The 128,362-nt window shown below is 40.9% G+C and overlaps 1 protein-coding gene across 3 annotated transcripts; it reads left to right on the top strand.

Moving 5' to 3' along the window:
- Window positions 1–16,479: 16,479 nt before the first annotated feature.
- Window positions 16,480–119,930, top strand: RBM20 (RNA binding motif protein 20). Of its 3 annotated transcripts, none has more exons than XM_063405331.1 (14): window positions 16,480–18,717; window positions 92,628–93,804; window positions 95,445–95,506; window positions 95,663–95,754; window positions 96,101–96,192; window positions 100,042–100,185; window positions 101,098–101,229; window positions 103,017–103,096; window positions 103,899–104,580; window positions 106,430–106,528; window positions 107,921–108,590; window positions 110,959–111,078; window positions 111,769–111,890; window positions 115,786–119,930. In XM_063405331.1, exons 1-14 carry the CDS (start codon window positions 18,023–18,025, stop codon window positions 115,894–115,896), a joined length of 4,278 nt encoding a protein of 1,425 aa, XP_063261401.1. In that variant the 5' UTR covers window positions 16,480–18,022; the 3' UTR covers window positions 115,897–119,930. The 3 variants fall into 3 exon arrangements, with proteins under 3 accessions (XP_063261401.1, XP_063261400.1, XP_063261402.1); XM_063405330.1 differs by having other exon boundaries at window positions 103,896–104,580; XM_063405332.1 differs by lacking the exon at window positions 106,430–106,528 and having other exon boundaries at window positions 103,896–104,580.
- The last annotated feature ends 8,432 nt before the right edge of the window (window positions 119,931–128,362 follow it).

The raw sequence follows: 128,362 nt of genomic DNA, 5'->3' as shown, positions 1-128,362 counted from the left end.
TGTGGGTTGCAGTTTCAGATTAGTGATAAGAATTTGCAAAGTTATCCATACCATGGAATAAGGAACCCCTGAATGGAGCCCTTGGTTCTACATGTGGGTTTTTACACTGGCTGATTGTGGAGGCTGTATTAATAACTCTCTGTTGTACAGAGCATAGATGTTGGACTGTGTAGAAAGAGAGCTAAAGGGCTGGATGAAGGCCATTGTCAGGCTCTCTGGCACTTGCTTTGTGACATTCAGTATAACTCAATGGCTGCTGTTGTCTTTATAGGGAAGCTGTGCTCACAAAACCACTTTGAGCACTCAGCCTGTGCAACAAACACCATTACTGATGCCACTCTATTTCCTTCTCTCTGTGGATTTCTAGATGCCAAAAATTGAAAGGCAGCATCCAGGGTGCTCTCTTGCTCTTTCTGCAGAGAAACCAAAATACATGGTCTGGGGAAAGCCCTGTTTGGTTTGCATTCCATCCTCCCAAAGCGGCATCACGAGCCTTGCCAGTTCCTATGAGGTACTCTGCTTGGTGACAAGAGAACTTTATTTAGCAGGACACACCATCAAATAGCTCCAATTGGGAAACTATTAACAGCAAAATTTTAAAAAAATATTAGTGAAAGAAGCTTTTTAGGTATAAAATAATTAGTATCACATCCATGGACAAGTTATGCATTGTGTAAGTCCATTGTTTATAAATAACTGTAATATCACATCAGTCCCTAACTTCTGCATGCTGTTCTGCTAGGGCTTGGATGATCATTTTATGAACCAATTTCCTGAGACCTCAGCACCCTTCATGCTTTGTAGTTTCTCCTGGACTCACCTTTCAGGAGCTATACCCAGCGACTGCAGTATGGGTATGTGTATAATGGCTTGGCAGGTCTCCACAGTTGTGGAATTTACAACCATTGCTGTGCATGTAAAGCTTGGAACAGCTTTTTTAAAATTTATTTCTGGTGTATGATGAATTAGGCCATCTGTCTCCAATGTCTGCTGACCCTTCTCCCCCACTCTGCTCTTGCCTGGTATGTTGGCACTGTGACACAGTCAGCCAAGGTCAAGGTCTGGAGGCTGGGTCTGTGACCTTCGCTGCTGAGCCCTCAAGGGCTCAGACCTCATTTTCCCAGGGTAATTCTTCAGTATGTTATGCACCCACTGGCCTGAGATGCCATGCAAGAAGGAGGGATCTGTTTACAGTAACATTAAGAATGCGATAATAGGAACTTCCTTCACACACACAGCCAGTGCTTGTAGAGTACTTTATTTAAGCCCAAAGTTAAGAGGACTAGTTTTGAAAAACATAAATGAGACACTTCCTGGTTTGCACCTAAAATGGCAGAGGACATTTGACCAAATGAACTGAACATAAGTCTGAAAATGTTAAATGCAGATGCACTTAGACATTACTGAGACAGAGACAAGCTTTGATGAAACAAAACTAGAAAGCCAAGTAAAATTATCTTGGATTATTCCATTGTGCTCCTTGCCTGAAATAAAAATATGTGATAGTGACATAAGTATCAGCAGCCAAACAGGTATGAAGGTCAACCCTTGTAAACTGGGCTAGCACTAGTAACTCTAGAACTTGATCCAAAGATTTCTAGGATTAATAGGGATTTTTCTGTGGAGTTTAATGTGCTTTAGGTTAAGTGAGTTGATACAAAATACTTTATATAACAGTAAAATGTCTGTAAGCATTTGGGGAATGTTTTGGAAGCATTCCTGTAAATAGCTAGATCTTTAGCATGAGTATAAGACTGGAAAGTTTATTTACTGCTGCTGGCAGCCATCAAGGGGATATACAAGTGCCTGGGCAGCTCCTCAGGGAAGTGACTTTTGTAGTATTGCCAGTGCTGTTACAAGACGATGAGTCAAGTATTAAAAAAAAAAAGTGAGGATGTATGGGAATGATGGGACTTTGTTTTTAAATAGAAGGCTGTAGGTTCTTTTTGTTTGATGCTTCCCTTTTAGCCTTTAAAGGTGCCTGCAAGGTGCCATATTTCAACGCAGTTGTATGTTCCCAAAAGGGCCAGGAACAACTTCCCAATCAGAACCTGAAATTGTAGAAAGCAGATGATAGAGCAGATGTAATATGCCTGGAAAATAAATAACTCTTGTGTTATTCTAGATTAGGATTACCTCTGACAAGGAAAAATTATGTGTAGTTGTGTAGTGCTATGCAAACTCTATGCACAATATAATTTAACACAACAGCTCCAAATGGTTGTTAATTTTCAGCTCTCTCTTTTCTTTTTTTTCTTTTTCTTTTCAACTTGACTACATGATTTTGGCTGCAGTGTTCAGAGGTTTGTCCTGTGGGTCCAAGCAGTCCTGTCTGGATGTGAAGCAGCTGAGGAGGTTGATGTTGAAGGCTGAAACTACAAATACAAACAGCTATTCTCACCCTTTGAGAAGAGTCTAGCCTCTTCTAAAGATCAGAGCCTCCCCAGACTCAGCTGTGGTTGTCCATTAACAGATGAGATTGCTGCTCTGAGATGAGGTCCTGCTTCTGCTGCACTGGAAGGTTTGTCTCAGAGCAGTCACAGGTATGTGAGGCCGCATGACTGCCTCCCTCGGCAAACGAAGCTGGATGCTGTGCCACCCGTCACACGTGGCCCAGAGTGACATTCACAGGCACTTGGAGGACCACGCTATAGAGAATTAGTGGATCTGCCATGAGAGGGCCTGGGCCTTTTTGTAACAGGCAGCACAGACATAGCCTTGGTTTTTTTTCCTGCTGGAATTTAGCTTTAAAAAGCCCTGCAAGGCTCTCTCTGTGACTTTACTGGGAATTATGGAGTGACTTAGAGGAAGGGAAAATGAATCCACTGCATGTAACCTCAGTGTGAGGAAATGGGGATTTGGTGGTAGAGTGACTGATAAAAAGTTTAATGTGTTTTCCTGGTGCTTTTTTTAGTGTTGAAGTGTTAATGAGCCTTTGAGACAACTTATGATCAGTTCTCAGTGTATACCACAGCATAAGGGATCATAGTTTCAAGAACACAGATGGACTTATGAGTTGAAATGAAAATCAAACATTCCCTTCATTGTTGTTATAATGGTTCCCCTCTACTAATAATCCCTCAAAGACCAAAGCAAAAAGTGCTTTGCTCCTTGTAAGGGAGAAAAGTTCAGAACCATAAAATTCAGATTACTTTGAGACTTCCGTCTCCCTGACTTTGCCAACTGGCAGAAAATTAGGTGGCATCAAAGAATTACTGGAAAAGAGCTTATTTAATTTCAAAATTAATTGGAAATTGTCACATGTGGTTGTAATACTAACAGCTGTTTTCATGTCACTTTACTGCAAAAGAGAGCAGCATTTATACCTGGATAAGGATATAGAAGATGCAGCTGAGAACTGTGATACAGATGTAAGGTGAACTTTCATGCACAGTCAGGTAATTCTGCTGTCTGTACTGTACTTGTTAAGTGTTTTGTTACGTTTTCTTCTGTTTGTTTTGGAGATTTTTTTAAAGAGTTAAATGTTAAAATGAATTAAATTAGTTCTCAAATTTAAATAGATAATTTTACTTTAAAACTGTTCAGATGAAATATGCAAATAACAATCCTGTCCTAAAAAGGAGTTGGAAAAATATCTAGTTTTTCATGGTTGTCTTTGTAAGATGATGAAAATATCCCTATGGGGAACTCAACCCTCATGTAATTTCTTACACATTGATCTAGGTCATATGTTTTAGAGAAGGAACCAAAGAGGGAAGGTAGTTGCAGTAAGAATCAGCTGCAGGCAAACATGGATGGGTTTTGCCAATGAAGTCTACTTCAGAGTGGTTTATTGGTCCTTTGCCACCTCTGATTAGTGTGGCTTACCAGCTATTGGCTGCCTTGAAAGATTTTTGGTAAGCAGACTGAGGAAGCATGGTTCTAATGAAGCAACCTTTGATGCACAGTGTCCATCTGAAGGATTACCAGAGGCCTTGGGTGCACAGTGAGATACAAGCCCGTGGGCCAAGTGCTTTCAACCCCTATCAGTGTAATAATCCATACAAAATGTGCCATTTTACCCATCTAATTGTAGAATTTGCATGGAAATTAATAAAATCCAAAACAAAACTATGTAGGATGTATTAATAGATGGTGTGAAAAGCAAAATTATTTCCAAATTTGGATATCTGCTCTGACCTAAAAACCCAATTCCTTAAAAAACACATTTAAAGCCAAGTAAAACTTACGGGGGCTAACAGTTCCTGCAGGAAGACTCTACCAGTATCCATGGTCCATTCATCATGTTCATTGGTGGGGTCCCAACTGCAGTTCCTGAGATGGCTTTTCTGGGTTTGGGACCTGGGTGTTCTGTTTAACATTCCTTCCACCAAAATTGACATCCCTATAACAGTATGACAAACTATGCCCTTATGAAAAATCTTATCAGGATCATTCAAAAAGGTTTTAAGGCTTTTATTTGTTGCTTATTTAAAGGAGTCCTGTTTATAGCAGCAAAAGTCCTGTCTTGTAGCCCTTGAGCTGGACTGGTAAGAGGAAAAGATCACTCACTCACTGCTTAGGCTGTCAGGAAAATAGTCTGGGTTGTGGGAGGACAAATAGAGATTGAGAGCAGCCTGGGGGAGGGCCTGCAGCCACACACAGTGTTTGTCATCAGTCTGTAGATCTGCCCATCCCCTGCTGTTGAGCATAGGCTGTTAGTACTACAGTTTCTACTGTAGTGGAATACTTGGTGAAGATGCTGAGAAAAACAGTTCCCTGAGTGTATTATGCAATCCATTATGCAGAATTAGAGCTGAAGCAGCCCATCCAGTGGGAATGGGAATGTTTTATGCCATCCTTCCAGCACAGGTTATCTGTGTGGACTGGAATTTACAATATTAAATGCCCAGCATGGAAATTTTGTGTGAGGATTATCAGATTTAAGTTTTCTCAGTGTACTGCAGTCTGGGCTTCCTGCTGGCACAGGAGCTTCCACTGCCAAGGTTTTCAAACATTAATGCCTGGAATTATGAAAGGAGGAATAACAGAAGAGAATGTTTTCTCTGTTTCAGTCCTTCCACATGACAATGACTATTAAAAACTTTTGCTCTTCTCTCACTTCCCTCAAGCAATTTCTTTTGAGCTTCTCAGCTGAAACAAAGCCATGGCATTTTTCCACCTGAGTAAAATTGCTCTGTTTTCTTAAACATAAATATATAAGCCTTGGAGACCAAAAAGTTATATTTGTAATGCTGCTTTTATTTTCCTTTCTCCAGATTTACACATAAAATACATGTCCACGGAAGACTTGAGGTGTTTCACATACTGAGTGTATCAGCTTCCTCTACTGAGCTGAGCCAAGGATGGTTATCTGCAAATGAAGCTCAGGCAGCTGCACAGCTGCTGCATCCTCAAAGTGGAGTTTGAGCTGTTGCCACCTCTCTTTTGCTGGGTTCAGCTCGGCACATTCAAGGTCAGCCTTTCTCATTCTCACAGTGCACATGTGTGGTTGTGAGCACTTGCATCTGATTCCTCTGCTGCTGAGACCTGTCCAGGGGTGCTACATGTCTAATCTTAAAATAGATCCATCAGATGTTTAGTATCTGACTGCAGTGTGATATTTGGTGAGGATTATATTTCTTTAAGTTTTAAACAGTAATGCAGTTGTGCTGTGTTTTTAATTATGTGCTCATTTCAATGAGTGCAGCCGGTGCTGCAGTGGTGGAAGGCAGTGTTTTTGAATCCATGTGATGCATCACCACCACGTGCTTAGTGCCTTGCTACTGGCCTGATCTTGTGAGGTGTTCATCACAGTCCAAAAATAAAACTTGCTCACAATGTGATGTATGGAATAGTCTTACAGGGGAAGGTAAGGGAGAGTTTTATTGCTTGTATTACTTGATATAGGGGCTGAATGAAAACTGGAAAATATTATGCCACAGCAGTAGCCTTTCAAATTGCCTCTGCGTTTGCAAGAAGCAATTACAAACCTTTCAAATCCATTATTTAGCTTTCTTTTCATCATTCCATTAGCTTAGTTCCATAGAATTTCTTTCTTTTGGTGAATGTCAAGTAATCTCAAAGGGTAAAGGATTTTGTTAGGAAAACTGTTGCTCATATTGCTACCTAATTCTGATGTTCTTTAAAAGGGTTATATTAATAAACAAATTATTGCTATAAACAAATGAAATTCCAGCACCTAACTACACAGACCCAGCATTTCCCTGCAATCAGTTTGAGCTACAGCTAGGCCTCTTCAGTCTCCCTTGCCTGAGGCTGCAGTGCTCCCACTGTAAAGCAATTGGTCACACCTCATTATTGAGGTTATTTGCAATAATGTGCGAAGGACCAAGTAACAGATGTTTTGAAATGGCTAATCAATTTTTATAGATTTAACTAGGTTGATGCCTGCACATATTTCCAATGTGCTTTTTCACCAAGGCTAGGGAAAGGATCTTAATTGCAAATTCAGTGAAGCCTCTGTGAGGGTCAGGCTTCAGTATTAGAGCGTAAGTATTACTTGCATGCTATTGCAATATTTTATTTTGGCCACTTACACTGGAGTTTCTTGTCTCTGAACCTCGCTCTTAGACAGTTACATTTGGACTTAGATGTATGACACTTGTTGTTTGAAGTGACACACACAAATCCCCATATACCAGAATGAAAATTCAGCCCTAATCATCAAAGGGAAGTGAGGACTAAATGAATGTGTCATGCGTATCCAATTTCTCCACTGATCATCCAGAGAAAATAAATCACAGTGGATGTCCTTCCATTTCTTCTTTGTTTCAGAAGCTAGAAGGCGTTCTCTGTTAAAGTCACCCTGGGTTTCCCCAGGGAATACTAAAATAAATTAATATTGTCTGATTAAATGTTTTGACCCATATTTAAACCACTGGAAAATGATAGGCCTATTTTATCATGGCAGCAGGCCAGCTTTTTTTTGGTGTGCTACTGGAATCAGAGGATAAAAATGGAGATGCACATCTTAACTGAACTAATAACCAATTTCATTCATTTTTAATGAGTCTTTTTCTTTGTAACTGTACTTTTTCAGATAGATTTCTCTTGTATCAATCTCTCACATCTAATGTCCATCTGTGCTAAGATCTCCTGATTTTATCTTCCCATTATATGTCAGAAAAGACTGCAAAAGTGATCCACAGAAAAGAAAAGAGATAAAAATAGGGAAAGGCATTGCAGGAAGGTTTGGCTTGATTAATTGGAAAATTTTAAATGGCACACATTGCAGATAGGTATCCAAGTTACATTGATTTCAATGAAAATAAGATAGTTTACAGTCCCTCATCTCTCGGAAATGTTCCCTTGCACCCTAAGGCAATTTAATTTGGAAAGAATTGTTGGAAGAAATATGATAGGTGTATAAAATGAGCAGTATAAAGAGCATGCTGCCACAGCAAGGACAATGCCCTGAGACTCGGAACCTGCTCAGAAGTTAATTGAAATCAATCGGAAAGACTTCTATTGACTTAAATAAGCTCTGGATCAGCCTTGTGAGAGCTACTTTCAACACCCAGGTCTATCACAAAGTTTTTGAATGGCTCAAAGCAAGTCATTCAGAGCCATATCCAGAAAAGGGGACAGATATTGTAATGGGATTGCTCCTAGTGAAGAGTGTGAAAGGTTCTCTGTGCAGCCTCATACTAGGACTCTTTTCAGAAATGTATTATAAGCTTCTAATATAAAACAAATAATGATTTGTATTTCACCTGTGCTTACAGCTGTAGGATTCTGTCAAGACAATTTTAAAACAACTTTAAAATTAGGATTAGGCATTTAGGATTTAAAAAGCAGCATCTGTAGTCAGATTAGTTTTGATAAAATGTCACAAATCCTCATGTTTCCCAGCATAAACTCATCACCAGCTGGAATAATGAAGCAGATACCTCAAAGGAAGACTATGTTACTGTTAAGCAATTTATTGTATTATTTACATATTTTGTTATCCAGACTTTATGTGCGTGGAAAGGGGATGCCTGGGGAATAGCAGAGCTGTCTGTAACTTAACTGTAGCTATTTCCTTGAGGTGATGGAGGTTCTTGGTGAATGCTGCACCCTTCAGACCCAATGGGCTGGGTCTTTCCAGCTTCTCTAACCCCTCACAAGCTCTAGCAGTGTTTTTGGTGCAGTCAAGAAGGCTCTGCAAGCACAGGAGCTGGGCAGTACTCTGTGGGATGGAGCCATCTGAAACAAGATCAGCTCAGGTGGTCAGAGCATGGTGTAAATACACCAAGGTTGTGGATTCAATCCCTGTATGGGCCATTCATTTAAGTGTTGGACTTCTAATACTTTGCCTTCTAATCATATTCTAGGAAAGGACAGACAGTTTAGCCAGAGATATTAAAAAAAGCTCATCTGGAAGCAAACATTTCAGCCAAATAACTGCTTCTGATCATTGTTCAAATTCCATTTTGCTTAGGCTTAACCCAAACCAACTTTTATGTGAATATTTTGAGAATTTAAGGAATTTGTTTAATGTTTACATGTTCAACCCCCCAAAAAAGAGAAAGAAAAATAATCACTGATCTTGTGAAAGCTTCATTAGAGTCAGACTTAGGGAGAGGTAACTTGCATTTGAACTGAATTCCTGCTGCTTTGCCTTTTTATATATTTATTTTAGCTAAAGTAGCTTCAATACAAAAGGAAGAGACCAGTCTCAGAAACTCAGAAGACTGAAAATAAAGGTAACTTTGGATAGATAGGAACATGCAGTCCAACCTCATCCTCTGAAAAGGCAGAGGAATTTCAACTTTCCTGACATTTCTCTTTACTAAGAATTTCTTTTCAGTTACTTAGAATTTTATTGAACTGGAACTGTTCGGGTTTATTTTTTCCCTTTGGATTCTGTCTTACCTTCCTCCTGCCTGTCCTTATCAATGGGCTTTTTTTTCTTTTTTTAGTCACAAGGGTCCTGAGGAGTTTTCTTGCGACTTTCAAGCATGTGACTTCACTTGTAATGTCTGTGAGACCCTGCCTACAGTTTTAGTGTGTCTTGAAACTGAGAGGGTAAGGACACAACTGTGCTTGTGAGAAAAATCAAGACAAATGATACAATTCTTTCAGGAGTATTACCTTTCTCCTGGGCAGAGCTCAGCATGAGCTGATTGAAAAAGTTTGCTTGAGGCTACGTATTTTTTGGCAATTGATCAGCTTACTGGAAAAAACTAAGTGACATGTCAAATTCTCAATCAAAAAAACAAGTGGAAAGGGGGAAAAAAGGAAGAGGAAAGGTATGCCTTTAAAAGCTTATTTTTCTTTTTTATAGCTTTTTTGTCCTGAAAGTGCCCTGTTAAAGAAAAAAATAAATGGAATAGTCTATATATTATTAACCTAAATGATTTCTCTGTGAGCTATGAAAGGTCAGGGAGATTTCACTGCTTAAGATGTGTTCTTTGGTTCAAGGAGACCACTGTGAGGTTTCCAGAAATGAGCATTTCCAGAAATCAAAATTAATTTCATATATGATTTTAGGTAGATATTAGGCTTTAGCCTTTTCCTGGATGAAGGCTGTTTTTGTTTTCCTTGTATCCTGAGCATGAAGTAATCAAATGGCTTTGCTTTGGTCTGTTTGCAGACTGCATGGTAGTCCTTGCATTCCAGATTTTGTGTGTGTAATGTTTGGAAGATTAGTAATGATGTGCTATCACAACCAAGGGCAGTCCAAGTAAAAGCTTTGTGAACTGTGACTGATAGGTAGGGTTTATGCTACTTCTTTCACCCTGGGATTGCTACCACAGTCTCATCACACATCTTTTTTGAACAGTGAAGGGAAAAGGAGCTGCATTTATGAGTGGATTAAAGCATCTGACTTTTCAGACAGGATTCTTTAAGTGCAAAGTATCCTGATATGATAATATTTATTTTACATTTTTTATGTAGAGATATGTCTTCTTCAAGAGTCTTAGTTGAACTGCCTATTAGCCAGCCAGAACGTTTAATAACTTGGATTTAAACAAGCATCAGTTAAACTAAGATTTCCTTAGGCTCCAGTTCAGGGTTTCCTGGATGGGGACACTTCATGTGTGAGACCTTATTTTCTGTTCTGTTCTTATTTTCTGTGTTTGCAATGGCTTCTGTGTCTGGGAGAGTGATGCATTCCTTAGAGATACTGTATGACATCCCTTCTCACTAGGTACAAATACAAACATTGAAAATGTTTGTGTGATCTCTGCTTCTGCCTCTCTCCCTAAGATAACTCCCTTTTCTTCTTCCCTATTTTGTCTGTATCACTTTCAAGACCCTCTTTAGATGCATGGTCATGTCTTGTATTAATATAAATTGTTGACCACCTTCGAGCCACCTGAACCATGGACCTGTAAGGACCGTGAAGACTTGCTGGACTTGCGAGCTACATAAGTTATATCAACTTTTGCACTTCTTGCTTTCCAATGGATTTTTCATTGCCATTCCAGAGTTTGCTTGTTCCAATAATTATGGATAATGGGACACCTAGGAGAATCTAATCCTTCCTCTTGCCACAAAGCTGGATCATGTTTGACTCATTCCTGACAGATGTTCTGTGCAAACTATTTTTAAAACTGCTATGTCAGGTGTTTCAAAATTTGGCATATTCTCTCATTTGTGATTAGCAGGTTTAATCTGAACTTCTCTTGCTGTGATTCAAGTCCGCTTTCCTCTATCTTCTTCACCCTGGGGATCAAAACCAATTTATTCCATTCTCTTTAAAGGTTATTTTCTGCTTTCAATCTTTTCATTTCTAGACTGAACAATGCTCTTTCTATCATCCTTTTTGTTGTTGTTGTTGTTGTTGTGGCTCTTCTTTTGTAGGTTTTTTGTTAGTCCTATACTTTCTTCTGATTTTTTCCTAGTGAAAGTACCACTGCCAGAGTGGATGAAGTGTTCTTACTGAGGCTTTATCACCTCCACGAAAAATAAGGGAATTACATCAGACAAAACTCCTATTTATATAGCTTAGGTTGATGGATGCCTTCCTTACATGATATTGTTGACTCATGTTCAGCTGTGGTCCTTTGTAATACTCCCCAAGTCCTGTTGGGAACAACTGTTTTCTGTCTAGTCATTCCCTATCCTGTACTTTCCCAGACAATATTTTCCCTTCCTAAGTACAGGACTTAACACCTGTCCTTCCTCAGCTGAATCCTGTGTTTTTCACAGTTTCTCTGATCTCTCCAAATCGTTCTCAAAACTCTTTCTCTGCTCCAATTTGCTTGTAGCACTTTACCCCACACGCACATTTCAGACGTGTGATCTGTTCCGTGACCCAGACCATTGAATAACAATATCGGAAAAGGAATTAACCCTTCCAGATTTCCAAATTATACGCCTTTCTAGTTTGACAGCAGACTACTCATACCAGCTGTGAGTGAAGCTTTCCAAGAAGCTATGCATTCATCTTCTTGTAGCCTCATCTACAGTATGCTGCTAGTTCTCTTTTATTTTCTGTGATGGTGGAGCTTTTGCTGTGTCACTGTGATAAGTCCTTGCTCTTTAAGTCATGATTCTTTTTATCCCAATATTTATCTTTGCTGTTTGTTTTCCATGCCCTTCTTCACAAGATGCTGAGAAAGAAAGAGGTATAAACTCACTACTAAAGTGGGAAGTAGCAAAGCAGAAGCCCTCCAGAGCTGGAGTCAAAATATTTTTATTCTTATTATTTCCTATCCTAGATGACAAATTTCAATAAACTAAATTGATATCATGGTAATAACAGTTATGTTTTTTCCTCCATGCTTACAATAACATTTTGGGGTTTTTTCCCCTCCATAATTGTCTTTCAGTACTGCTGGGGGGTTTTTTCAGTCCCTATGATAATTATTTACAAAATTTTACAATCCTATATATTGTGTATTCTTCAGCTTCCAAATAGGAAAAATCTTTGTAGATTTTCTAAGAGGAAGGAGCAGGTGAAAGGTTAGCAGCCTGGTAGTTCAGTGAAACAAGCAAGAACTGTAGGTTCTAAACTGAAAGGCTAATTTTAGAAGATTACCTCAACAGGTGAGCTGATAATTTCAGGTAACTTCAGAGTCCTTTTTCTTCTCTGCATTAAATGTCAATGTGCATTTCTCTGTTGACTGTTACCCTGAATATATAGATTGCAGGAGCTGAGTTAGATTCCAGATCAGCAAGATCATGTTTTCCACTGGAAGTATTCCAGATGATGATAAACATCATCAAATAACTGCAGGCTCACCATGAATGTTGATGAAAGCATATCTCAGACTTCAGGGACACATAGTCTCACCTACCTTATCTAAATGCCATGAGAGTTGTTTGAAATCACCATAATATCCATGCAGCAAATGCTACATGGATTTGGCACGTTTTTTGCAAGACTTCTTTTAACTGTAGAGCTGGCCTCGCTGCACTAGACTGCCTGTGGTTACAGGTCTGCAGGTCAGAATGTCAGTGGACTCCCCACTCTCGTTCACTCAGGGCCCACAGTTCCCTCAAGAAGGTTGTCTCAATGTAATGGCTCAGCGCCACTGTCTGGCATGCAGAACATTCCTGGTTTGTCTCCGGAGATCCGCACCGCAAGTGCTGACATGTAACACCACAGCTGTGCAATTTGTCAGCGGACAAGGGGGAAGGAGCCCTGCCTCCCTCCGTCAGGAGGCACTGCAGCTCTGGCTTCAGCTCCAGAGGCAGGGAGTTCATGCCAGCACACGGGGCTCGCACAAGTGGCCTGTCACAAACTCAGTCCTGCAGAACATCTTCCACAAGTGAGAGGTCCCAGGAATGGATGTGTTTGGCACAGACCACATCACCATATCCTCACTATAACCAAACATCATTTATAGGGGTGTAAATTGTGCAGTCTTTGGTGCTGTTCTACTTAGGCAAACTTCCAGAAATCACTTATTTTCATATAAAATATTAAAAGACCCTACTTTGTAATCTAATTTATGCCCAGTTTGTCCTTGTGTGTCAGTAGTATTTATCACTATCAAATGGTACTCAGCAGTTATGCAAACATCAGTGTTTTACCATGGGTAAAGAAACCATTACGTTTTGACTTTGCCTCCAGCTATGCATATATCCTTAGAAATTGCATGCACATAAAGAAGAATTAGTATTTAAAGGCTTGACAAATTAATCTTTTTAAGGGCTGGATATTACTTCTAATCTAGTATTTTTAAAATTTAAAATTACTGAAGTAAAATCTGTACTAAATATATTAATTATGGGTATTTTTATTATTAGTGAAGATGTAGTAGTTATTACCTTCCACTTTGGCAATGAGAGGAAAAACTCTCCATGAATACATTAGACGGGAGTGGGGTAAACAAATAAATAAGCAATTATTGTTAATTCTCTTGTGCTTATGGGGCCATGAAGGATGAGAAACAGAAGTGAGGATGACTGGAAGCAGACCAGTTATGCCATGATATGAATGGGAGTATGTAACAGTAAAGGCATGGAAAGATAAGTCAGGTTATTAACATGCACATTTCAGTTATCTGAAGAGCTGAGAGTAACATCAAGGATTTTTTTAAAGCCTGTTTTTTTTCCTCAGAGTAGTTTAACATTCATTTTTTACTGTCGCCATTATGTTTTCTTTATTTGCATTCTGCTGTTCTTCAAGAAGCTGGCTAATACAGTTAAAATGGTAAACATTTGCCATTTCTGCAGCTAGAAAAAAGCATGATAGAAGCCATTAATGACATAAGCCAGTATTCTGGGATCAAAGAGTGTATATACCTCCTAGGTATGATCAGCTGCACATTCCAATGTTTTCTAAATTCTTAGTATGTGAATTGAAGATTATATTGTCACTGGCTCAAGGTGCCAAGGGAATACACAGCTTCTCACAGTACCTGCAAAAAGACATCATTTGTTTATTTCACATTGTTCTGCATCAGGCTTAAAATTCTGCATGTTTGCCTTTCATTAGCTGGCTATCCCAGCATATTTGAAAGTCTCAGCTATCCATGTCTGAGTGTCTGATAGCTTATCTCCAAAGGCAATCCTTTTGCATCTTGATCTGCTTGACTCTTGAAAGCACATGATCTGCACACTGCAGCAGTCAGTCCAGCTCCTGAGTTTTGTTTTTCACCTTTCAGAAGTCTGGAACCAGGCTGTATCTTGGTGAATCATTCCTAAGCTTCATTTTCTGGTTATTCATGGAGTCATTATTTTGCTTCTAACCTAATGTGTTTAGTCAAATTCTTCTTATTAGGTGATTCTGTTCTCTTATAAAAACATCTGCTCTATAACCAACTAATTCTGAAAGACTAGATCTCCCCTGTATTTTTCTTTTAAACTATTAGGAAACTTTCTGCTTTCAAATGCCAGAAAATTTTGTTTGTTTGCTGATAAAACAACTTGCAAGCTTGAGCTAAAATTTACCTGGTCTTTTGTAAGTGTAGTGTGAGTATTTCAAAACATCACCATTTCAATGACATGCAGTCATGAGCAGCAGAGCCCACACAGGTGCAGGAAAATGCAAAGCCAGAGTAACTGCAAAAGAACCTACCAGTTGTGGCCACCTGTTGCCATTCACATCCAGTGAAAAGAAAATCGCTGAAAATAAAAAAGTCAGAAGTGGTGCTGACTGAAATATTTTTCAGGAAAAGCTGATAGAAGTAAATAGAAACTTACCCAGAAGGTGGATTTCACATACCCAGGCACTGGAAATTTCTGCTTCAGTCTTCAATTTCTCTATCCAAACAATGATCAGAGAGAACAGGAAAACGTGTACAGCAACCTCCAGAAACAAGGTTCAGTGTAACCTGGGAAAACTCAATACATTGATAACCATAAACTGACTGGACTAAAGTATTTTTCATTTTTTTACCATGAATTTTCCTTCATTAGTTTTGGAAGTCGAGTAAGAGACTGCTTTCCTGCCTCTCTCCACAGTCTGTTAAGGAGTATGATGTTGCCATTCTTCCTAGATGAAGTCTTTTATTCCTGCAACTGGATACTTATGTTACTTCAGTCCTATTTCAGAGATGACATCTCATTCTACATGAAATCATGTTTGTATTTTAATGACTATTGCTGCTGCAGAACCGTCACAACACTGTCTAGATCACACTTTATAAATATGAATTAAAGTACCTGTGCACAGTAGTAACAGTAAAACCCAGAGTTTATTCTCCATGGTGTCTGGGTGCCTTACCCACCACGGGAATAAACCATGTTAGATGTGCGGTGGTACCTAAGTTGGTGCTGCTCATTGCAGCTTAAGTAAGCAGGACATTTACACCAGGGCATAACATGTACATCTGGGCCAGCCCTGGCCCTGAGGTACTCATGTTATCTACGTTTTCCATCTTTCATTTTTTCCAACTGCTTCTTTTCCCTGATAATGAAGAGTTGATGATATGTTAATTTTCAGAAGATTACAATTAAGGCAATTAATTCACCAAGGATTAAGTTTCAGGTCACAGAATAACAGATTCAGGCACGAACAAATAAAAGGCCTTAGTCAGACTAATAAGCAGATTGACATCTTTTATTCTTAGATGTGTTTCCTTGCTACTGTGTAATTCTATGGTTAAATGAGCTCTTAAAGCAATGAAATCATTGCTGGTTTTGTTATTTGATGCTGAACTATTTGGGGACACAGTATCCTGTGTGTGCCTGGATCCATCACTTTCCTACATTATGATCCCTTTCTTTTTTTCCAGGTTCTGTCTGTGCCTTTCTTGATCTGCTCCTAAAAATGGAGTATTCTGGGTGTGAGTTCATTTACACCAGAGAGCTGCTTCTGATTTATCCTCGTGCAAGTTAAAACAGCAGTTAGATCAGGATTTCAGTTTTAGCATGCAAACTGCTACAAATGGAAACTTCAAAAAGGCATTTTAAGAGGTGGGGATTATTTAATTGTATTGAGAGATACAGTAAGCATATTAATCTCAGCTGAAATAATTAGCAAGGAGTGCTTTTTGCATGAGCTCTCATTAATACCCATGGCATAGATATTTTAAAAAATCAACAGTTTTAATCTAGAATCATAGATATTTAATGCATATGAAGTCAGCAACAGGAAAGTCAGTATTTTGCCAATATTTTAAAGAAAATCTCTATTAGTTGACAGTTACACAAACAGAGAATATGTCTCTAGCCAAGGGGGGAAAAACCTACAGCTCTGATTTCTTGATGTGCATAACTATGTTCCATATTAGGAAAATAGGAACTTGTATAGCTGTTAGCAGTTGTTCAGTTCTACTGCCAAACCCAGACCCTAAAACTATGTTTTTGGGACTAGCCACTGTTGTTTCTCTCTTATGGCAGTGCTCCAGAAATACTGTAAGGGTTGGCCAGAAAACTGCTTATACTGATTTCTTGAATAAGAGAGTCCATGAACATCAGTCAGTCTGTCCTTCCTCACACCCACTCACTTATTTCCCTGTAGGACAAACCTCTGAGTGAGCCTTTGCTAGTGCCTTGTGGTAAGGCAGGCACTAGCTGGTGGTGAGGGGTCAGTGCTTTTGCTACACCAGACCATGCCAAGCCAAACACTGGGATATGACACAAAAAGAGAGAAAAAAACCTTGACAAGAGGCAGACATAGGGATGAGAACTGTTAAAATGAATGGAGAAAACCTTTGCAGAGTTTTAGGACCCCATACTGAGCCTGCATGCCGAGATGTACAGTGGATGTATTAAGTGCAGAAATAGTAGTGCCTAGTAAAACACACTTGATCCATTATTACAAGTGATGTAATATATCTGTGTGAAGTAACACGTTCTTGTGACTATCCACCTCCTAATCCAGGGCCATGCATTAGTGTCATAGCTGTGCTCCTGCTGCCCTCTGAGCCATGAGTCACCATCTTTCACTTCCTCAAATAATTACAGGCAGCAGTGCCTGTTGCTTGGTCTCAAAGGCTTTCACTGCTACTCAGGAAATTCACACAAAGCCACATTTCTGTGGATGATCAGGAGACACCTGGGATTTGCTCTAACCTTGGGCAGAGATGGTCCCACATATTAAACTTTTTTTCCCATGAGTTGTCTCACCTGTCTGGCAGATCTTACCTTTCCTTTGCTGGAAGGTTATGCGTCTTGTAGCTACACAGTGCTGACCACCCCTTGGCCCTCACTGAACCAGAAAACACATAATTTGTAATTTTTTTTTCCTTGTGGAAAAGGATGTGCAGCTCCATTTTTTTTTTTTTTTGTATTTCTCAGAATACAGTGTAAGTCAATGTGTCTAAACAAGTACTGATGGCTATTCATTTTTAGAAGGTGCATTTGGTGTTACATTACCATTAACTAACTGTGCAACTGAAATCCGGCCCAATCCTGCCCTGCACCTGGTTGGTGCTCTCCATCTGCAAAGTGTAAAGTACGTGATTAATGCAACTAACTTAAAATTTTCCAGTCACCGGAGGTGGCATTTTGTTCCCATTTAGAAGGCTACATACTTGTAAATGACTGTGCCAGGTGCAGGGGAAGAGAACCTGACCCCTTCAAAATTCATCTTTCCCCTGAATTAGGATTAATTTTTCAAAGGAGCCAGGATGTTTCTGCTTTCCTCGGGATGTGTGTGTGTGCTGGGGGGAGGGTGTGTGGCAAACAGAGGTAGTGCAGGAGCAAGTACTGAAATAGTCTTTGACTTGTCCCTTTCTAATAAATAGCACATTACAAAAGGAGCAAGAGCTGGAAGAAACATTTTCAGTGTTACTTGTTTAGTGCAGGAGTGCAACTTCTACTCCATCCGTCCTGGTTAATTTCCTCCCAAAACGTGTGCAGGTAAAACCTTTTTTGTCACATTGTATCATGAGGCAGCAATTCCACTCCTTAGTCCAACCGTGTTGTTACAGCAGCAGGAAAAGCCTTCCTGAGTAGGTCTTGATTGCCCCAATGTATGTGTCTGGAAGCCGGGAGCCCAGGATCGACATCCGTTATTAAAAACCCATCGTGGCTGGGCACAGACGGGGATGTTGCTGTAGAGATGACTTATTACTCGACAAAGTTTATTAATTGGTAGGGATACACTCTCCTGTTTTATATCAGCCGACAGAGCCTGTGGCTGATAAATGACTGAAAACATTTCTTCAGAGGTGCTACCAGGGAGGGATTACAACAGTGCTCATATTTTTCCCCTTGCCCTTGGCGTCTGATGATTGTAAACTATCGCCACAGTGTGAAGGGGCCGGTGCTGCTCACTCGTTGTACAGCCCGTCCTTTGCCAAGCGCGGCCCCCGGGACCATCCTGGGCAGGGCCAGGTGCGCCCCAGCCACCGTGCCCCGCACAGGTGCGCAGGAGCCACCCTGCCCCGGCCGGGACACCGGGCAGAGCCGCCGGGCTGCCGCGGAGCGTGGGTCCCTCCCGTCGGGCAGGTGCGGGCGGAGGAGGGAGGGAACGGGCCCGGCGCCCAGGTGGGGCCGGGCCGGGGGCTCCGCCCGCCCCTCCCTCCGGCCCTGCCAGCGTCTTTGGGGCTCCGCGCAGCACTGGCCGCCCCCGCCGGTGGCCGCAGCCCTCCGGCAGGGCGGGCTCAGTCGCAGGGGGTTGCCTGTCCCGCCGTCGCCAGCCCGGCGGGGGGGGCGGCGGGGGGAGCGCGGTTGTCTCCAGGGCCGGTCCTCTGCCCCCTCCCTCCCTTCTCCCTGCTACCCTCCCTCCCGCCGCCGCGGCCGAGGGCTGCGCGGCCACCCGCGCCTCCCGCCGCAGGGGCCGCCCCGTATGGTCCCCGGCGCTGCCATGAGCCAGGCCCCGGCTCCCCGCGGCGCTGACCCGCCGGAGAGCGATGCCCGCAGCGGGGCCCCCAGCCGAGGGATGCCGCCGCCGCCGCCCAGCCTGCCCCAGCTCCTCCACAAGTAAGAGCCGCCCCGCGTTCCGCCGCGCCGGGAGGGCGGGCGGGCAGGCGCGGGTCGTTCTTCCTCCCCGGTGGCGGTGCCCCCCTTCCCTTCCCTCCCCCCGCGCCCAGACTGACAGCCGGGCGGGCGGAGGGTCGGCCCGGCACCGGCCCTGGCCGAGCTGTGCCCTGCGGGGCTGAGCCTCGCTTGCCGTGCGGGTGGCGGCGGGCCCGTCCCTGCTGTTAGGGGCACGGACTCCCATGAAGTCCTCCAGTGGCCTCGCTACCCTCAGAAGTTTTCTGCCCGAAAAGCCGCTCGTGTCGGTTTCCCGAGGGTTCGCTCCGGCACCGCGCCTTCCGCACCCGGGAGCTGGGCCGGGGAAGTTTCCGTCGCTTGCCCCGCGGCGGGCTGTGCCGCCTGCCCGGCCGCCGTTCCGCTGCTGCGGTCCCCCCGGCAGGCCTGGAGCGAGGGGCTCGTGGGGTGCCAGAAGCGATCGCATCTCTGCAAAACTGTCACGGGAAAAGTAACCTGTGCGGGCATGGAACTCTTATTAATGAGTGCAGTGACGCCAATGGCATTTTGCTGTTTCGTTTTCCACTCAGAAAGAGGGGAAAAAGCACTTCTGCTACACAGATGCAGTGGTGCCAGTGATACTTATCTGGCTAAATGAGAAGCTTGAAGAGAAACCGACAAATGCTCTGTAGTTAATAGGTGAAGCATGAGTAAGGCCTAAGCGGATCATCTGTGCTGATTCAAGGTGGTTGCGTGCACGGTATCTGATTTTTTCCCCAAGTCATAACCTCATATTAGAAGAGGTAAGGGCTTTTAATCTGCTAACAAATGCCCTGCTATGAAGCTGTTAGAATTGCCTTCTATAACTTTAAGATTTGCTGCTTGAGTTGACGAGCAGGACTCTGGGTGCTGCGCAGTGGTGAAGGTTGAGAACCACTTTCGATATCATGTCCCAGACCGCCAAGTGGACTGAGCCCGGCTACGGCCCTCAAGCAGAGCGCGACTATGACAAAGCACTGAGGAGCTGCCACGGCCTTGCCGCTGGGCTTGAGCTGCTTTCCTGCAGCAACCCCTTCAGCAAAGGCGCTGGCTTAGGCATCTCCATTATCACTGTCTTAACAAAACCCAACCATGTAACTAATGGAGGAAACGCTTTCAATTCTCTTTTATTTGCGAAGCACACACATGTATAGAAATACTTATGCACAATGTATGCTTTGATGTTACTGCAAATTTGAAGTATGAACGTTATTCAAGTCGAGAATCACATCAGCTTTTATAAACATGTAAAAAACTGGACTTTCAAGCTTTCTGCAGAATGTGGTCCACAAATTTGATCCTTGGTTTTCTTTTAGTCTGTTTGCTTTTAAGTGATGGTTTGTAACTTATTAGTGAAAACGTTCGGGGTTCTTGTTGCCTACATTTTTATTTCTGTTTGGAAATATAGACTTGGAGGTTTGCACTGAAACTGAAACGCTAGTGGTCTTTTCCTAAGTCCGCTGGGCTATTGCTGTGGTACATGTGAAATATTGTGCAACCACAGAGTAATTTACACTTACTCAAAATGTCTTAAGTTTTAAACTACAGTCTCTAAAGATGACCCTGATTTTCTCACAATCACCAAGACTTTATGTGACTGTGTATTGCAAGTCAGATGTGTAGATCTGTTGAGAATACTTCATGATTGAATTTCCAATGCGGCGTGTGTTATGTATGAGGGCATCACATTCTTGCTCTTCGTGCTTCCTAGCAAATTATAGGTAGGAAAACTTCAAATGGTTTCCTTTTGACACTACCTTTAATGGAAAAATTTGAGTGAGATGCTGTGTTCTGAGGGTTCTTTGTCATGTTAATATGACACAGGGTGGCAAACATCGAACATCTCCATCTAAGGTCTTGCAACTTGATCATGCAGTTTTGTAACCGTGTGGCGTAATTTGGTGTGCGCCTGTTTACCTGACAATTAATAAATGCACTGATTTGGAAATGCAGGCAAATTGTACTTTGTTTTGCTGAAAATAAATGGTATTTTATAATCTAAACTGAATATTCAGTGAATGATTGGAAGGGAGAAGTTAGGGAATATCCAAAATTACTGTTCCAAATTTATTTCTAACACACTAGAACAGGTATTATGACTGGTAAAATACAATGGAAAGGAAAGCAGTGATTCTTCTACAAAATGAAGTCACAGGTTCATTATAGGAAAGAAAACACTGGTCTTGTGTTCTGAGCATTTTGGAGGATTTGACTTTTTTTTTAACAATTGCCATCATTTTGTAAACAAATGGGCAGTTGCAGAACGCTAATTCAGAGTCAAGTAGATCAGGATATTATGTGGTGTTAAACAAAACACCTCCTGTTTCAAGTCTTTCACTAGAATATAGTATAAAATATACGTTTTTCATTATACCATTTGAACTTTGAAAGCTCTTGGATTCCTTCTTTCTTCCTCCTCAGTAGTTTTGTTAGGAAGGTTTACAGATGTTAGGTGAAGAACAACGCAGTTTTAAAAAATGGCCTCCTACATGGGCAGCTGATAAAGCTTCACTATGAGTGCTGAGCTTTGAACAAGGATTAAAATTTGGTCAAGCCGGAGATCTGAAATGTTTTAGCAGCTACATTGACTGAACTCATGCAACACAGGTAGCATGTAGTATATTCTTTAAATGCCCCTCTACTTTTACATTTATAATGTAATTTTAATATGAAAGTATTACTAAAATTCTAGTCTGAAATTCCCTGCTGATAGTATCCAAATACAATGATATAAATTGAAGTATGCTCTCTACATGTTGTACTTTTTCCCCCTGAGTGACAACGTCAATTGAGTTGATAGTAAAGGTACAATGATAAGATTTACAGAGTTAAAGCATTCTATCTATGCAGGTTGTTGTGATGTTTGATGGGAAAATACTTCTTATTTTCCAAAACTAAAAGCCTTATTGCAGTCAAAGCCCTCAAGCTGCAGAGCTGAGAATGAGAAATTGCTGGGAAAGGGAAACCTGAATTTACATGCTTCAGAGGATGACTTACAAAAACGTACACTTCTGTATGAAATAAAGCAGAAGACTGAGAAGAACAGTTGTAATCGTGTTGGCCAGTGTTCATAACTGGTTTCTGCTGCAGTTGTGAGGAAGGAGTGGAAATGCAGGGTAGGATGTGTAGTGTCAGCAAGTGAAACACGTATTGGATATCTCTGAAAAGACCAATGTGTGTTTGGAGCTGTTGGCTTGGGGTTTTTCCCCCCTCTTTTGGTAAGTCTGCTCTTATGAGAAAATGGATATGGCTTGAGAGTTTTGTTTATAATTTGCAGTTGTATTGTGAAATGTAATTTTTAGATGACAAATTTTAGTACTTGTTGTTAGATTGGCTGGAGTGGTTAAGCAGCATGAGAGAGTGGAGACTCCTATTAATAATTCCAGATGTGTGATTCATTGCAATCTGACAGAGCAGCTAGCTGGAAATAACTGAGAGAAAGGACTGAGTGCCTGTAGGTTGACTATAGAGATGTTGCATGAAGAGATGAAGAGTGCTTTCTCTGAGAGTTCTGGCTGAAAACATTTGCCATAAGCAAACCCTGTGATTATAGGAGACCTCATTGTATTGAAATCCAACTCTTTGAATGCTTTTGGTTCTAATGATTTGTCATGGGTCATATCTGTCCAGTGGAAATGGAGCAGTTTTTAACTCCCTCTGTTGATACAGGAATATATGTTTGATTTACAAATTGAATAAAAGGCATCTTAAAACAATGGGGGAAAACCCAAAGTTTTTTTTTTTTTTCCTGAGGGGTTGTGCCCTGGAGATTTTGAGCTCCTCTGGAAGGAAGATGGAATTTCCAACATCTGCGCCCGAGTTGTCATCAGTTTGTGCCAGTTCTGGGCGCAGAGATGAAGAAGCAGGCTGGTGCCGAGTGCTTTGAGTCCTTTATTTCCTATAGCAGCAAGGAGAAAACCTGTTGGGAAAAATTACCTCCCGTTTATCTTTTTTCTTTTTTAAACTCCAATCCATCATGTTAAACATGTGGGGTTTTTATTTGCTTCATTGTCTGTTTGTTTTGTGTACTGTGGGATTTTCTTTTTCCTTTTCCTTTCTTTTTTTTTCTCCTCTTCCCAAGTCAAAGTCTCTCAGGAGAGATAAAATATGAAATGTACTCCCATTATATAGATTAGTCATGGCAAATAGTTTGGCATATATGGCAAAGGCTAAGCTGATACTTAACAAGGAGAAACACTGGTTTTACTGTTTCTCTCCTTACTGTTACAGGCTTTCCATACTTGTTTGCCTTTTAAAGTACATCTCCAAAATCTTAGTTTCTTCTTGACCTGATAGGGCTCTGAAAACTCACGGAGTTTGTGTTGAAACAAATCTAACAGCCCTGACTGGAGATGAAAACAAAACAGAGGGGGCTGTAGTTGACTTAGCTGAGCAGCTTTACCAAAACAAGGGACAGGAGCTGCAAAAGCAGCGTGGTGTGGGGCTCGCCAGAGAATGTGTAAACCCACATTGTTAAGCTTCTCCTTGTGCTTCCCATTTATTGTCTCTGTATATTATGAAACACCCCGTGGGGGAAAATGCAGTTTTTCTGGAATTGTCTGGCTTCTTGCTGTGTAATTATTGACACTCTTCTTACACCTCACCTGAGATTAGATTCAGGACTTAAAATGCCAAATGTGTGTACCAAATATTGTGTGTGCATGGAGGGGGCAGGGACAAATGGAGGGTGCTTCACTTTTAAGTTTAGTTGTTTTCCAAAAGTACCATCAGTGATTATAAGCATCTTCAAATTATGTAATTAAAGTTACTTTATTATTTAAGATTTATTTTCTTTTTTTGATGGAAAACAATGACTCCCTCCTTTATCTCAGCTGTGATCTAAAGGTTAAAGATGACTTAATCATATGGACATTCTCTGTTTTAAACAAAAACAACTGAAAGTGTGGAGTTTGGGACTTGATTTTGTTCTGTTTGGTTGATTTTTATTCTTTAATCTCTCATTTCAAACCTAATAGCTTACTGGCAGAAAGGCAAAATAAAAAGATTGGAGCGAGAGCACAGAGGTACAAAAGCAGAAAGGAGTCAGAACAAAAGAATTTAGAAAGAATGTGTTGCATGCAAACATTTCCAAGTAATCTGACTTTTATTATCAGTTGTCAATTGAATCTTAGTTGCCCAGAAATGTCACATTTTATTGGAGGGAGACATAACAGCAGTGATGCCAACTTTAGAGAAAACTTTAATAATGCGTAATTTATAAGAAGTAATATCGTAAGTGACTGCTGGAGTACAACACATAGCAATGGAGTCCTCTTTAGTAAAACTCAGTTGCCTGGATGTTGCTTTTTATTGGAAATTTAATATACTGTTTCCATCAATGGGAAGACTGGAAAATATGTTCTTTTGGTTTTCCTCTTAATTCACCACTTGTCCTTTCAGAGCTGTGTGCACCTAACAGTACGAATTGTGTGTGACCTGCTGAGCTACTCCTATGCCGTGGTGCTAAAATCTTCCTGATCTCATTTGGAGGAAAGGAAAAGGGAGGGGGAGAAAATGTCAGTAACCAGTTCTGATCCTTTCTGGGGGCTATCAAACTGGGAGGATCTAGATCTTCAAAGATACATTTTTACTTCATAGAGACTGCAGAAATTTGTTTAGGAGGGAAAAATGAGTTATTTGCATGAGATAATTTCAGTCACTTTAAAATACTCCTTCAAATAGATTATGCTTTCTCAGAAGAGTAAGTTGTCTTGATTTTTCTTTTATTTAAATGAATTAATTTCATACGATGCACAGCTAGGCACTTTATCAAACTGACTGTATTCTCCTGAATATACTGCTCCCTTTTTTCCTCCTCTTCATCCTTTGTAACATTTTATAGTTGATTTAAGGATGTAATTGCTCTGTTAGCCTCTGCCCCTCTCTATGTCCAGCTGCTTTCCCTTTGTCACGCTAATGACCCGTCACAGTGGAGCTGTCACTTGACACAGAGAGGGAAACCAGAAAACATCTCCCTTTGGGCTTTAGAAACGTTTAATATCTGTCCTGTTCTGACAGCTCAAGCCTAGCCCGTTTTACAAATGCCTCTTGCCTATTTAGAAGAAATGCCGAATGAAAGCATTGGGTATTCTGTTGCAGGAAGGGGGCAAATGCTTGTTTTCTTAAAGGATCAGTAGGTATGAGTGTACAAGCAGTTACTTTGTATCAGGCTAACTGCATTTCTGGGTGTATGCAAACTGGTGAGATGGGAGTTTAACTGATACTGAATATGCAACTTGTGGTACAATTATCTTGTGCATCTAAGGAACTACAAGGAGGATGCATTTGTTGTTAGTTTTCTCCGTGTCTCTGCTGGAAGATGAGCTCAACAGGCAATGAGCAGGACCAGGGTGGAGTTGTTCTTTGTGGCTGTTGCTTGAATGATGCAGTTCAGATTTGTTCTGTCATCTCTGTTGTTTAAAGTGCAGCTGTCTCACCAGCCTTTGCAGAGTGCTCCAAAGATGCCATGAGCACTGCCTGACTCTGGAGGTGACAGGAATCTGTAGCTATGCTAGTTTTTGAGGAGTAGTCTATCTCCTGCATGGTTTTAACTCTAAAGCTTGTGTTATGTAAAATCTTAATGACAATCACTCATTGGAGAGAGATTCCACTTCTGGATTGCTTCTTCTGAAGAAAAGACAGGATCAGGATAAGGAAGTCTTAAATTCGTGTTCCACTGAGTAATGTTATCTGCTGGCCAGGATGAACAGAGAAAATGGCATTTTGGACAGGTTATGAGCAAGGTCCCTGACAGCTTTCTGATCACCTGGTCCCTTCTCTGACTTACCAGCTTTCCAGATAACAAAAGCATCTGGTGTTATCTAGTCTTAACTTTCCTTAATATGCCATAAAACTTGTGATTTTCTGTAGATTAGGATGCAGAGTTTTAGAATTCAAGAGATGTGAAATGTCTTGAATTTGGTAGTGTCCAAAGCTGCGGTTTTATGTGTCTTGGTTTTGCTTATTTCCTGGATGCACAGAGATGTGTGAGGTGATGGTGTCTGTCAGGGCCACTTCTTTGGAAATGTGCAGGAGTTGCAATGCATTTTAACTTACATTTTAATATTTGTCCTAGGAAATAGGCTTTAAGTACCTCTTCAACAAGTGGCTTGATGGCTGACATTGCCTTTACTGAGATAACAAACACAATCTGTTTCTGCAGGAACAAATCTAATTACTGTCTCTGCTGATTAACATGCTTCCCCCCTAAGGAAAGATGTACTAAGTAGTTTTATTAGGTTGATGACACATACAGTTCCTTACACTAACCAATTTTTACTATTCTATTTTTGGCCTATTTTTTTTTTAAATATTTTAATAATGTGTTTCTCACCCTTCTTTCTGTTCTTCTTGGAAACAGAGTGAGAGCAGATTAACTTCTGGTACAGAGAAGGTTGCTCCACTCCCTGCAGAGCTGTGCACAGCTGTGGGTGTTTGCATGGTTTGCAGTTTGGATGGTATTCCAGTGATTGTCAGAGGCTTCCTCTGCTCCTCCACATAAAATTCTGTCAGAGATTATGCACAGTTCAGACTAAGGATGGCATTTGGAGAAAAGATGACTGTCATCTCCTGAAACCATAGACAGAAATATTAGCAAACTATGGTGAGATTTTTTTTCAGCCCTAGGCTCCTCTTATCTTCCAAAGTCTTCCATTAACACATCTTAACATTCACACCCTTGCTCTCCATGTACTCTGCACCATCCATTTGTGTCCCTCTCACAGCACATTCTCTTAAAGTCACCTACAGTTTTCCATTGTTATGCCAGCTCACAACCAAACATTTGCCTCTTTTCTTTATTTACCGCTTCATTCAAGCTCAGTGTTGTGTTGAGTAGCAACTCCTTCTCATGGTGCAGACAGGGCTGACCCTTTTTTTGACATCTTCTGTTGACTCTCTGAGATGAACAGAGAAGTCTGCCTCAGGCTGCTCTGCCATGCATTACACTTAACAAAGTGTCATTGTTGCATCTAGAGGTGAACATGTTTGTAAGAACTACTGAAGAATAGTGACTGGGAGGGTGATATAGGTACCTCTGTGGGTGGCATTGGGAAACAGGTTCATAGGTAAAGTGTTGTAATAAAATAATCAAAGTTCTGTGGTACTTGAATCCAAGTCAACTAATTTTCTGCACTTGAACATACCTCCTCTTTCTCAGCTTCTGGTGAATAATGAAGTGCTAGTTAAATACTCCAAATTTGACAATGAAATTTAAATTAATCACATGTCATGTATCTTTGGTAGCTCAGACTTCTAAAAGACATGGGATCATTACTGTTCCACCTGGGTTTTGTGCATGCAGTGAAGAGTACCAGAAGATTGAATTTCCTCCAAAACAAAGAAAGGAGTTAAAATGAAATTTGCAAGGGCAAGAAGTGACTTTGTGATTTTGTGTAGATGGTTAAAGTATATCTGTGCAGAATAAAGCATTATGTCTTTGTATTATAAATATATAACATGATTTATAGCCTAACATAAATAATGTTAGGTCTCCAAGAGTTTGCCTGTCAGTGGTAAATTCAAGAGGACTTGAATTCCTCTTTGGATATAGTGTATGTGCTGTGATCTTGTAAAGCCTTATTCATATGTATGAGGATTATTTATGTGTATAAGGCTTTAAAGGCTCAGATCCTATCATCTAAATTTGCAAGGCTTCATGACTTTACTGTTTGTTTTCTGGGGTAATTGCTGACAGAAGAGACCTAATGTAGTAGACACCAAAGTAAATAATAGGAAATTACCTTATGTTGCAGCGTTAAAACTTCCCTTTTAAAAAAGAGTATAGATCTCTGCAGGGAGGAGTACAGATTCATGCTCCTTTGTGGTGCTGAATAGCATATTAGAGGTCTGACATGTTTTCAAACCAGTACTCTGGAGTGTTGAAGCCTCACCAGCTGCAGGGATTTGTAGAATTGGAGGTGGAGAGGGGTCTACAAAGAGCCCATCAGCTCCTCCACACAGTGCTGCCTTTACAGGGGGCCATCACTGCTGTTTTCCCATTTGTGCTGAGCATTTGGGAGAAATAAGGCATGGTCCTGTGTCTCTGATCTAAGCTGGCTACTTGCTTTGCTTTCTGTGTAAGTTCTCAGGATTTTATTTTTGGTTATTTTTGCTACCCTTTTTAAACGGAATAACATGAAAATAGCCGATACAATTTCAGAGAAGCTTTTATAAATTTTATAATGATCCCATTTTATCCCTATCCATATGGCAAGAACATAAAATACCAGCAAATAATATTTTCTGGATCGCTGGCAAAATTTATGGAGGGAATCTGCTCTTAAACTGCAAGACACCAGTTTGTAGTCTTTTCTGTACAACATACTGTCTCTTACTGTGTATTTTGGCAGCACTTGTAATCTCCTCTTGCTCTGTAAAAATATAAGACCCTTTTATACAAAGATACAAACACTCAGAAGGGAGCCTCCGCACGCTTGTCTTATTGGTCTATTTAGTATGATAGATTTTCCTTGTACCCTTCTCTGAGGCATTAAAACCTACTGTTTTGCTTTGACATTTCTGTAATCTCAAACTGTATTATGTAGAAGTTGGTGGCAGTGTTCAAAGCCAAGGACTTGATTGGCAAGTTTTAGCTGCGAGTAAATTTTCACAGCTGATCCATAAATCCCCAACAGACCATTAGGAGCTTCAGAACAGCTCTGGCAAACTCCCCTACAATAATTGTAGTTTTAAGTTTGTTATATTTAGTTTTCTCACCTCTTAGCTGGATGCCAGGCGGACCTCACTAGAAGTAAACCAGCTCTGTATCTGCTTTTTTTCTCCAAGCTAGCAGTTTGCACAAATAGCACAGCGTGGGAGGAGGGTTTGCTGGTTGGCTCCTGGTGGACAAAGCAGGAGAGACTGACCAAGAGTGTGACTTGTGACAAATGGACCCCAGATCTGGGGTTAGACATTTTAGTAATTTGAGGAGACTTGGAGTACATAATTTTTAGCCCTCCACCTACAGTCTCTGTTCTTAAGAAATTACAAAACCATCAAGGGAGCAGGAAAAAAATGCATCTCCAAGCTTGAACATGACAGAGTTGTATATAACTGTGTGAGACAGAGAGGCAGCTCTTAATTTAAGTTCCCTGAGGTAATTGTACCTATTTATCTGTAGTGAAGCTGGCAGAGTGACCAGCTTCTGGGAGTCAGCACTACTCTTAGAACAGCACTGCATGGGGGGCAGCGGGCATTGATGGTGGGAGTATTGCTGGATCACCTGGAAGCCTGGCTTGGAGAACACATCCCCCCCACGTGCAGGAAAGCCAGTGCTGTGAAGTGCATTGCATCTTCAGTAAGTCCTGGAGAATGCTTCTTATACAGCACTGCCAGACAGCCTAATAAAGCCAGAGAGGTTCCTATCATTCCCCAGCATTTAGATCCTGCTGGGCAGGCTCTGAAGCAAACTCGGACTTGGCTGCTTGTTTGAGCAAACAGTGAATATTTTGTGTTTCCTGAAATCGGAGCTGCTTTGCCAAAGATGTACTTGACCCTTGATGGTGTCTGGCGTAACACTTTGCTGAAGGGGCAGGAGGAGTGTGTAGAAGGAAGGTGGGTCTTCATGGTAAACTCTTTCAAAGGGGTGTTTTTCCTTTTTCCGAAGACAGAAAAATAAATTGAATGTCTTGTCTTCTGCCACAGAAAACCAGCCTCTCATACCTAGAACCCATGAATGATTTCTTTACACAGAACGGTGAAAGAGAAGCATTAGCTGAATGATTTGGGAAGGGAAATGAAGAAGAATTGGTATTTGAATTTTCAATATTTTTTTTAATTTAGAGCAAGAAAAGCAGAAATTTCATTTATATTAAAAGCTCTTTCAAAAAATGCCTTCATGTTACAATTTTAATTTAGGAGGATCAGAAGCTTTGTTGATTAGCGTCTTGTTAGGATAACGATAGAGTAAGTAACTATAAATAGTGATGCAGTAAGCGATCATCTCTTCCTACAAACTTTGTGTTGAACTTATCAGGAGAAAGTAAAAATATCAGCCAACAACCTTCTTGCAAGAGAGCATCTCTAAAATAGAGAGGGGTTCAGTAAAACAAAGGACTTGGTCATCTCTTCAGTCTTTAGTTTCAAGTACTTCATTTGATGCAAGAAGCCAAGTGGAAGTTGTCATTTCAGTGGTGAGGATAGAGTGCTCTTGATGCCTTGGCCTGTTTTGGTATCTTACACTTAAACTAGAAATCTTAGGAGTGTTAAATGAGCTCATTTTGTGTGTACAAATGAAATGCAGAGCATGCTTCTGCTGGGAGAAAAGACTGTGACCTTCATCTGAATAGCGTAATGGAAAAAAGTTTTCAGAACTGTATGGAGCTTCTAACATAAATTGGGATTGGGTTAGGTAGGACTGTGGGCAAAAACACATTGTGGTATGTAAAAATGCAAAACTGTTTTAAGATTAATAACAAAAGGTATCAGTTATGTGGATGTAAACAAATTTCATGCATCTTCCTAGGCTCACATGCCTAAGTGCTGTGCTCTGCTTTATTTCCTCAGGAGCGGAATGGATGGGAAGCAGGTCACTGAGAGGGATGGCATGGTCCTTCTGTGCTTTTGAACACACAGTTCACTAAACAGAGCACTAAAGAGCACAATGGCAGAGTGTTCTCACCTGGGAAGTGCTGACCAGCAGGGTCTTAATGCAAACTTCCACTGACTTGCATTTCACTTTCCTGGCAAGTAAAATTTGCAAATGCTTACTCACAGAAGGAGCTGGAGTGAGTCAATGACCACTATTAATGCATGTGGAATTTTACCGGTGGAGCCTCAGATGAATCTATAAATAAATGCCAAATGTAAGAGGGGGGATGTTTCTGAAGTCTTAAGGCCGATTGTTGCTCAAAAATACAGGCAAGGGAATGTAACTGTAGAAGAGGATGGGAGACTTTAGCAGGCTTTTTCTGCAAATTAACTCATACTCCTGCCTAGGTTTTAACCATTGTCATCTATCAAGAAAATTAGTTAAAAATGTGCTTTTGTGACACCTGAGTATTTGGAAGAGAATCTGACTTTCAGTTGCATAGCTGACACTTTGGGAAGAGTATGTCAGAAAAATAATCTACAAGCTGGTTAGTCTTCATTTCCACCATTCCCTGAAGGACAGAAAAGTTTCTGATGTGATGCTGTTGAATAAGAAGAATTTCAGTCCTGCCCCGCTGTCAAAATTTGCCAGCCTGAAACAGAGTTGGGTGGGCAGGGACCTGCTGTGGGGGAGCTTTTGCTTGGATAAGGTTAATCAGATGTCAGGAAGGTGAAGCGTATGAAGGTGCCATACCCAGAGGAAGAATCTTTCTTTATGCAGGAAAAGTGTGTGTACTTCTCCCAGCTTCTTTGGCAAAGCCTAGGCATTGTGCCAGCATTAACCCAAACATAATTTCTTCCCTCCTGCACCCACCCACCTTTCTGGTTGGTGTTGACATTTTTTTCCCAGCTCTTAATTGAAATAGAATGAAGGTCTCAATCATTTGCTTTTTCCTCCTCATGACAGAAAACTGCACCTTTAGTAATTGCAGTAGGTGACTGATGGGAAAACAAAGTGTCTATTCCTGTGTGGATGTTGTTTACCTGTGAAGTGGCCAGAGCACTCAGGATGTTCTCTAACTTCTGTGTATGTCTTTGAAAGTGAAGTGATTTGAAGAAGCAAACCAGAACTTTTTCCTGATTGAAAAGGTGCCTAGGCTTATGTAGGGCCACAACAGGATATTAATAGAACATACTGCATTTCCTTCACATAAAAATACGAAGGGCACTTTGCTGAGAAAAAATCCTGCTGTCCCTTTCTGTCTTTGGGACCAGCTCATCACCCAGCTAAAATTAAAACATGAAGTCAGGCAGTTCTTGCTCTCTATTTTTAAACTGCTTCAGCATATGAATGTGAGTGTGAAATCTTTCTTTAGGCCTCTCTTAACTTAATTACCTACTTATTCAAAATATTCTCTTCTCAAATTGCTGAGCTATAATTATATTAATATTTTCTGTAGACACACTTTAGCTACTTGATGTTTGTTTAATTAGTTTTATGCTTAATTTGTAGTTCTGTTATTATTTACAGTGATGGAAACCTCATGGTAAGTGTCTGAAATATTTTTTAATATATTAAAAATTAGCAAGTAGATAAAGTTTTTGTATATCTGTTTCATGTGTTCTTCTGGAAAATATAATGAGAAAGTGCACTCAAAAAAAAGTTATTCAAGTTAAATTAAATGAATGTCTTTTAAATCTTTCATTTCTTCACATCTTTTGCTTTGTGTGAGGTTATTCCTATTTTATTTTGGTTTTATGTCTTTTCTTTTGTTTGTGTGAAAGGGGCGATATGATCCCAGAATAGGAGGTGCAGTGGAACTGCGTATATGACATAGATTTGTATTGGTTTTCTGCTGATTTAGATTTACTGAATTCTTCTTCCTGCAATTCAGTGAGTTTGAAAAAAAATCCGTTTGAAAAACTTCCTTTCAAGCTGAGCTGCCTTTGCTTGCCTGGAGCCCTGCTGTTTGCCAGTGGCACAGTCTCAGCCTGCAGAGGGTGTGCTTCCTCCTGCAAACCCGCCTCTCCCAGCCCAGCGCCCATAACGCCCATGGACACGGTGTCCGGAACCCAGCACTGCACCCAGAGGGACCAAGGGAAGAGCGTGTCTCTGTTCCCTGTGGCATTTGTCCCTTGACTTCTTTGACTTTCAGCTGTTTGAAGCACAGGCTGTGCAACTCATTCCCAAGTGACCCCTGTCACTGGAAAGGACACTCCTGAGAGAACACAGCGCTTCTTTGCGTACTCCCGTGATCGGCTCTTGATCCTAACCATAGTGCAAAATGGAAAAAACCTTCTCAGTGTTTTCCTGGTTCCTTTGCTTTTGCCAGTGGGGAGTAGCTGTGATGTTGGAGATTTTGGGAAGAGTTTTTCCTGTGGTTTCCCATGTCTGGCTAAACAGTGATCAGACTGGGTGGGGTTCTTTGTGTTCTGTCAGGTAGATGAAGCTGGGTGAGGTGATCAGTTTTGAAAGGCATTACCTTCAGCATCCACATACTCCTGCAGCGTGCATATGGGAGTCTGTTTGCACTCCTGCCCTTGACAGCTAAATGAACGAATGGCCTGCTACAAACTGTATTTAGGGTGGCTGGTACCTGGGCATGACATTAAGTGTGATTACATCTGCCCAGGCAAATCCCACTTGCTCTTCTGACTGCTGGATTTTCATGCTTCTTCTGCTTACCAGATATACCAGAGATTTCATAGATTTGGGTGTTGGATGACGGTGCATTTGTATCACTGGTGAGAAATATGTTGCTATTCACAGTGGTTCATGTCAGTACAGTTAGATAGCCAGACAGTGATGTTAAGTAATATAAACCTGGAGTCACAGTCTTTTGGACACATCTTCCCATGCCAGTCTTGGTGCTTGGAACAGTTTGCCCATTAATTTGTTCCAAACTTCCACCCCCTCCCTGCCCTCTCCAGAAAACCCTTGGCAAACCATCTCTTCTGTAAATCTTCCTGCCTTGGCTGGCTGCTGTCTCTCTGTTCATGCTCTCCTGCACTGCTGCCCATTTTTTACTTCAGATTGAAAATCTGTCAGCACAAAGATTTGTGTGCATATTACACATACGTAAAGAAACACACAGACCGCTTATTCTTTGAGATATGTAAAATTTAATTTTCAGACTTAAATACAGATGTGATGTTGACCTAGACAATTTTTTTAAAATAATGCAATTACATTAATAGGTTGTGTTTTCTCCAACTGAGACTGTAGTCCAATTTTAGAACTGCCAAACTAACAGTACCTGCAGAATTTCTGCTTCAGTCGTCTTTGTCTGTATCTTCTGCTGCTGTTTAGCTTTCTAAACTGATTCGTTTTGTATGTTTATTTTTGTAAATGCATTAGTGAAACACATGCTTGACAAAAGCATCTTGGCAAAATCGGTGGGTTTTAATGGTGTTCACATACTTCTGTGCTTGAAAAGAAGCCTGAAAAATTTGTCCTCTGGAATGTTACATTATGTTTTGGCCACTGGAAATTAAGCACCTGACAGTGTTAAGCTATCAGAAGGATTTCCAGTCATGGGCAAGCAGCCATTATGTATATGTTGATCCACAGTAGGAGATCTAGACAGCTTTTGATTTACTAGTGCTCATCTGTTCAATGTGAGCTGGCGATCAGGACAGCAATTGCCTTCAACATTGGTTGAGGAGTACTAAAAGGGAAAAGAGAATTTTATGCATGCAAGTCTAGAAGAACTGCTGATTGTTCTTCTTGGTAACCTTAAAAGTCCACTTCTCAAGGTGGCAAAAAGAACTGCTTTGTAATGTCTGTGCCTGTTCAAAAATATCTTACCAGCTTTATCTTATTTTAAAGCAGACACTTTCAATTCTCTAATGTCCTTTTCAATCGATGGGGTTAAATAACTGGGGAATTAGAAACTGTATCTGTTTTTTAGCAGCTTGAGCATTTATCCATTTGTTTGAATGCTGCAGAGTTCACATGAACAGATTTATTAGCTGAGCAAAATATGTGATTTAAAGACTATAAAATTTCTTAGGTTTTCTTCATATTTGGGGTTTAAATAGTTGTAATAGTAGATTTTATTTGAGGAATTTGAAGCATCCTCCCTTTTATTCCAAAAATGGCACATGAAATGTATTTAAGTGGATAGTAAAACTAAAGAGACAGATCATAAGGCACTTTTCACTGAAATGAATAAAAATAATGACAAAATTCCTGTCATGTGATCTGATAATGAAAGCAGACAAAATAACTTTCTTGTGTAACACATTGTGCAGGTGGAATAGAAAACTTCTATCTCAGTGTTAGTAGTAGAGACGTATGTAATACATCAACATTTTTATATGTGCATGTGTTTTTTTCAAGGATGTGTGTGTTTGTGAACTTTTATGTAGTTTTATTTATGTAAGGAGCTCCTGTTTTAGAGATGATGCACAGTTTTAGCTATTAATATTACTAACCTTTCCCAATGTATAAATACACCGTTCTGGTCTCCCACACAGTTGCCGTGTCATCCTAAAAGGCCTGTGCTCCTTTTACTGGGAAATTGTGTAAAATCAGTGTTGGAGCAATGATGTATGTGATAAACTACATTGTCCAAAAGATCTCTTGGTTTATTACCACATTTCTGGGGCTGCCTGGGTCAAAGCATTGGTATGGTGGAAACTGACTTTATATTTTTAGGGTACAATTTTAGAAACAAATGGTTTGCCTTTTTCTCCATTTGAGAGTTCAGATTATTGCATGACCTGTGACATGACTTAACTTTTACAGTAACTTCTACAAAATACTCCTTCTGTGGGTTTTGCCACATTTGTAATGAATTCATGACGAGGTTAGCCTGACCTCGTTGTTTGGAGAGCTGGAGATCATGGAAGAATTGAGATTGTTGTATCAATGTGGCTTTGTATGGTGAGTGTGTGTGCGTTTATATAAATATATATACACACACAGACATAGATATATTTTCTTGAACTGTGGATAATCACCATGTTGCATATCTCCTTAGGGATACTGAAGTCTTGGAAGTAAAATGGGAATGGCTGTCTGGGAAAGCCAATCCAGAGGTTTCATTTACTGAGCTCTCTGCAGGTTGCCCTGTTAAGGGCTTGGCTTTGTCTTACTGGAAAAAATATCTTAAGGAGCATGGTGGGATTTGTCAGCCCAGGGCTATTTGTAAAAGGGATTCACTGTGAAACAAAACTGCTGCGTGTTGTTGACCCTTGTTGGCTGTCAGCCGTGGAACAAGTTTCACAGAAATGGATCTAAGGGCTGTTGTGCAGACTTTGCTTCACATATCAGAAGTGGTTCTAGTCCCTTGCTGGCAAGGAGCAAGACTGGCTTCTCCTGTAGTGAGAGCAAGCCCTGCTGCACTTGCACCCTGGGCCAGAAATAAGCTAGGATGCTGGACATTCGTTGTGGGAAAAGTGGGTGACCCTAAAGGCAGCTGTGACTAAGAAAACACAATGTTTATCTGCCCAGTTGCTCTACAGTGCATTCTTAGAGCAGCATTTCTCTTCAGCAGCTGGCCATGAGCAGTTTTTTCTGCCCATAGCACAGGAGTAGTGGCTAGACCAGGAATAACCTATAGCCCCTGTGAGTGCAGTGGCTCTGCCCACTGCCAGCCTGTCCCACCCACTTCCTGAGCTGTGACCCAGCTTTCTGTGCTTTTGTCTAATGCCATCACACTTTGAGTCTCTCTGTATGCCTAATAGAGGGTGCTAACCAGGCACTGGGGAATGTACAAATCACCTTGCTCAAGCTGGAAAGCTCTATCCCAGTATGATTTCTCTGAGCTAACAAATCCACTGCAAAAATGGATTTAGTAAGAAAACTTATCAGTGGAGATTTGCATTGGTACATAATTGGTTAAGGATATAAGCTGAAAATCGAGTTTGTACCTAGGTATGGTTTTTGTTAAGAACAGTATCCTACTTAGGATTTCAGTAACATATTTTACAAATCACTCTTCAGATGCTCTTTCTGGAGCTCAAACAGTGGCGTTATAAATGAAGAATGGATTCAGGAGGCTTCACAGTATTAGTGATTATATTGTAATGCTTTCCAGATGGTAGAACATGATGTAATCCATACTGCCCAGTTTGTTTCACTGCACTGGATACTGTTATACTCAGTAAGTAACCAAGAGCCTCTAAGAAGCTCATCAGGCTGTTATGAACAATAGCTGGTTAATCCATATGTTCTTTATTACGTTATGAAAACTGCAGATTAACAAATCACTTGGTGAATGCAGCAAGATTGATTGCTACTCAAAGCTCTTGGAGAACTGGATATGCAACTCGGATTAGCTTAGCTCAAGCTACACATTGGTGAATGAATTCCATTTTCCTCAGGGCTATGAAGTAGTTTACATCTGTTCAATTGCAAATTCCCCTAGCTGCATGGGGTAGTTTTGATTCCTCTTTGGAGAAATGGCAGGAATGTGGATTTGTTGCTGTTTACATTGATCTGAAATAAAATTACAGCATTGGCATCACTAGTTGTGTGGGCATAGTGGCTAAGGTCAAATTAATTGCAGCTTGCAGTTGCTCACAATTCTGCCAGTGTTTGTGCAGTAATGTTGTTTACTAACTGGTGCTTTTATTAGGCTGACAGACCATCATTTGAATGGCAAACCCATCAAATTTAAGTAGGCACTTAACTCAGGATTTTCTCAGCATTAATTGAAGGCGCCAGGGGTACTGTGCTGGGACAGGTGCAGCATTGCTGTGAAGAGGGAGGATTTGAGGAGCACATGGGGAAGGAAAACTCCTTGTGCATCCTGACATTCAACTATGTAGGGTTTCTCACTTGGACCCACATACAAGAAGTGTTCAAGCGAGATTAGGGCTGGGGTAGGAGGTTTCAGTCTGCTGTCAGTTGTCCTGTAGAATGGGTTTTGTAGGCACTTCTTTAGGCTATCCAGCCCTTTGGTTTAATCCAGAAAAATGAGATGGAGAGAAGAATAGCAAAAGAGACATAAATACATGTTTTTTACTAGGTTCTGGAAATGAGAAAATTTCCCGAGGTGGGTTTAGTATCTTGTGGTTGTCTAATTATCCTTGGACCATCTGCCCATACATTGCCATTGGCAGTTCAGATCACCAAGTTAATTGATCTGATCTTGCACAGGACTTCCTACCCTGTTTGCAGGAGGATTGGAACAGGAGCTGAGAAACATTGGAAAGAAGAGCTGTTTCCAACATAGTTGTTTTTTTAATGGTTGTGTGATGCTGTTTTATCCAGTGACTCCTTTATCTGTTTTTATCATACATGGCATTGATTAACTGGTAGCTGTTTTTATTTTTCCATTATCATATCTCTGGGGAATTCCACAGTTCAGTGTCAGATCAACCCCTTGTAGGGAGGGATGGAAAGAGGAGAGGTTTGCATGATGCACATGTCTCATTTTACAGTTTCCTGATGATCTCCAGTTTGGCTGCTTGTAAGGAGCATTTGTTGTTCCTAGTCACTCAGCCAGGCTTGTTTATTGACTTAGGTTGTCTTTACTCATTGCAGTGTTGCTGGTGATTGAAGTGCTTTGCCATTCTGATTGCTAAGGCATGTCCTCTGAAACAAAGTTAATGACAGTGGCTTTTGGAAATTGAAGAGTAGCAGTGACCTAATTACAATTTTCATTAAATATTCCTCCAAGCCCAGGGGAAGAGCTGTGATGATTAGTTTCATGTAATCTCTTTGCTTTTTTCTGCAAAGAGTTTGGTGGAGAATAGGCTTGCCACTGATTCAAGGGCTGAGAAAGGGGACAGAGGTGGGGAAAAGGTCCTGAAAGGGTGATGTTTTCATGCCCTTCTCCCACAGGCCTTCTCCCTTTCCTCCTCTGCTCCTCAGCAACTTTTTCATCAGGTTTTCTCCCGCACAAAATCTTTTCAGTCTTCCTCATGTACTGCCATGTCTAGATCAGCAATATTCCTGGTTTATTCTCCTTTACCAAGCCTTCTTTGATTTTTATTTTTTTTTTTTTTGGGTTTTTTTTTTGTGTGTGTGTGTAATAATTAGTTGCTTCTTCCTCAACAGCTGAACCTTGTGTATAAAGCATGAAGTAGAAATATCCATTGCTTCTTCCTGTTTGTAAGAAATACCGTAGAGAATCACAGCAGATTGGACACCTGGAAGGGTTTTTGCTCAGAAATCCAGCCCACTGACTTGGTTTAGGATGGCAGGAATAGAAATTCAACATTTGTTTGACTGAGAGAGACCAGACATTTTCAGACTTGATAGAAAACTTGATGTTCTGGAAGTGTAACATTTATCTACAGCTTGAATCATTTATGTAATGCTCTATTAACTGCGGCTTTCTAGCATTACAGGGTCTCTCCACGAACAAAAAAAAGAGAATTTCTTGGTCAAGGAGGGAGCGACTGTAAAAGACATTACCTTCCTGAGGAGGAGCAGGGAACCTTCTGCAATTCTAGGAACCCTTTCCTGTATTTTAAAGAGGCTCTAAATTGAGTGGGGATCCTGCCTGGGAGGATTGTTGGCGTGCAGAGCGCTGCTGTAAGCATAGATTTTGTGTTGGCTCAGCGCACAGACTGCAGGGCTCGCAGCCGTAAGCGCAAAAGGTCAGGATCGCATTTAGCCCATAACTATCAACTCTGTGATACAATATTAGTCATAGAAACTTGAGAAATTTGTTAGATACTCTGAGTTTGAGTTGGATATCTTGGGATAGTTTTTAAAATTCCATCGCAGTTTAAAGTGGTACTGCCAGTAGGAAAATCAGTTTCCTGATTAAACTAATAAAGGCAGTGTTTTTAAAAGATTTAACTTCTCTTCTACTTTTTGTGAATTTACCATCATCTTCTAATTTTAAAAGAAAATAGTTCTCAATCAGTGTAAAAGCTGTCTGTCTAAAAGTAAATTCTTTAGGCATATGGTTAAAATACTTTCATGCACCTATTAAGTTGCAGCAGTAGTACAGGATCATTTTAGCACAAATAGGTTAAAAAATTATTCCGATACAAGTGAGATCTTTTAGTGCTGCAAATGTTTCTTTAACATGCTGAATTACATTTTTCTTCCCACCTCAGCTCTTAATTTCTAAATAATTTTTAATTAATCCCAATTAAGCAAATTTGTTAATCAGTAGTGCAGTTGTTGTTGTTTGTATTTTGTTGTTGCTTCTTAGGAGCTGTGTTTATCTAAATCTGCCATGTCAAACTGTAATTTTTATAGGAAAACTACAGAGCAAACCATAAACCATTTCTCCTGCATAAATCACTTTAGTCATTAAACATCAGGTTATTTTGCCCTTTTTCTGTATAAAGGGGGAGGCTTTTATGAAGCAGTCACAGGACATGGTCTTTTGTCCTACTTACAGATTTTTTTTTGCAGAAATCATAGACCAGGGTATCAAACAGTATAGTTTATTTATTTCCCAGTGATAATAGATAAAATCAAACCAATAACCATCCAGAAGTCTTGTCCTATGCAGAGAATCTTTGGAGTAGGTTAGTGGGAAGGGATGTGGAACTGCCGTGTGAATGGGACAAGCAAAATGAAAAATCTCTTACATTTATCTATCGGTCAGCAGTAACATACTGGGGCACATCAGACAATTTTACTGCAATTAAATATTTTCTGTATAGCTAGATTTAACAAAATAATGTCTCACATTTGTTCATTGTAGCTCATTCTTGCTTACTCTATCAGTGTATTTCTTCCCTCCAAGAAAACTGCAGAAATGTCCCGTTTTTGTGCTTGTTCACTAGATATGTTGAGCACAGAAGGTGAAACTAGTTCAAGAAGCTGATACTTTAGGAGTAAATTTTGAATTGTTTTCCATTCTTGCATATATATGTAGTGCAGAAGAACAACACGTTTTTATTTGTATCCCATCAAGAAGATTGCGTGTCACTGAAAAAACCTGCTTCCAAAAGCAGGAGTTAATTTTTCTGGCAAAATAAATTCTTGTGGGGCTGGAATCTCAGATTGGAGACAGACAGGTCAAATTCTTTATCACTTCTAAACGAAACATATATAATATTTAGCTTAGAATTTAGTTTCATTTATATAATGAAAGCTGTTTAGGCATGTCTGAATCTCTTTTGTGGTATTTTTCAGAGCATATACAGAAAAACCTTGAAATTTTTTTTACATTAAACTATTTTTTTTAGCTTAGGCTTGGATATAACATTAATTTAATTTATTTCAAATTTGTGAATACAAACCTTTTAAATAAGAGGAAGTCACATTCAAGAACAAATGTAATTGAATAATGTTAATTTCATTGGTTTAGTGGGTGTTTTTGTTTGTTCTATACACTGATAATTTGTCAAATGTGATTAGTTAAATACTACTTAATAATATCTGTGTTTTCAGTTACTATTTACATGATTTCACCCCTTGATTTAATGAAATTTTTGTTCTCCCTGCAACTATTCAATGCCTTAGAATTCCATTATACCTGAAGATTTTGAAAGGCTAATATTAATTATTTTCTAAAGCTTTCTGATCTTGAATTTAAAACACATTATGAAATTTATGTTTGTGTATAGTGTTGGAAAACAGCATGTCAGTACTCAGTTTATAGAACAGATGATTTTAGAATGTATGATTTTAAAATGAAAGCAAAGATTTTCCATAAAAAAGAAGTTTCTTATGCAAGAGAGCCTTCCACTGGAAAATGTTTTTGTTCTGTTGGTTTGCAAGGAAATCCGCATGTCAGTTAAAAAGCATTACACCACCTTTATATTAATCAAAGTATGTATCTCAGAATCTGGTTTATTTAATTTTATTATTAAATTATGAAATTCTGTAGTGGAGGAAGTGTGGATCCAAAATCTGCCTATTCGAATTAGATAAAATTAATTGATTTGCAATTAGAAACACCTAGTGGAACCTGGCAGATAATCTTGTTCAATGCATTTACTAGGTCCTTAATCTACAAACTCTAGTTTACATTAATTTACAGATTGTCCTGACCTTAAGTTCTGTTTCAGGCACCCCATTCCCTTTCAAAAGATAAATTTTCCATAGACCAGTGCTTATCTGCCAGGCTTCCTGGCTCACTGGGATTTGAGCTATACTGGTTTGGAGAACACAAGCAGTTGAACCGTGTGAACTCACAGGAGTGCTCAGCAAGAGCATGGGGAATTACTGAGTTTTTGTCAGAGGAAAGCAGACAAAACTTTATAAGAGGAGAAACGCAAAAACAAAGATAATGAATCAGAAAAGGTAGCGTATTCATTTGGCTTGATGATCTGGTTTGTTGAAATTGCTTAGAATAACATTTGGTAGTTAATGCTATTTTTTCCTTGATAGATAAGAAGAAGGAGAACACAGTGTATCTCACTTCTGTGTGTGGCTACCTGATCTTTTGTTAAGTATTTGTCCCTTCAATGTGTGATTCTGTGTTGAGTAAGAAAGGCAGAGGGTGGTTTATGTGTTTTGGTTTTAATTTTCAGTGGAGCGGGTTAATGGTGGTTTTGTGAAGACACCTATTGAATGCATAATGTACAAGCAAAAGGACTTCAGGGTAGGATTTATTTTTCTTAATTGCTTCTATGGCTCTTGAAAAATATGTTTTTTCTCAAATATCGTTCAGAGTTGTTGTTCCCAAATGATTCCACAGCAGATATGGGTGCTGTTTTTCTGAAGTGCTTAATGTGGTTTGCAAAACGGCTAAGAATGAGATAAGTGTGGAAATGTTCTCTGCTGCTTTCAGATGCAGACAGTCTATTTTTGACCTGGAGACCAATATCAAGCCCTGGGTTTTTGTTAGGTCAAGGGGCTGGGCACCGAAGGCTTTATCTCTTTTTTCCTTTGTTGACAACATACCCTTATCCTTCCTGGGTCCTGGGGTGACTGCTTGATAGTGCTGGCATTTAAAAGACCTAGATAGGAGAAGTCACAAACTTTTCTCTCTTTTTAAGGGTGCTCATTAAAGTCTCTAGCAAGGCTCAGTGAGCTACAGGGCTGTTACAGAACAGTTAGCGAGACCAAGAAGTCATAGAAAACCATGCATCCTTAAACAGAGATCTGTTAAAAGCATGAATTAGTGTAAACAATTTGGAAGTATAAAAATTTTATAAACATCTTTCTTTATTTATTGGTTTTGTTCAATAGGTGGGCTATTTTATTTCTAAATGTAATTTATCTTCAATACTAATCTCATGGACCTGGGCAAACTGTTTTAAAATGGTTAGAACAAGTTTTATGAAATCTAACTCAGAGTATTTTTGTACTGAATGAAAAAAAAAAGTGCTACAAATTAGTATTGAGTAAGTTTAAAAAGTAACTAGAAGAGCTGGACAGATATTTCCTTGATATCATACTTCTTACTTATATCACTACAGATAATTTCTCAGTGTCAGGTGAAAAACAGAAGTTAAGTTGAAACTGCAAAATAAATCGTAGCCTAATTATGCCCGTTTTTCCCGAAGCAACAAAGATCTTCATATCCTTCAGGAGAAATTTGGTGTATCTTATTAATTACTATGACAATAAATGGTTTCTGTTGCACTCGTCCCCACAAGTGATACTCCTATATTAACTACAAACAGTCCTAGTTATTAAGTAAAAAATCCAAATCAGACAATGTGATCATTCCCTGTCCTGGGAATTTGTAATTCTGATACGCAGATTTGTGAAACGCTCTTATTAAAAATTACAAATTTAGCAGCATAGGCTCCTCTGAAGCACTCCTTAATGCTATGGATTGTTAACATGTATTAATCTCCAGGGGCTCCTAGGACTAGATGAGTAGACACAGAATTGTTACCTGTAAAAGAATGTGCTGTTGGTTTCTTCAGCGGATTGGACGTAGTTCCTGGTTAGAGATCTGTGGAGTGGCCGAATGAAAGTGTCAATGTTTTTTAGTGTCATTCACGTGTTTTGCAACTGTCAAAAAAGGAAAAAAGCTTGAAGGAAAAAAAAAAAAAGCAGAAAAAAAGAACTGTGGTCTCAGCCAGGTTCTCTCCACCTCTGCAGTTGAAGAATTGGGGTTATTTCTTTAAACCACCTATCTTGAAGGATTTAAACAGCCAAAATATTCGGCTTGAGTAGTAGAAGTGGCTTAACATCTGCAACACATTGATGTTTTTTATGTTAAAATTTGTCATGGTGACTTTTTAAATTTTCTAAACCCCAGCTTTCAGGCTCTTCATGTATCAATCAGGTAATACAAGTCAGCAGAGTATTAGAACCATGCTGAATGTAACAGATTCCTCCAGTGGAATTTTGCTGTCCTTCACGTGGAGTTTGCTTTCTAAAGCAATGACCTATGGGTTTTTATTTTAGCTGGAGCGAAAGCTAGAGAGGCTACTTTTTTATCAGATCTTACTGCTGGTCTTCAATACGGTTTCAGTAAAATGTGTCCCAGTAAATGGAGTGGCAAACAAAACTCAAGCTTGTCTCTGTTGTGTGACTGAAAACCGGAGTTGCTAAACTGCAGCAAAACTTTTCAGTAGTGGCAGTGACCTGCTGTGTACACTGGGAGCAAACCTGTGAAGGAGCTTATGCTGCAAATTACTCATTTGCACAATATATCAAATACTGCATTGATGGAACATGAGATTTATTTATCTTTTACAAATGCTCCAAAACCATTGTTAAAGTACATTTAATAAAATCAGAATGGGATTGTATTCCTTAGGAATAATTAGTTCTGGAACAGTTCTTTATATGTACCGTTTTACTCAGTGCATATATATTATAGGCATATAACTAAGCAAATCATGCTGTTTTACAACTCAAATAAATTACTGAATTATGCAATAAGTTATACCAATAAATATATCCTATCTTATTACCCTCAAAGCGTGGGAAGCAGCATGAACCTTTCTGTTTCAGGAACATGAAAGTACATTTTTTTTCCTTATAGTGTCTTCATCATATCTCTCAGTGCGATTGTACCAAAAATTAATATTTTAGAGACTCCTGTTCAACACTCTCAGAATTAATTTTATTGAAAGTTTCCAAAATCAATTGGCTTGAGGTTTTCTGTATGTTATTCATTAGTCCCCCTGGAGCTTGAAATTTCTATTTTAGAATTAGAAATTATTTTTCTGAATCTCTGCTTTAGGAAACCTCCAAGGCAATACTCTGCATGCTCAGTGGTATCTAAGCAAAATAGGTGTTAATATCCAGCATTAAGATTTGTTAAAGAACCAGCAGAAGGAATAAATGCTGTATTTCTCAATGAAATGGCTAAAGAAAGAATGGGAATGTCGGCTTTGTTGCGCAGGAAAATTATCTCATTGCGTTCAGGTAGTGGTTTCAAATACTCCTTTATAAATAGATGGCATGAGACAATTTAAAGCCCAAGCCCAATTAATTCTTATCAATAGATCTTCAGTCCTAGAGATATTACTCATGAAAATTCATTCACTTGTGTTTTTGGGTTTGAGAGAATAACAAAACAAAAAGTGCTTTAAAATAAGCCAATGGTCAAAGCTGTGGAGATGTTGGTAACCTTGACCACTCTCATCGAGAAGTGCCCCCTAAAGAGCCAATGGAATTAGCAATTTTCTTTCCTTCATAACACAACTGGGACAGAGAAACCCTGTTTTCTTTAGCAGGAATGCTTGGACGCCCTCCAGTCAACTGGGAACAAAGGGTTGGCTGTCAGGGTCCAGGGAGCCCCCACATCTGCTTTTTAAACAGGATGTGGGGAAGGGTAAAATCCTCTCCATTTGTGACGCTAACATGGCTTTGAGAACACCTGGGATTACTGGACCCAGCATTTGAATCTTTGGAGCTGATTTCTGATAGACCAAATCCCTGCAGAGGCCAGGTTCCTGTGTTGTGTGGGGGAGTGGAGTTTGGGCAGACTTTCCTCTGAAGGTGAACCCTAAAATCTGGACCCAACCCTCCCTTGGAAAACTGTAAAATAACTTCAACAAATAACTTCTGGGAGACAGTTTAGCCTGATTCTAGCTTTTATTAAAAAAAAAACCCCAAACCTCAAATCAAGTGATAAAACAAAATAATAAAAAAAACAAGCAAAATTTTTGAGTGATTTTTACTGCATTTCATTGTCCACTCAGAATTTTGTAAGCAAACACATCAAATTTATGCCTTTATTTTTGTTGTTCGCTTTCTGTATTAGTTGATTTGTGTGAATGTTCAATGAAGCAGAAAACATTAAACACATAATCGGGTTGTTTAAGGAAGTTGTTTCTATGCTTGAAAAAGTGCTAAAAAATACCTGTGCATTTTCAGTAGAGCATGAACGTGTTTCATGTCATCATTGTGCATGAAAATGGTCGAAGTACCTCAGTTTAGCAGTCAGCTTTACAGAATGTATTTCAACAGTTTCTAAGATAAACGGATAGTTAATAAAAGGAAGAAATATTTTGGTAGACAAATTGTGTTTCTATGCTTCTTCATATTAATTAATCTCTCTATTTCTGACTAAATATGCTGTCAGAGGATTCTGTCAAATTTTTACGTAAGTAGTGCTGTTTACTTTTATTAAATTTGGGGTTGATTTTTGTGTATCATGTCAAAAAGATTTGATGAGTATGTATTATTTTGTTTTTCATTTGCAATGGATGGGGAAACCATAAATGAGCTATCATGGCCTGACTCTTAACACTGCTAGATTTAAGGAATAGTGGTTACAAAACTTTTCTGGAAAAATTATAAAAGCTCTACTTTCTATTTCAAAGACTTTTTTTTAATCAGTGGCCTAATTGCCTGCATCTTAAGTAGTGTAAATTACTTAATATAAAAATAAAGAATCTGTTTCAGAATAAATGTTGCAGTAAATTTTACAAAACAGTTATATTTTAAAAATGTGGTTACAGTCATCTTTTTTTCTGGAGTTTTAAAGTTTGTAGGACAGCTCTGAATGAAAAGGGTTGACAACCATAACTGAAATGATGTGTTATTGAAACTAGTAGACAAGTATGTTAATTACTGCCTTTTGTATTCATTCCTCATAGTTTATGATAGCTCATAATCTAAAAGTATATAAAATTGATTTTTATTTGTTTTTGATGCTTTTAATATTGGAAACCCCCTGCAATTAGAACAGTGATGCAGTACTTGTTGAGGGGCAATTCAGTGTGTTTATTCTTGCTGTTTCATTGTTATGGTAAATCCCAAAAGTTAAGAATGCTCATAGGTGTTTCAGTCAGCTGAGTTTCTGCTGGTTTTCTTAAGTACAAGTCTCAGTGATGTGCTCAGAATATTAAAATATGTTTGTATTCAGCTTTGGTTACTAAGAATGAATGTTTAATTTCATCTGTTGTATAATTGTCATTTTGAAATAATCTTTAAGATGCCCCAAATTACAAGAGAGTTAATGTGTCAGATGTGTTTATTACACCCTTCTTAACAGAGAAGTCTGCAAAATACTGAAACTATAGCACTGGACATATCATAAGTTCAAATAAAGATAATGATAAGATTGTTTGAAGGATTAGTTTTAAATCTAAAAAAAAAAAAAAGAATATTTTAAATGTAAAAATGAGGTGCTGGAAGGAAAATCCTGGTGACAGCATTGGTGTTAATCTGGCTGGTTCACAGTTTGCCTTCACTCTTTCTTCTGACAGTCTTAATGCTGCGTAATCCTTCAAAATCTAAAACTGGCTATGCACTTCCTTTTACTGTGAAATAAAATATCACCTAAAGGTAAAAAGAAAAAGAGTAACACTCATAAATGAAAATCCCAATATAAATAACAAACGTTTTTCTAATTACTTAAGAGAAAGTATTATAGTTGCTATAACTTTTAGAATAATTTTCCATTGCTGTACTGCTGGCAATCTATTCAACAACTCAATCTATTTAAGAAATTTGTTTTTCTGTATTGCTGTTCTGAGAGGATTGAGTTGCACATACAGCTAGATGCTGCTCTGCTGTTGGCTTGCTAGAATGAAGCGCAATGAAAATAATCCCAGGTGTTGGCTGTCATAGTAGGAAAATCTTATTTAAAACATCTCATTCTTTGTGAATGCTCTAAAAATAGCTTGTCTTATGTTAGAAACTTGTTTTTTAAAAATAGTAATACTTGACTTGAATTGATGCTTTGTTATCTTTTTCTGTCAAGTATTTTCAATCTTCTTTTTTTAAATAAATTTAAAGTATATTTCTGTATATTTCTAAGGGGACAGTATAAGGAAAGTATAGCAAGTATTAAGGGTCATTGATTGGTAGTAAAGGAAAAATAATCTCTTGAACGAGGCATTTAATCAATATGTGAGAGTAGTTAAAATGTTACATAATTTCTCTTTCTCGGAAGTTCATATATGCATGTTAATACTGGCAATGAGGAAATGTTCTTGAAATCCTTACTGAGCTCAGAAAGTTCTCTTTCTGAGTGTACAGGGAACAAATGCAAAAACATTTTGATGTTATCAAAATGTCAGTGTACTACAAAGATTGAATAAAAGCTTCTCGTGTCAGAAAATTTTTTGACTTGTTTGGCGTTAGATTTTTGTTGGGAATATATATAAAATAGATCATTATATAAACATTTTTAATTACCACTAGTCCATGTTATAATACAGAAACCAACTAATGGTTATGTTTAACTATTACAGTGGGTTTAAGGTTGCATCTTAAAATTTTAAAGGATATAAATTTGTTTTCCTTTGCACGTATTTACATATCTTGAAAGTAGTTTCGTTTTCTTTCAGTTACTTTTCCTTTACTGAGCCATTTTTATTCTTCTACCTGAGAGGAAAATGTTCGCCAAACAAAAAAATATCGTAGTGTGTTACCCGCACACTTGAAAATGAACTGGATATAAGGAGCAGTTGTGTATATTATGAATTCCCTGTACAGAAACACGCACGCACATGGTACAGTCTCTTCTTTCTTTTTTCTTTGAGTGTAGGAGGCTTGAAACTAACTTTTCTAAAAAATAAAGTTTATATTAGATTTCTTTCAATTTTTATATCCAAACCAATTATCAGTACTTTCTTTTCAAGTACTTTTAAGGAACATGCAGAATAAAAATACCTGAGAATTATTTTGTTACTCCTATAAGATCTGTGAAAAGTAATGACTGGAATATAGGGTGGATGAAATTACAGCCATTGCAGTAATCTACCATGATGCTGCAAAAATTACTTTAAAATGTAATAACTAAATAAAAGCATGAGGATGTTCTGTTTCCCACGATATTTAGGGCAGGAGCAGTCTGTCGGTGCCAGGACAGGAGTGGGCAGTGGCAGCAAACCTGCTGGATGACCCACCTGGCCTCAGGTGTGGGGACTGCTGGCCCCTCGCTCTGCGGTGGCACTGCCCGCGCGGCCACCGGCGGGACAGACGGGCATCCCACGGCCCCCTCGGAGCCAGAGCTGTCACCCCCGGTACCACCACGGCACCAGAGCTCCCTGTGCCATTCCTGTGTACACATCTGACAGCACTGGGTGCCTCCACCTCAAAGAGTTTGTTAAGGATTAGAGGGCTTTAGCAAGGGTTTTGTGGTTTCATTGCTCCGAGCGTTGGGAAAGGCAGTTGCAGCTTATGCAGATAGAGGTTACAATCTGTTTTGAAAAATGAGCTACAGGAGGTCCCCTTTACGCTGTGGATTTGATAATGTGAGTTGAAAGACCAAAAAGAACAAAATAAAGGTGGAGAGAACAAAGGAGAGGAATAACGCTGACAAGTAAACTGGCACGCAGACTACTTCTGGAAGTACTTGGGTTGCCTTGGCACAACAGTAAATATCTTAATAGTTATTTGTCTTTATATATTTGGCTAGTGGTAAGGCTCTGCAATATCTTGCATCCTTTTAAATTTACATATTAATTAAAAATAGAACATATCATTCCCATGTGAATGAATTGAGATACTCTCTGAGTGCAGTTTAAAAGATCAGTATTATAATTTAAGCCATAGAAAGCACAGGTGCAGAGAACATAAATAAGATTGCACATGTTTTAGCCATTCCATATCATGAACTGTTTAATTATACTTCTTTGCTTGTAATTGAATATAGCCAAACCAGGCTTGTATTTATGAACAGCAATGGTGATACTTCTTACAAGGTTCCTTTATGAGATTGCCATATTAACTGACGCTCTTGACCAAAAGTCATTTTATTACCTTTAAGCCTGTCAAGATCAGTAGGTGATTCTTTTTTCACAGCTTGATGAGACTGGTGTGGCATGTGGAAATATTATTTGTGCGAAGATGTAAATGTTGAGGTTTTATAGAAGAGAGTTAAGAAAGCCTTACAGCTTTTTCTTTTTAAATGGGCATGAAAAGCATTGATATGCATCATCAATGGTAATAGTCATCTCTAAGGACAAAGCACCTGCCAGGAAACTTCATGGGACAAGAAAAGACTGTCTGTATTCACACCATGGTTTTTAGTATAAAACCCAGTTGGAAGTCTCTGAGGTTGGGTGTTTTTGTTGACTTCTGCACAGCAAACTGATTTATCTGATTAGTATTTCCAGTGAATAAACATCTGTATCACCAAGCCCACCTATTATTCTCAGCAAAGGGAGACTGCATTACTTTAACCTCTGGAAGAAGTCAACATTACCATGGTGTGGGATCTACGTGGGTTTGCTTTATCTGGTTCTGGCTGTGTTGCTGTTGCTTGGTGCATCAGTAGGATGCTGGTGGTTGGGATGGCTGTATTTTCCAGTAGTCTGAAGACCTCTAGAATTCAGCTTTCTTGACAACTGAGGTTTTATGTGGCTTTTGATGGTCTTCTCAAGCTGCTAAAATAGCCAAATTTTGCTGTGAGTTTGCCATCCTGGTCATGTAAAAAGTGTTGTATGGAAAGAAGATATGAAAGAGGATGAAACGCCTTTTGAAACTGGTGGACCTCTGAAGTCAGTGTCAGAATTGCAGTAAATGTGTTTATAAGTAATGACGACACTACACTCCAGAAATAATCATCCCCCAAAACAGACTTGCCATCACAAACAAGAAAAGAAAATACCACTTTTCTTGAGGTTCACTACATGGAAGCATAATATAGGCTTTTATATGCGTTTTTTGGTTTGGGGAGGAGCCAGGTTTTTTCAGGCCAGTGTTAGCCTGGAGAGAGGTTTGCAAGGAGGTCACCAAGCTGTTGGAAGATTTACTGTGACATTGCTGCAGTTAGTGGGTTTGTCATGTTGGGGCACTGGAGTGACATTGAGGCTGGTTGATCTCTTCCAGAAACCTCTGAACTCCGAGAATAAGTTTAGAGGTGATTATAGTATGCTGTATCATTTATATAACTTATCTATCAGTAACACTTCCCATATTGTCAAGTGTGTGTGTTTATATATATGCCTGCTGAAAGGATTGGGTTCAAAGGATAAACTCTGACAGTGATGTGGACTCTATTTGACCTTGTCCAAAGGTAAGTACCTCCTCTTTGGCTGTACTGCTTTTCATAAAAGAAAAACTAAATACCTGCATGAGCCATTTCTTTTTCCCCTACACAGGCTATGCAGGACTTGTAAGAAAAAAGAGCAAGTCTGATTATAACCCTAAAGCTTTTGATGACAATCTATTTATAGTTTTTGCTTATAAGCATTTTATGTTGTTAAAGACTTGACTCACGTTTAGGATAAAGGGCTGAAATAACAAGGATTTGGGTCACTGTTGATAGTCAGCAATGTCTTTAAGTATGGCTTTTCAGCAGTTTTCATGCTATATTAATCACAAAGTTTGAGAGCAGTGGTGGGACCTGCCTCCTTGCCATCAGTCCTCAGCCTGTGTGCTGGATGTGTCAGCACAATGCCCCTGGCAGATGGAAGAGTTGCAGTAAATATGCACAGTTATGGTTTAAGTGAAAAAGCTGTGGGAAAGGAAATACATTAATCCGCTGCGGCTGTTTTTGCTTTTATGTAAGCCTCTGTAATAAATTGTGAGTTTTTCCTGGACTTACCCTTTAAATTTCTAGATTCCTTTCTTGATTGGAGGAGGGAGTAGAATAAAAATTGAACTTAAGCATTAACAACCTCCCAAAAACCAGAAGCAACTGAAAATTAATTAGGTTGTGCAGGTGGAAAGAAGCCCTCTTCCATGTGGCCTTTTTTTTGAACACACTTCAGGAAATCTTGGTGTAGAAGATCATAAAACATGCACTCTGCATACAAATGCATTGTTTGTTTAGGTGGTGTTGTGGAAGTGATGTTTAGGAAGTGCTTTAAAGCCAGAAAAGATCACATCCCTGAATCTGGGAAGAGATAAACTTGATGAATGATTGAGCACTAACTTGATATTTGAAAGTATACTAAATGTTTGATCTTTTAACTCTTTGAGGTTTTGATACTTTCTTCCTACATAATCAGGAATTTCACTGAAAGAGTGAATCTGATTCTCTTTGATATTTGCAGTTTTAAGAACATTTACTATATAATTGCTCAGGCCAAAAAGGAGAGGACATTGAAAATTTTAATAAACTTTTTTTTTTTTTAATTCAGAAGCATTAATGTAGTTTTATGCCTCAGACACCTAATTTTTGTTTTGATTCTTATGTCATCATCTTATTATTTTTTCAGTCACCACAATTTTTATATCCTGAAGGGACCTGGCATACTAAGAAGGAAATTTCATGTGCCATACAAGTTTGGAGTAAAATATCTTTTCTTGTCCCATTTCCCCTTCTCTACTTGTTGTAAATCATCTTTGAGGTACATGAAATCTTTATTCCTTACTTTTACATTGACCCCTGCCCCGTGTGGCAGCAGTGCAGGCTGCCACGGTGGCTGTTCAGTGCAGGGTCTCCAGTGCCTGCACAGGGTTCTGAGGGAGGGGTTTGGGCTCCTGCTCTCTGCAGATGCCACAGCTGCTGTTGTGGCACGTAGCAGGGCTGGTTTGCCTGTTTGATGTGGATGTGGGTGTTGCTGCAAGGGCTGGTGACAAGTGGCTGTGCACTGAGGACATGGGTAGCAGGAGCCTAAGCTTTCTCAGCAGAAGTGCTGTTAAAATGGAATAAAATGCCTGCTCAAAATGGGGTAGGAGCGGCAAAGGTGGGCACTGATCCAAGCGTAATGTATTTGCAACCTGTGCCAGTTGCTTCTGGTCCTTGTTGGGATGGATGAAGCTGTGGGCAGAGCTCTGTGTTGTTACATCTCAACCCATTTCTTGTGCTCAAGCCAGTTTATTTTAAGCTATCTTGAAATATCTCTATGCTGCACCATAGTGGGTAATGTATGCAAAGTCATGCATCTCAGTGCTATCAGTTGCAAATTACTCTTCTGTCACATGGAAACCTTACAAGGAAAAAAAGATAAATAGATGTAAACAGTGTAAGACTCCAGTTAAACTCTTGCTGACTTTTAAATATTGCTCTCTTGCTTTCCAGAAATTTTTGTGGAAATACTCTAGGAAAAGGTGGCCACCTAAGGACGCTGCTGAATTAAGCCGTGGCTTATGTTCTGTTGTGTCAGTAATTTCATATCCTCCTAAGAGCTTGTTGATCTTCTTACAAGAGTTTGATGTGAACAATGTCAGGGCAGAAGCTGATGTAAAATATGTATTACACAGCCAAGTCATGCACAGTGAAATGGGTAAACCCACATGCATATGGCTTGTGGGTGCCTCCTTGCTGGTTAAATGTTATTTTTGTCAGGTCTCTCATGGTACTCATAGACATGATCAGTTCTGTTCACCTACTTTTGGCTTTTCGACACTGAAAGCACATTGAAAAAAATGCAAATATTACCATAATAAGCGAAAAATCAGGAAAATGCATTAGTGATGATTTTAAAAAAGTGTTATTGAAGTACATTGTGAGCAGAATAGCTTCAAGTTCAACTCTCAAAGCAGCTTTTGTCCTTAGAAAAAAATCCTTTCCAGAGGAAAATTTTGTATTGGCCAGCACTAGCACTGATGCAGATGGGGTACCTAATTCCCCTGTGAAGGAGACATTGTAGCCATGTAAAAAGGAGAAGATGCAGATGTTTTCCTTTTTCAGATCCTCTCCTCAGTTAATGCCATACTATGCACCATGTGTGTGCACTGTGCCATGTGGATCCTGCAATTCTCAGAAAGGCTTTCTTTAAACATCCACTGCAGCATTCCAGAGCTCTGGCAACACGGATCACCACCACAACCTTTCTCCTTCATGCATCTTTTCTAGTGCTTGACCCGTGCCAGATACATAAGTTTCTTAGGAATTAAGTTTTACAGACTAATTTCCCTTGCTGCTTGTTTTCTCGTGTAAGATGTCTTTCCTTTCCTGCACGAGTTGCATTTATTTGTTGTTAAAGATACAATTTCTTGTTCATAACCACAGGATTGCAATCTGAGGTTTCATTGTTTGCACAGCTTTCTGCCACCATTGCATTTTGAGCTACAAAATGTGAATCTCTTTTACCCCACAAGCTGATGCATTGTTTTTCTTCTGAAGTGTTTAATTGTTCTGTGACTTGTCAAAGTGAGATATCCCAGATGTTTCCATCCTACCAGAGTAGGGGAGTTTTCTTGACCTCAAGAAAACAGACTGAAGAACAGCCTAATGTTTTGTTTGGGCAGTAAATCATGGTTCCAGCCTCTTGTCTGAGTGCCTTGTAATCTGTGTTCCTAATGAAAATATTCACTGGCATATGTGGAGACTGAGAGGAAGGATTATACCGTGTTACTGAGTCTATTTCAGCATCAAGGAAACAAACTCATCAGCTGGGGGAACGAATTCCTCAGTCTGTTGTATTTTAGACATAACTTTCTATTTAATTACTTCAAAGCATTTTTGAAAGTACCTTTTGTTGCATCAGAGGACGATGCTGTTTTTCTGACAAATGTCCTTACATAGACTACCAGAGGCTGTGACATTCCTCTTACCCCATCTTGATAATCTGAAAATCATCTGTGCTGGGGCATCTGCTCCAAGGCAGTAACATGGGAACATCAGATAAATTCTGTGTTTCTTTCCCTGGTGGATACATTTGCCAGCAAGTTATACAATAAAATTGTGTGAGAAAAAGGCGTTACACCAAATCATAATGGCATCTCTTCCCTAGGAATATGAAAATTAGAAATATATTAATGACAGTATATACAGGTATTGATGACTAGAAGAAGTGGGACTGACTCTTGACATAATTATGTTATTTATGAAAGAAATCTTACACTAATCTTCAGAAAGAGTATTGTAAGGCCACTGCTTAATCCCTGCACATTATATCAGAGCCCTAGGTCTGCTGCACTTGAGCTGGAGAGCTCCATTCTTCTGGGTTTGTAGCTGCTTTTCTTGGGCTGTCCTGAAATTTGAGGCCTCATTGCATGATGGGATAATCATCAAATTTGGGGATCATCTGCTGTTTTCTTCCCTGAAATACATCATTCCTCTACCGTAGTTTTAATTCAAGTTTTACTGCTTTTTTTTTAATATGAACATGTGGGAGTAGCACTATTTTTCTCATCCTACCCGAAAAGCAGCAGGAGCTGTGCATGTTCACCTGCACAGCATTGAACCCCCTTTATCTTTAGCCAAGCAAAACTGAAAGCTTGAAAATGAGTTTGAGGGGACAAGAGAGGCAGGGATCTGATGTGCAGGAGATACAGATTACCCTACACATGCAAAGGTCACACTGCCAAAAGGGCTTTTAATCTCTCAGACACCATGAGAGTGTGGGGACATGTCCACCATCGGCCAGTTGGACATAACTATTAAACAGCCAATTTGAGTTTCTTACCGTTGGTTATCTTGGTGTATTTTAGCATGTTCATCAGAGGGCTGTGAGCTCTCAGCCTTCCTCTGACGCGCTCATTATTGCTGACAAATGCAACAGAAGCTTTGTTCATCAGTAAGTGAATATTCATTGTAATGAATGACATTAAGTATGCTGATTAAATAGTAGTGGCAATCAGTAAGTTGTAACAAAATTAGCACAAAGTGCCCTCTTTTTTCTCTTGATGAATCAGATCTCTGAAACCTGCTAGAACTCAATCTCTTTCTGAAGAGTTTCCCTGATTGTTTATGGAGGCGTACCTCAAGGCATCGGTGGTATCTTGTCCTTGTTCACCTCCCCTCTGCTCTGTTATTCTTCAGAAGCTCTCCAGAGCCCCAGGCATTGCTCTTCAGGGGGTTGTTCAAGTATGCTGGAATGCAAAGTGACCTTCGCTATTAACCAATGCTATGAAGATCAGTGGAAATGCAGCAGAATATCCCAGTGGTAAATCTGGCATCCTTAATTTCAGTTGCATGTATTTTTCTAAATCACTTGTACAACCAGGCTGAAATTTGGGCTCCACGTGGCTCAGCAGTGTAAGCTAATTCGAGAATTATGAACAAGTGTTACTTTTCAAAGTCATCTGCAGTTCAAGCAGCATTGTCAGGATTTTAAAGATATTTAGTGGCATCAATAAGCAATTGAATGAAATGGTCTAAAATTTAATTCACTTCTTAGATTTTTATAACAAACTTGACATCTCACACAAAAACTTTATAGCACAAAAGTATGTGACAGTGATGTATAATGAAACATAATGTTGTGGCACAATCCAAAGTGTTTGCCAAGGAACAGAGAACTATAATCTTCACAGAAGAGAGAGATAATAAGTTGTTAATCTATTTATTTTTCCAGCTACTACTATGAGCAAACATCAGATTATTTTGAGAAGTACATATGTATGTGAATATTTGTAATAAATAATTTCTCCCACATTGCATTCCAGGGCAACATTATTATCATGTGCTGACTTTGGCACAGAATGTGAAATTATTTAGAAGATAAAGCCAGTGCAGAATGTGTCAGCTTGCTTGTTAAAGCTGTGTCCCTCTATGAAAAAACACAGCAAGTATTGTGTCATCTTAACTAATGGGCTGCTTCTTGCAAGCATTTAAGATATAAAATTTCTGACTGGTTATTTTTTAATTCTCAAATGAACCAAGCAGGGCTTCCTGTTTGAGAGAGGCACAGGTCTAAATCTGTTGCTGCATTGCAGCTGAGGTCTTTGAGTCCCTTTGACCCTTTCCTCGGGAGGCTGAGCTGCAGAAGCTCTTTACAGAGAACCAGGAGTTCTGGCAGTTTCAGCAGCATTGAGTTCCCAGAGCATCCAGCCTGGGGTGGAACCAGGAGTGGAGCCAGTGCTTCAAGTTCCTGCCTCCAGAAATGCAAAACACAGTCATACAGTGCCCATCACCTTACTAAGACCCAGCAGACCAGCCCCAAAAGGCCTGGCCAGCTCTCCCAGGGTTTGCCAGGTTGGTGGTTGATGGTGGAGAAGCAGAAGCCCAGCCTTGCAGACTGCAGTGGACTAGCAGGAAACCCCAGGAGATCTGCCAGGTTGTCTTGTCCAGTATTTTTGCAAAGAATATTTTAACTACAAATTAATTAAGGACTCAGAGGCAACATTTTTAAAGCCATGAGTATATAGTTAAAAGAATTTATTATTTTTGGAAATAAATAGAAATCTTTCTCTTGGCTTCATCAAAATTTGGAATAACATCAGAATAGTTGTTTTTAATTGCTGTGAATATAGTAAGGACTGACATTAAGAAGGCTATGGTAGTTATTTACATGGTAGATAATAATTCACTGTGTAAAATTATTAGTGTTAATATTCATCTAGGCATGACAAGTGACACAAGTTTGGGTTCTCATGGACATTAACTGCAAGAAGACTTGTGTTCACTCAAATGACAAATGAGAATTCATCCAGAATAATTTGTATGGTGAACTGGAGTTGGTGAGGAATGGAATGATCATTCCGTTTTGAAAATCAGATTTCAGATTTATTTTCTGTGCTTAGAGAATGGATTCCAGGTGACTCTGTGCACCTGGTTTAGACATAAGATGATCTATGCACAATTTTTCATTAATTGATTATAAAGAGGAGAAAAAAATGGGAATCTCTTTTGACTTCAAAAGCTCTATTCTATTTGTTAGGCTTATAAAAAAGTACTAAACTTGGTTTTGTTTCTTGTAGTAAGAAGTCAGAGAGAAATGTTACATTGTTCCCAACCTAGGCAATCCAAATTATAAGCATCATGTGACTTTTTTTGTTGACCATCAGTTTTATCTGTTGACTGTTGAGGAAACCAGAGGTGATTATAAATCTAAGCATATCATATTTGTATTGTAGTAGATAAATATGATAATGCAGTATTACCAGGGAGAACTTCCTTGATTTGAAAAACTACTAATTCATTCTTCCATCTTTTGTATTATTACAGGGCTGAACTGTAGAGCAGCTTTTCTGTTCTTAGATGCACTCACTGTTTAATAGAGCAGAAAAGAGCTGCCATAGAGCAATTGAGTCCTGATCCTGTAAATCACTACCTCTGATCAAATTCTTGTATTTGCCCAAACCTGATCAATTAAGATCTTGTTGCCCTTTGGAGCTTCCTTCAGCCTCCTACCCTGAGCAGTCAGCAAGGGAGAGGTGAGCCAGGGGACTCTTCTAGGAACATCATGAATTTGCCATAGGGACATGGAGGGACAACGACAGACAACAGGAAACTAATACAAACATAATAGGTAAGAAAGGCAACAGAGGAGATAATTGACAAAACTGTGCAAAGGAAGTAGCTTTGCATTTCATATCTGAATATTTCACAGGGACTTATAGTTACCTGCAAGGTTAATTTGAGATGAAATTATAAAATATAAAAATTGATAAAATGTGGAGTGGTGGATATACAGTAACATATGCAGTTCTCAGGTCTGAGTGCTCAAGTTCTTTCCACTATCTTCTGCAGATGGGCTTGTTTTGCTTTCCACAAAATTTTCCTGAGATTTCTGGAGAGTTTCCTGAGGGATTTTGGCCCTGCATGTCCAACTGAGGCTTCCCTTTTGATGATCTGAGCAGCATGAAAAGCCTTTAAGTTTGAGGGCAGCAATTCCCTTGAATGTTTCCAGAGGCACAAGAGTGGAAAGATACGCTTGAGAGGCACCACAAAGGTCACTGCTGCAGTGTCCATTCAAGAGCTTTATGGCTGATAGAGAAGGGTTAAATGTCTTTGCCTGTTGGAGAGTAATACACAGTTGTCACTGATCATAAATAATCTAAACTGCAGGTGGTCTTTGGTAACGACAAATGCAGACTTTATGACCTATGTTCAAGCTAGTAAACACTTCGGTGCATCTCTGTGCTAGTTGGGCTAAAAATAGCCCCTAACCCCAGTGAAATCTACTTTAGGGATTTCTGTGTTTAAATAACATTTGTGTTTTACTATCTCCACTGCAAGAGAGAATGAGTAAGAGGCCATGATCAAAATAAGTAAAATCCTTATGGAAAATAAGAAAAATTTAGGAAATGAGTGATTACAGCAGCCTTGTGTGAAGGCCAAAGGCCAACATTATAAAGATGTGTTTAGATTTGTGTCTTAAAATTATGGCAGTGCTAGAAGTAAGGAAGCAGTATCCTTGCAACATCTGTAAGATCTCAATCAGCAAGACTGTCATTTGCTTGAAATTGTTTCTCTGTGTTTAGATTAATTTTATGCTGCAGGATAGTTATATTTATATGACCATGATTCCAATTAACGATTAGACATAGGACTTCTGCATATAGTTATGAATTGTAGCTGCAAGACAAAGAAATGCAACAAGTCTTAGAATAGACAAGCAGTCCACCTTTCCTGGCACATTTCTAGAATTTGCAGTTATTTAACCTGTGCATTGTTTCAAACAGTTGCTACCTAAGCTTCAGTGAGCTTCAATGAACCTCTCTGCTGTAGAGCACTATTGATTTAACGTGTGGAAGGCTTGCTGAGGTCATGTGTGTACACCCTCTGCTAGTTAAGTGTGTGTGCCAATCTGATTTATTTAAAAAATGCCAGTGTCATGGCCCTGCTTTGGATGGATTTGCTTGATTTCTGTCTTCCTTCTCCTTGCTCACCTGTAAGAAGTGCATCAGACTCAATAGCCGACAATCCGAAACAGCAAAATTTAATTAAGCAGAAATACTAAAGCACACTGGAGTTCTTGAGTAAAGACTTTGCAGATTGAAATACCAAAGGCTAATTATGGGGAGGCAAGACCAGCAGTAGAAATCTTTAATGTGGTAAACCCAGACTGAAGTGTTTTCTCAAGCTCTTACAGTGTGCAAGATGGGAGGGAGCTGAACAGCAAGAATTGATTTTGTGTACTTTTGCATAGTACATACCCAAACCTCTACACTTTGCTGTGGTTGCCAGGCAGAAAGACATGATGAAATCTGTTTTATAATGTCACTGGAAAGTGCTATCCCCATGCCAGCAGGCATGTTAGTGGAAGGGGTGGGATTCACTTGCATTGTTCTTCAGCAACATCTCGAGGCTGTTGCTTATCCCCTGGTGGGAGTGGCAAGGAAGAAGGAAAGGCACTAAAGATTAGCATGGAGAAGTGCTAAGAATATTTCCAAAGAGGTTTTTTTATTTTGATTTGTTGTTGGTTTGGTTTTTGTTTTCTTTTTTGCATTATTATGAATTAAGATTTATCAAATTGTTTGGCCATGACAGGTAGGTTTGTCTACTCACAATGCCTTATTCTGAAGACTGTGTAGCTGCTAAACTGACATTTTATTCATTCCACTGCCCAGCAGAAGTGAATCCATGTTGTCCTTTTTTAATAGCATAGGATGCCAGTAGTCTTGGACAAGTGTGGACCAATGTCCTGTGGATCTCAGTAATCTATGCCTACCTTCATCCAGGGAGCTAAGTCACTCTTTTATAAAAGCAGAAGAAGCAACAAAAAATTTTATAGAGTTAATTTAAGTCAGTTATTATTCACAATGCTTTTTTCTGGGAGCACGTGTGCACAACTGCTCCAAGAAGGACCTGTCTTACAGGTCTTGGTAATAAAATTATTCCTGTGTTTTTATCCTTGCAGGGTCTGGCTCTAGGTATTGAACTACTTGCAAATGTGTTTAAAATAACCCAAAGGGAAGAAGGGAGGCAGAGTGTTTCTATTATAAGGTTGGCTACAGAGATATTTTTGTAAGGATTACTCATACTAAATTGTAGCACACAGAGTATTTTCTCTTTCTATAACTACTCTGAATGAGGAAATGGAGAGAGAGAAAAAGGTTCCTTACATACATTCTTGAATTTATGCTTTTCAGTGTACTGAGCTGGGTTCTGAGCTATGCTCTGCATCTTATAACAATCACCCACTGCCCTTCATGTAGGAATGTGTAGCCCAGTTCTGCCAGATCTGGTTTGACTCCTGGGAAGCAAAAACCAATTTGCACATCCACACATAAATATTGCAAAGTGCAAATTGCACAGGGCCAAATGAATGCCTTTTTGCATCTGTTTCTGTGAAAGGTTTGATGTTCACATTTATTTATATCCCGCAGTCCTTGCCAAATATATGATGTAATTTCCTAACTTGTGGCCTCATGACTACTTGCTGATGTTATTCCATTTCAGAAATAGCATGAATGAAATACAAACTTTGTACACCTAAAAGAAATCTTGTCTCGTCTGCTTCTCCCACCTGTCATGTCTCTGTATCTAGAGAAGATGCTGCTGCCATTGCTGGCTTCAGAGATCACGTGGTGAACTGCTGCCCAAGGACAGTTCCTGTATAAATCATTCTGTGAGAAATACAGAATACCTTTTCTCTTTTGTACATAAATATATATATTGTAGCTTCAAGGTTCACACTCATCCCAAGACACTGGTACGTGTGGTTTCATCCATTTACGTGTGTATTTAAGTTGGTGCAATAGCCTCCCATTTCTTCAGTTGGAGGGCTTACGCAATTTTAAATCCACTGCCCTTGTAAAAACAATAATTTTATGGTTTATGGCTGTGTGGCGTGTGCACAGTAGGCTAAGCTGATTGGTAACACCAAGGCTTCCCGTGAAGCTGGTGGGATTGACAGCCACAGCTTGATGATGAAGACAGATGGAAATCTGCTGTGTCTGCAGGCCGTCATGCCCAGCAGGTCTCAAGGCTGCAGCTATGTGAACACCAGTCACACAGCAAAGCCAAGGCCCCAAACCCCTGGTCTCTGGAACTAGTGGGATATGGAGGAATGAAAACAGCTTTCCCTAAATGCCTTTTGTTGTTAAACTTCTTGGCTTGCTGCTTTGGAGAGCTGATGCTGATATTAAGACAAGCCACAATTAGTGCAGCAATCCCATGGAGGTAAGGAGTTAATCTAGGCATATTTCTCGTGCTTTCCCCCAGTGAAGATCTAACCAGCATCTACTTCACTTGTGTTGTTGGTGCATTTGCTGAGTATGTGTCAGGTAAAGCTGCTCTCACTTGACCTTGACTGTTCCCTTCCTCCATGAGCTGGACCAGGGCAGGCAATGGCCAGGGTTAGTAAGTGGTTGGATTTGGTTGTCATGGGTGTCTCTTCTGAGGAGCTGGGACCTAAATGCCAGTTTTAATCACTATGAAGAAATTTTCCCTTACTTCTCTATATCTTTTATGACTGATAAAACAGAAGTGACACATTTTTTTCAATCAAATGTAGAAAAAATTTTGTTTCATACCCATCATTCATCTGCAAGAACATTTAGAAAAAAGTCGTTCTCGTTTTCCTTTACGTTTCACATATTTTTGTTTTTATTTTTTCCTTTTCATCAGTTTTAAATCAAAGTATGGACTATGTCAATAGCAAATGTGTTTAATTTCTTTATATTGCATCTTTTTTATCATACAGGTGTAGTTACAGTAAGTATGAGAGACTGTGATACAATTATTACCTTTACACAATAATATCCATGTTTTGGTAGCTGGTTTTAGTCTCTCTATCATAATTTAATTTTAGGTTTGCAGTCTGGACTTTCTTAACTTTTTACTCTTACCTGTACAAGATATCTTTAGATGTAATTAAGAAGAACAGTTCTGGCTTTTGTTTTAGTTCAGAGCTATAACCAGAAGATAATTGTCCAGAGAAAGGAAGAAAAGCATGCAGCAGCTTATGAGCTGTTTTCTTATAAACCAGTGGAGCTTATCTTAATAGTGGAGCCCAAGTACAACTCTGGCTGTGTTCCAGGGAGCTGCAGAGCTCTCTGCATACAGCAGCCTGTACCTCGCAGACTGGAAGGCAAAGCATGTCTGACATTACAAGAAGCAGATATAAAGGAGTGAATTAACATTTAATTTACTGCATTAGTTGTTATTGCTAGGTCAAATGAACAAACTGAGCTCAGCTTGCAGTGAACAGATTGATCCCCTAATACAAAGTACATGAGAGAGAAATTGCTCACATACTTGTGATGGGCTGTGGGAGACCAGCAGGAGGGAACTGATATTCTCAGTGATTTTAAGAAATGGGTATTGCTAGACCCTCAGGGAACTATTTGTGTGATGAGGATCATAAAACTCATGGGATACTTCAGTGGCTGAACCAGTGCCAGGTCAGGCTACTGTGACTGAACAGCAGCTTTTAGCACTCGCTGTAACTCTTGCAGGGGATCTCACCAGCCCCAGTGGAAGCAGGTTTACAGAGCTCTGTCATTGGGCTTTCTCATCTCTGCCTTGCTAGATGTTGCCTGTTCACGTCTCATAATTTCAAGTGCCCTGGTAGTCCATGTGTGTAGCTCAACACAGTTTGCTGTAGGTGTACTCTGTGACTTTCCTCTATGCTCATGTGCTCATTCAGACTCTTAGAAAGGATGAGCACAAAAAAAAAAGAGATGAAGGTGGATGTTATAGTATTAAAGAATTGATGAGTAACTCATATCCACTGAGTTTTGACTGCATAAGGATTAATGTGATAATCAGGGTCTGGAAAAGAATCATTAAATAAAGCCGGAGACCAATGGGAACTAGTCTGTTGTATGGCAGTATGTGGGAGGAGAGGGAAAGCAGATATGGAATATTTAAAAATGGGCCATTCAATGTGCTAGAGATCTGATGCAGCCAATAATAACTCACTTAGCATTGCTAAAAACAGATAATAATCTTTTAATGCAAAAACCACAATACCAGCTGAACCCATTTCAGACGTCATGAACAGGGATGCAGATGAATTGATCAAGGGAGTGAGATTTGGTGGTTGCCTAGGGACCAGTGAGCCTGACCTACTTCCCAAAGAAGAGGCATATGCTGATTTGAATGGCTAACAAGCTGATGTGGCATTTCAGAAATGCTGAATTTCATCACTATGGGGAAAAAATCTTCTGAGCAAACTTGATTGAGAAGAAAAAATTAGAAGTGAATAAATTAGATTGTGATTTTGTAAGAAACCTTGCAGAATATTTACTGCATTCTTCCCACTCAATAACAGAAAAATCAACAGGGACGTTCTCTCTGGGAATTTTAAAATAAAATATATGTCTGATGGAAGAATTTAGATGTTTGAGGAGAATGAAACCAGAAAGGACTGAGACCCAATATCAGATAAAGACAGTAAAGGAGCTAGAATGGATGCAAAAAAAAAAAAAGCAGAACTATTCAACAAATACCTTGCTTTCCCATAAATACTTAATTTCTCTTTGGAAACTAGCAGGCTAACCTTGTATGAAATCAGAAGGATACAGTACACTGAAGTCAATATTTAGTGAGAATGTGGTAATATTTTCCTTGTAGAGCTGCACTAAAAATCAACCCATCTGGCTACCTGCACCAAAGAATCTCAAGAGTTGGATCCAGAAATTCCCAGACATTTTTGCCCTGAGAATTAATTTTAAAAATCATGGAATATGGTAATAATTTCAAACTGAGGAAGAAGGGATAAGCACTGGAAAATGACGACTGGAATGGTCTGTGTAGCTCTAGTGTGGATATAAGCAAGGAACAATATTACAGGAATTTTTAAGGTGAATACAATTGATAAAGACTGAAGAGGGTAGAAATGTAGTTGTTTCAGTCAGTGTAATCTTCTGTTAAAAGGAGTTAGCTGACGTTTTCTCTCCCCAAAATGTTAAGTTTTGTTTGATAAAGATTTGTATATAAATAATGAGATTTCATGTTTGCTATGTATTTTGCTTCATATTTCCCAGGCCTGTTATTTTTAGGGAAGAACCACATTATCTGTACAGCAACTTCTTATTGTATTAAAGCCCCAAACCTTGAAATGTCTGAGAACCATTGGCAGTAGCAAATTTCCTTGAAATAGGAATCTTTTCATAGAGACTTGGAAGTAGTCCTATTCAGCAATTTCACCAACAGTTTGGAGTAAACCTAGATGCTGTTCACTAGAAGCATAAAAATTGCTGCAGTTTTGAATAACAGTAGGATTGTAACCTCAGTTTGTGCAGCAAGCTGGGCCCTTGTTAGCACAATATGTTCTAAAGCTAAATCCAAAGTAGTAAGTTCAGAAAAAGATATTTCATTTGAGATAAAATTCCATTGCAATAGTAAAGGAAATTAGATCAAAACAGTGGTTTTGCAGTCTTGCTTCCACGCAAACCCATGTTACTGGGTTAACAAGGTGAAGCCTCTGTGGCATGCAGAGTAATGTGGGGTGAGCCAGTGGCATGTCCAGACTTAAATTTTGCAAACCTGTGATTTTATGCAGCATAACAGGAGGAGGAATGGAAAAGGCAGATGAGGCAGTGTCAGGATTGAACCAAAATTTGCAAAAGGAGAAGATTGAAGAAGCAGTTTTCAGGTAAAGACAGGAACTCAAGTTGCATTTATCCAGTAGTGAGGCAATGAAGGTATTAAAAAGGGAGAAATGGTGAAAAGTAAAATCTCTCATCATTCCCATTGCTTTGCTCCCTCCTTCACTTTGATTTCTAGTTCATGAGCAAACATTTTTGTAAAAATCCTTTCTCTGTTCCTCTTCATGTCATGGGAATAACCTGAGCACCAGTAGTCAGCTGTGAGTACTGGCTCCTATACCACAGCATCATTTCCTTTCGTGTTGCCCATACCTGTCAGAACTAAAACCAAGGCAGGCTGAGGATAGCCCCGATTTCTCCATCTTGCTAGAGCAAAGTGAGCACCATGTGAGGAATGCTGAGATATTTGACAGTTCAGGTATGCTGAAGGTCTCCAGGCTCTCAGACAGGGGATAACTTGCAGTGGCTTGATGATGCCATAAATAGGGTTGTCCACATGCTGGTGAGCAGCCTGTGATGGGCTGTGATAAAGGTCACAAGTCTATGAGTGTCTGGATTTTGTGTGTTCACTGTAGCAGTATCAGAGGATTGTCTATACTTCTCTCTCAGGCTGTAGATATTTAGGGTCTGTAGGGGCATTGTACACTGGACAAGTGGACATCCTGTAAATACTGCATCTGATTCAGCTGTTGTGTGTTGTCTTTGATGTGGAGGAGGCTCATAACTTACTGGAGTGTAAAGAGATGTTTATCTAGCTCATTTTGTTCATACTGAAAGATTATCTTCTCTAAAGTCGCTGTGTACGTGCCACCACAAGGATTTTTGCTTTCTTTTCCTGAACACTTTATCCTTTGGTGAGGGTGAAGCAAATGCTTCTTTGTAGTAAACATGTAAATATAATTCCATACTACAGAGCCTCATTGATGTGTAGTGTCTGTAACCTAAACTGACCGAAGAATTTCAATATTGCTTATATTGGAAGCCACAGAAATGGTTAATTGATTTATTCCATTGCTTTTAATCCATCAATAATCCACTGAAATCTGGACATATGCTTCAGTGGCCTGGAAGAATTAGTGGGTAAGAAAAGAATAGCATGATTTAAATTTTATTTAATAGTGTATTACAGCCTTTTCTTCAGCAAGTTTTCAGCTCTAATCATGAGTGATAATGCCACTTTGAAGAAACTAGATTATCTTGTGAGAGGGTTTTATAAAAATTTAATAAGGAAATCTTAAGTTTGTGGCCCTATTAGGTGTCTAGTTCAGCATTTGAGAAGGGAGGTGTTCGTAAGTTGTGAAACATCAGATTACAATTGATAAAGTTCCTCCTTGATTTTAACACCTAAATCAAGTTACATCAAGCTGAATGAGAGTCTTGGGCTGAAATTGCTATGGTGGTGTAGAGGATCCTGTGTTTTTTCTGAAGATGTAATGTTTTAAAATAGTGTGAAGTCGGTGGGCTTTGCTCTGGGGCTGGGAGGTGAAGCATTTGTTGTTGATAGACCAAAGAAGTAAATTTTAATTCAGAGCTTTGAGACCTTTCACAGGTACAACCTCCATGTTCTTGTTAGGCTTCTTGAAGACACTGAGATTTTTTGCATACCCCACTAAATTGGTAGATTTAAAGCGGGTTCTTCCTCTTTCTTCTTCTAAAAATGCTGTGAACATCTAAAGGAAAATTTCCTCTTAACTTTTTTCCTGGATTCAAGCAGTTTCAGCTTGAGCAGGTACTGCATTGCATCCAGCTCATCTGTGTAATGACTGGTGTTTGTAGGCAGCTTTCTCTTTGTCTTCTGTTTCTGCAGTAAATGGCTGCTAGGCCTTCCTGATGGGGTTTTTAAAAAGCAGAAAAGATCAAATATGTGTACAGAGTACTTCAAAATTACAAGAGAAATGAATCTACAACATTATTCTGTTGAAGAAAAGTTGTATTGTTGTTAAGCACTTCCCACTCCCTGCAAGGAAGTCCCACGCTGGAACAGAGAGGGTACAAGGGCAGTATTGTTTGTGAGTCCTGGCATAAATCTCTGTCCTTGCTGCCCCAGCACACTGGAGCAATGCAGAGGCAATTGCTTTAGTGCAGCAGGCAAATTGCTTTGTGCAAGCAATTCAGCTGCTGCTCATGAGAAACAGAACTGCAGGAGCGGTTTGACTGACTTTCATATTAATGAAGCGTGATCAGAAAACATTTCTGGTGGAGTTTTGAGTCCCAAAGATTTCACACTTCTGCGCTGCCCTGTGCAGATGCCAGGGTACTGATCTTGAATGCTAGCCCAGAATTCCCAGAGAGTCAGTGTTCAAGTGCTGGATGCAAGCTAAGGGACCTCTACAGATGGTTGCAAGGTGGTTTTTTAAAACACTTTTGGGAATGTGAGAGCTGGCACCAACATTATTTTGGAATGCAGTCCGTCAGAAAGATGTGATATAAACCAGATTTCTGTGTGCTGTGACAAGTTAGTACAATATTAATCTGGTCGAATGAGTATCATCATTAATTTGTAAAGAGAGATTGTTTTATGGCTTCTCACTGATTTTTATGAAAGTTTCTGAAACACAACAAGGCATAACAACATTTTTTGGAGATGAACTGAATTTGTACACTGGAAGAGAAGGCACTTAAAGGGCTGCCTTCCTCATTGGTGTAAATGGATTGGTGTGAATGTTTTTACAATTTCACTGGAAAAATGGCTGTTTAACTAACTGTGAACTTGATCAAAATGCTTGTCTAGCAAATCTTCATTCATTTTGATGATGATCCAAGAACCAAGGCAGGGAACTGGAAATACCTTGCCAATTCATGTTCTGGGTAAAACCCTCTATGAAAATCATTTCTTGGCTCAATTTTTATGGCTTCTTGTCCTATAAATTACTTGAACATATCTGTAGCTGTAAAATTATTCAGCAAATACCTTTTGTGAACTGGGACATGGAGTGCTTTAAAACTTGAAACGGCATCTTTGGTAGAAGATGTTAAATGATGAACATTAGAGAACTTAAGGGAGATTCAGAACTTTGCAGAGGCTTGGCAGGAAGAGGATGCTCTTCTGTGGCAGAAAATCTAAATCGAGATGTATTTCTGTGTCCCAAAGTGTCATCCAAATCACATGTTGCAGCTTGTTTCTTTCCCGTAATGCTGTTTGACATATTGTCAGCAACACCGAGTATGTTTTTTCCCTTCCTCACTCTCTGTGTGTCAACACATTTACAGCTGTGATTAAGAATCCTCTGTTTAACATTTCTTAAGTTTTTGGATTACCTTAAACTGAAATAAGCCAGTCTTCATCTGAGAGCATTAAACTGTGTGTACATCCCATTGCTTTTCCAAAATAAAAGAACTCTTGAGGATGAGCCATGTGTGAAATAATAGAATGATGTGTGTGCATCTAGGGAAAAGGTTGGTGAGAAAGCTGAAGTCGTGTAGCTGAGTGGGAGTTTACTTCTACAGTATGTTGAAAAATGTATTCACAAATTGTTTAAATTCTTGAGGGAGGCTGGAGGATTTCTAACATGGCAAGTGAAGATTTACTGCCATCTACTGTGCAGCTGAACACTGATTATGCGTAACAGATAAAACAAAATAATGAATTGGATTAGTGTACATTTTTTGGAAGGGGGGATGTGGGTTAGGATATAAGGTATTATCCCAGACTGTGGGGTTTGGAGTTCTGTCTGAGCAAGGGCAGGGCGATGGTGCAGAGCAGAATGCAGTGCATCAGCTTGCAGACTCTGTGTTTACCAAGTGGCCAGGCACAACCCTGGGCTCTCCCACCAGGCATTACAGCTACAGACCCCAGGGGTTTCTTTAAAGATGCCCTTCAAGTGTTAGAAGAACCTGCAGCTGTTTCCAATGGATCTGACTTGTATTATCTTCATAAGGTAGGTCTGTATTCCTAAAAACCCTATTGAAGGTGATGCCTCTTAGCACATTGATACTAAATAGACCCTTAACCAAAGATAGAGATTTTTAAAATCACAGGTAGGGTGGTTAAATTCCTTCAAATTTCTGCATGTTCTGTTAAGGTAAAAGGCAAAATGCTGAGTGAGAAATAGTTAAAGTGTCTCAATGGTCTTGCAGGGAAGGAAAACCTAGTAAGTAGATTGTTGTTAGTTACTGCCCTCCCACCTGTGATAAGGAGCTTTTGAGCTTCTCTCACAAACGTTTTGCCATGATATATGACTTTTCACTCCAGTGTGAATCTCTGCTTAATACATAACTGAACGTGCTTCTGAGCACTTGCGTCCTGCAGCTGGGGCTGTAGGTCCCTTCATGTGGGCCAGGAATGCAGCCCTTCAGATCACTGAATTCCTGTGCCACTCTCTGGCCAGCTGTCTGCCTCCTTAAACCTGCTGCTGACTCTGGCCTGCCTCCTGTTCAGGCAGGCTTGTTCCAAAATTGGGAAGATGCTGGCTAGTTGTCTGTGCCGACTGCTAAATCCATACCAGCTTGGCAGTGGAGGGAAGCAAATGGGTGTTTAGATGTGGATGCTGGAATTCAGCCTTTCCTTTCAGGATCATTACTGTGCTTCAAACTCTTTCTAGACAAGTCTTTGTTAGCTAAGAGAGAAATGAAATGGTCCTCCAGTATTAATGCATCTTTTTCTTACTTAAAAACCATGCATTTCTTTTAAGAATTAATTAAGCCTACAATTAGAATTGAAATTTAAGGCAGTTCTAGACAATGAGGAAGCTGTAGTGAATTGATCAAGAAAATCAGGCTGTTGTTAAATCCTTTTCTCTCCCAAGCAGAAAAGTCACAGGCCTTCTTTTCACCTATTTAGAGTCAATGTTATTTGGGATGAAAACTTAAAACTGAGTTTAATATACAGAAAAAAAACCAAGTAGATTTGTATTTCTGCAGTGGAAGGAATAATTTAGGGAAATATTCAGAAGGCTTATTCTACCTTTTGCTTCTTTCAAGATTGTATATTTTTCTGAAAAATTCTTACACATGGGCTTGCAAATGTGCTGTACCTCGGTGCTGTACCTTGTAGTGTTCTGGAAGCATAAGGAGTTTTATTTTCTGCTGTATAATTTTCTTCTACTGTATAGGATCAATGGTGCTGGTCTTATTTCAGCTTGTACAACCACAGCTCTATTGCATCTAGTTTTATGTCCTTCACTGTAACAGTGCAGTAAATTCTGATAATAATAATGCTAATTATATTAGAAAGAAAAACAAACAGGGCTAGCATTAGTGAGGAGTCCTTTTTAACACTTCCGAGAGATCATTACAAGAATCTGAAATTTCCTATTAAATGTCTGAAAAAAATTGCATCTCTCTCATCTCACCCTTTCTACCATGTTGCATTATCTATTCATCATAATTTTCCTGGCAGTTTGCTACACTTAGGGGAGATTTCTAGAAGGATAAAATTATCTGATCTAACCAAGGCTGTTCCCATCTTCCTATAGAGAGTTGAATGATGTGGATGTGATCTTTGTAGTCCTGTTGCTGAATTTCTGACAGATACATGTGCATGTCAGTTGTTTGTTTAATTTCTCTGAGCTCACTATCAAATTTCTTGATAGACCACCCCTGAGGCCTGTATGTAAAGCATGTTTAAAAAAATCCCACTGCTTATGGAAAACAGGTCCTGGGAGACTGACAACACATTCAGATCATTATGAATCATGATGTGGAACAATAGATTTTTCTGGATTGCTTTTAAGAGTTCTGCTCAGCTTTGTCATAACTAAGGCTGTTTTTCTGGGGTATTTGAGTTCAGTGTGAAACTACACAATAACTAGGATATTATTAATACTGTTTGCTCTTGCTCCATCAAAAAACCCCCTCCGGGTGCCTACTATAAATGAGATCCTAACATCGTGGTAGGGCTTGTGCATTTTCATTTATAACCATAAATGAACCAGGTGTACTAGAAGTGCCAGTGTGTATTTTTTGCTGGACTACTTAATATTGTGCTACTTCAAATAGTGCTATATAAAGTTGATGGGTATTTTAGTGGCATTTTGGGTTTTCACATTTAAAACACAGCAGTGTGGAATTTGGTCATTTGTGAGGAGGGATCTACAGCATCTGCTTATCCTTTCACCCTTGCTGTGCACCCTGCTGCTCTAAAACCTGTGATTCCCTGGAGCAAATTGGGGTTGTAAGACCCAGATGTTGAAAAGGGACAAGGATTCTAATCCCGCAGGAATTTGGCTTTTTGGCAGTCGCTATAGGCAGACAGGTGTGGATGACTTTGGAGCTGGCTTTAGGTCTGTCACTCGATAGGGCTGCTAATGAGCTGTTTTATGCTTCCTTGCTGTAGTGGATGATGTTGTAATTCCGAGGATAGCATCAGGTTTCCTTTTGGGAGTATTGTCTGCAGCTCCTCAAGAGGTCTCTGCACAGGATCTTTCATGGAGCTAGTTAAAGTCTTTTCTGATGCATACATATAGTTATTCTTTTAGTAAATAGGGGTGCCCACCCAGATACTGGTATGCTCAAGCACAATGCAATGAATTACTTTCTTCATGCTTGATGGGAGGGAATTCCACAGCCTAATTGGCTGCACAGAGCACTGAGCAGGACCAGAGCATGGGGAATGCTGTTTTGCAAATGACAAAATGCTCCTTTACAGTCAGATGCAGAGCGTGTCAAAGTCTGTAATGAGCTTGACTGAATATTTACCAGTGCAAAGGTATGGAAGTTTTAGAACTGCATTGAAAAATTTAATTCTGTCACTAATTCTGTCACTGTGGTGTGACAGATCTGCATTGTAGATGCACTGAGGCTCCCATGTGACCATCAACAGCATCTTCTCAGATCTCAAATATGTTACAGCAAATGCCCAGAAGAGGCTGAGTCTGTGCCGCTGAGATCAATAAGTATTTTATCTTTGGGTGAAAAGAGTGGTAGTCAGGCATACAGCCTACAGTGCTTTTTGTATTTACATTTGCTTTCCAATAGTTGAAAGCTATGACAAAGCATACTGAACATTGACTATGTCATTGTTTGTTTACTCAGGTGTTTGAAAGCCTGACTAAATGTGTCATCTCTGAAACACGGCTTTAGAAATAAATCCAAGATTTTGCACCTTAGGTTGAAGAAAACTTTCTTAATAACTTATTTTTTTTAGTTTTGTGCCATTTTTCACTCTTACACAATAGTGCTTTAAAAGGAGATGACCAGCTACTTTGACAGCATTAAATAGTGATGTTTTGTTTGTAACTTTTTACGTTGGGACAAGAAAAAGCAATAGATGAAAAGTTAAAAAGGCTTCATGTATTTTTTAATGTGAACAAATATCAATCAGAAAGCTTTTATGTGAGTAAATAGTTTTCAGCTTTGGAAAAAGGAAGATCCAGTTTATTTGGAATTTCTCAAATCTGTCTGTATTCCTAACGGGGCTCCCCAAGTGTCTTCTGTAAAAGAATTTGACTTCAGAGTGCAACCTTCTCTTGACATATACTGGAATTTTCAAGTGATGTATGAAATATTTGAATATCTCTGAGTAATTCCCCCACTGCTCTACTGCTCTGTGATGATTTAGCCACTGGCTGGGGAGGAGGGTAATACTGGAAGAGAGAGTTTGAAGGTGGAGAGAAAATGGACCTTGGGTTTTATTGCAGAAGGCATTGCATTCAGAGGGAGAAAGAGGGATAAGTGAGCAAGTGGGCCCCAAAGCTGCTAAAATGGTAAAGAAAAAGCATTACCAGTGCTGTGAAGAGTTTGAGGGTGAGGACTTAGAAGCTTCAAGCCCTGGGACCTACAGAACCACTTGAAGAGCTCTGTCTTGGTGGAAGGGGTGAGGGCCACGCACATCTTGTGAAGGAGTGGGTCCCATTAATTTAGACTGGATATTGAAGTTCAAGCTGTAACCAGGTGAAAAGACATGGATAGAGGAGTGGCAGGATTTGGCCACCAGATGCTGCAGGGAAGAGGAGAGGATCCATGTGGATAGCAGGGTGGAAAAAAGCACAAGCAGGTGGAATTGCAAAAGATCCCTTGCTGGAGAAGAAAGATGGCCAGAAGTGGGAGAACCTGAAGTTGGGGAGATACACCAGTAGTTTGCTCTTGCCTGGATTTTTGCTGAAACTTTTCAGGTCAGTTTGGAAATGTGCACATCGATCTGATACTGTTGTCTACCTGTTTTATCTTACACTGTTTATTCCTTGCACAATATGAATCAATTCATTGTCTTTCACTCAGCGAAAGGCATGGAGAAGGCAAGCGCATGTGTTCTCCTTTCCTCTTTTTCCTTTTTTTTTTTCCCTCTTAATACTCTGAAAAAGCTTTATTGCACAGTTTATTTTACTATTTTTTAACTCTTGGCTCTTTAACATTCTGAAGCCAGACATCCCCATCTAGTGGTTATTCCACCTTCACTCACCAAGTACCACTTTGAGAAAAAGGATGCCCCCCACACACACACAGAGCAGGAAGACCAGCTGTAGCTTCTCTGTTACTTCACTGCATTCCTTGTGGGTGTCTTAAGCTGCTCTGAGTCCAGAACAAAGTACTTAATTATTTTTCCCAAAGGAAATTTTTTTTTAATACTTATAATTTGCATGTGGGAAAAATTATTTTACTACTGCTTATGACACAGCAAATACACATGAAGATGCTTGTCATCATAACTGTATGCAGAAAATAAAGCAGGATCAGTCTTGTTTGTTAACAAGAAAATTACATAAAGAACTAGTTACTAGATATTGCTTTGTGAATCAAATTATTGCACTGAAGTAAAATTGTTGGGACCTTGTAGCATGTATAGTAATGCAGAATAATATTTCTGCTGCATGTAACCCTTTGTAGCCTTTCAGAGAAAAACACAATCAGCTGTTTTTCTTGTTGGAGTCGTGCTTCCTGAAGGCTTCACCGTAACTCCCTGCTGTGTGGCTGATGGGTGGTGGTGGTGGCTGAGTCAGGAGTGGTTCAAGGCTTTGTCTGAGAGTTGCCCAGGCTGGGGCTGTAGTGCAGCTGTCTGACCCTCCCTGGCTGTGAGGGAAACGGTGCTGACAAATCCAGCCAGGCTCTCGCAACCTGGGATGAGGAGACATTCTCAGGACCACTTGAGATGGGAGAAAAAAGGGAAACCCCCCTGTTATTCAAAGGCAAAGTCAAGGTGTGCACCAGGTGTAAACTCCCATCTTCTTCCTCACAGGAAGCCTCACATTGCTTTCTCCACCATGGGGTCTCCTCTACCTGCAGGCAAAGAAATCTCTCATGGACTTGACTGCAGGAATGGAAACAGAGTTTTCTGTTTCTTCTCAATCTTTAATTAATTTTGCTTCACTTCTTGAAGACCCATTTACTTTACATACATACATACATACATACATACATATTCAGAGATGACAAGACAATTTGTTCGCTCCCTCTCCATGCCCTGAATTAAAAAGTCTTGAGGGCCAGTCAGATTTGCTTTATTTCAGGAAGGGCTAGTGTAGCCAGATCTAGAAAGCCAGAAAGGAGAAGGAGGCTGTTTATCCCTTCTCCTGTAGTGGGGGAACACCTTCAGAAGTGCCTGGCTGAGGACTGGGTGCAGAAGCTGGTGTCTGTGTCAGCTGAATAACTCACCCATGTTTATTGTAAAAATACTCAGCTGAAATTCTGAGAATTGGCTCATTTAGAACCATCCTCAAATGAGTGTTTTTAACATGTATTTTATATGGTCATTTTCCAGAACAACTCTTTAGTGGAAATGTCCTACTATGAAGGTGCTTTCTGTTCCCATAGCAGAAGCAGAACTGGTTCTGCATTAAATCTGCTTTGATTTTATTTTTTGTAATTTGTCAATGACTGAAGAACCATTGGGTGGCAGTATCAGCCAATAAGCACCTCCAATAATTGCTGAGCTATATGCAAAACTCTAGGTAGGAAAGATGAGAAAAAATAAGTTTCTTAAGATGGAAAACATAGATTGGTTTGTATTTGAGGAGGCTGTGTTTAACTCCACACCATATGTTTTGAAAATCTTTTAAAATTAAGTACAACTCTTTGCTCTACTTTCTTCAAAAGCAGAAGTCTTCATTTATATATCAAGATTTTTTTTCCTAGAAGCACCTATGAATGTAGACTCCAATTAATCCCATGCTAAGAATAAGGGAAGCTGCAGTGCAGGAGTTCTGCTCAGTGTGTGCCTTTAGGATGTGCCTGCACAGGGGCTTAGGTGCTGTTTGAGCTTGGTGTTCCTGATCTGAGCACACACATCAGGGTAATACTATCTGGGATTCATATCATACATTTGTTTTCATTTTAGTCGATTTTTTGGTTAATACAAAGCTCACTTGTATGTTCAGCTTCACGACTGGAAAATAGTATTTGTGGTGACCTACTATTTAATTCCACATTTGGAGGCAGCAGATTTAAAATACCAAATTGCATATTTGTGATTATGTAAAACTTGGAAAACTGACTGAGTGACTGTTTTTAGGCTCCATTTCTAGCTAAGCCTGTATTTTCTGTGACAGGAATTGCAGTTATTTTTGTCATGGGGTATGGTGTCAATTCCATTACAGGTATTTTCACAGAATTACTGTTTTATCCATTCATGCTGTTAGCTCTCAGCACTCTCTCCTAAGTTCAAGGCTGGCAAGACTATGAAACAATAAATTGTTCGTAATATCCTTCACTTCACAAACCCTATCCTGATCCTGAACAGGAACATTTTGAGAGGTACCAAAAAAAGCCCCCGTGATCATGTTGTTCACATCTTGCTTTCAAATGCACCAGATAATGCCACTTGTTTAAGCTTAGTCATGTCTGGGGGAATGTCAGGAGTCTGCATCACATGAGCTGCTGCTCAGATTTCCCAGCCTGCATCAGCATGTTTTCCTGGGTGGAAGCAGAGTGGAGATGTTATTAAATGGCTCATCCTAGATGTTAATATTGATATTAAATCTCAGGCTTATTCCTGTGATTTTCATGCAATATTTTACATTTGCATTCAGCTGATTTATGTAAAAATACTTTAGTATCTTTTTTTTCCTTAGGGTATATGCCTCATACATTCTAACCAACCACCCTCTTTGTGTTCTTGCTGACAATTTAATTTTCTGTGTGACTCCCAGACTTACCACCTTAGGGCAGCTTCGAGCCAACCTTTAGCTTAATTTTAAATGTGTATCCTTTCCACCATCAGTTTATAGACCTAGTGTTGCTTGTCCTCTTTCCCTCCTTGGAGACCAGGACGCCAAAAGGACAATTGGCCTGTCCTTGCTCACGCTCTGGGTCAACAACCTTCTCCTGAGCAAGCACAGCATGGACAGACAGGGAAAGCCCCCGGTACAATCTGGGTTTGTTCCTCCCTGCCTCTGCGGCACTGGTGGTAAATGCACCCCGCCTGGAGATACTCCAGCCTGGTGACATCTGTGAGACTTCCAGATGCTCAAGGGCTGCTGTACTCACCACATCAGCTGTGCAAAACCTGGAGAGGGTGAGAGATGTGGAACCAAAAAGTCTGGTAGGACCAAAACACTGGATTGTTTTATGCCTTGCCTTATCAGGTCCCATATTCGGGACAAAATCTGCTCAGTGTGTTCGACTCCACTCCAAGGCTCTGTTCCCAGGGTCTCTGATCCTGTTTCAAGAGTCAGGAGTAGATTGGCATTGCTTCCTAAGACTTCAAGCCTGTGTTTTGTCTGTCCTCTCCCTGCAGTCTCTCCCCCGTGGTGCACATGGAGTTGGATGCCCCACACGTGCCCATATAGGGAAGGGTGTAACTATCCTGTTGACATTGGCTAATCCAGGCAGGCATGTGAAGGGGCAGCAGAGTGTGATGCTCACATGTAGTGTGGCAGATGGCACTTGGGACTGGCTGTCTCCATCACACCCCTCAGGACAGACATATAAGACAGGGAAAGAGCTTTTTTGCGTGCCTCTTCATGTTCCTGACAGAGCTGCTGAAGAGCTGGGCTGTCTAGCTCCATGTACTGAGCCACACTCGTTCCTAGAGGAGAAAAAGAATGAATTCTTCCTGTGCTGCAAATTAATGGCAGTTCTGCAATAGTTTTAATTTCTACAACATCAGTGCATTGTATTAGGTGAAAATAACTGAGCAGGACCAGATGTCTTGTGGGAAACACCTTCCTGTATTAGTGAAAGCCTAACTGACCATGTCCTTTTCCAAATGGATGGCCAAATGGGAGAAAACTCAAGTAAATTATTTGTTACTGAGTTTTCATCAGTGATATTTAGGTAGCCCTCTAAGTTATCTGTATGATAATGCTGGAGTCAGCAGCAGAGGTTATTGTGTGTATTATTCTCTTTGAAGCTCCAGTGATGAACAAAGGCTTTGCTTTCCGTAGACAAGTCAGAGGGTGAAAGTATCTGAAAATATTATCAACAGAGACCACAGGCTGGATCATAGCTAGAAGGCCTGACTGAAGGCTTACTAAATTTGACAAGAGACTTTGAGACTGATCTGTTGAGCAGGAGGATTTTAGATAATCCAATTAAGTAACTGAAAACCAAAGCACTTACGGAAACTGCTCAGGATCTCTTTATAGCAGTGCTGAGCACTGAACACTATCTTCACCTGCTGTCCCATCCTCCAAATTATTTCCCTGTGTGATAATGAACCCCTGCATTCACTGTGAACTACAATACAAAACCTAGTAGGAATAACAGAAAAGTAGGGAAAACATCATTAAAGCAGGTAACTGTGCTCTGCCCTTAGATGGAAGCAGCCAGCAGTAGTGCAGAAGGCTGGTGTTTCTCTGCAGTGAGAAGGCTTCATCCTATGTTACACATATGAGTGACTTGGTCCTGCTTAAAGTATAACTGTTTTCTCTGCTAAATTGTATTTTATGTTCAGCAAAAATACTTGTGTTAGAGTATTTGATTAGTACAATCCTTGAACCAGAAGAAGCATGAATGCTGGACACATGAGTAAATCTCAGCTTGGTAGAGGTTTTCTTAGCTAGAAGTGACCACTAAACAGAGTCTGACCTCAGGTGTAACACAGATATTTCATACTGTGTGACCCAGAGGGTCCTTTATCATCCCAAACCCAGGATTTACAACTCATCCCCCCTGATACTGGGTACCAGGACTGACCTGGACCCTGGCAGCAGAACTACACTGCCATTTCAGTAGTATATATGGGCAGTTAGATTTGATGTGCCAATCTTTGAAGCCTCAATCTCTACAGGCACTTGAGCATCTGAAAAAACAATTTAGAAATATTGGTGTGGGCCTGTTTTAGTATCTAACAGTAGTTGCACTTACAGTCCCAGAAGACTATGTTAAGGTCTGTCAATGTTTCTTGATGTCATGTTAAAAACTATTTATGAAGTTTGAATGGTCTTGCTAGTGGTTGTTCAAAAATGACAGTGTCCAGATACCCAAACATTTTGGAATCACAGTTGTTGGAATATTTCTGGTCTTCAAGTTATTAGTTTAGGTATAGACATTCAAGACATATGTTCAGTTTTCTTGTCTTTTCTATCATAAAGAAGTTGTAAATGAAGTTGTCTGATTCCAGTCCCAGTAAAAAAAAAAAAAGTGATTTCCTGTCCTGGTCAAATCAGGCTGTAATGCTGGCTACAAAAAGAAGTGTAGCTTCCCTTTTTAAAATAATTTGTTTGAATATTGCTAGAAGGAGCAGGATGGAAGCTCAGGAGGAGTGACTGGCTGTGAGTAAAAACGGAAAAAATACATGTACATTTTCTGCATGCACTGTGAAGACAGCTTTTTAAATTTTTTCTTGGGCAAAGAAGATAATATCTGTTTTGCTGTGCATTACATTTTAGAGGTTGAGATGGATGAAATGCACTCCATTTAAAAAAACGTATTTGATTGTTAGAGTAATGTGGGAATTCTTACAGCAGATCCAACCACAATTCTGTCTGCCAGCATCTCATTTCTTGGGTATTATAGAAGCTTGACTCTAAAGCTCATTTTTGTGGAATATGGAGATAAGCTTTTTCCAAACCCCGCTATGTAGGACGTGGTTTATGCCAAGAGACTTTTAGGCTCATGTTCCATCCAAATATCAGGATGTGTTCTTTATTCAGTAATCCTCTCTGAGTGGGGATGCTCCTACATCTGGAGATCTTGATGCAATTCTTTTTTTAAGATTCTGCTGTTTAAATATTCAAATTGATCCGTCACATTCCTGCTTGGCTTGCGTTGATGCATCTGACTTCTCAGGATGCTTTCCAAATGACGTACTGATGTTTTTTGTAACAGTAATAGTATGATCCAGAAATTCTGGAGATAGGAAAAGAATCTAAATTTTTTTGTGCTTGCTGCAATAAAAAGAGATTTTTAAATATGTGAAGATAAATCAGAGCCCAGAAATTATGCTTAGGTGATTTATATTAAAAGATTGGCCGCTAAATTACAAAGTCAAGCCTAAACAATCCCAAATTAGAGTGTTAGAAAGCAAAATTTCCTGAAAAGCTAAATCGCAGGACTTACAGCTCCTCATCAAATATATTCTTGCCTTTGACTTGATATCTCTCCTTGTGTGCAAACTGCTCAGCTAGAATCTGTTCTCAGCTGCATCACTTCATCATTCAGCTTTTTCATTTTTTGATCCAAGTGGTCTGAATGGTATTTTACTTACTCCCACTAATATTTAAAGACTACCAGTGAGCCTTTCTCATCTCACTAGCCCCTGAGACATCACATTACCTTAGCAGAGGGCATCAGGCAGTCAAGAGACCTTGCATGTGCCAAAAAATGTGGGTATTGAGACTATCTGCAAACAATGAAGGTTCTCCCAACTGAAATTGAACCAACCAAGAGACTGCACAGTCCCTCTCTGAAAGGCATCCACTTTCAAAATTAATGTTTATTTTTGATCCTTTTTGATAACTTTGAAGGTTGCAAAAAAAGCTAAAAAGCCACAAAATAGTGACTGTTAACTGATTTATTCTGAATGGTGGGTTTTTCCTTGTGGGCAAATAGGGAAAGGACTAGCTGCTGGTTTTTTTTCATTCTTCTTTCCTCCTAGCTTAGCAGATGGATGAGGTGAGGACATGCTACAGGGATGAGACTTGCCAGACTGCCTGGAACACCGCGGTTTTGTGGCACGTTCTTCCCCTGGGTGTGAAGGGAAACTCGAGTATCTGATGACATATGAAAATGCATGTTGGGGAAAACCGTGGAGCTGAGAGGGTGAATTTTTTCCCTCTTCAGAGAGATCAGCAGCCATACAGCCTTTGTGTTAGGCAGTGTTTTCTGAAATCAAACTGCCCGTGTTGCTCTCCTTGCTTTCCTTCACTGTTGGCCTGCTGTGACTCGGTGGAAAAAACGCCGGTCCGCCTGCTGACAGGGCGCAGTTGGCCGGCTCTGGGCTGGAGGCAGCTGCGGGAGGGAGAACCTGCAGCGCTCGGTCACATGAGCCGTGTGCGGGCAGCGCTGGGGATTAGCTCCGCTCCTGGCCGGAAAGGTCCCCGTGCGGTTCCCAGGCTGGGCTCGCCATATGGGCTTCACATGATTGTCCTGAGGGTGACACGAAGTGGAGAGTTCAGATGCGAGTGAAAGTTGGTTTGTGTTTCTTCACCCCTAATGGAATGCAGATGCAGAGCAGAACACGAGGGCGCCTGTGCCGGGGGGAGATGTGACAGGCTGTAGAAAACCTCTGTAGATTGTACTAATTCCTTCTCCTTCCCCTGAATTTTACGCTGTTTCCTGATGGGAGTTGTATGTGTGAAGGAACCCCCTAGGACCACCTGTTAGGTGCCTTTCCCCTTTCAGTCATGGTCTTTGCCATCTCTTAAACATTGGGGCCTTTATATTTGGAGAGAAGCCAAAAACTTGAACAATAGTTTTCTCCTTTTGAGGGGAGGGGAGAGCTCTGTGACGCGATGCAGGAAGGAAGAAATAAGGCAAGAAAAAATTAGAAAATATGGATGGAGAGCCCTCCAGTCTCCACTTCGAGCGAGTGTGAAGTATTGCAGGATTCTAATTTTTTTTTTAAAGGTAAGAGGTGTGTACTTGCAGACTGATTTAGTTTGTGGTTTGCCTTACTGCAAGGTAATTTTGGAAATGGCATCTTCCATAGAAGGATCATGTCACAAACAGAGTGCCAGTGCTATTGCGAAAGGTTTCCAGACTAATGCTGGAAAAAGGAAGTTTAACAAGCTCTTGCTGTAAGAAACATTGTCTGATGGGCTGAAAAGGCTCATGTCCCTGTGGCAAAATAGGAATACTTGCCTTATTTTGATCTTTGGGTATGAGAGAACAGCTCATTTATTTCTTAATAATAGAATTTATTTCTTAATTGACATATATACTATGTCTTGTTAGAAGCAGAGACGGCAAAATGGAAGGTTTTCTGTCTATGTTAATTTTTTGATGATGTAACACATGGGAAAGATCCTTAATTTTGCCACCCAGACCTAAGATGTAATACATTTGGGTTTATGAAAGTGAAAAATTTGTTCTTGGAAAGGTTCTGTTTTCAAGGAAAAGGTGGATCAGCAATAGGACGAAGCCTGCTGAGATAACATGCCGAAGGCGTGTGCGGGCTCTGCATTAGCTCTTGCTCCTGCTTTGGGGTCCCAGCAGAACCTGTGGCACAGCTCAGCGCTCATACACTTTTGGGACAGTGGATTCGTGCTGGATGATGACTTTTCCTTTTGCTGGATGTTTCCAAGCGGGCAGATATTTGATTTGAGCAATAATACTGCTCGAGCTAACAAATATCAGCAGTGTCTTTCCTTAATACCTCAACTGTCCTTAGGAAGCAGCCAGCCTGAACGTGGACAAATTGCTCAGGGGGAAAATGTGGTGTATTCGAGTGCATATTTTAAGAAACTGTTAAAACTTCAGATGAGTAATGCTTATTGCCTTCCAGAGCAAGTGCTTGCTTTGTAAAATTCAGTCTCCTTCAGTCTTCATTAGTGAGCCGTGTTTTTTCTGCAGTTTGCCTAATTAGACTGTGACCCTTTTCCCAGTAGGATTCCGTGGTATTACACTGTACAGAAACAGGATTTTGGTGCTGATATGTGAAGAGATCAAGAACATATGGCGTAAACATCAACCGATATTGTTTGCCATCCACACTTGCTGTGTGTAATGCAACAGGACCGGCTCCTGGTGGCCACGTGATCCGCCTTCCAGTCCTCCATTTGGAGTGGGTTTCGTTCGTTCCTAAAGTTGTGACTTTCTGGAAGGAAGCTTGTAAATAATCGGGGTGCAGAGAGCAGGTAGAATGTCAGTGGGATGTTACCAGGAGGCATGTGCACAACGCTGACACCGGCTCCTGGCCGCGCTCCCTCCGCACCAGCTCGCTGCTCCCGGCAGCCCTTCATGTTGCAAGAAGGTAAGATCACGTCGTGTCACCCGTGTCCACCCACCGCCGTGCCGAAATGCCTGTGTCCCCGTCCTCTCAGCAAGGAGGGACACTAATGTGCTAAGTGGAGTATCTCAGCGAGCTTTAAAATTTGATTTTGAGGTACAGCTCTTTCCGTAACGAAGGGAAAAGACAGGGAAGGGCAGCATTGGCGGCAACAGCTAACTGGGATTTCAGATTAAAGATACGATCTGCTTTGGGCAGTAGCTTCTTATCGTGCTTAGCTTTTTGTAATAAAGGGCTTTTAGACTTTAAAAGACATTCCACACCCAATTGTATCCTATTGATTTGCCATGGTTAACCACCCGGTAATAAGCCTCATAGTCTGTGTTAGTAGGCACAAAGCAGAATTATATTAGTGCTGTTTACAACCAGTGGGCAAAGAATTATTTGCAAAACAGGAAAGAACTCAAGATACCAAAATATTTCAAAGATGTTTGAATTTGGAAATGCCTTCATTAGGCTATGAATAGAGTTCTTTGGAATCAAAAATGAAAAAAGAAGAATCAAAGCGTTATTATTTTTTGTTTGTCATTTTTTTGTTTGGATTTTTTCTAATAACTGATACTTTATACTTCAAGAGAGATTTTTATTTTCAGAAGGAAAGCCTAGTAAATCAATACGATAATATTAAATAAAATAAAAAATATATATTTTAAAACAATAGCAGTAATAACTTTCTTAGATGTCTTTTCACACAAAAACTGAATCTGGATCCTAGGGTGTTTTGCAGTTAAAAGATACATGAATAACACAAGGTGTCACATGTGCAGTGCAGGCCAGTAAGATACATAAAAACTTATTTTTCTTTAGTCATGTAAGTTTTTTAGACATTTAGACAATAGCTACTGGACAGAGCATGTGCATTATATTAAAAATTGACAAACCATCAAGCAAAAATTAAGATGAAATAAGGCAGTGCTTAACCAAAAAGTAGTGGCCGGCCGTCTCCATTGAGAGTTCTGTCAGCAGGACTGGGCAAATGCCCAGCTCAGTGTTGGGGATAGGTTAATATCTTCACACTTTTTCCTTCCTCACAGCTGCCACATGCAGTGCTCTGAAATCTGATATTTTTCATCAAAAACTGATTCTTATTTTCTGTCTTAGTGTACTAATCAATTTTACCATGCAGAGCTTGGAGCATATTAACTGTCAGTTACTCCTAATTAATACTGAAGGCAGACAGAAAGAGAGAACAAAATAATTGATGTTATTTAATACAAAATGCCTTTTCCAATTTTGTTTCCTTTGTGGAAAACTCTTTTGGTTCCTGTTCAAGATTTAAGCACAGTCCTGTTTTATGTTTTGTTTCACAAGGTTGATTGAATGGCAGTTTATTATTCAAGACAATAAATTAAACTTCTCTAAGCCAAAGAGTTGCAACAGTTTTGGCACAAGCTGTTTTCTGCCAGAAGAAACATGCTCAGGTCTGATTCATACAACTGTTTCCCTCTAACATAAGAAAATTAAAGAAAACCTAATATATATCTTCTAAGATTCGCATTAGATTTCTTTAGCATAGAAATTGGAATGCATTAAAGAAAGCAGTGAGCAACATTCATTGCAAAACAGATAATGAAAGCTTCTAGGCTAAAATAGACTTTGTATTACTTCTGTGTAACAGGATGAATAATATGGCCTAGTATTAAAGGCTGATTTCAAAGAGATCATGGAAAGAAAGCAAACTTCTTTGATGTTTTATGCTTAAATTAAATATAACCAAAAAGGCATATAGGAGCATTGCTCTTGCTACAATGAAATCAGGAAAGGCTTTGCAGCATTCTTCAGTAACAGCTGAATTAGACTGGGGCTTCACAAGGTTCGTGTATAATTTATGTACATCAGTAGTGTGTGTAAGTGCCTAAACAATAGGAATTTATAACATTTATGTTGTTTTAAAATATGCATAAAAGGAAAACTGAAAAATAGGCCGAAGTATATAGTTGTGTAATATATATATATCTTAACAGAGGTTCTGGTTTTCTAATCATAAATCTGATTGAAAAATAACTGAAGCCTCAGGGGCTTTGGTTGGGTTTTTTAAAAAAAGTATTACTTTAAATTGCCAGCATTTCAACATTAGCAGTAAAGAGAAAATAAATCATCTCAGCCACTTCAGATAGGAGCTATTCCAGCATCTCCACTTGTGCATTCATGTGCTGTGTTGATTAGTAGCACATAGCATGTAAACAGCTTTTAGGGGGAGATGGTGATACTGGATTAATTCTGAAATGATTGTGATGCTCCTGGGTGACTTGTAGTCACAAGCTGTCATTTTTTGGATGACCTAGAGTACAAACAGAAGAGCTCGGATTTGCATGTGATTTCTGTAGCCTGTGTCAGTAGTGTTCTGCCAGAAACTTAGTTTACTAATATGCTTTTTCATTAAAATTTTCAAATGTATCATTGGCACTAATATTTAAAAATTAAAGGAGAGTTTAATTTTTTTCCCCCACAAATGTCAATCCTTTTTTTGAACACAAATGAAGCCACTTTAGAAATAAAAATCCTTTTTTATATTCTACCCTCCCTTTCCACAGTTATATGTCATTTTCTTGTCTATAAACTGAAGATATTACCTTGGTAAGAGGGCTTTTATATTGTCTTACATTACTGTGAAATAGAAATGGCTTATTCAAATGAGGAATTATCTGCCTACCACATTATGGCTCCTACTTTCAACATGCAAGTGAAAACAGCTGTGCCTCCAGGCACGGCAAGATATTGATACATATTATACTATTATTATTGTAGTGGTTAACAACGCCGTGCAGAGAACACATTAGCAGGAGGTGTGGTGAGATACTACTGTAACATCTCTTGCAGTAAACACTACATATCAAGGATTATTTTTCGGTTGGGCATTTGTCTGTATGCTTATGTGAAAACCTTTAAAGGGTTTCTGACTTGTTTTTTTTGTTTGTTTTTTTTTTTTTTTTAATCTGCATTTCTTTTCTTCATTACATTAAAATAAGCTTTCCAGATCCCTTCCCCCTAGAATTCTGTTCTCTCCTAGAGGAGAGCTGGAGCACAGGAGCACGGGTGTGGCAGAGTAGCAGCACCCTGGGGCCGGGGTGCATCTGCTGGAGCCGCTTGCACTGTTCCTACAGAGTTACCTGACTCTGCCAGTGCTGATCCTTGTCCCTGCCTTTTTGCTCACCTGTGGATTTGCATTATGGTCCTTATGGACCATGTTTTCTCCTGCTTTTCATCCCCCAAAAGACCTTCTGCACTCCGCAGCCCCAGGCAAGGTCCCAAGGGCTGTTCTGTTGGCAGCTTGGGGCAGGAGCAGGAGGGGTTTGGGCTCTTAGCATCCCGACACCCCCATCTGCACAGGGCCCATGGCTGTGGGGTCCTGAGTTATTGGGGTCCCCCAACAGAACCCCTGCTAGGATGCTGGTTTGCAGGGATCATCCAACCAACCAGGACTTTGGTCAGTAAAAAAGGTATTTGAATCCTAGTTGACAGGAGCTGTTGCAGGTAGGGTGCTTGGGAGGCAGGCACAGGCAACATGGCACTGCCAGACCGCCACAGCACACCCTGAAAGCTCCACAAAACTGTGACACGATTTCTCTGCTAATTTAGAACTTTGCAACATGTTACTGAGGGCGCTGATCTGGTGCTATAGCTATTTCTGACAGGTTTTAGCATACATTTAAAATACACTTCAAAAATATAGTTCTTTAATTTCAGTAAATAAAGGATTACATTTCCTTGGGAAGCAGTTGCAGCTAGATGCTTGCAGTATAGCTGAAGGAATTAGTATGGCTGCCTATTGGAATTTTAAATATAGACCAGCGTTCCTATCTGCACAGTAATGCTCAGAGACATCTTTGACATACTGTGGCACATCATCAAAACCAAACAACATTTAAATATCATGGAACAATATGATAACTTTCTCAGCTTTTGGAAATGAAGACTTAGAGCCTTGGGTTCAGGTAGTACATTTGCTAGACAAAGTGCCTTACTTGAAAAGAGCTGAACTTTACCTAACTAAATATTTATAGAGAGATTGCATGGGAGAAAGCAGAAATAAGCCCAGTATGTAATCTAGAGTTCCACACAATATAAGAAGCATATTTTGAGGATAAAATATGTAGTGACTAACATATACAGGAAATATGATGGCCAGCGGAGGCCTGGGTCGTACCTGGTATTTTTCTTGTGTTGTAAGTGCCAGCTGTGGATTCAGCAACTGAAAGCAGCTAGAAAGAAATAGAAGCACATATTGTTCCAAAGAAGCCAGAACATGTCAATGATTTTAAATAACAATCCAAGACAACTTCCCCAGAAATACAGAGCAAGAGTTGTTAATAAGAAATCAGACTCACAGAGATGATCCGCCCTTTTATTGCAAATATGAGTTTTTTATTTTAATTTTTTTAGCAGATGTCACTGTCAGGAAGGAAAAAACATGGTCTCCTAAGCATGCAAAGCAAAGCTTCAAGGTGAATAACATGTGCTTGAACACCTTACTGGTGTTTGGAGAGCAAATGGAAAGCACACCACAGTTTGTTTATTTGGAACCCTCCTTAGTTTATTCAACACCTTCATTGATAGCTTGGGTAGCAAAGTATCCATTAAATCTGCAATTGGTGCTAAGAGGAGAGGATTTACAAGTGCTCTGGAGGTACCATGGGAATTCAGAGTAATCCTGACAAACTGGATCTGCTGTAATGTGGTTGCAATATTGATGAGGATAAAATGAAATGGTAATACAGTTAATCCATTGGACAGTCAAAAGAAGCAGGGACTGAGCTAGTCCTTATTGTGTGGGAAGTCAGACCAGCTGAGCTCCCGACATTCCTCCCAACCAGCATATCTGGGCAATGTCCCTTCAGGAAAGGGGCTGGGGAACCACAGGGCTGTCCTGTTACAAAGAAGAGCAACCAGCCTGGGATTGCAAACAAGCACGGCACACAAAATGTGTCGAGAAAGGAGCTGGGATGATTGCAGAGAAGATATGATTGCAGCACCTACAGGAAGGTAAGAGAAGCCCTTCTCTGTGTGCTTGGGAAGACGGGCTTAGGGTGTCAGCAGACAGCCATCATAGGCTTTTGGAGAGTTTTATAAAATTAAGGGGATCTGAGCAATTAATTATCCCTGGAGGTCATGAAATATCCACCAAAGAAGCTTCCGAAGAGCAGATTAAGCAAATATGTCCCAAGTGGTTGAGTTCACCTTAATCCTGCTTCAGGAGCTGGCCTAACCATTCTCCTAAGATCACTTTATTTCTGTGATCACAACAAAGAACTGTTATCGAAGACAAAGCTGTTATGTTTTGCCCTTTTATCTTGTTCCTTTCTCAGTGAAAATTGCCTGGCAAGAGAACCTTTTGGCTTGAAAGTTTCACACAAGCAGAAGGACTCTTGGTAGGAGGCAGGCATTTAACTCCCATTAGCTTTGTAAACGTCAGGGTTAGCGGCTCTGTGATAACGTTTTACATTTCATCTTCCAGATAACTGTTAGGTTGGATAATTGTCCAGATAGTAGGGTTTAGCATTGCCAAACATGCAAAACTCACTTGGCAAAGCACATGTATACGTTGGCTGATGTTTTCTTTTCCTCTCTCGGCAGTGTAATGGAAGGCTTTAGAAATTGTTATTTGGGATAAGAAGGGTTTTACTTGCAGCTTATACATGTATTAAAGTAGCTTAAGGTTTTTAGTGCTCCCCATCATTAGCTGAACTTACTGGGAAACATGATGTCTTTTCTTTATAATTTCTAAACAGAACTCAGGAAAAAAAGGTTTGATGGTAGATGATTTCAGAGCTTAAACTATAGAGGTGGAGAGTTTTGTCCTTTCAGCAGTCCTTATAAGCTTTTCTGACCACGAAATTCATTTTACTTAAACAAACAAAAAAACTCCAACCAAAACAAACAAAGAAAAACAAAACCATCTTGGGGAGCTAAAGGGAAAGGGAACAGTTATTTAGTACCAGCCAGAAACAAGCTAAAGATGTAGGAAAAAGTTCCAGAGTTCATTTTTTAACCAATGCTCCAGTCTTTGTTGGTATAAATGCTGGGTTTGTATGACAAGCAAAAGTGAATATAGACCCTGTATTATTACTAGGATCAGCAAAACAGCAGTATATTAAATGTAATTATAATAATTAATTTATGGTAATTAATATATGTTGTGGAGTTTGCTGAACTTTGTTTTAATCCTACCAGTGTTTGAAATATGACATTGTAGTTCCTTTGTGTTCAAGAGCTGGATTCTGTCCTCACATGCAAATGTGTAATTTTAATGAAGTACTGTCAAATGATGCATTTTAATTTGAAAATTACGTCTCCCCCTAATATCTTGCCAATTCCGTCATGAAACAGTTGATTTGTATATTTTTAAGGCATTTTTATTTGCCTTTTTAGTACAGTGGCAATTGTTTTGAATGAGTTTAGAGAAGGCAGCCCAATATGTTTTGCATAAACGATACATTACAGGGAAGGAATGTTCACATTTCTGCATAACAGAATGATTTTGTGCTTGCATAATTAGGAAATGGTTCTGTGTGATGTATTCAGGCGTCCTGGATCATAAATTTAAAGTTTGCTAACTGTTAGAGAAATTGATCCAGAGGCAGCTTTAGAAAAACCAGCCTGCTACTGCACACATTCAAATCTAATACGGTACTAATGCAGAGTGATGATATGTGTAGGATACTTGAGTATGTTCATGTCCTTGTCATTTTAATTCTGAAATTTTAACATAGCAATGCAGACTGCTTGGGGAAAAAAGGGCACATTTTGGAACAAAAATCATTAAAAATTTCTCATGCAAATATTTTGACAGGTTGGTGTAATTATATATAAAGACATGTCTCAGGGGAGGGATTGCAAAAATCTTAAAAGATATGCAAGATTCATGGAAGATGCCAGAAAAATTCTGCACTGCTATGAATTAGTCCTTGTTTTTAAGTATTCAAATTCACACCTTTTGCAGGATTTCAAATATTTGTGAATATATAAAATATTTGTGAGTATATAAATAGCTGCAACTCAGATCATTAATTTATTAGTCCAGATTGTTTTATTCCTTTCTTAATTTTGAAAGGTGCTGGGCAGCATTTTGAAACCCTTAGTTTTGTCAGTTGAAAATCAAGCTCCAGGTTGTTGGTCTGTTTTAATAGACATGTTTTGTGGTCAACCTTTTCATCACTCTGGTAGACAGGATTGCTCAAATAATCCAGTCATCTAGATACCTTAGCTCTGACAGTGTTCCTGGATACTAAAAGCATAATAAAGATTACAGGGATAGCAGGTGGGCTGGATTGATTTATGGTGATACGACCTTGCCAATGTTTGCAATCCCATTGTGAGTGCTGCAATATCAATGTACAATTTCAACTCCTGTCTCTCAGAGCTGTGTGAAAACTTGTCTGGGATATGGATTTCTTTGTCAAAACTCCTGCCTGTCATTATTTTAGCAAACAAAGACCATTTCTGGTGTTCCTAGTGGCGCTGGTGTAGGCCAGCTGTACAGCGGGTGTTAAACAAATAATTGCAGAGGACAACTTCTGTTTACTTTTTACATTGCTGACCTTATAATCGGGAATGTTTTGCACGGGTTAGAGCTAACTCTGTCTGACGCAGACCAATTCCCTGAGTGCTTGACGGAGAACGAGAGCTTCATTCAGCTGCTTTCAATCATCTTGTGGCAGAGACCCCCCACGAGCAGGTGGGGGCTGCCTTTTGGTAACCTGAGGATGAGCTGGGGGTGGGAGGTGTGTGTGTCCAAATGGGGAATGGCACCCACAAAATACCTTAGCTGATTGCTATCCCCACCTTGTGCTTGCACTTTCCAGTAGGTTGGTAAGCCTGTAGCAAAATTATTTACAAAACTATGTTATCAAATATATAAACACTGTGATGGTAGAATAGAAAGAAAGAAACTTTCAAAGCTGGCCAATGTATCTCTTATGCCATGTATTTCACAGCAGAACAGAAATCCTCAAATCTGGGTGTCTCTCTGAAAGATACTTTATGTATAGCTCTTCTCCAGCCTTCCATCTGCATATCTGCTTTCCCACTGACCCAAGAACAAGCACTTCCTTCTTTGCCTCGGTTAGATGATAAAATATTCTGTTTCTGCTGTGGCAGGATAAACTTTGCAACCCGAAACGCCCTGAAATCTGGAAATACATAACAGACGTGGATTTTGAAAGTTTGGCCATTCCCAAACCTATTGGTGCATGGGAACAACTGTTCCCTCTTATTCTGTCCCTCTCTAAGTGGATTGGAGGCTGTGGCTTCTTCATACAACATTCGTTTTTGGTAAGGTTTCCCGCAGCCCCAGTATTTCTGTGGTTTGGACTGCTGGCTTCCAGGGATGAAGCTGGCAGGCGCAGGGAGCTGGTGCTGCCCTGCTCTGGAGCAGGGTCCAAAGGCTGTTGGTTAAATTAAATTTCTTTAGTATAGAAATTAGTGGCCAGAGCATTTCTAGTGCAGCTGTGCGGGGCACTCCTGGCCTTGCCTTCCGCCAGCACCCAGGGCATGCCCAGCCGGGAGTGGAGGTTCTTGGAAACAGTGCTCCAAACTTGGTCAAAACATGAGAGGGCTGAGGCACCTTCAGGGCTTGTGGCAGTGTCAAGTGAGAGGGTTTCTCTGGAGAGAGAGCCTGTGCCTGTGTCCAGCAGGTAGCCACCAGAGCTGGGAAGTGACTGCAGCTGCTGGGATAAGCACACTGCTGCGTAGGCTTGCAGCAAGTGGAATTAGATTGCTGGGAGCAGGAGTCATCTGTGGCTCCTGAGCTAAAACATTTTGTGCTGTTGGCTTTTCTTTTGGAGACCACTGGGCAGATTTTATTTTCATGCTTTGTAAAATTTTTGAAAAAGTTTTGCGGCACTTAAAAAACAAAGGGCATAATTAGCTATAAAATGAAACAATTGTCAGGACTGTGGTAAATGCCAGAAAACACATTATGAGTCAGGATACTTCAAATGCTGGTGGCATAATACAGCCTAGGCACAAGGCCATGCCATGTCTCCTGGTGGCAAGGGCAGTGTGTGTGCCATTGTGGCATCCCCAGCTTGCTCAGCCCCTCTCACCACATGCACTCCTCAGCAGCTTTTGTGGGTCCTCAGGATCTCCTGGGCTGGGGTTTGGGAGGCCCTGCACGTTGTTTTGACTGTACTTGTGCCCTGACTCTCATCCATAATCAAATTTACAGCAAACTGGGTTGTAAGTGCAAGTCAGAGAGTAAGTGATGGAAACCACATGGGAAAATAAAAGGCACCTCAGCTCTGAAGCTGAGCACTGGTGTCAGCCTGTGCTGGCAGGGAGTCGTGTCATTACATAATGATGCATTTATCCAAACGGTGTTTTGTATTTTGGGAGACAGATGTGCCTTGCAGTTGCTAGTGGAAGTTAAATGTTAAATATGAAACCCATTCATTTTCTCTTAGTCATACTTTGGATTTAAGCAGATGTTTTCCTAATTTGTGGTTTTCAAATGTAGCATGCTGACAAGACATTTATCATTAACTACAGCTTCATCCATGCAGTTTAGCAAATTGGCCAATTATTAACAGTGAGGGTTGCGTGGTGGTTGATGCATAGTTCCTGCTGCTTTGAAAGGCCTCAATTGAAACTCAATACATTTTTACAATATAAATTAATTGAGCTTTGGACTACATCCCTGTTGTGTGAGTGCTCTCTGCTCCCACTGTCAGAATGAACAACCATTTGTAATGCACTGAGTAGCTGTGCTGTCTGTGAGCAGAGGTGGTGGAAAGTGAAGGATAATATTTTTCCAGTAGGAGCATGAAAATGGTGGTATGATGGTTTGGTGGTGGTGCTGTGAACTGGTGAGATGTCTCAAAGGTGTTTCCCAAAGCAAGGAACCACCATATGCCTGAAAATTTCATCTCCTATTTTCCCAGCTCTGGAATTGAAGCAGGCAATTCAGTCATTTATTCATCCCATGTATGAGACTTGAAGGACAACAGTCAGTGTACCTCTTATTTCTAGGAAGTATAAAGGCCTTGATTTTCAGCAGCTGGCACTGCAGAAATTTTGTCTTACATTCCAGCTGAACAGGGAAAACTCTTCAGGACAGCCTGTTTGTAGTTGCTTCCCATTCAGTTTTTTTCCTCCTGTATATTTGCATTTGCTCAGCAGGGAGACTATAGGCTTTGTTACAGAACAGGCTGCTGTGCAGATTAATAACACAAGAACTGTAAACAATTAATATAAATGCATGTGGAACATTTCAGCTTGTTTTATTCAGCTAGATGTGCTAGGTGGGAAATAACTGTGAGGCTGTCTTTAAAATCCCATTTGATGTCCTTTTCTTCACATCCCTCTGCTTTGTGGGAAAAGGGAACAATGGTGATACCACAAAATCAGTCAGAATCAGTGATGTCTCAGCAGGGAGGCTGGAGGTTGCATGAAGTGCAGAAAAGAGGAAAAATTGCTGATTTGGGGATGGTGTGGAAGGGCTTGTATGGCCTCCATTCCTGGTCTTCATTAGAAGCATAAATCCTATGGGTACTTAAAATGAGTTGAAGCTCTGGTCCTGAGGCTGATGAGGGCTAAAATTAGGTTTTAAAAGTGAGATCTTTGGCATAGTTGTCTACCAATTAACTTTTTGATGGAAAGAGATGCGGCAGCAGATTTGGAAGGGAAGATGGCCTGCTATGGATATATTCTCAATCACCCCTTTGCTTTCCCTACGTTTGGATACACCAAAGCTCTGGAAGTGGCTGTGTGTCCCATGCTGGGCTTTAACAGGAGGTGAGCATAGGTGGGCATGGGGTGAATTTGGCTAACCCAGATGCTGATCCTTTGCAGCGCTGCCAAGCTCCTGGAGAAGAGTCCGTTCTCTGTCGGCGCCCCGAGCCCCCTGCTCCCCTCGCCGGCGAGCCTGCAGCTGGCGCAGCTCCAGGCACAGCTCACGCTCCACAGGCTGAAGTTGGCTCAGACCGCTGTCACCAACAACCCGGCTGCTGCCACTGTCCTCAACCAGGTGCTCTCCAAAGTGGCCATGTCACAGCCACTCTTCAACCAGCTGAGGCACCCCACGGTGATGAACGCCCCGCAGGGCCACACCGCAGGCCCACCCCAGGGGCCCGGCATCGCTGGCACGAGGTTCCCCTCCGGTGGAATTGCCTTTCCTGCCCAGAGCCCGGCCTTAGCCACCCCAGGGGGAGGCCTGGGAGCCGTCCAGGCCCAGGCCCCCAGCGCAATTGTTATGAATCCCTTTGGAAGTGTCATGGCTCCGACCTCCGGCCAGCAACCCGTAGTGGTGGGTCTCAACAAGGCGGGTGCTTCCACGTCCACTGCTGCAGGAGGCTTTTATGAGTACAAACAAAATGTCGTCACTGCCGCCTCTCAGGCATTTGCCTCAGAGGGAGAACAGTCCAGCCAGCACGGCTTCCTGGCTGGTGGCACCCACACTGCCACCTCGGCAGCAGGGTCGCGCTACGAGAGTCCCTTTGGGGCTCCCGGCCAGCTGCAGCACGAGGCGGCAGCGACATTTCCCAAGGAGTCGTACGGGGCTGCAGCTCAGCATGGGGCAGCACGGGCCTTCCCCAGCGACCCACACACGGGCTCCCATCCGAAAGGAGATCCCGGCCCTATCTTACATGGCAGCAGTACAAGCAACCAGTGGGAAAATATCCCTAATTTCCCCAGCCAAAACAAGCCTGACCTCATGCCCGGCGACAGCCTGTGGCCGTCAGCAAGTCAGCAGCAGTATGAAATAAGAAACGAGCTGTACAACCCCGAAGAGCCGACACCTGACACAAAGTTCAGCACGGCCGCCCCCCCTGCCTTCGGCCGCCTCAACCACAGCGCGCAGAGCTTCGGCAGCCCTCGCATGAGGCAGAAGGAGGAGCGCAGTGGCGGCACGCCCGATCTGCCCACCCGCTCCCTGCTGCCACACCAGCTCGGCGACCTCCGCGGCGTGGCCCCTCTCCACTTCCCCCACATCTGCGCCCTGTGCGACAAGAAGATCTTCGATCTGAAGGTGAGTGATTTGAGGGTGTCCCTGGGCACGGTTCAGACCCTTGAACAGGCTGTCAGGTGACTGATCTGGCCACCAGCTCATGCCACCCCTCACTGCCAGTGTCCATCACCACAGAGGTGCCCTGGGAGACACAGAAACAAAGGGCCATAGTTTTGCTGAGGATGTGGTGCATCTGTTTCATGGCAGTTACTGGGGCTTCGAGATCCGGCTTTGTTCCACATCCTGCCGTGGAAGATGGTGAGGTTACAGCCCTGATGGGAGAAATGTGAGGTCTGAGCTGAGGTCATAGGCCCCTCATGGGCCCAGAGCTTGAAGCTGATCCCCCTGTACTGCAATCCAGTGTTGCAACCCCACGTCTGTAGTTTCATCTGCTTCTTCTTTTCTGATCTCAAAGGCTTCCCCCTAACAGCCTCATGGAAGCAGCTTGCTTAAACAAACCAGCATTTTTTGGATAACATTATTTTAAATACTCTTGTGTAGGAATTTTTTCTTCCTTGTGTCTCACAGGAAAATTTAGGGCTCAAGATGTCCCCAGAGACTCTGACCTGAAAGCAAGAAGCTGCTCATCACATGTGGTACAGACTGTACTCTCTCTCACTTTGCTGTTCATACTGCCAAGGGAGCTCCAAATTCAACCTCACCCTCAAGAAACATCTTCCCAGTTTCCCAGGCAGCGTGTTGTAGGTCATGTTTTATAGGACAGGTCTGGAGAAGGCCATTTAAGTGGCCCTCTGAGCCCCACAGCCATCCATGGTTGTTCTGGCCTCATAGTAAGCCCTGCTCAACAAGTCCTCGTGACCTTTCTGTCACATCACAGGACCAGCACCTAACCACAAAGGCATGTGTTCTCATGCTGATGGTGGCCTGATAATAAAATTATAACAGCATGTATGTAGGAAGGAAAATGGCCAGCAAATTAAATAGTACCTGATCTCTACACAGCCTGGGGATTTGGGATATTTCAATATATTTGCTTTCATGTTTACCTTTTACTATTTGAACAACTGCTTGCAAAAAGTTTTACTTTGGTTACTGGAGTTTGCAGGGCTGGGCTGAAGTAGCCCCCATCTAGAGCATGCTGGGCATTTCTTTTTTTCATTAAACACTTAAAGAACGCAGGGGTTTTTAAGTGACTGTAGTGCACTGCAGTGAGTTTCAGGGGATCTGTTAGTTGGCGTTTAATGCACTGCCTCAATTGGATCGTGGAAATGTAAATAGTTAAATGTACTTGGACATATTTTGCTGATCTAGTGAAATAAGTACAGTCCTGGCTGCCCTGAATGCTGAACGCCTTCTTTATGGACATTGCAGGAGCTGAGAGTGCTTTGCACCTTTGCAGGATGAGGTCCAGCAAGAGTGAAATAACTTCATTACTAGAAATATACTGAATTTAACAGCTAATACAGAGAAAGTTTTCTTTTGTAAAATAACTGATAATTTAACATTCAGATAATGAATCCGTAAATGCATTGGTCAAATGCATTTGTGACCAAATTGGTCACTTGACTCTGACATCACACAGTTTGATCTTCAGCATCTCAGTATTGTTTCTAGATTAAGATAAACTTAATGGGGGAATAATCTTTTGTAAATTTGTCTCAGGATTTTCCTGTGTTCATCATCTCTTTGTTTCAACATAGGACTGGGATCAGCACATTAAGGGAAGTCTCCACATCCAAAAATGTATGGCTTTTTCAGATAAGTAAGTATTATTTTAAAGTGAATTCTTCAAACTGAATTGCTAACAGAGTATCCCTTACTTCAGTGGTTTTCCACTGGGAGTTTGCTCCCTAACAATTCAGCTTTAATATTTTTGGCACATCATGCATGTTCCTAAAGTCCTTTCTTTCTTTTCCAGCACTGGTATCCGGTGTATGTTAAGCTCAGCGGATGGAACATTGCATTTATCACCAAATAATGCAGCAGTTTTCAATCCATCTAGCATTGAAGGTGAATAGTTGTATGTACAATAGTTAAAAACACTTTTTTAATTGAAGGGGAAACCAGTCTCTAAGGAGAACTGCACTTTTAAAATTAAATGTGATAAATGTTTCCAAGGAAAAATTTTGAGAAGTTGTGCACAAAAAGAATGAAAGCCAATACTATGCCCTTTGAAATATGTGGGTTTTTTTCTTTCCAAGAACCACTTGTTTTTATACTACAACAAAACAGTGTATAATTTGGTCTAGAGGCTATGAAATTACTTAATATGTAAATGGAGCATTGCTTACTGCACACATTAATGCAATTAATATGAGCCTAGATTTTAATGAAATGTGTATAATCCATTATTTAGATTATCCACCAAATGTTGGCGCATCTTTTATCTCCACACCAGCAAGATCCTTTGGCCAGCCAGGTCCTACATTTTCTTCTCCTCCATCAGGGGTAAGAGTGAGTACCTAAGCAAACTGATGTCTGTGTTGAGATTCTTGTAAAAGCCACTTCTACTTACTTTCTTTTAGACAATAACCTGAACATTCACTCTGTTATTTCAACTTCCCTGCAGTTCTTTTATGCTTTTGATTTTGACCAAATATGAACTTGATTATAGTTTTTGTTTTGCTTTTTTTTCATCCCAGTGCTAGAAGTTGTTTGCTTGTCAGAGTTATTTGGGGAGGTGGGTAAATAGGTTTGTGTGTGTGTTCCATTGACTTTTTGCCCCCATTGTCTGAGTCTTTTTGACCCAGAAAGGTCAGCTTCATCTTGGAATGAAGAGTTGGATTAGTTTTCAGTTACCTTCAGTATTGACCCCACTAAGCAACCTTGTGTCTCTCTGGTTTGCAGCAATTGCTCTCTGCCTCTCTCACACTGAGGTCCTTCTGCCAGGTAGAAATAATGGCAAAGACAGTGGCTGCAGCTTCACTGTTATTTGCCTGGATATCAGTTCATTATACTGGATTAATTTTTCCTTAGTTTATTTTAGTGTTGTATTTATATCCTCTGCTGTCACTGGTAGCCTTTTAGCAAGTTTGCTTTGATGTGGAGCCTTCCATGGTTTAGGTTTATTAGTCCCCGCCCTGCATTCAGTATAGATCCCCAGTTATATTGCTCTAATGCACACTTGAATTCCTAGCTCTATAATAAAAAAATGCCAGAAAAAAGAACCAACATGAAAAGGAGTTCTTACAATGAAGAAGCAGAAACATTTTAAAAGGAAAAAAAAGGCAAATAAAAGCAAACCATATTCATAATGAAAATACAAAATTGTTAGGGTTGAAATGAAACTCATCACATATCAGAAAGCTACAACTAGACACACCAAGGACTTATGTTAGGGCGTTCATGGAATAGCAGCAGTAATCCAGGGGTTCAAGTTTTCACCTTGTTAACTTTTATGTATATATCTCCCCTGATGTGGTCTCAGACACTCTGGAACACCAGACTGAGTTGTGTCCCTGTGATGTTCCAGTTCACATCAGGCACTGCTTCCAGGAAAGTCACCCAGATTTCCTTAATCCAACTGATTTTCTACTGTGCAGTTTTACTGTGCAAGAGGTTATTTGAAGGAGTTTCAGCTTCTGCCTGTCATAGACACTGTGAGTGCAGGCAAGCAGAGAGCAGAGCTGCTCATGACAGCTGCCTCCAAGGTCAGAGGTGGACTAGCAGTGGGTGCAGAGGAATGTTCCTTTTCATCATGTCTGTCAACTTCGCAACAAATGAAATTACTGCTAATACCAGTGTCATTTCTCTTCAGAATCTGTCACTATTTATCATTTAAGCTGCCTGAAGAAGTCCTCCTTCTGAATGACTTGCAGTATTTTGAGACGTAAAAGAAACAATAACTTTGATTTTCCTGGACTCTGTAAATCCCTTTTTTCTTCAGAAGGCTATTGGATGAACAAGGAGCTATATTAGAGGTGTTAAGACTGAGTTTGCCAGCTGTCATTCACTCTGCAACCCAGGTGGCTTATAATTTATTACACCTTTGCACGGTAGTATTCACTTTCAGCTAAGCTGCTGCCATTTAACTGAGCAGTAGGAGATTACACTTGACCCTGCGTGTAATCATAAACAAAGTGTTCAGATTTCTGAAAGAGCTTGCTCTGTGCTGTCCATCTGCAAATAACTCTATCCCTCTGTAAAAGGAAAGTACTACCAGTCTTCACTTGGGCATGGAGAGCCATTAGCCCTAGAGGGATAAGATTGGCAATTTCTTACTATCTTTAGGAAAAAAAATTAGTTTTCAGTTTTGGATTAGTTTGGATTATGAGAAGCTTGAGAAAGGGATAAAGAATTTGGAAAGCAAGAAACAACAACAACAAATTCTAAAAACCAGCTGTAATAAAAAATCACCAAATTGGATGGGTGAAATAATATTGAAAATAATATGAGGTGCATTTTGCTGCTGTGCATGATTTTTTTAAAAAATTTGTTTTTTGTAATAGCCATGCAGCTGCACTGGTAACCCCTGGCAGACATTGGTTGCAAAGAAAGTTAACTTTGAGCCTTATTGAAAATTACATTCAACACCTGGCATGCAGCAGCTCCTCTGACTTCCTCATTGTAGATACAGAACATGTGTATTCCTTTTCTGGCTGTGATTTACAGCTCTGTTTAATGAATGGATCCAGTTTAACTACAATCAGCTGACAAGATTATTGCTTGGTACAGCCTGTTAGCTTCTGGCATGAGTATGTGACCACTTCTTAATCAAGGACTACAGCAGGTTTATGACATAGCACTTTAATTTAAGCCATTGCCAATTGTGGGGAAGTGGCAATGTCTCACAGTTCTTTGATTTAGTGTACTGAGGGCTGTGTGTGGGATCGTGAGCTCTGGAGCCAAGGCAGGCAAGAGCTGAGCCTTTCTAGTCCAATAGACTCTTACACACCACCTTTTAACAGAGCTAACAAAACAAACAGAAGGTGACTGGTGACCTGGGGAGTTCTTACACTGGGACTGCATTTGGTGTGTCCTTTTCCTTTTCCTTTTCCTTTTCCTCTAGCTGTAATAGTGTTCTTCTGTTCTGTGCTACATGCTGCCTTGCCAGATGTGTGCAGACATCACTACTTTTTCTGTTCAACAGAAGTTGAGTTGCTTCATCTTTTTTTCAGGATCAGGTTTTTGTTATTTTCCTGACAGAAAAAATACCTTACTTCTGGACTTTTGCACTTCTTTGACTTATGTTATGCACCTGGGAGAGCTCTGTGAGATGCAAGCTAAGTAGCAGATTACTGTGTGATGCAGGGTCCTAGTGCAGCAAAAATACACAAATGATTAAATGGTAAAGTCGGGAGGGAAGGCAACAGGATGGAGGTGTAAATAAGATAACATTAGCTCTGTAACTTGTGAACTTGCTGACAAGCCAAACATTTGTGATGGCTCTGGTGAACTTGATCCCACAAGATTACATGATTTGCATCTTCCCTTGAATGGCACAATTTTAACTGAAGGTAGAGTTACTTCTTCAGTAAAATCCTAATGCAGAGGTCATAAACATGGAGGTGGTCTGGAAAGATTTAATCCTATGTGATTGATGTTTTGCTTGTCATTAGCTATGGTACATTAACTTTTGCACAGGGAGCGTAGAGCCTGCTTTCCATGCCAGGGAGATGGGTGGCTCTTTCGGAACTGCCCCGCCACTCCAAAATAGACTTCCACCCTTGGGAAGTGATCACCACTCCAGTGCTCTGTGCCTGTGCCAGCCCAGTTCGGGAGTTCTGCCTCCCTGCATGTCCAGTGCTCACTGTGCCCCTGGGGATAAGTCCCTCCTTCTGTGTGTGGTTGCAGTGAGAGGGGGAAGTAGCAGGTTTTCTAACCCAGGTACAGCTGTGTGTCCTCTCATAAGTTAAGTGGGATCACTTTTATCCCTGGCCCAGTCTGTTCAATGAAAAAGGTTTAAATTTAGTCCCTTCTATCCTGAATACCCATGTAGTCACCTAACCTGATTTCCAAAATCCATAAATTAAGCAACGACTGCAGTGAGCAGTCAGTTTTTGCAATAATATCATTGATCCTGTTTGAGGGACAGTCTCCCATCTAGAAATCCTCTCTGGACTCGGCAAAGTCCAGGGATGGAGACTCCACTGCAGCCTGCACTGCAGCTAAAGATTTCCCTTTCCATTTGTACTTCTAAACCAGGATGTTAAAATGCAAGTTTTTAAAGAATATTTTTTCTTAATAGCAGGTACACAGAGCAGAGCATTTCATTTTTTTGTGGAAATGTAACATGTTATCTAGTGGAGAGAATATCTAACATAAAAACATTGGATTGAATTGTGGTTTTTTTCCCAGTTTCCCCAGAGGAAATCTACGCTGGGTCGAGTTGTTCACATTTGCAACCTCCCCGAGGGAAGCTGCACAGAGAATGATGTCATTAACCTGGGCCTCCCGTTTGGAAAGGTCACCAACTATATCCTCATGAAATCTACTAATCAGGTACTGCACGTTTGGGGTTACCAGCCTTGGCAGCTATTGGCATAAAGACATAAAAGTATAAAGACAGAGTCTTTGGGGGAAACCTCTTACTTAGCAATACGAACGTAAAAATATGAAGCCCGTTCTCAAAGTGAAAAAATTGGTGGTCACTGAATTAAATGAGGTTGTAAACATGACCACATCTAAACAAGTTCCTATTTAAAAATTCCAGCAATCTCAGTGAAAAGCTTTTGTAAAACTGTTCTTTTTCTAATTTTTTTAAAGTGAATAACTTCCTGTCTTCTCTCAGCCATTTGTTGGGGTTACTTTCGGACTTCTCTTGTTCTTTATAGTAGCTAAAGTCTACCCTAAGTGGCTTAAGTGTACCAGTAGTGTAAGCTGGTAAGAAAAGAATATCTTTTCTCACATTCCTGTAGCAGACAGAATGGATGGATGTAGAATCCATGCCAGTGGATAATGTTTGAGATTGTAATGTTTAAAAAGTCACAGAATCATAGAATGGTTTGGATTGGAAATGTCCTTAAAGACCATCTAGTTCTAAACCCCTGCCATGGGCAGGGACATCTTCCACTAGAATAGGTGGCCCAGAGCCCCATCCAGCCTGGCCTTGAACACTGCCAGCCAAGAAAGGTTAGATACCAGTCATTTAGTTTTTAACTGAACCAGCTTCTAAGGTCACATATTGGCTTTAATAGCAGATTGGAAACCATTATTTGCAGTTAAAAAAAAGACTGAGAAATGGACTGGGTGTTATCATTTCAGCTTCAGGCCTGGAGAGCTACCCAGTTTTGTACTATCAAGACATTCTGCATGAGAAGAATCCAGAGAAAATGTATTGTGCTGCCTTTTCTCTCTTATACTTTGTATTTTTGATTATGTATTAGATTGTAAAGTTCTCTCCATTTGTGCTAGGCCTTTCTGGAAATGGCTTACAGTGAAGCAGCCCAAGCCATGGTACAGTACTACAAAGAAAAACCTGCTATGATAAATGATGACAAGTTACTTATTAGGATGTCTAAAAGATACAAGGAATTGCAGCTGAAGGTAAGAGGGTCATTTCTGATCAAATTATGTGAGTTCCCATGGCATACCTGGAGAATACATTTTAAGAGATTCTTGCTGATTACTGGTTTCTAATTAATGCGTTAATATTATGGAAAAAGAAAGACAACTTAATGAATGTATATTATTAATCTTTTACACTTATCTGCTTGCTCTTACTCTAAATTGTAATTCCTGGAAGAGACCCCATTTTCTCAGATCCTTTCATACCATTATTTCAAAACTCCCTTCTGAGCTTCCTTGTGAGCAGGCTCCCTATATTGCTTGGTCTAACAAAGGTCTAAAACACAGACATGTGTAAGATACAACGTGTCAGCAAAAATAAGATGGTTCTATCCTTTTAGTCAGGTATTAAGCCCAGAACAATGCTCTTTTCACTGCATCCATGTTTGAGTCATGGCACAGTCTTGACACCAAGAACTGGTAACAGGACTAAACAGCAATTTAATTTCTTTTTATTTCTTGTGAGTGACCTAAGTTATAAAGCAATATATATATTTTTTTTAACATAGAGTCAAACCAGAGCAATATTCTTTAGACTTTCTGTAGAGTGTGTGACACTTCTGTTGTGGACACTTGAGTGATGTCCAAAGATCACTGCTCTTGTGAAAGTATTTATAGAGGCTTATATACTGCCATGTAATGCTAAGAGAGTAATTTCATTTCATGGTGACTTGGACCAGAACTGGCAGTGCAGAGCTTAAAAGCTCCATATTGTATTACCTAACACAGCACAAAGTTATTTTATAGAACAGCTCTGTAATGTTCCAATTTAATGTTAAGGGTCCTTTCATGAGCCTTTGTGAAAAAAATCAAGGAACTCGGATGGTTTGGCTTGACCTTTGGAAAAGCCTCTGTCTCTCCTGTGTGTGTATAGGAGTTTAAGGAGATTTTAAAGGAGTTGCCAAAAGTTAGTAAATCAGGGCAGGCTTTCCTAATGTGGTACAGGGAGGGGTTCAGATGTTGTGTGGTGGAGATTGTCCATCTTAACAGAGAGGCAGGAGTTACCCAGGAGAATGTGATAGTTTGCCTAGATTCCAGGAAGATTTTTCTTCTCTTCCAATGACAGTTTTTCAGGTGATGGAATTATTTTGCTTTGCATAAGAAAGCAAATAAAAATACAAAGAGGGAAATATGCATGAGCTATATACTGCTGAGTTCCTGCATGATAATGTTGCTCATCTGTGTGTGCTCCAAGTTTGAGGAATTGCAAGCACTCCAGCCCGTGTAGTGCATCCTACCTAGGAGTAATCACCACCCCAGTATACATCTTGCACTTAGCTTGTCTGAAGCTCTCCTTGTCTAAACATAGCCCTTTAGAGCAATGCTCCAGAATTAGTAACTCGGAGATCAAGAGAAGGCAGTTCATACCTAGAGGGTCAGAGATAGGCTGCTATACATATTTGATTCTGCATCAGAATAATTGTCTGTTTTGTTTCCTCTTAGATCCAGTTGCTAGAAAATGCTCTGTAGTGATTGTGTAACAAGGTTTGAGAACAAGCTAGTTTTCAAAGCCTGTTAGAGCAGCCAAGTATGAGCAGAGTGCTACAACGTAATGGAGCAAATTTTCCATTTGTATCGTTTTACTGCTTTGATCGTGCTGTTGAGAAGACAACTGCAATAGAGAGTGTAACTACAACACTGAAATGAAATATATCTAGTTATAGTACAACTGAATGAGGCATGGACACTATTTCTGGAAGGAAAAATCACCTGTATCAGTTTAGAGAGTAGAGCAGCTTGCTAAAGAGTGTCTTTGTTTTTATTAGAAACCAGGTAAGAATGTGGCTGCTATAATCCAGGACATCCACTCACAGAGGGAGAGGGACCTGCTGCGTGAAGTGGACAGGTAAAATTTCTCCGAAGTTTAGAACTGGAAGTCTGTAAAACTACAAGTAGAAGAAGCATTATCTGTGTGCTTCCCTCTTATTTCATTGGCTTTCCTAATTTGGATTTCACTTGTAAAATAGTATATATTTTTATACAGTTCAATAGTTGGTACAGGGCCTGTATGACGAAATCCGATTGAAACTGTGCATGTTATGAAAATAACTCTTTCCTACTGGTTATGTTTCAGAAAATATGTCTGGCATGTGAAGGGCACAAAAATGAATGTTCCACTCCCCTCCCTGTTGAGTGAAAAGCATAAAGTCTGGGGGTGCTTTGAGACCAAGTGGGAAGGAGGCAGTTCAGATTAAAATGTATTTCGGTACATTTCTGATCTCTCTGACTTCTGGAACTTTCAGCAGAATTGGAGAGGAATCACAGTCCTAAAACATCTCTTTTAAACAGGTGGCCTTTGTCACTTTTGTGTCAGAGATGCCCTAGCTGAGTGAGTATTAAGGGTACACACATTAGGGTCATTGTAAAGGTATTAACATATTATAAGCTTTTAATGCTGAACCCCTATGAGACCCTTTTAAGAATGAATGAATATATTCTTGACAGTTCTGCGGGGATTTAGTTAAGCTCTGTGGCTATGACACTGCCTTTTCTCCTGTTCACTGTTTGCAGCTGTGCAGTGCATGTCTGTGAAAGGCCTGGGGTCTCGGGTTCACAGCCCAGGGCAGTCCCCATGAGGTTCCAGGGTACAAGGATTGGTAGCCAGCAGTGGGTCAGCCCCTTACAGCTGCCTTTTCCCCCTGCAGCAGGTATGGCCCTGAGAGGCCGCGCTCCCGCAGCCCCATCAGCCGCTCGCTGTCACCTCGGTCCCACACGCCCAGCTTCACCTCCTGCAGCTCTCCACACAGCCCGCTGGGCACCGGCAGGAACGACTGGGGAAACGGGAGAGAGGCGTGGGATCAGTCCCCCTATTCCCGCCGGGAAGAGGAGAGAGAGAGCAGAGAATGGCGAGAGAATGGGGATGAGAAGAGGGACAGGACTGACACATGGGTACACGAGAGGAAACATTATTCCCGACAACTGGACAAGTTTGATTTGGATGAACGGCTTGAAGGAGGCAGAGGACATCGAGAAAAATACTTAAGGACTGGTTCCCCTGGGTCCCTTCACCCTTTATCTGGCTACAAGAACAGGGAAGATGACTATTACCGAAAATCCTCTAAGTCAAAATCTGAAAAGTTTCAGAGGCAGCTGCAGGATTTACCTGGCAGATCTAAGAGAAAGGAAGAGGCAAAGTTAAGGGAACGCAGACATTCTTTCAGCGAGGACACTGCCAGGGAGGAGGCAGCTGAGCAGAAGCACAGCAAAGCATCTGAGGGCTCCAGGCAAAAACAAAGTGATAAGAATAAGGTGAAGAAAGCTGAAAAAGACGAAGAAGATGCTACTGCTGAAGGGAATGATGAGAAGGAAACCAAATCTTATGAGAATGAGGTAAATAGAGATCTAAAACTATATGTAAGAAGTGTAAAGGCTGAAGTAATATATTTTTTGGAGTATCTTAGAGCATTTGTTGTGGGTGTGATGCCAGCAATCTGAAATGTTTTTCCATGATAAAATCAGGGAATGCAGTAATCGAAGGAGTCTTGGGAGGTTGTCTTGTCCGTGTTCTTGCCCAGATCATTCAGATCTATTACACTGTTGTGGTGTTGGGTATATGGACATTATCATTCTGTGTCTAGCATAGAACCTTTGGGTAATAAATGAGGGGATGGGGACCAACAGCTGAAAACAAAACCAAGTGACAGTCTGCTATTTGCATGCAGGTTGTGTTTGAAGAGGCAATTGTCCTCCTGCTCTGTGCAGAATGCCCCATAGCTGCTCTTTGTGCATCCATCACCTGCTTCCACTGCCAGTGAGGAGGATTGAGTTATCTGGAAATTAAGTGATACTTTGTAGGGATGTACAGTAGTTGGGAAGTGGTTGTTATACTATTAAAATGTGAAATGAACTTTTAATGAGAAACATTTCTTTCTGGATAACTCAACAGAGCCATTGTTTCTAGTAATCATGTGTCCCTACCGTCAACTGTGGCAGGGATAATCCACACCACTCCCTTCAGTGTTCTGGCAGAAATTTCTTCCCATGACAGAAACCACTGAATCAGCTCACCTATAAAGTTATGCAGTCTCTGGAGAAATACTTCCAGTGGTAAAGTGGCAATGTTTTTTTGTGGGTTTGATTCTGCACTGGGAAAAAGTACGAGGGGGAATGCATCCAGATGCCTCATTTGCTCACTCTCAGTATAGCCCATACTCACATCCCCACCCCTTGGGATCTGGTTACTGGCTCTTGGCCACTCTGCCGCCCCTGGAGTCCCCCAGGGATATCTGCTGCCATCCACCCCCGGGGCTGTTGGCACAGGAGGCTGCAGAGCTGCTTGGCTGACCAGGGCTCCATCTCCTGCTTGTGCCTTTGTGCTGCCGGGGCCATTGTCAGTTGTTTCCAGTTGACCTTTTTTTTCTTCTCCTGTGGGGTTAAGTTGGTGGAATTTCCTGGATTTGTAACTCACTCGTCTGTAGCCAGCAGCAGCACTGCCTCATGCCATAGATAAGCATGTTTGTACCACCTTTTATCATCTTTCTCTGTTGGCTGGTATTTTACCATGATGTATGGTTCCTTGGGAGGAGATGTCAGAGAGAAATGTCAGACAGCATCCTAAATCACACTCCTCTGCATGTTTTCCAAGTTATTTTACAGTGGCTTTGCTAAAGACATACCTCTCTGGGGACTATTGCTAGTAATTTATTTTAAAAGGAAGAAATAGTTTTGTATGTCTTGAACTCACTTTTGCTTTGTCCCTCTTTTACTAAATACCAGGTAGTACTGTGGTTTTGTTCTTCCAAAGTATGAACTGTACAACCAATTCCATTTGCAACTGATCCTATGACAATAAACAAAACAGTCGAGGTCTTCTGCAGAGTTTTAACACTGCTGCTCTCCTTACCACATCTGAGCCAACATAACAAATGTGGGTAGAGAACAGAAGAGTGGAGGCTGGAAATTTTAATGAATTGACATTCTCCCCCACCTGTCTTTTAGCCAATTCTGTGATATAAATTACACCTCTAATTTTGTTTAAAATTCTATTTCTTAATTCTTATTTGTGCAGCTCTGCTAATGGAATTTATTGTTGGGTCTTTTCCCACAGCCTAGTTGACTTGCATAAACTTTAGAAATAAAGAATGTGACCTTGTGAGTGACTTTGCTTCTCTAAACCCAGAATAGAAACATACTAGAGCCCCACTGCGTGTTGCTATACGTGTATATGTATTTATTTTAGCTTGAAAAAGAGGAGCAAGTTCCAGTGAAGAGCTCACCTTCAGATAATAAACAAGGAAAAGAATCCGGAGAGATTCTGGAAAACACAAGGAAAGAGAAGGTTGGTGACACATTGTTGGTGTAGCTTCTTTGAGAAAATGATTGAGCCCCCAGGTTTGGTAGCACATTCTCCAAAATGAAATATTAACCCCTAATAAAAAAAATGCATAAAGGGGTTGGAGAAGGAGGTTGTCTAAATTAACTTGCCTTACCTTGACCTCTGCTTTGAGGGACAGCTTTTGCTGAAACTCTTTTTTGCTGAAACTCCAGAACTCTTTTTTTAGTTACTCTTTGCTCATGTACATTGCTTCACATACATAATGCTTGGCAGTGGCAGCTGTAAGGAATGCATGCCCAAGTGAACTGGGTAACTTTGCAAACCGTGCCCAAAAATAGGAGATGTGGTCAGTTCATGGGGAAAGAGGGGAATATGATGAATACTTTTCAGAACTCCAGCCTTATGAACTATAAATAGCAGTCTCCTGATTGTTTCTGGTTTTAATTAAATAATGCCTTTACAGCACCCCTACTGCTGCATTGCAATTGGGAAGAGCAATGTCCCTGGAATTCCTCCAGCTTCATATCTGTAGGGTCATGGGTTGATGGTCAGATATGGAAGATATTGATATCTCTTGCTGCAGAAAACTGATCTCCTGGCAAGAGCAGTGCCAGCTCACAGAGTTTTCATGCTGTTTTAGGATTCTAGGAGGGGAAGTGTGGGAATGACCAAACAGGAGGAGAATATAGATTATTAATAGATTATGTGTACACAAGGAGTCTGGGAGTTGAAATCTAAGATGCAAGTGTGTCTTAAAAGTAAGATACACCTTTTAATTTTAAGGCTTCTCAAATCTAGTATTAGTGCCTGAGTCCTGTAAGTCTGTAACTTATTTCAGAATATGTACCTTGGAGTATAACTGTAAACGTGCTTTTTCCTAAGGTTTAGGCCAGTGGCTCCCAGCACAGTCCCTGGCAGAGGGATCTTGCTGGTGGAAGGAAATGACTGCAGAAGGAAGCCAGGTTTTCAGTCACCATGTGAATTTAAAGGACCTGGTCCAGCAAAGTGAAACCCACAGTGGCTCAAATGGGGTTCAGTATATTTTCATTGCACAGAGATGGAGGTAGAGGAAGGGGATCCCACAGTAGCATCAACTGCAAAACAAAGTGTAACACATTGTGCCTTGCTCTACTGCTTACAGAAAAGCAAGAGACTATAATCCCCAAGGCAGTTACAGAATCTTCACAAGGGGAACTTCATGTGATAATTCAGTAGAGATTTTTTTTGTCCTTGTGCATAAGGTTTAAAATCACAACCCCAAGGCATATCACTCTTTTAAACCCAAGAGGAGTTATGCATAGCCATATCAAGGTTCTTCCTGGTTTCAAGGCCCACTTTTTAACAGTGATGATCTATAATCACCAGTCTCTCAAATGTTTTACATCTCTGTGACAGGACCGAGACTGGGAGAGTGGAAGTGAAATAGAAGGTGAGACCTGGTATCCTGCTAACATGGAGGAATTAGTGACAGTAGATGAAGTGGGAGAAGATGATTTAATTATGGAGCCTGATATAACTGAGCTTGAAGAAATAGTCCCAGTTGATCAAAAAAATAAAGCTGCTTCAGAAATGTGTCCCTGTATGTCAACCGTGTTAGAACTGAAAAACAATCACAGCCACTTAACCAGGAGTGAAGACAAATTTTCCCATAAAGCTTTAGAAACAAACTTCAGAACAGCAAAGGGCAGTGCAGCTTCTAGTGGCTGTCAGGAAGATGATGAGGATGATGATAATGATGATGCTGTAACTGAAGCATCAAGCCTAAATCTGGACCCTGAACAGAAGCCAGAGGAATTGAAAGAAGACCAATCTGCTAAGGAGTCTGATTGCCAGCAGAAGGAAGGAAAAATTGATAAGAGCTCTGACACTCGTTTAGATCCTGAAGATCACCATATACCTTCTGTTCATCTGAAAGAAGAGACTCTCCAGCTCCCTGATACATTTATAGCTGATTACAAACAGATGGGATCACAAGGAGCCGAGAGCAGAGAAGATACGGAAATGCTCATTAAAAACGCCAGTGAAGAAACAAGACATGGAAGCCAAGAGTGTCCAGAGGCCAAGGGTAACTACTGCTTTTTTTCCCTTCAGCCTGCAGAGAGCCTTGCATGTTTTGTCTGAGGGTAGATTGAAATTTATTGCTAACGAGAATAAGTGTTGTTAATAGTATCAAGGCTTGTCCTTGGAGCAGCTCAGTAAAAGAACCCCAGTGCCTTTGGCCAAGCTAAACCATTAGAGCCTCTTAGATGAATAGTGTAAAGGAAATATGATAGGCAGCTTGCAAGCTTTTTGAAAGGCATAAGCTGCTATAATTGTCATGTCAAGGTTCACATGAGTTTAGCTGAAGTCTTTCAGTGCCTTGCTAAATTTATTTTGAATTGTCAATGAAATGAGTGACAGTCTTTGAAGGTCAACAGAAAAGTATCTGTAATGTCTGGCTGGCTCCTGGACAAGGTGGGTATCCTTACACACTGTACTGGAGCATTATTATCATAGAAATCACACATGGATTGTTACTTCTCAGTCCCTGTTCATGCAAATACACGCCTTTTGCCAGGACTTGCCTTCTCATGTCCTGTTATCTACTGCATGCTGCCTTTAATAGAACTGATAGGATGTGCTGTGAGATAATGTCAATAAATGTAATCATAGCTACTTATTTATATTTTAGCTGTCAGGAAAAGAGGGATCTTGAGGGTCTGAAAGTCAGTTCAGTTCCTTGTCAAATGATACTTGAGCAAATGGGCTGTGCATAGTGAGATGAAGTGAAAAACAACATTGAGTATGTTGGTCAGAAATGCTCTTTTTTAACTGCTGCCAGAGCTCATGTGATGGACAAGGGCTTGTGAAAAGAAGCTGGAAGATTTTTGAGGGTGCAATGCTGGAAATATTTCATGTGAACATCTGATTTTGAGCTAACTTCTTCCTCCAGGACAGATTTGAAACTCATTGGTTTTTAATACTTACCTGATTGGCCTGAAGACCCCTTGCCAGCCTTCGCATATTTGGAGATAACGTTGCCATGGGACTGGGCATGGCCAAGTTGGCTCTCCTGGGCTTCATGGGCAGCCAGCTGATGAGAGAGTTGGGTGTCTCAAGAACATATTTATTGGTGTTTCCAGCATCTCAGCTTCCAGCTTGTCAGCAGGGAGCCTGGAAGCTCCAGGGCCTCTCAGGCTTCCCAGGGTTTCTGGCATGGACTTGTTATCTGGGATCTGCAGTCCAAGGCTGTAGGCCCTCTACAAATGCAGCTGCTAGCTCAGAAGCACAGAAATCAACTTAAGTGGGACTTAAGTTTCTGCAAAAGCCCTGGGTGTCTTAAGAAAAGTGTACCAGCTTACTGGGGGTTTTCCAGGTTCTCTGCTGCAGTATTGGAATCCTGGGGTAGGTTTAAAGTTAGTTTGAAAGCCAACCAGTTAGGATTTTATATTATTTTCTTTTAAATCATGCAATAGACATACTTAAAAGTGAAGAAAAATTCATTTTCGTAGCCAGAAATTGCAGATCTTTGAACTACGGACTTGAAAGACAGGAAGGGTTTGGTTTGGGCAAAATATGTTTGTTTTATAAGAAAACATATCTCTTATCTAGGTGGAATTTGCAATGCAATAGAAATGTTATCCGGGTGAGGTAGTTCTTTGATGGAAGGACTGAAGAAGAAGAATCAGACCAGTTTGTCTGTAATTCTGTAGCTCTGTGATAGGAAATTTCTCTATTTTTAAATAAAAGTAAGTCATATGCTAGAAATCATAGGAGGGGACAGCATCTGTTCTTTTGACTGGCTATATTTGCCTCAGCAAATCAATCCAGTGTTTCCACATCTTGAATCTGCTGCTGTGTCCATCAATGTCAGCCAGCAGGGCCAACCATCCCATCCCTGCTATTCAGAAACCAAAATCTTTTAGTGGTTGGGAGCCATAAAGCAGGAACTATCCCTTGGAGAGGTGAGGATGGGAGAAGAGTGGCTCCAGGGAGAAGATGCCAATGATGCTGCAGGGATCCTACAAAAGGCAGGTTTGGGGAATTGTATTCGTCAGATCCTGCCACCCTCACTGTCTCAGCAGCCCCTGTGTCAGCCCAGCTGCACCACTGGCCATGCAGTAACATTTGTGGTTACAAAGCTGCAGTCAGGCTGTGCCTCTGCCAGAGGTGTGTAATGTTATAGCACTGTTTAGAGATTCAAATACAAAACCCTCTCCAAACATAGCATTAAATTAGAAATAGCAAAATGGTCTGCTGAGAGAAATCAGACTGACTGCACACCATAGTACAGCTGTTGGAGTTGCACTTAACAGGCCTCTGATTTGAATGGAAAAGCTTTTTTTTCCTGATTTTACTTCATTTATAGGTCCACCCAGTAAGTGTTCCCAAGAAGTTTACAAATGTCTCTTTAATAAACTGCTTTCATTCAATACATTTATTCATTTGTTAAGCAAATTCTAGGTACTTGGAAATGAGAGCTCTGGAATACCCGGAGGCAGAGTCTAAACAAAGGCCCTCTACACCAGGCTGGGAACAAGAGGACGTCTTCACCGAGCTCAGCATTCCCCTGGGTACGTTGGGCCGCCCACTGCAATACCCCGGCCTTACAACAAGATGTCACTTTAAGGCCACTTGCTATATTTATTTTTCAGAACAGATGTGAGGAGAGGAGCAGGGTACATGACAGACGGGTAGCTGTTGAAAGAAACAGGCTTTTGATTCTAGATCATTGCCAGTTCATTCTGATTGAATGGCAAAAGGCAGCTGATGAGATGAAATAAGTTCCTTTGGACTATATATGAAATACATATGACAAAAACTTAATAATTTAAAAGTCTTTGACATAAAGGTATAAACAGAAGTATTGGCTTTACTGTGTAAATACTGATTATGAGCAAAACACCTGGAAGAAGTACATCCTCAAAAGCAATCTGTGTAACTTAAACATGAATTTACTGCTAAAAAGTATTACTGCTTTTCTAGCCCTTGAGGTTACAGGGTGAAGTTTCCAGTCAATATTATGAGAAGGTAGATTTTAAAGCATGCATATCTGAGAGAGAAGAGAAAAGGTGTGTTTTCAATGCAAAGTATTTTAAAATGCAGCTCAATATTGTGAAATCAGGGAAATCAGAGAAGTGAATCCAGGATTCAGTCTTCCTAATATTTAACTAAGTAGTACATTTTTCATTTGAGAACAAGTTTGTTATGGGAGGGGTAGGATTTCAACTGACATTTTAATGTAATTCAGAATTTCTCCACAGGTGTGGAATTTGTGGTGCCTAGAACTGGGTTTTACTGCAAGCTCTGTGGACTCTTCTATACAAATGAAGAGACAGCAAAGACAAGTCACTGCAGGAGTACTGTTCACTACAAAAATCTCCAGGTAAAAACACACCTGAAGCTACCTAACAACAAGCTCATGGAGTGGATTGTGTGTCAGGTAGATGATGCAATAAAAAATTAGTTTTTATTGTGTGGACAGAATTCAGATGAAATGAAGTTCAGGTAAACAAACTTTTCAGTAGTTCCAATCTCTGCTATTTTCTCACTCTCAGATCCTTGAAATCAACTTCTGGATCATAGGCAAAATGAGGCCAGGTGATAATTTGATCTTCTCATCTACATTTGGTCCTTGTCACTAGCACAGCATACAACTCAGATCTTTAATTCCCTGTTTCAGAGGGACCCAGATGTCTTTGTCACTGGGAGTGACCCCAGCAGCAGCCTTTAGTGTATCTTAATGTCAGGAGCATTAAGCATGGCATTGTCTGATGGTGTAGCCAGACCCATTTCTGTGTTCCTGAGGGTTTCTCAGCGTGTTTCAGCTCACAGCTCTCTGTGACACGCAGGCTCTCCGAGGCATTTCCTGAAATCCCCTCCCTGTGTGCAGAGCACACTGCTGAGTAATTTCCATCAGCATGTGCAGGAGCATGTCAGTGCTTGCTGCTCCATAAGAATGTAACAAAAACACGTCAGCAGCTGATAACAGCACAGGGAGACCACGTGTGCCTGCAGTTCAATCAAAGCCCTGCCTTGGTCACTTTTGAGATGCACCATGGCTGGAATCGGTCACAACAGCCTGAGCATCATCTGTCCCGTGCTCAGGGCTCCTCAGAGGAGATGGCCTGGGCTCCCACCCCCAGCCCCTGCCCTTGAGCAGGGTGTGTACACTACACACGCTTGTGGTGGCATTCTCACACTCTTAGCAAAAGTCATGGCAGAGCAAAGCAGGGCTATTCTTCCTTTCTCTGTTCCTTCCCTCTGCCCACAGTAAATGTGGTAACTCTGCTTCTATTCAAGTAATAGCTCTCTTTCCTTAGCTGACTAGTAGGCATTGACTTTTCTAGGGACACTCACACTCCCAGATTTCTCTGGGAGAATTTTCTGCTTGGCTGTCCTGAAGTTCCATAGCTGAAATCATTCAAAGGCCTCTGGCTTCCAAAGGCTTCCTACAGAGCTCTGATGCTTGCTCTGAATGGACCCTCCAAGTGCAAGCGTGAAAAACAGGTGCCCAGTTTGCATTCCCTTTTTAGCTTCATACAAAAAATCCAGAGGGGTTCACCAGAGGTGGCACCACTCAGTGCAGCCTGTGTATCCCATGCAAGTCTGTCCCTAAGAAACTCATGCTAAAGAAAGATTGCAATTCCTGCCCCTGACCCTGGAAACTGGTTCCATGGGAAGAAGAGGGATTTTTTTTTTTTTTAAATCTAACTTATTTTGTTAAAGTCATAAGAAACAGGCCCAACTAAAACTGACTTTGTGTGAAAATAGTCTCTTTTTCTCCCTATTAAGACATTTCCCATGAGTACTGTGGTAGATATCTATCACTGACTTGAGATAAAAGAACAAAGACTATAAAAGCTGTTAAAATTAAATCTGCCAAATGCAGTAATAAAACCAGGCTGTTCTGTCGAGCCATACCTCTTATCTTACTAAATACGGGAAGTAAATGTCTCGTCCAACTTTGGCCTGCTCAAGTGGAAACTTAGCAATTTTCAAATCACCATTCTGTGTTGCTAGAACCCTTTTAGTCACCATAATGCTCATTTATGCATTCTGCAAGGAATGAGTCTTCTCCTGTGATGATGCAAGTTAACAATTGTATCCACCAATATAGGAACTAGGGACTCTGACTGTGGTGGAGCTGTGGATGTGCTCTGCAGTGTTCCTGTTCTTCCTGAATGCCAAATGCCATCATCCAGTGACAACAGCACTGCCCCCAGTTGTCACACCTTTGAGTCTTTCATAGCTGACTTGCAACTTGTTGTCTCCTGTGATCTCCTAGGGCCACATCCAAAATATATGTTCAGTGTTTGGATTTGAATGCAAAACTGAACAGCTTTTTTGCCAGTTTTCTTCCAAAAGCCTTGTTTATATGATGACAGTTTTGTCTTGAAGTAAAATAGTCAACTTCATCTAACTATGATGCCCTTCCAATAACATCAATCATTATCAAAAAACTCAGCTGTTTCTTTGCCAGTATCACAGACTTCTTGTAATCTTTAATTCTGTTCATTATAATAAATTATTTTCCCAGGTGATATTTGTATTTACAGATACACTGCACTTCCCACGTCCAAAAAAAATCCATATTTTTGCCATCCCTTCCTCCACTTCCTCCAGCTACAGAAAGCTGTCACCATTCATCTGGTGAACCTGCCTTGGCAACAGTATTTCATCCTGTTTTCCACAAGCTTTATGCAGTATTTGTCAAAACTTGTATTTAAATGAAAAAACCACACTTTTTTTTGCTTGACTGCCATTTTGCTATATATTAATCTGAATCTGCAAACTTCAAATGTGGTGTTTGTGGTACTCATGATAGCTGGCAACATCAGCTAAAGGTAGTGGATAAAACTCAGTCTTGTTTTGGTCGGTGCTCATTAGAAGACCCAAAAGCTTGGGTTATCTGATCCAGGGACAAGTGTTAGTGATTTATTATGGTTCACAGTGTACAGAACATGTCTCCCAGCCTTTATGGTCCCTATATCTCTGTATACTACTGTAACATTTACTCTGGCTTTTTGCCACATGGTATTTTGCACCCAGAGATCAAGACTGAGAGTTGTGTAATTTCCACAGCCCAATCTCTCTACTCAGAGTAACAAGGGGGCAGTTGTCACTTTGTCACGGGTATGTCCTTTCATTACCATTGCTGAGTCCCTTTCAGATGAACCTCTTATATTCAAAGCTTGTATTTACCTCAGAGAATGTGGCAATTGTAACACAGTCCATAGTATTTTTATGTCCATTTCTCATTTAATCTCTTCCCCATGGATGCCAAAGAGTAAATCGTACTCTGGGGAAATTGTGCAAGTAGAGAAAATTTTCCAGTGATGTGAAAAGGTCTTTTCAAAATAAATCAGAATGAGTAAATAGCTAGAAAAGGAATTTCATGATCCTAATCATGTGTAGGCCAGTTATTCTTGAGTGTGATGTATATGATGTAAGTCATTAATAAGAATACCTCTAGATTATTATGTTGGAATTTCCCTGGTGTCTCTGCACTAGCTGCTGCTGAAGAAGCTTCTTTCTATCCATTTCTATGTCTGCTGACCTTGAATAAATAGTTTGAGCACTATTTTGAGACCCATACCCATTCATCATCCATTTTGTGTGCAGCTCTGCCAACTAAGAGCACTGCCAAAAGGCTGAAAGCCTCACTGGCCACGTCTGTTCTTTTAAATCTCACTAAATATCCAAACCATTGAAAGGCTTTATCTTAGAGAAACACAATAAATGTAAATACTCTAGCCAAACAGCTAAATTGTGTTAATTATTACTGAGTGTGATTATTCCCTTAAAACACAATGTTCTCATACAAAAGGTGTATCTCTGAACTGGACGTGCTGAAAATATAATATATAAACTTTAAATCGAGACTCTGAAATCACATTGATGTTCTGACACACCAGTACTTTCCTAGCAGAATTCAGGTGACTCAGTGGAGTTAGGTCCTGCTCTGGAGCACAGGGGAGTAGAGAAAAGGTGAGCTCTGGTTACACACACTGATGGGGAGTAGAGGTCTACTGGTTCTGTCACCAGCTCCCGCCATGGCACACAGTAAACCTGAATTTCTGAGGCTCTGCATGTATTCAGGTAGTTTGCCTGACACAGCCATATTTTCTGGCTTGAGTTTTCACCAAAATGAGGCTTCTATGTGCTTTCTTTCCTTTTGAGATGCTGGAAGAGTTAGAGCTCTGAAGAGGCATAAAGAATCCCATGTAGAATATTTTCAGTTTTGGTAACAATGCTTTGGTTTTTTTATGTGATTGCAGAAGTATCTATCCCAGCTTGCAGAAGAGAGCCTGAAAATGAAGGAAGAAGGCAGCCCTCTGCCTCAGGATGACGCTGGCATCGTTCCTCACTTTGCAAAGAAAAAACTATGATACAGATGAACTGGAAGAGCTGTAATGAGTGAATGCTGATACTTTTTTTTTATTTTAAATTTTATTTCTATGATATAACTGTCAATTTGCACTGTACAGAGGAGGGGAAATAAAGAGCATGTTCCATGCATCTATGCCCAGAGTGCCATTAAAAACCAAAATGCCTGAAACTGTTTCCCACGGTGAAGCAATGCTGGCATATCTGTTAGAAGTGGAGCAATTCTTTCTCACACTCTGTGTGCTGGGAGTGGTTTCCTAGATTAAATCAGAATTCTCAGGGATTCTTAAAGTTTTAGTTCTGATGTAACACATCAGGTCAGGTGGAGTACTTAGAAGCACTCAGCATCCTCCAGTGGACGCTGGAAGGAAGGAGATGTGACTATTTATAGGCTTTAATGTTGCTTAAAATATCTTCAGCCATTTCACTCATTGCCCCAGTGAGAAGTAGGATTTGCATAGGATATCTAAAGCCATTTTGCTAAAACTAGTGAGTAGATGGCATAAAGTAAACCCCATCAGCACCCACCTCCATGTCTTAGAGCTTGGTGAAATGACAAAATGTCTGTGTTGTCAAGCACTGAGTGTACGCTGCCGGTGTTGTGCGAATTCCAGGGAAGCCACAGCCTGTCCCAGGGACCTCACAGCCTGAACCCAGCACAGCAAGAGCACTTCAAGTGCACGTGCTGACAGCCAGCCTGCTCTGGCTTCAGCATTTTCCATGGTGTGGTCAGGGTGTTCTCCAGGGACCGTTGTGTTTGAAACTCTTCTTTGTGATAATTCTAAAGGGTGCCAACTTTGAGTCTTACAGACTTGAAACTCTCATGAGAGGCTTTTTAAAGTGCCACATGTTTGGACCATGTCTCTTTTAGACATTTTATTCGAGATCCTTGCTTTTGGGGTCTTTTTTGTTTTCTTTAAAGCTTGCTGTTCCTCAGCTTCGCAACATTGAATTTTCCTGGTTTTTATGGAAAGATGCCAGATTTCTAATATTGTTTTTGTATTTTATTTCCCTGAATTTTTTAAGGTGAATACAACAACTGATGGCTCAGAGCGCTGCACTGAGAACACAGGATGCACCAGCAGCTCTGGCATTATTATGACCTATTGTTTCTGCACAGTTGTTGCTTAGTATTTTGCAAAGTCCCTTTGAAATGCACTGTACAAGTTTCTGGTTCACTTCAATAGGGCTTTGTGTATTAAAGTGAATACGCATGCAAACCATTGCCAGGATTGATCCCAGAGTTTATAAAATGCCCTGTACAATCTGGGCAGATGGGGATTTGCAAGCATTTCGATTCTTTGCCTGACTCTAATATCCATCACAGTATATTTTGTAAAAATTGCTGATACTGGATGTCCTGTTTAGATGTTGTGCAGAGGAAACAGTTTCCCAGAAGGTTCTAGCTATCCCTAAGAATGACAGGGATGTTGCACAATATTGCAAAGTGGCTAAATTGCCAAAACTTCTTCCACCAAAGTATTTGTTCCTTTATGTCTTGTGCCAGCAGCTGTGCTCATTCTCTGAAGAGCCCTGTAGCCAGGCAGTGTCTGTCAGAGGTGCCTGGTGTTGTTGCCTAAAGCCCTGTTCCATTCCATGGCCTGTGCTTTCCACTCATTTTTACCAGAGGTAGGTTCAGATTTCATAGCTGGAATTCCTGCTTCTTGCAAGTTGAGGGATTCTTTGCATCCCAGATTTAGACAGAGCCTACCAAATGACAAGGGGAAATGAAAAACATTACAGCCTAAATCCTCCTTTGTCCAGGCTGGAAGTATGTTAAGACTTGTGTCCATCTGTCATTTAAAACAGCTAGTTTGGGGGGGAGGGGTGTTTTGTTTTGGTGGTTAGTTTTTGTTTGTTGATTTTTGTTTTGGTGGGGTTTGTTTCTTTTTCCCCTATGGAGAAGAAAAAAACCCACCAGTATTGCAAACTAGGTATTTTTCCTTCAAGGGTTGGGTTTTCCTTTGACTGTTTGTTTTTCACATTGCAGTGAAACTTGAGCACAGGGCTATTAGGACAAGAGCTTGTATTGCAGGCTGTAAGATGATGAAAATGGCAGTAAAGATTGTGCAATTGTCTTCTAAAGTGCAGCTCTCTAGCTGGTCATGCATCATCTGAATATGAAGTTCCCTTCATGCCCTTCAGCACAAACTGAACACAAGGGAAGGAAATCACTGCAAATGCAAGCATCAAATCTTTGAAGCTAACCCTGCTATCAAACTGGGGCTCTCACCAGCCTAATGGGAGCTTGTTAGACCATGTGGTTAAGCTTAATTGGATGTGAGACATAGCTGACTGAATATCAAAGTCATACGGCCTCCAGCAACTTTATCCCCAGGTAACCTCAAATGAGAAAAGTATCACTGTTATTATTCTTTATTTGTAGTGCAGCAGAAGCTACAGGTCCACTGCCTTTATTATAGGAAAGGCACAAATCCACAACAAAGACTTTCCCAGGCCAAGGAGCTTTAAATCACACTTTCTGAAAACAGACAACAGGTGGATACAGGCAGGCAGGGAAAGCAGCAGGTAACCATGAGATTTTGACTGGCAGCAGAAGAATAATTAAAATAAGTGTTTACCCAGGGGCTTATTTCTGGATTTATGGGAGAGGATTCAAACTATTTTCCCCCTCCTCTGATTCTGAACCAGGTTCACTCTCTTTATTCACAACTTGCCTTTAACCTCCTTTTTTTTTCCTGGACAGTTGCAATAGGAGTGCAAAATCCCTTCTTGATACAGTGGGGTTTGGTATCCTTCGGTCCCCAGCCACTTCAGTTTCAGTCTCCAGAGGTGGAGTCTTGACCAAGGCTCAGGAGGAAATGCCCTGGCTCCAGATCCTTGTTTGGGTCACAGCTACAGGTCCTTGCTTGCCACCAAGGAAGGAGGCAGCTCTAGATGGCATCTGTGCCCTGTGCAGTTTCCTCTTCTGCAGGGAGATGACTCAGGTGAGCAGTGCAGGTGCAGAGCCCAGCCCCGCAGACGTGATCAGAGCCAGACATTCATAGAGGAGGTTTGGACACCCCATCCCTTTGGGCTCTGTCCCGACAAAACAGCAATCTGCAAAATCCTGGGAACAGCCAAATGGGCACTTCCCCTTCTGAGAGGGTCCTCTCTCCCCTACACCTCAACAGCTGAAAGCAGTCCCAAGTCTCAATTAGTTCCTAATGATGCCCATGATCAGTTTTCAGCCCGATGCACTTTGAGAACTCAGATAATCTCCTTCCCTCTCCAACAGCCCATCGTGCAATGCTGATAGGCACTCCTCAACTTCTCTCTACTACCTATTCTGCTGAGGAAGAATTCTGCTCTAGGCAGCCCCTTACCTTCCTCAGCTTGTGTAAAAATGTGTTGTTTCTTTTGGTTTACTATATTTAAAATTTTGACTTTTTTAGTTGGCATAATTCATCATCACTATAATCCACGCTGTTTATTTATATATATATATAGCACAAAGCAGGCTCAGGTCTAGCCAAACAAATATTGATATTTAAAAAAGAGCTTCCTTGATATATCAAAACCATTTCAATACATCTCAACCAAAGATTGCACTTTTATAATAGGGACTATGTTCTCCAGCTCTGTGAAATCTGTATTGATCTCAAATAGTCTTTAATGTCAATCTGCAACCTACTTTCTTTGAAGAAAAAAATGAAAGAATTAAACATTTGCCCCATTAGATCAGACAAAGTTTCACATCGGCTTTAACACTAAATTAGTGTTAGGCTGGTTATATTCAGGGTTTTTTTTCCTATTATCTAAGGATTAAGGCTGTGATTTGTTGAATTGTACTTGAACTGGACCAGATGTACTATTTATTGAGCTTACATAATCTTGTTAATTTAAGTTTTGGTTTGTAAACAGTTGAAATTTGTTAGTACTTGTTTAATTATGTAGGAACTGTCACCAATATTAACTGATCTGTGTAACTGATTGCAAAGTGTTTCAATTTGTGTTTCTTAAAAAGAAAGATTTTAATAAAGAGAATTATAAAGCATATACGTTGGTGGGCAATTGTCCCAGAAACAACATGCTTCTAGCTTCCCAGGGGATCTATTAAAAATCAAAATGAATAAAAGATAATTTAAGGAGTAAGAATGAGGCAGGGGCACAAAGGTTTGCTTTTAAATATTATTTTTACAAGTTGTGGTTGGTGGTTCTTGCCAGGGAGCTCCTGCTGTACAGTGTGAGTGATTGCCATCAGCTGGTGCTGAAGTTGAAGTGAGCACATCTCAGCAGTTCACTCTGTAATTATTATTAATTGTTATTACCCACTCCTGTCCCTCTAGATATGTCCTTACTTCCCTTTTTCTCTTTATTCCAAATGAACTGGGCAACCCATCCCCACTGGCTTTTTGCTGTCTCCATGCAGATTGTCCTCTTGGCCTTCTGAAAGCATCACATAAAATCTTCCCCTACCAGCAACTTTCTTCATGTCATCTCAACCTAAGTCCTTTAAGTTTGCCCAATTACTCTGTTTCCCTTGTGCTCTCCCTCTGCCTCTCCTGATTTTTCTTCTTTTCAGCAGTGTCCTCCCCAGGGCCACCCCAGCCACACAAGGACCTTCCCCACTGTGGCTGCCTCCCTGGCTCACCACCACTGCCACCAACCAAAGCTCCTGGGAGGAAATGCTCAGCCTCAGCCAGGGTGATGTAAGGACATTCTTGTACTAAATTTATAAAGAATGCAATGAGGACAAAAGCTGAGGGGAGACTTTACCACCAGATTTGATGAATTCATTCAGTGGAAAACTCAGGGAGGAAAACTGAGACACGGCAATGTCTGGTCTATGTGCAAGGCAGGGCATGGGGCAGTATCAAAGCAGGAACTGCACCTCCCACTCCCCTCTCTGGGAAGGAAATGAGTCCTGTCTGCCCCACTGAATGGCTGGGGAAATGGGCAGAAATTCTGGCAGTCAGTTTTCTGACTCTGCAGCTCATTAAATCAGTTCTTTTAAGTAACTGTTTTGCAGGTGAGCACACATGTATATTTTAAGCACAAATGGTTTCAGTTCTTCTGTCCTGAATGTATTGAAACCTTTGTTCATGATACCATCTCACTGGGGCAGTGAAACTCTCGCTCCAGAGATCAGGCAAATGAAGTCATAAATCCATAACAAAAAAAAAATTAATAATCCAAACTGTGGTGTTCAAACACAATGTTTCAAGTCCAGGTGAAAAAGGGAACTCAGATCTGGAAAACTTCACAGGTGAACAAAACATCAGCTTGGCCTTTTGACCCAAGGCTGCGACTGACCTCACTTGGGCAGCCAGGCTGTAAAACAGCAGGGCTGTCCAGCCTTCCCCGCAGAGCAGGTCAAGGCTGTCCCAAAACAGGAGCCCCCTGTGGGAAGCGGGGCAGGAGGGAGGACAGGGGCACGCAGGGAGCTGGGGATGGTGCTGCCTGCTTGGGCCAGGCTGATGTGGGGCTTGGCTGGGGGACTGCCCTGGCACATCAGCTGGGCTGACAGGCACTGTGTGGAGCAGCCTCCCCCCTGGTGCTTTTCAGTGCCCTGGGACTCTGCTGTGTTTGTGCAGCTGGCAGCGAGGGCAGCCCCAGAGAACAGGTTTGCCTTGGCTTACTTTCCTCCATCCAACTCCACCAGTCTCCACGGATCTGTGCCAATAGGTCAAGCTCTCCTCGTGTGCTTCACTCACTGATGCAATGCTGCAACACGAGGCTATGGGAGCAGAGGGATGTATTTGTGGAGGGGAAGTTCCCCTGGTTGGGGACACGAGAGGGATTCAGCAAGAGACGGGGATTCTACCTAAAACATCTTAGTGAAACCAGGTAATGAAGCAGTGAAACCCAAAAGAAATACCCACAAAGATCAGCATTCAAAGCCCTGAAGTTAAAGTTGGATATTAGGAAAGGTTCTTCACCCAGAGTGGTTGGGCTCTGGAACAGGGAATTGGTCACAGCACCAAGCCTGACAAAGTTCAAGAAGCATTTAGACAAACAGCATATGGTGTGAATTTTGGGGTTGTCCAGGAGTTGGACTTGATGATCCTTGTTGATCCCTTCCAACTCAGAATACTCTGTGATTCTGTGAGTGACATTGCAGAGGCTGAGCTGCTCTTACTGACCTGGTGGTCAGCAATCCTTTCCAGCTCTCCTGCCATGCCCTATCTCCCCTTTGCTTGCCTTCAACAGAGTTGTGGTGCTTTACAGCACTGGCAATCTGGCCCCTATCTTTATGGATCAGTCTTTTACTAACCTGGCATACTCATGGCACCATGGGAACCAGATGCAGAAGTGAAAGGAGCAGAGGTAGTTTCCTTTTATTCCTTCCTACTTGTCCCCTTTTACTGCCAAGGTGAGGGTCAGTAGGGCCCTGGTTGGTGTCACAGGGGCGTGGGAGCAGGCAGGGAGCAGTGGGGCCACCAGGATCCATCTCCCACACTGTGAAGATGGTTTTCTTGGGGGTGATCTGCATGCAATTGCATCAGCCTTCTGCAGGATGAGATTTCTAATCAGATACCCAAAGCCAGCAACTCTCTCAGTTCACATCAGGCCTGTTCTGGCTAAAGGGCTGTCTGCCAGGAGCAGCACTCAGCTACCTGAACTAGCCTCCTTTAAACTGAGATAGGAGCATACATCAATTTTTAATTAACCAGATCACCTAAATGAGTGGGTATGTCCAAAAGCTTTTTGTGAACTAGAAAGCTGCATAGGGCATGCTGAATTCAGCCTATTAAATGTTTAAATAATTGCCAGGCAGGGTCTTGGACACTGCTCCTCAAGGTAACACAGTATCAGCAGCATAGCCCTGGGTCAGCAGGCAGCTTTCTCAGGCTAAATTCTTCCCTGTGCCTTAGAAACAAAGGCTCTTGTTTAAAAGCTGTCCTCCCCTTGTTCCTGAGCCTTGTTTGAGGACACACATATTAGTTCCACCTTCCTTAAACACTGCCTTGGTGTCTTTAGAGAACACAGGGAGCCTGTTTCATTTGTGGGTTTCTTCTCTGGCTGGGCTGCTTTTGCATTGCAGCTGGTTTATCTTTGGCAGATAGCAACGTGTTCTTGGCAGCACATTTTCACCTTGAGCTCATGGGGTGTAGCCACACTGTGTTTTGCACACCTGTGGTGGAGAACTAGGAAGATTTTGCCCGTTTGTGTCCCTGCTGACAAATGTAAAAACCAGTTTCACAGCAGCACTACCAGTGCATTGTAGAGGTTCTGGCTCCCAAGGTGTGGGCACGTTGGAGGGTGGGGGTGTGTGTGTGTGCATGAACAGGGCTTGTGCTGCCTTGCATGGACTTTAGCACTGAGCAGCTGGCACTGGGATGTGCTTCACCATTACAATCACAAGTAAAGTTGTTTTGGTGTGCCCAAGTTGAGTTTCTAACCTGCCTAACTACCTTGTTCACTGTCAGCTCCCACAACACTGTCTGTAGGTGGAAGCTGTGGTGACGAGCTTGCCAAGACATGGCTGCACCAGGACATTCACAGGGACTGGTGTCAGTGTCCCCCACGGTGCCCTTGCCACAATCTGCAGGGTCTCTGGAAAGAAGGGAGTCTTAAACAGGTGTGCTCAATAGCAGAGTGAGAAGAAAGAACACTGAGACCAACAGCAAGAGCAGCCTAGGTCTGTGCTGAAGCTAGTGGGGATCAGCACCACTCCAGCTGAGCTATTCCAGTGCCTGACTCCAATTGGGGAAGATTAATTCAGGCAGGCAGGATGGATATTATTCTTCCAAGGTATCAGCAGGCTGATGTCCCTGTGACTGCACGTTCACGGGCTGTGAGATACATGCTCCTCTGCTTTTCTCTTCCTGCAGAGGCAGGTGCTGATTCACAAGCTGCTGCTGTAGTTCAGCTGTCAGCACACCTCTTCCCAAACCCCCTCTGTGGGGTCTGATCTTAAAACCAGCAGTGAGAGTCTGGTTGAATTGAAAACTACTTGAGCACTAAGGTAAGTTAAATACCTGTTTAAAACAGCAGCAGATGTGAGCAGTGTGAGGAAGCACTGGGCTCTGCCAGCCCAGTGAAAGGAGAAAAAAAAATGGAAGAAAGCCCTCAGAAATATTGTTTGGGTATGTTCCTTCCAGGAGCTGCTGCATCTCTCTGCACTTGGGGCATGTTCTCACCATAGTGAGGATTGGCATGAGCTCACTTTCATTAATCACTTCTTGTCTGCCAGGCAAAGAGGGAAGTAAATTCTGTTTGCTGAAAGCACCATGCAGGTGGTCTGAGAGAGGGGATGTTGGCTCAGCAGGAGCAGGGGGCTGTGAGCAGGGAGTTGGGCTGCGTCAGCTGGTACCCAAACTAGAGCCACTGTGGTTGCTTGTGATTGTGTGAACGAGCCTGAAGATGCAGACAGGATAAAGCAGAGTGATGCTTATGAGGGTTTTGAAGCTCACATTTGCTCTTATGTGGTCCTGGAGGCTTTCAGCAAAGACCACCCACTGAAACAAAGAATTACTTTCCTGAAATGGAAGGGATTGAGTCATGTATTTAACCTCTTTCAATGCCCTTCTGTGATCTTGTGGAGCCTTTGAATTCTTCTTTACCTGCAAAAGGTTTACTACAGTGCAAAATGAGTTCCTAGAGCAGAAAGATGCTCCTTTTCCAAGGGGATATGGGTTGGTGAGGCTTCAGGTAATGCTTCAAGGTAAGTTGTCATACATTGCTAAAATAATCTTTTCCCACCACTTTCCCCATGTCAGCATTTCTAGAGCTCCAGTGCATTGTGGCTGCTGTTGTTATGTAAGGATTTATGAATGGCTGCAAAGTTCAAAGGCATATTGGCAACTCCAAGTCTCAAAAAGCCAGAAGTCAGCCCAAGCCCTGCCTCGTTTCCCAAGACAAAGTTGTTTGCCGACTATTTCTTTTCTTGACTTTTTTTTTATTAGCCCACAACCTTTACGATCTCTTAATTCACCTCCCAGGTTTTTTTAGCTTTTAGGTTGCACTAGCTTCATGGTTTTGAATCTTTCATCCACAAAACCTTGAGGGCTAGGGCCATACTTTGTTTATAAATGAAATGTAAAATTCCCTTGTTTCAAGGAACTGGGATTTTAGGATATAATCCCTAAAGCATATAAATTGTGATAAAATCACTGGAGTTTCCAGCAGTCTCCTCTGTTTGGAAGAGGAGGTATTAGACTGCAGTGAGCTGCAGGCATCACTAGCTACTGTCATTTTAGTGAGTCAAATAAAAATAATATTGTAGTTAAACATGAGCTCTGCAGGCCTAACTAGAGAAGATAACCTCATCTTTTTCTATCTGCAGTGCTTCACAAAAGCGCTGCCTTTGTAATCCTCTGGATTAATTTTCACACTCAAGTACTCTGCCCCAGAAGCCTCTGCATCCCTGGCAGAGTGCATTTAAAAGGATAAAGGCTCTTTGGGATGCACAGGAGGCTGGTGCCAGCTGGGCATCTCCTGGGACACGTGGCAGTGGCTGCTTCCAAACCAGGAGCATTTCAACCCAAGTAATCCTCCTTTCTTCCCTCTCACTGCTCTTGACTGTTGCTTTCATTTCAGTGTCGTGCCGCCTTTCACGTAGCCCCCCTCAGCCTGCATCAGATCCCTATTGTCTGTGTTGTCAACACAGCTGTTTAAATCCCTTCCCCCAAGGACCCCTGCTTTCCACAAAGCTCCTGCCTCCAAGGCCCGGGCGCTGCTCTGAGTTCGCAGCTTTCTGTCAGGCCCTGGGCTGAGCTCAGATTCCTGTTTGGAGCAGCAGGAGGTAAAAACAGAAACAAACTGAGGAAAACGCTGCACTTGAGCAAAGCCCGATGCTCCCTGGCTGCCTGCTGGAGGCTGCTGCAGCCTGAGACCGGCAACGCAGAACGAAGCGAATGATTAGCATTATTAAAAATGCTTTGCAATTATGCAGCACCTTTTCATCTAAAGATTTCAAAGCTTCGTAGCACTCACACAAAGTTACTTATTATCCTTGGCATTTAGCAGAGTCAGGAAACGCAGGAAAGCAGCTAAGTGACTTGCCTTAGGTCATGCAGTGAGTCGGCGTCAGAGCTGGGAACCCAGCCCCGAAGTGCTGACTCTGTGGCTCATGCCCCACCGAGAGGACACACCCCACCTTCTCCTGCAGAGAGGGTGCCAGGGCAGCTCCTTGGGGAGGGCAGAGATGGGGGAAGCACTCAGCCCACCTGGAGCATCAGCATGGCCTGGGCACTGCCCTGGAGACCCCTGGCTGGGAGCAGTACCCACTGTTCCCAAGCTCTGCTCCATTCCCCAGGAGCCCTGTGCACAGGGCTGAGGGGCTGGCCTGGCATCTCTGGTGCCTGAGGCTGCAGTCCAGCTTGCCTTGGCATGGTGAGGGCTGGGAGAGTGCAGCCAGTGACCTGGAGGGCCCGGAGTGCAAGGTGTGATGGCCCTGGGCTGAGCACGGCCACTGCAGCCCCATCTCCAGGACAATCCCTCCAGCCCACTGGCCGTACACACATGGGAAGACCACAAGGACCTTCCTCAACAGGGACAATTCAACCTCGACACCCTGGGGGACACTACTGAGGACCAGAGATGGTTTTCCCTGCATCAGCACTGCAGCCACGCTGCTGTTCTGCCCCTGGCCCAGGCTGGAGTGAAGGTGCAGCTGCCCTGCCTCTATCCAGACCAGGTGGTCCAGCCTGCCAAGGAGCCTGGATAAACATTCCGACCCCTGCCAGGAGATCAGGAGATGTTACACTCTGGCCAGCTCGGCAGGCTGGGCTGTGGGAGGCACTGGGTGCCAAACCTTTGTGTCTTGCAGCAACAGAGCTGAAAACGTCAAGTCCTTGTATGCTGGCACTTCTTGGGCTTCAGTCCAGAGGTAGGACTTAGAGGCAGTGTCCTGTTTTCTAGGAGGAAAGTCAAAAGAAGGGAGAGGAGAGGTGGAGAAAAATGCAGATGTGAAATGGGGTAAAGAAAAGCATGTGGGCATTTAGACGTCCATGGTCAGGAAAAGATCTTGACTGAGTCCCTTGGCCCCAGTGAGGTAAAACACTTTGTTAGTGTTTACCACAGAAGGTGACTGGCACAATTATATTTATAAGGTAAACAAAAAAATATAACGAGACCTACCACTGAGCTACTTATTTTCACCTTAGAACTATAATGAAAGTCCACCTTGGTCAATTTTTTTCTTGGAGACTTAAGATGCTGCAGGTTTTTTAGTCAGAAACAGTACCCTGTTCAAAATACCATATCCCATTTATGAAAGCAGGCATGACTGACACAGCTTCGGAGTTCCAAGGGGCGTATTTAAATACGGAACAGGAACTAATCCGTATAGTCAGCTTTCCTTAGGAGCTTGGGGATTTACATATCTAAATTTCACTGTGATGAGACTCCAGGATAGGGGATAAAACGCTAGTTAACTTCACTGGAGATAAAACCCAGGCAAGGGAAAAAGCTTGGAGATAGATGCTGCAGTTGAATGAATTTATACCTCAGAAATGCTACCTAGAATGAACAGTCATTACAAGGAATCATTTTAAAAAGCAAAGGAACTGATTGGGTCTAAAAGCTATGCCACAAAAGGGAGTCAGAGTTTTGTCTTTTAAAGGACATTAATAAAAAATTGGGAAAAGTTTTTCCTCATTGCATATGGCTGAAGAAAATAGGAGGAAGAAGAAATTATAGGGGATAGAGGTTAGTATGCATTGGGTATGTGCGAAACCTGAACTCGTACTTTGCTTTAACTTTTGCTGAGGATGTTAATCATGTGGCTGCAGATGTGAGGGATAATAGGATGGGGGTATGGAAATGTTTGTGGCCAGGACAAAAGCAAATCTCAGGGCTGCTTCCTGCACTGAAGGCAGGGGAACGGGCTGATCCACATGCCAGAGCTCTGGAAGAACTGGCCCGATGTCTTTAACAGGTCCCTCAGCCAGGGACAGGAGCACAGCAAACCTGTACAGAAGAACTGAACTGATTTGGGCAAGAAGAGGCATGAAGGTTTCAGCTTAATAATGTAAGGACAGATTCAGGAAAAAAACAGTGAAGGAAAGGCTAGCAAAAGAGAGGGAGGTAAATGGCATGAGATGAAATGGGTTTATCAAACCCATTTATCTTTCTTTGGTAAGGCAAGCTGCAAGCCATTTGCTTAGTGAAGGAAATGAGGTGAATCTCACCTCTCTGGACTTACATTGCACATTTCATATGGTGCCACGTGGGAAGTTCTCAAGGGAGAGGCGATTTTGTACAAGGCATAAACCCCTTAAAGACCTGGTGTAAGAGCAGCAGGGCTGTCAGGCTGGAGGGCAGTTACCACAGCAGAGTTAAGCATCACTCTGCAGATCTGGCAAAGTGCTTTTGAAAATGAGCTTGGCACTAATGTTACTGGAGAACTGGTGAATTTGCTGATGACAGAAAATATGAAGCAACCCCAGGAGAAAGGAGGCTTGAAATAGTAGACAGAGAAAGGTAGATAGCAGAAAATGGTGGTCATAGGCACAAATGACCAAAGCCTTTCCTACAAGCTCCCTGGCAGCTCACACTTTGATCACCAAGTGACTGACT

The sequence above is a fragment of the Prinia subflava genome, chromosome 9, assembly GCF_021018805.1.
Source record: "Prinia subflava isolate CZ2003 ecotype Zambia chromosome 9, Cam_Psub_1.2, whole genome shotgun sequence".
Classification (NCBI taxonomy): Eukaryota; Metazoa; Chordata; class Aves; order Passeriformes; family Cisticolidae; genus Prinia; species Prinia subflava.
The sequence above is the reverse complement of the archived record's forward strand: the minus strand, read 5'-3'. Positions and strand labels throughout refer to the sequence as shown.

What these genes read in the sequence shown, in the direction of transcription:
- RBM20 (XM_063405330.1), top strand. Translation starts at nt 18,023, where the DNA reads ATGATTGTAAACTATCGCCACAGTGTGAAGGGGCCGGTGCTGCTCACT. An exon ending in TCATGAAATCTACTAATCAG is followed by an intron (nt 100,186 to 101,097) that starts GTACTGCACGTT and finishes CATTTGTGCTAG; the next exon opens with GCCTTTCTGGAAATGGCTTA. An exon ending in CTGCTGCGTGAAGTGGACAG is followed by an intron (nt 103,097 to 103,895) that starts GTAAAATTTCTC and finishes TTCCCCCTGCAG; the next exon opens with CAGGTATGGCCCTGAGAGGC.